The sequence below is a fragment of the Salvelinus namaycush genome, chromosome 5 (genome assembly GCF_016432855.1).
Source record: "Salvelinus namaycush isolate Seneca chromosome 5, SaNama_1.0, whole genome shotgun sequence".
In the NCBI taxonomy this organism is placed as follows: domain Eukaryota; kingdom Metazoa; phylum Chordata; class Actinopteri; order Salmoniformes; family Salmonidae; genus Salvelinus; species Salvelinus namaycush.
In genome coordinates, this window is record NC_052311.1 from 30,361,882 (window position 1) to 30,496,075 (window position 134,194).

Below are 134,194 nucleotides of genomic sequence, written 5' to 3' on the forward strand. Positions count from 1 at the left end.
TTGGTTGCATTGTCAACCAAACACAATTCAATATGACTTTTGTAATACAGTAAATAGCCTAGTTAAACCTATTGTTACGCCTGCTCCCGTTCTTCCTCCCTCTGGCGCTCGAGGGCGCCAGACTCCCCAACATTACGCACTCAAACCACCTTCAGTACGCACACCTGCCTTTCCCCGTCACGTGCATTAGCGCTCATAGGACTCACATGGACTCAATTACTTGTGTAATTTCCTTACTCACCGTACCTGCTTCTCCTGCCCGGCGTCGGCCCTTACACCTATATCTTTGGAATGACTTCGATAGCAACAGTGAATCTATCTAGTTTTTAAGTGGAGAACTCTACACAATCATTCTTATGATAGCACATTGGTGATAGTGAGTGACAAAAAGCATAACTAAACAGGGCAGGGCTTGGTTAAAACCTCTTATATGTAACTACATGTAATCCAAAATGTCATCTATATAATCCCTTGAAAATAATGATTTATCATGAGAGGCCTATAAACAGTAACTAGTAATACTGCATACTCCAAGAAAGGTATAAGTCTCACCTTTCTGGTAAAAAATAGTTATAAAATGCTGAGTAGTGTAGTCACTTTTGAGGTCACAAGATCACACAGTACAAATATGATACAAATGTGAAATATTTCCTGTTCAACAAAACCGTATAAATAAGCCCTGAAATGACATGCGATTTCTCAATATAGTATAATACAATTCATAAAATCACTAACTAAGATTTCACTTTGCTTACAACTGTAAAATACATATTTGTATGTTTTACTCACAAAACACCAGTCTCAACGTCAACAGCGAAGAGGCGACTCCGGGATTCTGGCCTTCTAGGCAGAGTTGCAAAGAAAAAGCCATATCTCAGATTGGCCAATAAAAATAAAAGATTAAGAGGGGCAAAAGAACACAGACACTGGACAGAGGAACTCTGCCTAGAAAGCCAGCATCCCATAGTCACCTCTTCACTGTTGATGTTGAGACTGGTGTTTTGCGGGTACTATTTAATGAAGCTGCCAGTTGAGGACTTGTGAGGCGTCTGTTTCTCAAACTAGACACTCTAATGTACTTGTCCTCCTGCTCAGTTGTGCACCGGGGCCTCCCACTCCTCTTTCTATTCTGGTTAGAGCCAGTTTGCGCTGTTCTGTGAAGGGAGGAGTACACAGCGTTGTACGAGATCTTCAGTTTCTTGGCAATTTCTCGCATGGAATAACCTTAATTTCTCAGAACAAGAATAGACTGACAGGTTTCAGAAGAAAGTTCTTTGTTTCTGTCCATTTTGAGCCTGTAATCGATCCCACAAATACTGATGCTCCAGATACTCAACTAGTCTAAAGAAGGCCAGTTTTATCGCGTCTTTAATCAGGAGAACAGTTTTCAGCTGTGCTAACATAATTGCAAAAGGGTTTTCTAATGATCAATTAGCCTTTTAAAATGATATACTTGGATTAGCTAACACAACGTGCCATTGGAACACAGGAGTGATGGTTGCTGATAATGGTCCTCTGTACGCCTGTGTAGATATTCCATAAAAAATCTGTCGTTACCAGCTACAATAATCAATTACAACATTAACAACGTCTACACTGTATTTCTGATCTTAATGGACAACAAGCTTTTCTTTCAAAAACAAGGACATTTCTAAGTGACCCGAAACTTTTGAACGGTAGTGTATATAATCTGCATACTTGATAAATATTACCCCTCTACATTGTCTATGTTGAAATGTGGGATTACTGTGATTAAACAACAGTTTAAGTTGATGACATTTTTAAAATCCAATGTATTTTCCACGTAGATTCCACATCACGATACGTTGACAAATTACGCTGAAACAATGTTGATTCAGTCAGTTTGTGTGCAGTGGGTAGTGATTCATCTTAAAAACTTCTTATGGCTGCAGTCCCGTTAATGGGATCGATATGACAACAGCCAGTCGAAGTGCAGGGCGCCAAATTCAAAAAGCAGAAATCTCATAATTAAAATTCCTCAGACATTCATGTGTCTTATATCATTTTAAAGGTAATCTTGTTGTTAATCCCAGCAAAGTGTCCGATTTCAAATAGGCTTTTCAGAGAAAGCACTACAAACGATTATGTTAGGTCACCACAAAACCACAATAATCACAGCCATTTTTTCCAGCTAAAGATAGCTTCACAAAAACCAGAATAGAGATAAAATTAATCACTAACCTTCGATTATTTTCATCAGATGACACTCATAGGACTTCATGTTACACAATACATGCATGTTTTGTTTGATTAAATTCATATTTATATCAAAAAATCTGAGTTTACATTGAGGCGACTAGATTCACTAGTGGCAAAAACATCAAGTGACTTTGCATAGCCACATCGTTTCAACAGAAATACTCATAAATATAGATTACACCTCTCCTTAATGCAACCGCTGTGTCAGATTACAAAAAAACTTTACGGAAAAAGAAACCCACGCTATAATCTGAGACGGCGCTCAAAAGTAAAACACCACAGCCGCAAAGATGGCGTCAACATAAACAAGAAAATATATGATAAATATTCCCTTACCTTTGATGATCTACATCAGAAAGCACACCAGGAATCCCAGGTCCACAATAAATGTTTGTTTTGTTCGAAAGAAATCCGTTATTTATGTCCAAATACCTTCTTTTGTTAGCGCGTCTGGTTTACATATCCAAACGCTAATTCTGGTCAGCGTTATATCGGACAAAAACTTCAAAAAGTGATATTACCGGTCGAAGAAACATTTCAAACTAAGTACAGAATCAATCATTAGGATGTTTTTAACATATAGCTTCAATAAAGTTCCAACCGGAGTATTCTTTCTTGTCTTCCTGAGCAATGGAACGCAAGTGAGTACCATGAGGAATAAGCATGATCAGAAAATGGCTGCTTGATGGACACCTGACTGATTCTGCTATCATTCTCTCCCACAACATCATAGAAGTCTCATTATAATTTCTATTGATGGTTGACATCTAGTGGAACCCCTAGGCAGTGCACAATCATTCATATCTCAAGGGGATTTCATTAGGGACTCTGGTGAATACATACAAGCTCAGATTTCTGACTTCCTGTTTTGATTTCAACTCAGGATTTTGCCTGCCAATATGAGTTCTGTTAATCTCACAGACATAATTCCAACAGTTTTAGAAACTTTAGAGTGTTTTCTATCCAATACTAATAATAATATGCAAATATTAGCAACTATGACTGAGGAGCAGGCCGTTTGATATGGGCACCTTTCATCCAAGCTACTCAATACTGCCCCTTCAGCCATAAGAAGCCCCTATGCAGTCTTTCATTTCATTTTGAAATCATCACTAATAAATTAATGTGCGTGTTAGTTTGTTTAATATAACTCCAAAAATATATATTTTTTGTAATTATTTCTCTGAGCCACTGAAATGCTCAGTCTGATCATGTGGCCTTTAAGCAAATGAAATTAGATATTTACGTACACAGCCCTGATTGGCTGATAGGATGGTCTAGAACCCATCAATTTACCCATTGAATAAAAAAAACTTCCACAGTTGTGTAGGCTACTTTGTCTTGTCATCAAAACAAAAGGCATACATAATGCAATTTGCTATATTATTGTTCTACAGTTTTCAAAAGGTTACCAGAAGATGCAGGACCAGAACAGCCTGTTTGGATGGTGGACCATCCGGGCCTATACACTGCTTGCCATCTATTCATTGCAGAATGCCATGATTATCTCCAGGGCAGGCCAAATGGTATAATCTTGGAACAAAGTGTGCTCTAGTCTCACAACAAAATGCAACGAAGCACCTATGCAAAGCCCTCACTCTGTCACTCAGAAACATATTCCAGGGTCTGCCTGCAAACTGAATATCTTTGCCTGTGCGTGTTTAGGCTACCTGCCCCTCCCTCGTCTGAATTATAGACTACTGTACTGACGTTACAAGCCTGATTCATAAGATAGGGAGAGAGATTTTGAATTAGCGAGAGAAGAATGTATTCACTTTTTCAATGCTAGTTAAAGTGGAACTGACAGCGTTTTAGCAAAGTGAAATCGTATTAAAATCTGATCCATGAAGAATGTGACGCCTTCAAAAAATTCTATAGCATTATAGAGTGGTAAAGCGGCTGTCCGTTTGGACTATTAATAGACACTGCAATAAATGAAACCGAATAAAAAAACATCTGTCATCCAGGACTGGAGTCGACACAGACCAGTGCGCCATTGCCAATCAGAACTACAGTAGGCCTATATGCAAATAAGCCGTTTACCAGACGGGCCTGCCATCAATCACTTGGAACTGTGATTAGCAACAGCACGATTTAGATCATTAGAAAGCATTCGCCAAATGCCAGAAAATACACCTGAATGGATTTCTGCAATTATGTACTGTATATACCACTTGCTTTTGGCTGTGCATAACTAGCTACTTCTCCAGTGCATGTCAACAATTTGACCAGACGGGACAGAAGGAGGGGACATGGAAATCAAAGATGAGCTTTCATTGGTCTATTACAATCAGTCCGCCAAATGACGTTATGCGGGGGCCAAAGATTCCAACTCACCTGAACAGGCTGAAGTTCCAGCTCTTACACAAAAAGGGTATTATTACAATTTTCACAATTGCAGAGTGTTATTTTGACCTCATGGTGTGGAAATATCATTTGAAAGAACAGGAAAAACAGTTTTTAACTGCACTGCCCCTTCTTAGGGCTGCAATCCCGGTAACGGGATCGATATGACAACAGCCAGTGAAAATGCAGGGCGCCAAATTCAAAAAACAGAAATCTCATAATTAAAATTCCTCAGACATACATGTGTCTTATACCATTTTAAAGGTAATCTTGTTGTTAATCCCACCAAAGTGTCCGATTTCAAATATGCTTTTCAGCGAAAGCACCACAAACGATTATGTTAGGTCACACCAAACCACAATAAGCACAGCCATTTTTCCAGCCAAAGATAGGAGTCACAAAAAGCACAAATAGAGATAAAATGAATCACTAACCTTTGATGATCTTCATCAGATGACACTCATAGGACTTCATGTTACACAGTACATGTATGTTTTGTTTGATAAAGTTCATATTTATATCCAAAAATCTGAGTTGGCGCGTTACATTCACTAGTTCCAAAAACATCCAGTGATTTTGCATAGCCACATCGTTTCAACAGAAATATTCATCATAACTGTAGATGATAATACAAGTTATACACATGGAATTATAGATATATCTCTCCTTAATGCAACTGCTGTGTCAGATTTCAAAAGAACTTTACGGAAAAAGCAAACCATGCAATAATCTGAGACGGCGCTCAGAACAATAGTCAAATTAGCCGCCATGTTGGACTCAACAGAAACCAGAAATTACATGATAAATGTTTCCTTACCTTTGATGATCTTCATCAGAATGCACTCCCAGGAATCCCAGGTCCACAATAAATGCTTGATTTGTTCGATAATGTCCGTTATTTATGTCCAATTAGCTACTTTTGTTAGCGCGTTTGGTAAACAATTCCAAAGTCACGAAGCGCGTTCCCTAAAAGCTGACGAAATGTCCAAAGTTCAGTAACAGTCAGTAGAAACATGTCAAACGATGTATTGAATAAATCTTTAGAATGTTGTTAACATAAATCTTGAATAACGTTCCAACCGGAGAATTACATTGACTTCAGATGAGTGATGGAACAGAGCTCCCTCTTATGTGAACGCGCATGGTGAAAGCATGGTCAGGTCATGGCAGACTTGACTAATTCCTCTCTCCTTCGGCCCCCCTTCAAAGTAGAGGCATCAGACACAGTTCTACAGACTGGTGACATCTAGTGGAAGCCATAGGAAGTGAAAACTCATTCATATCTCGTTGTAATTTCAATGGGATCTTGGTTGAAAATCGACCAGCCTAATAATTTCCACTTCCTGTTTGGATTTTTTCTCAGGTTTGTGCCTGCCATATGAATTCTGTTATACTCACAGACATAATTCAAACAGTTTTAGAAACTTCAGAGTGTTTTCTATCCAATACTAATAATAATATGCATATATTAGCAACTATGACTGAGGAGCAGGCCGTTTACTCTGGGCACCTCTGTGCACCTTTCATCCAAGCTACTCAATACTAGCCCTGCAGCCACAAGAATTAAAGCAACAAAAAAAAAATCTGTTCCTCATTTTAAACCACTTGGATGTAAAGTCCCCTGTTTAGGTGACCCGTGTGGTTCTGGTACCAGTTCATCAACATTTTCCCTTATAAATCGATCTGTGGACACTGTAGATCGAAATGCTTATATTGAGCGATAGCCCTGATTCTCACGGACACAGGACTATCTCTTTTGTCTGTATGAAGCAGGATGTGAAACATGACACCACTTGAACTTGGGATGTCCCTCCTACCATTTCATTCCCTCTTCCGACTGTCCATCAACTCCATGAACCCTACTTCACAGCCACTAACAACTCATACGGTGCCTAACGGAAAGTATTCAGACCCCTAGACATTTTCCACATTTTGTTACGTTACAGCCTTATTCTAAAATTGATTAACTAAATACAAATCCTCAGAAACCTACACACAATACCCCTTAACGATGCAACAAAAACAGGTTAAATAATTTTTTTGCAAATGTATTCAAAAAAACAAAACAGATACCTTATTCACATAAGAATTCAGACCCTTTGCAATGAGACTCGAAATTGAACTCAGGTGCATCCTGTTTCCATTGATCATCCTTGAGATGTTTCTACAACTTGATTGGAAAGGCACACACCTGTCTATTTAGGGTCCCACAGTTGACAGTGCATGTCAGAGCAAAAAACAAGCCATGAGGTCGAAGGAATTATTCGTAGAGCTCCGAGACAGGATTGGGTCGAGGCACAGATCTGGGGAAGGGTACCAAAACACTTCTGCAGCATTGAAGGTCCCCAAGAACACTGTGGCCTCCATCATTCTTAAATGGAAAAAGTTTGAAACCACTAAGAATCTTCCTAGAGCTGCCCACATGGCCAAACTGAGCAATCTGGGGAGAAGGGCCTTGTTCAGGGAGGTGACCAAGAACCCGATGGTTCCTTACAGAAGGACAACCATCTCTGCAGCACTCCACCAATCAGGCCTTTATGGTAGAGTGGCCGGACACCACTCCTCAGTAAAAGGCACATGACAACCCGCTTGGAGTTTGCCAAAAGGCACCTTAAGAATCTCAGACATTGAGAAACAATATTCTCTGGTCTGATGAAACCAAGATTGAACTCTTTGGCCTGAATGCCAAGCGTCACGTCTGGAAGATACATGGCACCATCCCTACGGTGAAGCGTGGTGGTATTTTTCAGCGCCAGGCACTGGGAGAACGAAGTAAAGTACGGAGAGATCGTTGATGAAAACCTGCTCCAGAGCGCTCAGAACCTCAGATTTGGGCGAAGGTTCACCTTCCAACAGGACAACGACCCTAAGCACACAGCCAAGACAACGCAGGGGTGGCTTTGGGACAAGTCTCTGAATGTCTTTGAGTAGCCCAGCCAGAGCCTGGACTTGAACCAATCAAACATTTCTGGAGAGACCTGAAAATAGCTGTGCAGCGACGCTCCCCATCCAACCTGACAGAGCTTGAGGGGATCTACAGAGAAGAATGGGAAAAACACCCCAAATACAGGGTTGCCAAGCTTGTAGCGTCATACCCAAGAAGACTCGAGGCTGTAATTGCTGCCAAAGGTGCTTCAACAAAGTACTGATTAAAGGGTCTGAATACTTATGTAAATGTGATATTTCTGTTTTTAATTTTTAATAAATTAGTAAAAATGTATAATAACAAGTTTTTACTTTGCCGTTATGGGATATTGTGTGTAGATTGATGAGGGAAAAAAAAGATTTGATCAATTTTAGAATAAGGATGTAACGTAACAAAATGTGGAAAAAGTCAAGGGGTTTGAATACTTTCCGAAGGCACTGTATGCCTGGGATCCTTACATCGTAACGCAGCAGGAGAGAGTGGTTTCATCGCTGTCGTAAATTAAGATATTGATTTATTGCCAGTAATCTAAAATAATTTTAACCAAAAATCACTTTCTTTGTCATAGACAGATAAGATTAATATGAGATGAAAGGCGAGTTCCTAATGAGTTCAGGAAGCCAACGTCTGTGAAACATTCACAGTAAGGACGCTGACATTTAGATCAAGAGAGACCTTTAGAAAATATGCACATTTTCTCTAACACTTAATATACAAATATGTATTTTAAGTTATAAAGAGGGTGAAATCTTGTATTTATTATACTTTATTTGGAAAATATAAAAGTCATTTCAAGCCTTATTCATAAAGTCTTGTTCAATAGGAAATACATCATATAAAATATTTCATATTTTCATAATTTTATCATATTTCAAATCAAAATCAAATCAAATCAAATGTTATTTGTCACATGCTCCGAATACAACAGGTGTAGTAGACCTTACCATGAAATGCTTACTTACAAGCCCTTAACCAACAGTGCAGTTCAAGAAGAGTTAAGAAAATATTTACAAAATAAACTAAAGTAAAAATTTTATAAAAAGCAACACATTAAAATAACAATAACGAGGCTATATACAGGGGGTACCGGTACAGAGTCAATGTGCAGGGGTACAGGTTAGTTGAGGTAATTTGTACATGTAGGTAGGGGTGAAGTGACTATGCATAGACAATAAACAATGAGTAGCAGCAGTGTAAAAACAAAGGGGGGGGGGGGGGGGGGGGGGTTTAATGTAAATAGTCCGGGTGGCCATTTGATTAATTGTTCAGCAGTCTTTTGGCTTTGGGGTAGAAGCTGTTAAGGAGCCTTTTGGACCTAGAATTGACGCTCTGGTACCGCTTGACATGTGGTATCAGAGAGAACAGTCTATGACTTGGGTGACTGGAGTCTTTGACATTTTTTGGGGCCTTCCTCTGACACCGCCTAGAATATAGAGCCTCTTTGGTTGGAGGCCGAGCAATTGCCATACCAGGCGGCGATGCAACTGGTCTGCTCTCGATGGTGCAGCTGTAGAACTTTTTGAGGATCTGGGAACCCATGACAAATCTTTTCGGTCTCCTTAGGGGGAAAAGGCATTGTCGTGCCCTCTTCACGACTGTCTTGGTGTGTTTGGACCATGATAGTTTGTTGGTGATGTGGACAACAAGGAGCTTGAAACTCTCGAACCGCTCCAGTACAGCCCCGATGATGTGAATGGGGGCCTGTTCGGTCTGTGACCTCCTCCCTATAGGCTGTCTCACCTTGTCAGTGATCAGGCCTGCCATTTTTGTGTCGTCAGCAAACTTAATAATGGTGTTGGAGCCATGCTTGGCCAGGCAGTCTTGGAGAACAGGAGGAGACTAAGAACACACCCCTGAGGGGCCCCCGTGTTGAGGATCAGCATGGCAGATGTGTTGTTGTCTACCCTTACCACCTGGGGGCGGCCCGTCAGGAAGTCCAGGATCGAGTTGCAGAGGGAGGTGTTTAGTCCCAGGGTCCTTAGCTTAGTGATGAGCTTTGTGGGCACTATGGTGTTGAACGCTGAGCTGTAGTCAATGAACAGCATTCTCACATAGGTGTTCCTTTTGTCCAGGTGGGAAAGGGCAGTGTGGGGTGCGATTGAGATTGCCTCATCTGTGGATCTGTTGGGGCAGTATGGGAGTTGTAGTGGGTCTAGGGTTTCCGGGATGATGCTGCTTCAGTATTGCTTGCCTCAAACCGAGCGTAAAAGGCCCGTCTGGTAGGCTCGCGTCACTGGGCAGCTCGCGGCTGGGTTTCCCTTTGTAGTCCGTAATAGTTTGCAAGCAATGCCACATCAAACGAGCGTTAGAGCCGGAATAATAGGATTCAATCTTAGTCCTGTATTGATGCTTTGCCTATTTGTACTGTGTACTTGAGTCCTCAAAAGTGACCACACCACAGCAATTTATAATTATTTTTACTAGAAAGGTGAGATTTTAAACTTTCTTGGAGTATGCAGCATTACTAGTTATTGCTTATGGCCCTCTCAAGACAAATAATTACTTTTGGATATTACGTTGATGGGAAAACGTGTTTTTTAAATTAAATTTAACATGTGCTCTTTATGACAGATTATTAAAATTAGGGGAAATAAAACATTTTTTTTTAAATATATTTTTTTAGTTTCACTTCTCAAAAGGCACCTAATTTGTGGAATGACCCAGCAGCTCTCCTGCTCCTCACACATCAGCTCTGTAGTGCTCTGATACTCCTCGTGTCTCAGAGTGAGAGAGATGAGGAGGTGGGGAGAGAGAGGGGAGAGAATAATGGGGTGGGAAGAGAGCAAGAGAGAGTGTTCATGTGTGTGTGTGTGTGTGTGTGTGTGTGCTTGCGCGCGCGCGCGTGTGTGTGTGTGTGTGTGTGTGTGTGTGTGAGAGAGAGAGAGAGAGAGAGAGAAAGACAGAGACAGAGACAGAGAGGGAGCAAGAGAGAGAAGAGAGCGGCGGACAGAGAAATTCATCATCAGCCTTATTATCTTTATTTATTGAGGCATGGATTAAACCTGAAAGGAAATGTTGTGCTGCAAATTGTTTCTTGGGTCAACACGAGATAGGAAAACACTCTCTGATGTCACAGTACAACACTGCCCTCTTCAGGTTACAGAGGGAACTGATAGGCTATGTTATGCAGAACGCAATCTTTCCAAATGGGTTTAAACTGTGGCTGTAGGCTACTGGAGAATTGATGACATGAAACTATCATGTAATTAAAAATGCAGTGAATACAAAGATTTATAGAAATATAATAGGCAGATAAACAAGTTTGGACAAATGTGGCTGAATCAAATTACACAAACATATTTCAGTTTATAGAACTGAGTAAAAAAAAAAGAGGTGAAGATTTGTTATCAAGTTTATCTGTCGCCTAACAAATGTTTTTAATCTAGTTCATTCCGGTGTGATGTTTTAAATTAAAGTAACGAATGGGCTAATGTTTACACGGAACAAACAAACACACCATGTTTCTATATTTCTACAAGGAATTAAATAGTTATGGATTTGATCTTGGTTATGGTTGTCATTTACAGTACACGACAATCCTACTGATTTATTAAACAAATATACCGATTCTGTAATATTATAACGCATTCAGTAATGCATTCACTTTGTGTTCTCAATGTTTACTGAAATAAAGGCATGAACTTATGACCATTGGCTCTCAGTGAAAGTGCTTTGGGACATCATCCATAACCTCAATTAGTTCATGCATTATGTTCTAAAGTCACATTAACCTTTCACTGCAGTGGGCTAAATCAGGGTCACACAGAGTGAATCTGGCTAGTCTTAAACAAATCTAATTTGAAACAAAAGTTTGCACCTCACACAAATGGTTATGGGCTTAAAAAAAAAGAAGACACATGTACCATGTCAGATATAGAGTTGTACTCTATTACATGTAGAGTTCGCATCCCGATATTACACTTTATATACATCACAGGAGACTGATATATAGCAAAACTGTTTGACAGACAAACACTGTATTTTCGTCGTTTAATTAAAAAAAAATCTTTATTATGACATTATGAAAAATATGAATAACATTCCACTCATGAGACCAAAGAGGGTGCTTTCGGTCATTGAATGCAGGAAAGGGCTACATTGTTAATAACATTTGAAAAAACAACTCTGTCAAACATTGGGGAGAAATTGAGTCAGATATCTCTTTACTTATTAATTCATCAATTGAATTAAATGGAATGCTTGCAAACACCATTATTTAAGAAGGACAGTTAATAAAAAATGTTCTCTATTGAAATTATTATAAAATAATATGAGCGCAGAAGTTTAAAAGCATGAATTTCTTCAGAGAATCTGTCAGTCTCTCTCTCCCTTTCCCTCCACCTCTCTCTCATTGTGTGTGTGTGCCTGTGTGCATGTGTGAGTGCAAACAAGTCTTTAAAACCTGATAAAGAAAAGAACAGATCAGATAGCTCTTTCCAAAGAGGAGTTTCCAGCAAGGCAATAGCCCCTGGTGGTAACTGGAATTCAAAGCAGAGCAGGTTAAAAGGCACTGAGGGTACATCATGTGTGATGGATGGCTGTTAGAAATGACTGGCTTTCCTGTTGCTTGGATCAGTAGACGACTTGTTGCTCTGTTGCTCAGACTTGTTGCTCTGTTGCTCAGACTTGTTGCTCTGTTGGAACAAAAGATACACATACATCCCTTTAGAAAGAACACACAATGTACCTAGTTGTTGTTGTGTGTGTGTGTGTGTGTGTGTGTGTGTGTGTGTGTGTGTGTGTGTGTGTGTGTGTGTGTGTGTGTGTGTGTGTGTGTGTGTGTGTGTGTGTGTGTGTGTACCTTGGTCCCGAAGAGCAGGTTGATGACCCCTTTGGAGCGTCTGTCAGCAGTGCGGTCTCCAGGAAGACACACAGACATACTCTTACTGTCCCTTCTGAACCGGGATGACTCCGCCTCCTCACTACCATTGGCCACAGACAGAGACTGACCTGTGGGCAGGGAGAGGGTGTGTGAGGGAGTGTGCGCGTGAGCGTGTGTGTGTGTGTGTGTGTGTGTGTGTGTGTGTGTGTGTGTGTGTGTGTGTGTGTGTGTGTGTGTGTGTGTGTGTGTGTGTTATACCTGTAATAGCAGGCAGAGATCTGGAGTTGGCGTTGGTGAGAAAGACATTTTCTTGAGCGCCAGGTTCAGACAAGTTGGTGTCACTGCGGAACTCCTGCTTCTTGGACAGCTAGAGGGAGACAGAGAGCAGAGAGTCTCACTGACACTGGTATACAGCAGGAGTCCACAGGCATGTCCAAATACTCTTCCTTTTTTCCCCTCTTTGGTTTGAAAGGATTTCAATGAAACAGTGGCTGACCCTGTAAAACATTGCACCTATCTGTTTTTGTATATACACTACCGTTCAAAAGTTTGGGATCACTTAGAAATGTCCTTGTTTTTGAAAGAAAATAAAACATTTTGTCAATTAAAATAACATCAAATTGATCAGAAATACAGTGTAGACATTGTTAATGTTGTAAAAGTATAAAGAAGGCCAGTTTAATTTAAGTGTTTCCCCTTAAACCGCTTGAGTGTTGCTTTAGCAGTATGCTTTGGATCATTGTCCTGCTGGAAGGTGAACCTCCGTCCCAGTCTCAAATCTCTGGAAGACTGAAACAGGTTTCCCTCAAGAATTTCCCTGTACCTAGCACCATCCACCATTCCTTCAATTCTGACCAGTTTCCCAATCCCTGCCGATGAAAGACATCTCCACAGCATGATGCTGCCACCACCATGCTTCACTGTGAAGATGGTGTTCTCGGGGTGATGAGACGTGTTGGGTTTGTGCCAGACATTTTTTTTGATGGCCAAAAAGCTCAATTTTAGTCTCATCTGACTCATCTGTACCTTCTTCCAAATGTTTGGGGAGTCTCCCACATGCCTTTTGGCGAACACCAAACGAGTTTGCTTATTTCTTTCTTTAAGCAATGGATTTTTTCTGGTCACTCTTCCGTAAAGCCCAGCTCTGTAGATTGTACGGCTTAAAGTGGTCCTATGGACAGATACTCCAATTTCAGCTGTGGAGCTTTGCAACTCCTTCAGGGTTATCTTTGGCCTCTTTGTTGCCTCTCTGATTAATGCCCTCCTTGCCTGGTCCGTGAGTTTTGGTGGGCGGCCCTCTCTTGGCAGGTTTGTTGTCGTGCCATATTCTTTCCATTTTTTATAATGGATTTAACGGTGCTCTGTGGATGTTCAAAGTTTCTGATATTTTTTTATAACCCAACCCTGATCTGTACTTCTCCATAACTTTGTCCCTGACCTGTTTGGAGAGGTCCTTGGTCTTCATGGTGCCACTAACTTGGTGGTGCCCCTTGTTTAGTGGTGTTGCAGACTCTGGGGCCTTTCAAGACAGGTGTATATATACTGAGATCATGTGACACTTAGATTGCACACAGGTGGACTTTATTTAACTAATTATGTGAGTGTGGGTGAATGGATGATCTCCGGCATGTGTATTTCCCACCGTAAAGCATGGAGGAGGTGTTATGGTGTGGGGGTGCTTTGCTGGTGACACTGTCTGTGATTTATTTAGAATTCAAGGCACACTTAACCAGCATGGCTAACACAGCATTCTGCAGCCCTACGCCATCCCATCTGGTTTGGGCTTAGTGGGACTGTCATTTGTTTTTCAACAGGGCACAATGCCCCAACACACCTCCAGGCTGTGTTAGGGATATTTTACCAAGAAGGAGAGTGATGGAGTGCTGCATCAGATGACCTGCCCTCCACAATCCCCTGACCTCAACCAAATTGAGATGGTTTGGGATGAGTCGGACCGCAGAGTGAAGGAAAAGCAGCCAACAAGTGCTCAGCATATGTGGGAACTAATTCAAGAGTGTTGGAAAAGCATTCCAGGTTAAGTTGGTTCAGAGAATGCCAAGAGTGTGGAAAGCTGTCATCAAGGCAAAGGGTGGCTACTTTGAAGAATCTCAAATATAAAATACATTTTGATTTGTTTAACACTTTTTTGGTTACTACATGATTCCAAATGTGTTATTTCATAGTGTTGATGTCTTCACTATATTCTACAATGTAGAAAATAGTCAAAATAAAGAAAAACCCTTGAATGAGTAGGTGTTCTAAAACTTTTGACCGGTAGTGTATATCTCCATCTCTCTCTCTCCCTCTCTCTCTTCCTCTCTCCCCCTTTCCCCCTGTTTCTCTCTCTCTCTCTCTCTCTCTCTCTCTCTCTCTCTCTCGCTCTCCCTCTCCCACTGTCTATCTCTCTCTCTCTCCTGCTCTCTCTCACCCATTTGCTGTCCAGAGTGTTGGTCCTGTCTCTATCTCTCTCTTTCCCGCTCTCTCTCACCCATTTGCTGTCCAGAGTGTTGGTCCTGTCTCTATCTCTCTCTTTCCCGCTCTCTCTCACCCATTTGCTGTCCAGAGTGTTGGTCCTGTCTCTCTCCTCTGGGATGAAGATCATGCTGCTCCTTTTCCTTCTCCTCTTGGAGTTCCTGAGTTTAACCTCCCCCTCTGCCCCTCCCTCATCCCCCATGCTCACACTCCCACTGGAGCGCTGCAGGGTGGGGGTCTGGGGGGCCGCCATGTCAGGGAGACCACTGGGGAGGGAGGGAGGCAGGTGGGGGGAGAGGAAGAGAAGGGGGAGAAAGAAGAGGGAGAGAGGGGGGTAAAGTGTGTGTTTGTTTATCCAGCATGGTTGCATGTTTGCATCCATGTGTGTGGGTTTGCATCTGTGTGTGTGTGTGTGTGGGTTTGCATCTGTGTGTGTGTGTGTGTGTGTGTGTGTGTGTGTGTGTGTGTGTGTGTGTGTGTGTGTGTGTGTGTGTGTGTGTGTGTGTGTGTGTGTGTGTGTGTGTGTGTGTGTGTGTGTGAGTGAGTCTGTTTCCCATATTGTGAATGGTTGCTGTTCGTACCCGGATTGTACATTGCTGTTCGTACCCGGATTGTACATTGCTAGACATAATCGCCTTGTCGAGCTGATAGCCAGTGAGGTGAGACAGGTAGTCTCACCAACAGCACACCTCCATTAACCTTCTTGTGTAAGAGGAAGCTGGTTTGATGTTGATGATGATGAGTTTCCCACTGTGCCAAATACGCCAGATGTTGTTGCTGTGGGGGGAAGCCAGGGGGAGGTGCTCATTTTGGTAGCGGGCTCCTCATTTGACGGCTAAATGGAGGGGCCCTTTGCCAAGAAGCTTCTTACATACCAGCCCCTTGTGGCGCTTGGACAGCCTCACGTGTAGGTGCAAGCTGGTGGAGCTGATATTTGGCAGTCTCGGCCACATACACATGCTTGCAGTGCGTGGACTCCAGATTGTGGGCCTGCCAAAGACTAGGGCGAAGCAGTTGGCTGTGTACTGCTCTGTTTCAACTGTCGTGGGCACCCTAGCTGTTTGGAGAAGGAGGTGTTTTCTGTACCCTTGAGTGCCATGCATACAGGGACCTTTGAAATGTTTGGCTCCTTTTTTTCATATAAATTTGATTGGTGGGTTCAAATAAAGTATTTCAAATGTGTGTGTGAGTGTGTATTTGTGTTTTGTGAGCGTGTGTTACCCGTCTGGATAAGGTTTGGTGGGGGTCCCACACTCAGACCCCTGGAGGGAAGAGATGGAGATGACGGACTGACGGAAGGAGCGAAGGACAGAGCGCGGGCGACTTGACTTCCTCCCATCCATATCCGGCTAAGAACGAGGCGTGGCGAAGAGGGAAAAGAGAGGGATGGGTAAAAATGAGACAAAAGATGAAAGGTGAAGTTGGAGGAAAGAGCGAGAGATAAAGAGAGAGTTAGTACAATGCTTTTCACAAACAGGAGTTAAGCTTTGGCATTGCTAGTGTCATTCTTAAAGCTCTTTTCACAAAATAGTTTTTCAGATTGAAATCCTCCTCTGCCCCCCAGATACTAGCTCCTTCCAGCTAGCCTATCAGGCCTCACACAAACACTCTCCTTTCCTCTTTCGACTTCACTCTTTCTCTTACCAGCTCCCTCACTCCGTACTCCTTCTCCACCTTCTTCCTCATATGCTTGAAGCACTCCTCCATGCGCTCGTGGAAAGGTCGTAGGTCGTCTGTCACTCTCTTCCCATGTAGAGAGATTCCCCCACCCAGCAACGGGATCTACGAGAGAGGTAAACGATAAAACAGTGTGTTTGTGTGTTTGTGTGTACGCTTGTACATGTGTCGGTGCACGTGGCTGAGTGTGTGTGTGCGTACAGTACCTGCCATGCGATGAGGTCTTTGAGACTATCCAGCTTTTCTCGGTCCTCTGGGTGTTGCAAGTTGTACTCCTCAGTGAAGAAAGCCTGTAAAGAGGAGAGGGATAGAAATATGCTGTACTTTTATAGATTACACAGTCCTGGGATGGGGTTGAGGCGTGCGGGTAGGTGGGTGGGTGGGTGGGAGGGTGGATGGATGGATGGATGGATGGATGGATGGATGGATGGATGGATGGATGGACGGACGAACTCTGACCTTCTCGTACTTGGCGAAGCCCCCCATGACGGCAGGGTCCACAATGCCGTTGAGCAGCATGGAGAGAGGGTTGATGGGAAGGGCGTCGTCGGCCTGGTATTGGTTGATTAGGGTGAGGATCTTGTCATTGGTGCTCTGCATGGTCTCTATGGCATTCTCCAGAGGACTGATGGTGGTCTGAGAGAGAGAGAGAGAGAAACGAACGGGGTGTTGTAACTAAATGTGTAAACACAAGATTATGCCGAATAAAAATTTGCAAAATAAATAAACAGTTTCAGGACCATCAACAGTTATGCTAGCCATTGCAGAGAAAAGCGCTCACCTCGATCCAGCACTGGCAGTGAGAGATAGATAATGGTGAACAGGCAAAATGGTCTGCCGAAAGAGAGAGAGAGAGACAAAGACACACTTACATGTTTCATGTCTGTGGCCTCAAACCAGCGCAGGATCCCAGGGAGTTTATACACTGTGGTGAACGTGGTGCGCTCAATCCACATGGACTAGAAAAAAGGAAGAGAGGAGGAGACAGACAGAAAGGAAGAGAGATACAGAGGGAGATACAGGAGAGAAAGAGAGTGAGACCATGGGAGAGATAGATACAAAATTAAAAAAGTCCTGGTGTGATCATGTATTGGACCTGCTATATGTTGTATTCATTATTCAGTACAGTCAGGGATCCGGTCAGACACTTACAACAAACTCATTGCTGGGATCCACTGGGCCTTTCCTCACTGGTCTGGAGTAGTGGAAACGCTGCACGTAGTTGGACTTGTAGAAGCTACAACACACACACACACACACACACACACACACACACACACACACACACACACACACACACACACACACACACACACACACACACACACACACACACACACACACACACACACACACACACACACACACACACACACACAGTAAAGACACATAGAGCGGGATAGAAAGAGAAGGTTAAAACAGTCATCTTTGATAGATAGAGGTAAAGGTTGAGGGCAGAGAGGGACTGACTTGATGATCTGGTCAGGGACAGGTTTGCTCTTCAAGCGAGATGGGATCTCCAGGACAGGCTGAACAGTGAAACACTGGATGTCTGAGACAACCAGGTCAGGAAGGCAACATGACTACAACCCAACCATAGAGGAAGTGAAACGTCTTCGTGTTCACGTGTGTGACTATAAAGCCATGGTGGTCCATGCGACTTAGGACAATGTTAGCCCACTGAACTAAAGACTGAGTGTGTGTATGTGTGTGTATGTAGTGGCGACCCATCATTCAGGGCAGAGCCCCACCTATGTTGAAACCCACCAAAAAAATAATACTCATAAAAAAGGCTTACCTGTTTTGCATGTTATTTTGCCATTAATACGTGTCACATTTCAGTTTGCAAACAATGTAAAAAATGTTTTTTCAATCATTGAGTTAATAAAGCCACATACAAACATGGTCTCTTTCTTGCTTTCCTTAGTAAGGCAGCTCCAAAATGCAGATGTTTCAGCCTAGCTCAGTGCTTTCTGTGGTGGTGGGGCAGCCAGCGAGAAAATCCGGAGCGTAGGGGTTGGTAATGTTCTCTAGTTGCGCCATGATTAGCTCACTGTTCTGTCACTCGTGGTGACAGTACGTCACCGCCAAGTCTAAGGATAGGCTTTTACGCTACTGCTACTCTCTGTTTTATCATATATGCATAGTCACTTTAACCATACCTACATGTACATACTACCTCAATCAGCCCGACTAACCGGTGCCTGTATATAGAATCGTTACTGTTATTTTTCTCTGTCTTTTTTACTGTTGTTCTTATTTCTTTACTTATCTATTGTTCACCTAATACCATTTTTTAACTTATAAATTGCACTGTTGCTTAGAGCCTGTAAGTAAGCATTTCACTGTAAGGTCTACACCTGTTGTATTCGGCGCACGTGACAAAAAAACTTTGATTTGATTTGATTAGACCTCGAAAAATTCAATCACTAGCCTGCTATTCAATGGAGTGGCTGTGTGGTTCCAAATCTGGGATTACGGGTCTCTTTTACAAGTTTAAAATGATGAACATTCAACATTGGCCCTGCTGTCAATGAAGCATGATTTGTGCCACGCTCAAAACAACTGTGAACTCGGAACTGCGAAAACTTGACTTCAGTGAGTTCAAGGGAACTGGGAATTCTGGAAAAAAAATGAGCTCCGACTGGGAAATACGTTTTGAACGGCCATCCATCTCAGAACTGTAAGTCGGGAACTCGGGCCTCTTTCTAGAGCTATGACCTGAAGACTAATGACGACATCATGATTTGACCTTGTTTTTTTCCAGAGTTCCCAGTTGTCTTGAAAGCACCATACATCCAGAGAATGCCAGACTTTGATGACAAAATTTGCCCACGAAGGACCGCCGCGCCACCTTCTTGTTCAAGTGAGCACAACACAACAAGGTGAGTCCAAAAATGTATTGTATGGTGCTGTATAAATTATGTAATATGCCAGGGAGATATGTATACTGTAGCTAAGAAAGTAATACTAAGTGTATGTTGTGTAGTAAGCTGTTAGTAGCCCATGTGCCTCACCCTAATAATTAGGTCTATTTATCCCTTTTAATCGCACCTACTGTTCGGACTTGCTGGTGCCTATAACCTGTTTTAGAGAAATGTAATCATCAAATTTTGTAAGAGCTTTCATTGTCTACTTCTATGCCCACTTTATTTATCCTACGGTTCTGACTTGGTGTACAGGTAGAACACTGTAGGAACGGCCCATGTTCTGAATTCTGTGGCTGTACATTTCATTGCTAAACAAATAGTTATATTGACTAACGTTACATCCGTCCTAGCTCGCTCATTTATGTCTTAATCGAAATTACGGAATGCCTCTTATACGCTTGTTGTCCCCTTATGCCATAGTTTGTACATCTCAATTGTCATTAGAAACCACTTTTGTTTAAGCAAGTCAGCCATATCAGCTATGTTTTTTTAAAAGGCAGTCCCCTTTAATTAAGTTTAAACAAGCAGTATCTTTAAATCAGTTATGGTTCCCTTGATCGCTCCAACGTATGCAATCGTTTGATTACGCATATTATGGAAGCGCAAATGTGCTTATCATTGGAATGTTTGATGAACCTGGGAATGGAATTCAAAACACAGCGCTGTGAAAACAATTAAGAAGTATGAGTTTGGCAAACACTGAGAACATATGCACAACGTAGCCAAATCCAATGTCTAATATTAGGCCTAACGCGGAAATGCAATGCATCAACGGAACGCAACTAAAGGATCTAAAGATACTGCGTGTTTAAACGTAATTAAAGGGGACACAACCTAGAATAAGATGAAATGTTTAAAACGCATCTAAAATGCCGAACTTGCACATGTTCAATGCAGAATGGGTCAATATGCTGAAATGGATGACTGTGTTTTAAAGCGTTAAAGGAGGTCTAAAGGGGCATTACGTTTAACAATCAAACCAACAACTGCGTCATTGTAAACTGAGTGAATTAAAAGTGAATGATGGCGGATGAAATCCCAAATAAGACCCCACTGGAGAGGGCAGAGGAGCATTTAAATTCACTCTATGCAGCCCGGAGAGACAAACTTGGGAGTGTTGCTGGAGGAAACGTTGAAACTGTGAATGAGGGTCTTGAAGCATTTGATGCTGTTCTCAATGACTTTAAGAATGCTCATGAATCTGTGCTAGAGCTCGTCACAGAAGAGGAACAGGAAAATTAGAGCATTAACTATTATCAACCAATGAGGACTTATGAACATTTCCTGAAAGAGGTGGAAATATGGGAAAATGCTGAAGTTGAGCCACAAACGCTCATTGAACCACACGACAACATTTCTAATGTGTCAAAAATAACAAGTAAAACAAAGTATTCTAAGGCTGCATCCTCAGTGTCCTCTGCACGCCTAAAAGCTGAGGCTGAGTGAGCAGCTCTACTAGCTCGCCAAGCATCATCACAGGACAAGCATGCATTGGAACTGGAGAAAGCTCAACTGGAACAACAGAAAGCTCAACTGAATGTTAGGATGGAAAAAATGGCACTGGAAATGGACATAGCAGCATATAATGCCAGACTGAAGGTCCTGGAGAGTGTTGAGTCCACTCCTCAATCCCATGCCGTGGCAGCCCACTTACTAAGCCAAGACGATGGAATGAACTCATATTTTGAGAACCAAGAACCCGAGATCTATGAGGAACCTGAACCATCACCTGTTGAGTTTGATGCATTAGGTGCAGTTCTAAAGACCCCATTAAAAAGGGTTTTACAACAACCGACAACAAAGCCATCAAAACCTATTCAGAAAACAGCCATAAACCACACACCCCAGCAGTCAACAGCAAGGTCTAGCAATCAACACAGAATCAACACTGTGGGTATCAGTCATGATACCAGCCATGATAACCTCTCTACTGTCATGCAAAGGCAGAATGAAATTGCTGGCCTCCTTGTACTACAGCACACACAGGCCCCACTCCCTGTTAGGGAGATACCTATATTTGACGGTGATCCTCTAAACTTTAGGCCATTCATGCGTGCATTTGAGCATGGCATAGAAGATAAGACAAGCAGCCACCAGGACCCACTCTATTACCTGGAACAGTACACCTCTGGTTAGCCCAAGGATCTGGTCCGCAGTTGTTTGCATATGGAAGCCAGAAGAGGCTATGCAGAGGCTAAGAGGTTGTTAAAGGAACACTTTGGCAATGAAATCAAAGTCACCACTGCTTACATGGAAAAAGTTTGGAACTGGACAAACATCAAACCGGATGATGGAAAGAGACTGGGTGGCTATGCACTCTATCTTTGAGGTTGCTGTAACGCTATGCAAGACCTACAGAACATGGAAGAGCTTAATCTTCCCTCTAACATAAAGTTGATCATGTCAAAACTTCCTACAAGCTAAGGGAAAAACAGAGGTCTACAGCATGTGATATTTTCGAGAGAAGCCACCTGAGGGCCCAGTTCAGTGACCTGGTAACGTTCATGGAAAAACAGGCCAAAATATTGCAGGATCTGTTGTATGGAGATATTAAAGATCCCCTGTCCAACCAAAAGGTTTTTAAAAACCAAAACAGCAGCAGACTTTAACTTCTCTAGGGTAGGGGGCAGCATTTTCACGTTTGGATGAAAAGCATACCCAAATTCAACTGCCAGCTACTCATCCCCAGAAGATAAGATATGCATATTATTAGTATATTTGGATGGAAAACACTCTGAAGTTTCTAAAACTGTTTGAATCATGTCTGTGAGTTTAACAGAACTTATTTAGCAGGCGAAACCCAGAGGACAAACCATTCAGAATCATTTTTCTTTGAGGTCACTCTCTTTTCAATGAATTTTCATTGGGAAACCAGATTTCTAAGCGACCTGCTTGCAGTTCCTACGGCTTCCACTGGATGTCAACAGTCCTGAGAAATTGGTTGAGGTTATTCCTTTGTGTAATGAAGAAGTACGGCCATCTTGAACGAGAGTCACTCGACGTGTCCTGTTTGATAGAGGCGCGAGACCTACAGTTGGTTTTAATCCTGTATTGAACACAGATCATCCCGTCTTCAATTTTATTGATTATTAACGTTAAAAAATACCTAAAGTTGTATTACAAAAGTAGGTCGACATTTTTTGGCAAAGTTTACAGGTAACCTTTGAGATATTTTGTCGTCACGTTTGAGCAAGTTGGAACCTGTGTTTTTCTGGATCAAACGCGCCAAATAAATGGACATTTTGGATATATATCGATGGAATTAATCGAACAAAATGACCATTTGTGATGTTTATGGGACATATTGGAGTGCCAACAACAGAAGCTCGTCAAAGGTAAGGCATGAATTATATTTTTATCTCTGCCTTTTGTGTCGCGCCTGCAGGGTTGAAATATGCGTATCTCTCTTTGTTTACTCTGTTGCTATCCTCAGATAATAGCATCGTTTGCTTTCGCCGAAAAGCCTATTTGAATTCTGACATGTTGGCTGGATTCACAACCAGTGTAGCTTTAATTTGGTATCTTTCATGTGTGATTTAATGAAAGTTTGATTTTATAGTAATTTTCATAGTAATTCATTTTAATTTGGCGCTCTGCATTTTCTCAGGCTTTTTGCCAAGTGAGACAGTAGCGTCCCGTCTAAACTCAGATTTTTTGATATAAATATGAACTTTACCGAACAAAACATACATGATTTGTGTAACATGAAGTCCTATGAGTGTCATCTGCTGAAGATCATCAAAGGTTAGTGATTAATTTTATCTCTATTTCTGCTTTTTGTTACTGCTCTCTTTGGCTGGAAAAATGGCTGTCTTTTTCTGTGACTTGGCTCATACCTAACATAATCATTTGGTGTGCTTTCGTCGTAAAACCTTTTTGAAATCGGACACTTTGGCTGGATTTACAACAAGTGTATCTTTAAAATGGTGTAAAATACTTATATGTTTGAGGAATTTAATATATGGGATTTCTGTTGTTTTGAATTTGGCGCCCTGCAGTTTCACTGGCTGTTGACGAGGTGGGACGCTACCGTCCCACATACCCTAGAGAAGTTAAACAGCAGTTCAAGTCCAAGAGCAGGGGAAGCAGCTTTGCCACTGCAATAGCTGTAGTGACAGATTGCGACACTGAAAAACCTTTAAACGAACAAACATTCAAAGTGAAGAGACCAGGCACCTACCCTTCTGATGCTCCCAGTATCTCAAGAGCTCTGCAAGCTAAAGTGTGGATGGGAAGAAGTCATCCCCGAAGAACACTCTATTTCATGGAAGAGATGGCTCTCAGAGCTGGACCAGCTGTCCAGATTCCAGATTAATATGTGTATGATGCCTGAGAACTTTGGTCAAGTCAAGACCGCACAGCTGCATCACTTCGGTGACGCAAGTGAACAAGGTTATGGAACGGCAAGTTACCTTAGGTTCACAAACGGTATGGAAAAGGTCCGCACCGCATTCATGCTGGGGAAATCAAGAGTGACTCCACTCAAGCAGATGACGATCCCCAGACTGGAACTTGCTGCAGCAACATTGGCGGTGCGAGTGGACAGGATGTTAAGGTTGGAGCTTCAGATTGAACTTGAGGAGTCAACTTTCTCGACAGACAGCCAGTGTGTGCTGAAATACATCCGCAACGATACGAAGAGATTCCATACCTTTGTGGCTAATAGGGTTGCTGTGATCCGTGACCTATCGAAAGCAAAACAGGGGAGGTATTTGAACTCCAAACACAACCCAGCCAATGATGCCTCAAGAGGGTTACATGTTGAAACTTTCCTGAACTCAAAGAGATGGCTCCAAGGACCAGAATTCCTGGAGAAATCAAATCAAATCAAATCAAATCTTATTTGTCACATACACATGGTTAGCAGATGTTAATGCGAGTGTAGCGAAATGCTTGTGCTTCTAGTTCCGACAATGCAGTAATAACCAACGAGTAATCTAACCTAACAATTCCACAACTACTACCTTATACACACAAGTGTAAAGGGATAAAGAATATGTACATAAAGATATATGAATGAGTGATGGTACAGAACGGCATAGGCAAGATGCAGTAGATGGTATAGAGTACAGTATATACATATGAGATGAGCAATGTAGGGTATATAAACATAAAGTGGCATAGTTCAAAGTGGCTAGTGATACATGTATTACATAAAGATGGCAAGATGCAGTAGATGATATAGAGTACAGTATATACATATACATATGAGATGAGTAATGTAGGGTATGTAAACATTATATTAAGTGACATTGTTTAAAGTGGCTAGTGATACATTTTTACATACATTTCCATCAATTCCCATTATTAAAGTGGCTGGAGTTGAGTCAGTATGTCACGACTTCTGCCGAAGTCGTTGCCTCTCCTTGTTCGGGCGGTGCTCGGCGGTTGACGTCACCGGTCTTCTAGCCATCATCGATCCATTTTTCATTTTTCCATTGGTTTTGTCTTGTCTTCCCACACACCTGTTTTCAATCCCATCCATTACCTCTTGTGTATTTAACCCTCTGTTTCCCCTCATGTCTTTGTCAGAGATTGTTTTATGTCAGTGTTGTTTCTTGCTGTATAGGTGCGCAACGGGTCCTCGTACCCATGTTTATTTTATGTATGTACATTTTCGTGTTTGGAGCATGTTAAGTGGACATATATTAAAAGACTCCATTTACACTCCGTTTGACTCTCCTGCGCCTGACTTCCCTGCCACCTATACACACGACTCTGACACAGTATGTTGGCAGCGGCCACTAAATGTTAGTGGTGGCTGTTTAACAGTCTGATGGCCTTGAGATAGAAGCTGTTTTTCAGTCTCTCGGTCCCTGCTTTGATGCACCTGTACTGACCTCGCCTTCTGGATGATAGCGGGGTGAACAGGCAGTGGCTCGGGTGGTTGGTGTCCTTGATGATCTTTATGGCCTTCCTGTGACATTGGGTGGTGTAGGTGTCCTGGAGGGCAGGTAGTTTGCCCCCGGTGATGCGTTGTGCAGACCTCACTACCCTCTGGAGAGCCTTACGGTTGTGGGCGGAGCAGTTGCCGTACCAGGCGGTGATACAGCCCGACAGGATGCTCTCGATTGTGCATCTGAAGCAGAAACACAATGGCCGAAAGTCCTAGAGGAGCTTGGCTACATCCCTCCGGATGATCCAGAGGTGAAAGACGTCATCGTAAACAGTACAAGTGTGGAAGAAAAGAGTCCGACCAGCAAACTGATTGAGTACTATTCAACATGGAACAGCTTGAAGAAAGCAGTTGCCCGGATGCTGAAACTGAAGAGACTTCTTCTACAGTTAAGCCAGAAAAGGAAAGTTCACACAAAAACCGATCCAGGATCAGATCAGAGTTTAAAAACTCACTGAAGAAACAAATTGACAAGTTCAAACTGACATTTGGAAAAGAAAGTCTGTCTGTGGATGACCTAGATGAAGCAGAAAAGGTCATTCGATTTGAGCAACAACAGCACTTTAACTTCTTACGGCTGAAATGTATCTTGGATAGACATATACTTGAAAATCTACAACGCTCAGATTTCCCACTTCCTGGTTGGATTTTTTCTCAAGTTTTTGCCTGCCATACGAGTTCTGTTATACTCATAGACATCATTCAAACAGTTTTTAGAAACTTCAGAGTGTTTTCTATCCAAATCTACTAATAATATGCATATCTTAGCTTCTGGGCATGAGTAGCAGGCAGTTTACTCTGGGAACGCTTTTCATCCGAACGTGAAAATAGCGCCCCCAGCCATAAGAAGTTAAGAGGTGTGTCTTCTGCAGGCGGATGAAAACTAGAGCTGGAGAACAGAAGATGGTCGACCTTCCACAAGATTGGGTGTCACCTGATTTGCCGCCTTTCACCCATGTGGGCATAGATTACTTCGGCCCGATGGAGGTGAAGCGAGGCCGCGTTTGTCTGAAGCGGTATGGTGTGATCTTTACTTGCCTTGTGAGTCGAGCTGTCCATCTAGAAGTTGCTAGTTATCTGGATACAGATTCCTGCATCAATGCCCTGTGCAAGTTCATCTGTCGAAGGGGCCCAGTAACAAGTATCAGAACAGACAATGGCACCAACTTTGTTGGAACACACAGAGAGCTAGGAGAAGCTCTGAAAGAGCTGGATCACAACAAGATTCAAAATGAATTACTGAAGGAAGGAGTGACATGGTCATTCAACCCTCCCTCTGGAGCCCACCATGGGAGAGGTTGATCGGACTGGTGAAAAAGATCCTCTATTCAGTCCCTAAAGAGCAAGTAATGGATGATGAGGCTTTGCAGACGGCCTTGTGTGAAGTTGAGGCGATCACGAACGACAGACCAATCACAACTGTGACAAATGACCCTAATGATCTAGAACTCCTGACTCTGAACCATCTGCTTCATCTGAAAGCGAACCCAGTCCTGCCACCAAGACTATTCCAGAGAGGAGACCTATACTCACAAAAGAGATGGAAGCAAGTACAATATATCACTGACCTCTTCTGGAAGAGATGGATCAGGGACTATCTTCTACATATGCAGGAGTGGAACAAGTGGAACAAAACTAAGAGAAACGTCTTGTTGTCTTCTGTCGATGACACCGCCCCAAGGAACGCTTGGCTAATGGGGCGTGTGGTGGATGCTTTTCCAGGGGCCAAAGGTCGTGTCATGGTTAAGACCAAGACCATTATCTTACAGAGACGTATCGATAAACTCTGTCTGCTCCTGGAGGCGGTTGATTGAGACACACACACACACACACACACACACACACACACACACACACACACACACACACACACACACACACACACACACACACACACACACAGTGCTCCATCTTTGAAACACCTCTGATTCTTGGATGTCGTACTCTTACATTTTTGGATGTCAAACTCTTATATTTTTGAACGTCAAACTCTTGACATTTTTGGAAGTTGAACACTTGAACACTTCAACTCTGAGACTGAGATCAATGGACTCTTGTCCTATATGGGACTTGTATATTTGTATGAAATATTAATATATTTGGTGAAATATTAGGTACGTACCTTTTATGATTTATCTTTACCTGATTGAGATATATTCCTTTGTTATTAGTTTTTGGCTCCACCTCTTGCCCATTCATTGTACTGTGGTAAGTGTGTTAGTAACAGGATAAAGGCAGGAAGTTGGGCCTTCGGGGGAAGAGGGGTCCTATCTAGAAGCGGGAGCGATACAGTCTTTTGACCATACAGACATACAGGCATATATATGTCAAGTAATCTATGATCTAAGTTGATTGGAGAATCATTTTTTGTTAGATATAAGAAAAATAAATATTTTTGTTGCACCATATCCCTGGATCTCATTGAATGTTTTTGTCGTTTGGGAACTTGGAATGTGGACAGTATGCGTACCTAAACAATCCCGCTTCAGGCTTGGGCAGTGGCTATGGTCAATTGGTAAGGAAGCCACTACAAGGCTGAATTAACTGTTTCGCTGCCAGACAGGGCTCCGCTGATGTAGCCTGATGTAGCCAGGTGTACCCAGGTGTAGCAGTGGTAAGATGTTGAGACTGCTGTTGGGACAGCTTAATGTAGGCCCTAACTGTCACGTGTGCTCCCTCTCCGGCCTCTAGGTCACTCGTTATGGCGCACACCTGTCACCATCGTTTCGCACACCTGCACGTCTTCAGACTCCCCTGGACTACATCACCTCCCTGATTACCTTCCCTATATATGTCACTCCCTTTGGTTCCTTCCCTAGGCGTCATTGTTTCAGTATCTGTGTCGTGTCTGTGCGTTGTGTGAGTTTTCTTGTTTTGGGTTACGTTACGTTTATTTTATTAAAACACTCACTCCCTGAACTTGCTTCCCGACTCTCAGCGCACACGTTACGCTAACAGTTTGTGGGCACCGTTTGTCACCGTTAAAGTGCAATTCATGTATTGTTTAGTGTTGTGTTGTGTAGTGGCTTTGCTGGCATGCATTCCACTTTTTTTTGTTTTTGCCCCACCAAGATCTAGATGCTGAAATCACCTCTGTGTGTATGTGTGTGCGCGTGTGTGTGTACATTGTGTGTGTGTACATAAGGATACACTGCAAAGGGGAGAGTCTGACGTCGTCTCCAGGCATGGTGGTGATATTGAGACGGACAGCGCTGGGGAACTGGCTCATCAACTGGTTCTGGAAGTCTTCTCTACGCTCGTACTCCTTCCCCCGGTGAATAAACACCTTGTTCTGAGGTTATAAACAGTTACACACAACCATAAGGCGGTTATGAACAGTCATAAACACTACATAAGACTGCATTCTTTATTTTTTTTTAGATGTTGATATTGCTTCCTCTTGTGGATTGACAATCTGTTGTTTACTTCATAAGTGCAATAAACCATGATTGACCAACCCAAAATCATGTAGATATAAGCTCTTTCACATTTCATTTGGAGCTAAAACTAGACATTGTGAATACAAGGTTAGGCAGATGCTTAGACATACCCTGAGGAAGGGAGGGTAACCCTGTCCGTAGTAGCCCACAGCAAAGTAGTCTGGCTTGGGCCTCAGGATCGTCATAATGTTCTCATAGAACCTAGCCTGCTGCTTCTGCAGAGAGAGGGGGGGGGGAGTAGAGAGGTAGAGGAGAGGGAGAGAGATGAAAGGTTAGGGAGAGAGAGAGAGAGGATGTTGGGGGAGATAGAGGTAGTAGGGGTGGGAGAGATAGAGATGGGAGAGCGGGTTAGGGGGTAGGGTGGAGAGGGGAAGAGAGAAAGACAGACAGAGAGTGTGTGGGAGAAACAGAGAGTGTGTGGGAGAAACAGACAGACCGGGAGTGTGTGGGAGAAACAGAGAGTGTGTGTGAGAGAAACAGACAGACAAAGAGTGTGTGGGAGAAACAGAGAGTGTGTGGGAGAAACAGACATACAGAGAGTATGTGGGAGAAACAAAGAGTGTGTGGGAGAAACAGAGAGTGTGTGGGAGAAACAGAGAGTGTGTGGGAGAAACAGACAGACCGGGAGTGTGTGGGAGAAACAGAGAGTGTGTGGAAGAAACAGACAGACAGAGAGTGTGTGGGAGAAACAGAGAGTGTCTGGGAGAAACAGACAGACCGGGAGTGTGTGGGAGAAACAGAGAGTGTGTGGAAGAAACAGACAGACAGAGAGTGTGTGGGAGAAACAGAGAGTGTGTGGGAGAAACAGACAGACTGGGAGTGTGTGGGAGAAACAGAGAGTGTGTGTGAGAGAAACAGACAGACAAAGAGTGTGTGGGAGAAACAGAGAGTGTGTGGGAGAAACAGACAGACAGAGGAAGATAGAGACAGGATAAAGCTACAGCAAGACACATTGCACAACCTGCAAAGTCTTGTTTTTCAATGCTGAAATACAGGACAAAAGATAAAAGGACAAAATCCAAGGGCAGAATCTATCATATTTATTGCACAACGACAACTTCCAGAGGAGCAGAGAAGACTTTCTCTCAGGCGACAAAGGGGATGGATGGAGAAATACTACACGTGCTCTTTTTGTTTGAGTGACTGAGACTCTTGGGAGGCGAGAGAGGAGAAAAACGACGAGAGGGTGGAAGCGGAGGAGAGGAGTGTATTGAACAGTCACTCCAAATGTGATGTACTTTCAGGCTGAAGGAGAGGAGAAGTCAAGAGAGAGCGAGAAGAGTAGAGGAAAGTTCTCGGGGGCCCCTGTGAAGGGTGTTAGAAATCAAGAAGAAACGCTAATGAGGGCAGCTTGCAGACAAAACATATCCATATACGGAATAGGACGCAACAGTGTGTTGTGCGTGTCTTACCAGACTCTGGCTGAGCAGCTCGTATTCAAACACTTCCATCTCGTACTGGTCAGCCAGCTCCTTACACAGAGTTATAGCTTCCTCCCACATCTACACAACACAGAGAGACGAACGATTACCAACACACCCATGGAGAGAAGAGAGGTTCTACAAAATAACCAACTCCAACACTTCTACAGAGAGCAGAGAGTACGTAATATATCAAGATCACCGACTCCGCAACAGAGAGCACAGAGACTGTGTCCAACTTCATGACGTCTATCTATCCAGCAAAGACACTACACAGAATCAAGATAGCCGACTCTGCTCCTGACCTTGCCCTTGTCGAAGTACCCGATGATGGTTTCATAGAGATTCTCCTTCTGCTGGCGCTGGGTCTGACAGCTACGCAGCTCAAACTGGGGACTGCACTGGTCCTCTGACCACTGAGAGGGGAAGGGGAGAGGGAGACGTAGGAGGGATTTAGGGAGGGACGGAGGGGGGAGAGACAGTGAAAGAGAGGGGGCAGAGATGAAACAACCAGAGCGGAAGGACATGCTATAAAAAGGATTGTGAAGGCTACAGGACAAGGGTCCCCAATTACATTCAGCCACAGGATGTTTTGTTTCTTGAGTGGATGGTCAGGTGGTCGGAGCATAGTTCTATAAATCATTTGTCAACTGCAAATTGACCGCAAGAAGCTCAAACGGATATACAGTGGTTCTTCCTTCAAAAGTTGCGGCGTACTGCAGCACAGCTTGCAGGGTGGCGCTGAATTCTACGGCACGTTATTTAAGTGTCAGCCATTGTTGCCAGAATGACGCAATTTATCACAATATGCCACCATCTACCACAAACGGTGGCGGCATAAGCTCAAAACGTTTAAAGGAAGAACCACTGTAGCGTTTGACAAAAACCGAATCATTTAAACCTTGATTACACTGAGATACATGAACATATGGCTCTATATTAATGCGTGGGAATACTTGGGAATCGACTTCCTAAATTAAAATCACTTTAAGCTAAGTTAAGTTCCTGGTGATTTCACAGTCCTTTATGTCCTTAACAGTCCTTTTTTTTGTGCTCAGAGGACCAAATAAAATGAGAAGTGAATGTCAATGTGTGTGTACGCACGCGCGTGTGTGTGTGTGTGTGTTCGTGTGTGGTGGGTGGGTGGGTGTGTGCATGTCTGTTTTTGTGTACCTTGAGCAGGCGAGAGTGAAGCAACAGGGTGTATGCAGCCTCTGTGTAGTTTTCCACAGCCATGTGAAGGTCTCTCAGCTTGTAGAGGTATCTGTAACACACACACACACAGACACACACACAGACAGACACACACACAGGTTAATACACATCAAACTGTACTGTATACCATTGTCCACTAGATGTCACTGTTGCCCAGACAACTTAGTGACTGGACCAACATTCTGTGATATATGTAGCCAATCTGTTACGTGATTGTGATGACTTGACCTGTACACATCACCGTCTGACATGAACACTGTGGAACTTAGTGGGCAGAACTTTATTGTGTCCTCAGGGACAAAAAACATGAGTCTGCCCTCGCTATGCAGCTTACCTCAACCCTAGGTCTCCCTTTCACCTCTCTCTCTCTTTCTATTTATCTTCTTTTTTTCTGTGTTCTCTCTGCCCTCTCCTTTCCTCTTATTTCTCTCTGTCTCTCTCGATGTCTCTCTCGGTGTCTCTCTCTGTGTCTCTCTCTGTCACCCTATGTGTCTCTCTAAGTGTCTCTCTCTGTCTCTCTCTGTGTGTCTCTCTCTGTGTGTCTCTCTCGGTGTGTGTCTCTCTCTCTCTCTGTCTCCCTCTGTTACTTCTAACCCTCCCTGTCACCCATTCTCAGCAGATACATTGGTACCTTTTTCAGATTCTGTCAAATGTGACATTTTAAGGGTTTTTAACATTCTAGGTTTCCAACAGAGAAAAGCAGTGTATCTTTCACTAGCTTAACTTTCATTTCCTCCTACATCTGTTTAATACAGTGCATTCAGAAGGAATTCAGACCCCTTGAATTTTTCCACATTTTGTTACATTACAGCCTTATTCAAATATGGATTAAATGGTTTCTTCCCTCACCCATCTACACACAATACCCCATAATGAAAAAGCAAAAGCAGGTTTTTAGAGATTTTTGCTAATTTATACAACCCCCCTCCCCTCACATGTACATAAGTATTCAGGTACTTTACTCAGTACTTTGTTTAAGCACCCGTGGCAGTGTTTTCAGCCTTGAGTCTTCTTGGGTATGACGCTACAAGCTTGGCACACCTGTATTTAGGAAGTTTCTCCCATTCTTCTCTGCAGATCCTCTCAAGCTCTGTCAGGTTGGATGGGGAGCATCGCTGCACAGATATTTTTCGGTCTCTCCAGAGATGTTAGATCGGGTTCAAGTCCGGGGTCTGGCTGGGCCACTCAAGGACATTCAGAGACTTGTCCCAAAGCCACTCCTGCGTTGTTTTGGCTGTGTGCTTAGGGTCATTGTCCTGTTGGAAGGTGAACCTTCGCCCCAGTCTGAGGTATTGAGCGCTCTGGAGCAGGTTTTCATCAAGGATCTCTCTGTACTTTGCTCCGTTCATCTTTCCCTCAATCTTGACTAGTCTCCCAGTCCCTGCCACAGAAAAACATCCACACAGCATGATTCGACCACCAATTTGCTTCACCATAGGGATGGTGACAGATTTCATCCTCTTTGGTCTTGAGGCCAAAGAGTTCAATCTTGGTTTCATCAGAGCAGAGAATCTTGTTTCTCATGGTCTGGGAGTCTTTAGGTGCCTTTTCGCAAACTCCAAGCGGGTTGTCATGTGCCTTTTACTGAGGAGTGTCTTCCATCTGGCCACTCTACCATAAAGGCCTGATTGGTGGTGTGCTGCAGAGATGTTTGTCCTTCTGGAAGGTTCTCCCATCTCCACAGTTGAACTCTGGCGCTCTGTCAGATTGACTATCGGGTTCTTGGTCACCTCCCTGACCAAGGCCCTTCTCCTCAGATTGCTCAGTTTGGCAGGGCGGCCAGCTCTAGGAAGAGTCTTGGTGGTTCCAAACTTCTTCCATTTAAGAATGATGGAGGCCACTGTGTTCTCGGGGACCTTCAATACTGTAGACATTTTTTGGTACCCTTCCCCAGATCTGTGCCTCGACACAATCCGTGTTGGACCTCTACGGACAATTTCTTCGACCTCATGGCTTGGTTTTTGCTCTGACATGCATTGCAAACTGTGGGACAATATATAGACAGGTGTGTGCCTTTCCAAATCATGCCCAATCAACTGAATTTACCACAGGTGGACTCCAATCAAGTTGTAGAAACATCTGAAGAATGATCAATGGAAACATGATGCACCTGACCTCAATTTCAAGTCTCATAGCAAAGGGTCTGAGTACTTATGTAAATAAGGTATCTGTTTTTTTTATACATTTGCAAAAATTTCTAAAAACCTGTTTTGACTTTGTCATTATGGGGTATTGTGTGTAGACTGATGAGGGGAAAAAATGTATTCAATCAATTTTAGAATAAGGCTGTAATGTAAACAAAATGTTTTAAAGGGAAGGGGTCTGAATACTTTCCGAATGCACAGTACATTCCTCCTTTTGGAATATGCCTTCCTCTTTATCATCTCCTCTTACTTTCTGTCTCTCTCTGTCCTTTACTTTCTGTCTCTCTCTGTCCTTCACTTTCTGTCTCTCTCTGTCCTTCACTTTCTCTCAATCTCTCCCATCTCCCCTCACTCTCCCTCCATCCCTCTTTCAGTTCAATACCCCTCACACTCCCTCTTTCCATCTTTCTCTTTCTCCATCTCTCTCTCTCTCTATCCCTATCTCTCTCTCGCTCTCTTTTTCTCTTTCTCTCTCGCTCTCTACCTCCATCCCTCCACCCCTCTCCTCCCCCTCTTTCTCTCTCCCCCCCTCTCTCTCACGCTCCCTCTCTCCATCCCTCCCTTTCTCTCCATCCCTGTCTCTCTCTCCTAAAATGAGTGCACATGTTGCTGTGAGTGGAGGGCCTGATCCTCTGGATTTTGACATTAATTCAGCAGGATTGAGATAATCCCTTGTCAGATTATGCACACACACACACACACACACACACACACACACACACACACACACACACACACACACACACACACACACACACACACACACACACACACACACACACACACACACACACACACACACACACACACACACACACACACACACGGTCACATTCTAGCCCTCACCCAGTGAGTAATCCACTGTTATACACAGTCCAACCAGCTCATGTAGCCTGCCCAGTCCAACACCACGGAGAGTCATACATATACAGAGACACTCTATACCCAAACTCCCTAACGTTTTAAATACATATGAAAGTAGAGTGGTTGTGTAACTAGAGTTATGAAACATATTTACAATTGAAATGACAACATGTTATTGTTGCATAAAGTGTCACCTGATGTACATCCCTTCACGGTTGATGTCCTTGTAGAAATTCTGCAAAACAACGGAGAGGAGTGTGAGACTTTGCTTGTTAGCGTGGATATGTGTGTGGGGATAAACAGAGAGGGTGTGTGTGTGTGTGTGTCTCATCACCAGCACACACACACACACACACGACGCCACATTTCTTCTCTGGTGCTCACTTACTGAGAATAACACTCAAGGCAGAACACACACATCTCCAACGTACATCCCCATCTAAAACACTCTATAATCTCTGCATCCCACTGATGTCAGAAGGGCTATATAAAGTATCAAACTCCGCAGAAAGATCATTCATCATTTAGAGTCAGTAGCATAAGCTAACGATGTATGCAGCTAGCATGCATGTCTGAGTGATCCAGATGCAGCCCGAGGATCTGTGTGTTAGCTAAAGCATGCTAATGTCAGTTAGCCTGAGCTAGCGAAGATTGGCTTTCATATTGCATAGCATGCTAACGTCGTTAGCCTGAGGTAGGGATGATTAGCTCGCATATTGCATAGCATGCTAATGTCAGTTAGCCTGAGGTAAGGATGATTAGCTTGCATATTGCATAGCATGCTAATGTGAGTTAGCATGAGGTAAGGATGATTAGCTTGCGTATAGCATAGCATGCTAATGTTAGTTAGCCTGAGGTAAGGATATTTAGCTCTCAAAACAGCACGTAATGAAAAGGAATGGCTAATGCATAGCCACAGGGGTTCTGAATAGGCCTAACTGTGCTTTACAGCTGTGTTACTGACAGACAGACAGCCCTGTGTGACTGCTATAGTGTCACAGTATAATACAGTAACAGAACAACGCCAGGCTAGTAATGCTTCTGAGACCCATCTTATCTTTTATTGATCTGGGATACTATATCTAGTCTAACAGATGCTGTTACTGGATGTTGTAGAATACGAAGGTTCCAATGTATTAATCTTTTCAGAATGTATTAGAATGTGGTCATAATTAGTTGGATGTTATTTAGTGGCTGGTGATGCCATGGTAACGGCTACACGGCGGGCACTGCTGATTGGCATGGAATGATTGTCAGATGATATATAGATCAACAGGTTGGTTTATTGTTGGGGAGAAGGGTGTAGTTTTGTGCTGAAAGTGAAACTGCAACTCAAGGTTGATTTGCGTGAGGCGGGACAGGCTGGTGGCACATGAAACATGAAGGTGTGTGTACAGCAGTTGACGCAACAACGTGCTAATCGTTGCGAAACCAGATATGCTGATGAAAGATGTAGCATTCTGCCCAATGTGGATATTCCTGTCGTGGGCGGGGCGTACCAGGAGATTGACAGTGCAGCTCATGCGGTTGTTGCGGCTGTCGTCGCTCATCACCGTGCGGTAGTCAAGGAGACGCACCAGGAGTCCCTTCACCAAGTCAACGAAGTGCTCGACCTCTGGCCTTAACAAGGGATGCTCCACAACACACTCCAACAGTCTGACACACACACACACACACACACACACACACACACACACACACACACACACACACACACACACACACACACACACACACACACACACACACACACACACACACACACACACACACACGTAAGCCAGAAAGCATGAGTGCTTGATAGAGTATAAGTTAACAGATATTGCCTGTGATATGGATATTGATATTAATTAAAGACACCCACATGGTTTCCAGTAGCTCCATGTATCTCTCATCTCCTCCTCCTCCCTCCACCTCATGATCCAGCTTCAGAATGATCTCATTTTCAAACTACAGACAGAGGGAGAGAAGCGATAGAGAATGGGTAAGCCTCTCGGAAGCTGTTAAAGTCTGTGTGTGTGTGTGCATGCATGTGTGTGTGGTTATGTGTGTGTGCCACTGTCACACCTTTTGGAAGTGCGTGGAGAGTTTGTGTTCACACTGCATCATGTCGAAGAAGATGGGGATGGTGGCTCGTCTCAGCTCTTCCTCAGGAATCAGAGTCATCTCCAGGATAGGACCCACCATCCCAGGGATAAAACAGATCTTATTCCCACCTACACACACACACACACACACACACACACACACACACACACACACACACACACACACACACAGTCTCAGAGTCTATAACACCCACATGCATACATTCGCACGCAAACACACACACACACACACACACACTTACCCAGTTTGTACCACATGTCCCGTGTGGCAAAACCGATGAGTCTCCTCATGTCTCCATACCTGAAGATAAAAATAAATCAGCTTTGCTTTAGTACATTACTCGTTAACATTGCCAGAGGACAAACAAAAGAGAAATTGTATAAATTGAATTCACTTTGCCAGGATCTTGTTCCTCTTGGTTGGAGAGAAGTGCTGCAGTTGCAATGACTCTTGGGTAATGAATGCCACAGCCAAATGGAAGTAATTATTCCACAACTACAGAGAGAGGAGAGGGATCAAAATAATGAGAATGTGTGAGAGAGAGGAGGGAGGGAGGGAGGGAGGGAGGGAGGGAGGGAGGGAGGGAGGGAGGGAGGGAGAGAGAGAGAGAGAGAGAGAGAGAGAGAGAGAGAGAGAGAATAAGAGAATGAGAGAATGAGTGTGAAGTGTTCACTTTCATCATTTTCACACATGCAAACACAAAAACACACACATACACATACACACACACTGACCTGCACTTCAAAGTCATTGTTGTTGAGGAATTTGAGGTTCATGGTGTCAGCGTAGGTGTTGATGGCTCTGAGGAACACCCTGACAGAGACACAGCGCACAGTTTATGAGATGACAGCATGATATCCATCTCTACCTTTATATCGTATCAATACTGACATTGACATGATGTCAACAATAAATGTTAACTGTATTGATATGTTATCAGTATTCATGCCATCTGATATCTATATCAATTGGACCTGATACGAAATATGAATGTAAATGATATCAATAATACAATATTGACACAGTATCCAAGCTATATGGATATCCATATAGCTGAAGCAGGTACTGCTAATACATGAGTAATTATAAAAATAATAAAAATTGTTACGTAAAGGGACTAAACAATTTTACCATATTTCAATGTATCTAAGTTTAGAAAGTTCAAGTAAACTAGTTGACTATCTTCCCTTGCCTTTCTCTGTCAAGCACAATCTATCTTTTTGATCCTGTAAAAGAACTGATTGCTCCCTCTATCAGACCTCTCTATCGTTTCTCTCTAGGAAACACTCTATCTCTTCATCCTGCCCTTATTAACCCGTGTCCACTCATCCTTATCTTCTCTCTCTCCATCTATCTCTTCCTCTTGTTCGCTCTCTCCCACCTTCTCTTTATCTCTCTCTCTCTCGCCCTCTCTCTGCACTGTGCTATCGGACATATCCTTGGCCTGTGGAAATCTCTCTGCCTCGCTCAAACCCCCACCCCCCCCATCTGTATCTCAGGGCTAGTATCATGGTGTGTTGTCTAAGGCCTTGTCTGGTCTCATAGGATAAACAGTCCCTTACAGCCTAGGGACATGACAAATCCTGTAGAAGCTACAGTCCACAACAACAACACATCTGCTCACTGTGGACCAAATGTAACAGAAAGGAAAATCAGTTGCATTTGAGACTTTTTTGAGGAAATATCTTAAAACGTTGGTCCAGCGACCCCTGTTGTTAGTGAGACAACGTCGGCCTCCAGATCAGATACAACAGGCGACACGAGGCAAGACAAGATAAAAAAACTAGCCAGTTTTAGAATGTTGTGTTGTACAACAGCTGACTAAAGACAAGGCATTTAGATCAAGGAGACTAGACTAGGCATGCGAGTGAGACAGTTTCCACGGTAACGGGGAATCTTTACATTGACGTGATGAAACTTTGAAACATAGCTGCCACTGCTCGTAGCAACGTGTTGCAGCAAACGATTGTCATGAAACACATGCACCAGAAACAGGGTACACTTTGTGTGACTGTGCAGCAAAATAGCTAGCTACAGTAGCTCTCTTCTTGGCTAGCTAACTAGCTGCTTGGCTGAACACAGAACGTTAGCGTAACGGTCTCTGACTGGCTAAATGGGTCCGTCTCGATCACAAGACCTTAGCTAAAGGTTTTACATGCCGAATCTTGGAATCTCCGGTTGACGAACATGAGATGTTCTAAAACTAGACTGTTCAGATCAAACTAACTTTGTTCTAAAACTCCTGATGACCGTTGTGTCTCATCTTATGTATCTGAACTGGGATTTAGGATGTAAATCCCAGTTCTGCCCTCTCCCACCTATGTGAGACTGCTGTTCATTGACTACAGCTCAGCATTCAACAGCATAGTGCCCTCCAAGCTCAGCACTAAGCTCAGGATCCTGGGACTTAACACCTCGCTCTGCAACTAGATCCTGGACTTTCTGACGTGCTGCCCCCAGGTGGTGAGGGTAGGCAACAACACATCCGCCATGCTGACACTCAACACGGGGGGCCCTCAGGGGTGCGTGTTTAGTCCCCTCCTGTACTCCCTGATCAGCCACGACTGCAACACCATCATTAAGTTTACTGATGACACGACGGTGGTAGGCCTGATAACCGTCGACGATGAAACAGCCTACAGGGAGGAGGTCAGTGATACCAACGTTCCCCCCAACGTCAGCAAAACAAAGGAGCTGATCATGGGCTACAGGAAAAGAGGGGGCGAGCTCGCCCCCTACCTCGCCCCCTACCTCGCCCCCTACCACATCGACGGGGCTGTAGTGGAGCTGGTCGTGAGCTTCAAGTTCCTCGGTGTCCACATCACTAAGCAATTCACATGGTCCACACACATCAACACAGTCGTGAAGAAGGCACGATAACGCCTCTTCCCCGTAAGGAGGCTGAAAAGATTGACTGGCTGCATCACCGCTTGGTATGGCAAGTGCTTGGCATCCGACCGCAAGGCTCTACAGAGGGTGGTGTGGACGGCCCTGCCATCCAGGACCTCCAAACCATATGGTATCAGAGAAAGGCACAGAAAATTGTCAAAGACCCCAGCCATTCAAGCCATAGACTGTACCCTCTGCAACCGCATGGCAAGCGGTACCAGAACGCCAAGTCTGGGACCAAAAGGCTTCCAGAACAGCTTTTAGCCCCAAGTCATAAGACTGCTGAACAGTTAGTCAAATGACTATTTGCATTGACCTTTTTTTGCACTGGCTCTCATACACTGACTCTATGTACAATCACTGGACTCTACCGACACACACACACACACACACACACACACACACACACACACACACACACACACACACACACACACACACTGACACTACCAACACACACACACACACACACACACACACACACACACACACACACACACACACACACACACACAGTACGCTCAAACACAAAAAAACACACACACACACACACACAAACACACGCATGCATATTGACACCACAGACACACACATGCACACACATACACACTCATCACATACGCTGTTGCTAATGTGTTTATTATCTATCCTGCTTGCCTAGTCACTTTTACCCATAACTACATGTACATATTACCTCAACTACCTCATACCCCTGCACATTGACGCGGTACCGGTACTCCTTGTATACAGCCTTGTTATTGTTATTTACTGTGTAACTATTTAAAAAAAAATTGTTGCTCATTTTCTTACTTTTTAACTCTGCATTGTTGGGAAAGGGCTCGTAGTAAGTCCGCATTTCACGGTAAAGTCTACTATAACTGTTGTATTTAGCCCGTGTGACAAATACATTTGATTTGACTTGATTACCATTGACCTACCGCTACTTGATTGCATCAACTTGAGCCAGCATGCGAGGGCACTAGTCTGTACCCAGCTACTTGGTCATTTGAGTCAGAGAATGGCACTCCAAGCTTTGTACTGGAACACCAAGTATCTTCCTAACACCGCAGCAATACAAATCAGAGTACACTAGAGTGTGAGAATGTTCTTATTATGTTGTTTTGATGTTCATTATCCATCTGCTTAGTGCTCCTTAGCTGTGTCTCCAGCTACTGCGCTATATTGCTCCTCTACACTACAGCTGTTTGTACAGTCTCTGTTCTGCACCACAATCACAATGTTTCCATCGTCAGAAATAAGTCGGATTTGTGAGACTACATCTGGTGAGACTACGTCTCGTGTGTGTGTGTGTGTGTGTGTGTGTGTGTGTGTGTGTGTGTGTGTGTGTGTGCGTGCGTGCGTGCGTGCGTGCGTGCGTGCGTGCGTGCGTGCGTGCGTGCGTGCGTGCGTGCGTGCGTGCGTGCGTGCGTGCGTGCGTGCGTGCGTGCGTGTGTGTGTGCAGTACCTGTTCTGCACCATGATCATGGCCATCCAGTCCGAGGGATAGACGTGCTTCCCAATCAGTTCCTTGAACAGTAGGAACGTCTCCATCAGGAAGTCCTTCAACAACACAGAGAGTGTGTGAGTGTGGATTTATGCAGGCATGCATGCGTGCTTGTGTGTGTGTGTGTGTGTGTGTGTGTGTGTGTGTGTGTGTGTGTGTGTGTGTGTGTGTGTGTGTGTGTGTGTGTGTGTGTGTGTGTGTGTGTGTGCGTGCGTGCGTGCGTGCGTGCGTGCGTGCGTGCGTGCGTGCGTGCGTGCGTGCGTGCGTGCGTGCGTGCGTGTGTGCGTGCGTGCTTGTGTACATTTGTGTGTGTGTATGTGTGTGTGTGTGCGTGCAACTGTGTGTGTGATGTCTCACCACGAGGTCGGTGGTGCCTGAGAAGGTCTCTAGGTAGCGGGAATAGTGTCTGTCATCCATCTGACTCAGAGTGGCCGTCATACAGGCCACCACCCTGGACTGAGAGAGAGAGAGAGAGAGAGAGAGAGAGAGAGAAGAAAGAAGAGGGAAAGAGAGAGAGAGGAGAAGGATGGAGAAGAAAGAAGAGAGAGAGAGATGAAAGAAGAGGGAAAGAGAGAGAGAGGAGAAAGATGGAGAAGAAAGAAGAGAGAGAGAGAGGAAAGAGAGAGGAGAGAGAAAGTAATGAATTACACATCCACTGTCAGTCAGCATTAATCATGACTTAAACATATTCCCACAAATCTAATGTAGATTGATTATATTATATCTAAATGGTCTTCATGTAAAAGCGCATTTAAAAAAATTATACTTTCATTTTCTCAATTTGAATTACATTTGACAAAAACTCATATACACGACCAAAAGTATGTAGACACCTGCTCGTCGAACATCTCATTCCAAAATCATGGAGATTAATATGGAAGTGGTCCCCCCTTTGCTGTTACAACAGCCTCCCCTCTTCTGGGAAGGCTTTCCACTAGATGTTGGAACATTGCTGGGGGACTTGATTCCATTCAGCCGCAAGAGCATTAGTGAGGTTGGGCACTGATGTTGGGCGATTAGGCCTTGGTCGCAGTCGGCGTTCCAATTCATTCCAAAGGTATTCAATGGGGTTGAGGTCAGGGCTCTGTGCAGGCCAGTCAAGTTCTTCCACACCGATCTTGACAAACCATTTCTGTATGGACCTCGCTTTGTGCATGGGGCATTGTCATGCTGAAACAGTAAAGGGCCTTCCCCAAAGTTGGAAGCACAGAATCGTCTAGAATGTCATTGTATGCTGTAGCGTTAAGATTTCCCTTCACTAGAACTAAGGGGCCTAGCCCGAATCATGAAAAAAAGCCCCAGACCATTATTCCTCCTCCACCAAACTTTACAGTTGGCACTATGCATTTGGACAGGTAACGTTTTCCTGGCATCCGTCAAACCCAAATTTGTCCGTCGTACTGCCAGATGGCGAAGCGTGATTCATCACTCCAGAGAACACGTTTCCACCGCTCCAGAGTCCTATGTCATCCATAGAACATTCTTCAAAGAGTCTTGACGCTCATCCAAGTGCTCCCAGGTGCTTTTTGGCGAGCTTGAGTCGACTTCTTGGAGAAATGGGTCCCGTTAGGTACGGCGGAAACCAAACACTGCATTCCACAGTAAGAACCTCATAGTAGCAGTGTGATGGTTTGGGGATGCTTTGCTGCCTCAGTGACTTGCCATCATTGAAGGAACCATGAATTCTGCTCTGTATCAGAGAATTCTAAAGGCGAATGTCAGGCCATTCGTCCATGAGCTGAAGCTGGAGCGCATCTAGGTCAAAAGAAATGTATGTATCCCCAAAAACAAACGCAAAGTGATATGTGGTATTGGGACTTTTAGCTGGAAGGATCAAACTAATCGAAATGATTAACAGTAACATAATTCTCCTATCTCCAATTTAAGATGGGTCTTCCCACTGGGCAAAAACTGGTTGACTCAACATTGTTTCCACGTAATTTCAACCAAATAATTCAATGTGACGACATTGAATCAACTTGGATGACTTGGATTGAGTGGATTTGCAAAAACGTCATTGGAATTTTGTATTTTTCAAACCAAACGTTTACCTTAAATCCAATGACATGGTGAATCTGTTGGTTGGTTTGAATTTCGAATTCACATTAGTTGACAACTCAACCGGATGTAAATCAAAACTAGACGCTGAACCGACGTTTGTGCGCAGCGGGTTGTTGTGATGAGGCGGCACATAAAGGGTTAAACTCTCCACACCACAATCACATCAGAGAGAGGAGAGGAGCAAGGACAGGAGAATCTTTCGGATCATCCCTCAATCACTCCTTCTTCCACCCCCATCTCGCTCTCTTCAGTCCCACTTTCCTCCTCCTCATATGTCCGTCTCTTTCCGCACCTCTAGGTCCTCCCACCCTCTTTTCTCTCTCTGTCACTGTACCATCCTGCTTTCTAGACACATCTGCTCACCTCTTCTATCCCTCGCTCTCTCTCAATTTAATTCAATTCAAGAGGCTTTACAGGCACGGGGAACATATGTTTACATTGCCAAGGCAAGTCAAATGGATAAACAAAAGTGAAAAAAACTATAAAAAGTGAACAGTAAATATTACACTCACACAAGTTCCAAAAGAATAAAAGACATTTTAAATGTCATATTATGTCTGTATATAGTGTTGTAGTTATGTGCAAGTAGTTAAAGTACAAAAGGGAAAATAAATAAATATGGATTGTATTTACAATGATTGTTCACTGCTTGCCCTTTTCTTGTGGCAACATGTCACAAATCTTGCTGCTGTGATTGCACACTGTGGTATTTCACCCAATAGATAGGGGAGTTAATCAACATTTGATTTGTTTTCTAATTCTTTGTGGGTCTGTGTAATCTGAGGGAAATATGTGTCTCTAATATGGTCATACATTTGGCAGGAGGTTAGGAAGTGCAGCTCAGTTTCCACCTCATTTTGTGGGCAGTGTGCACATAGCCTGACTTCTCTTGAGAGCCAGGTCTGCCTTTGGCGGCCTTTCTCAATAGCAAAGCTTTGCTCACTTCTCTCTCTTTCCATCTCTCTCTCAGTATACAGTGCCGGCGGAAAGTATTCAGACCCCTTGTCTTTTTTCACATTTTATTACGTTACAGCTTTATTCTAAAATTGATTAAATAGCTTTTTTCCCTCATCAATCTACACACAATACCCCAAAAACTTTTTTGGTACCCTTCCCCAGATCTGTGCATTCACACAGTCCTGTCTCTGAGCTCTACGGACAATTCATTTGACCTCATGGATAGGATTTGCTCTGTCATGCACTGTCAACTGTGAGACCTTATATAGACAGGTGTGTGCCTTTCCAAATCATGTCCAAGCAAGTTGTAGAAACATCTCAAGGATGATCAATGGAAACAGGATGCACCTGAGCTCAATTTGGAGTCTAATAGCAAAGGGTCTGAGTACTTATGTAAATAAGGTATTTCTGTTTTTTATTTTTCACACATTTGCAAAAAACTTTTTTCGCTTCTTCATTATGGGATAATGTGTGATGATTGCTGAGGATTCTTATTTATTTAATCAATTTTAGAATAAGGCTGTAACGTAACAAAATGTGGAAAAAGTCAAGGGATCTGAATACTTTATATGCTGTATATATATATATACAGTATATAAAGTATTCAGATATATATATATATATATATATATATATATATATATATATATATATATATATATATATATATATATATACCTGTCTCTATGTATCTGTCTTTATGTCTATCTCTGGTTGGTAGTGATGGAGTGAGATGGGACGGGGCCTGAAAGATGAGAGAGGGGGAGCGAAGGAGTGATAGATGATGGATGATATTTTCAGACAGAGAGATTTGAAAAAATATATATATATATTTAATGGGAATGTGTGTGTGTGTGCACTTGCACGCATGCACAAACACATACACACATATAAAACCGCGAACATACCTCAGGAGGTTGGTGGAACTTTAATTGGGGAGAACGGTCTTGTGGTAATGGCTGGAGCGGAATTGTTGTGGAATGGTATCAAATACGTCAAACACATGGTTTCCATGGTTTCCAGGTGTTTGACGCCATTCCATTTGCTCCGTTCCGGCCATTATTATGAGCCGTTCTCCCCTTAGCAGCCTCCTGCGGAACACACACACACACACACACACACACACACACACACACACACACACACACACACACACACACACACACGCAAACACATTTATATTCCACTGCTGGAAGCACATTGTTCTCTCATATCTCAGCCAGATCACTCAAGATTGACTTTGAAATTGGATGTCTGTCCATGTCCTGAGGACATCGGGAAATGCCTTCAAAAACTAGGGTGAACAGTAAACGCTTTTACCATCAAATAGGCTTGGGTTTTCCTAGGGTGTTGTAGAAGGGGGTGGTGGATGAGCGTAATCCGATGACTCTGGGCCCAAAGGTTGTTTGTTCAATGTCAGTGGTAAACACTCATTTAAAATGTTTATGTTTTAACCCTAACCCAAACCTTAATCCCATGACTACGGATCCGAAGTTCGCACATTCCATCCCAGAGGTAAACACAATTGATTATTTTATTTTTTATACCCTATCTCATACCTTAAACCTTAACGTCTAAATTTGACGTTTGGAGAAATGTGGATAAACGTACGACTCTGAAGCCAGATTGGTAAAACCGTGAGATGTTGTTGTATATCTACCCTGAAAGTGGAAACGCCTGGAGGGCTACCCTTTAGCAATCACCACAGGAGCATTGCATTCTCTCTGACATACACATATATACGCGCACGCACGCACGCACGCACGCACGCACGCACGCACGCACGCACGCACGCACGCACGCACGCACGCACGCACACACACACACACACACACACACACACACACACTGACACTACCAACACACACACACACACACACACACACACACACACACACACACACACACACACAAAGCCTAATCATCGTGACACACCCAAAAAAATGCAGGCACACATTTAGACCAGCCAGGTCACTCCAGATCCCCTGTGAAATTAGACATCCGTCGAGGTAAGCATGACGTAAGGATATGGCCACTAGGGGCAACGGTGAGCGCTAATAATAGTGTTTAACAAGATTTTTTGACTACCTCACCTCTGTAACCCACACATACAATTATCTGTAAGGTCCATCAGTCAGGCAGTGAATTTCAAACACAAATTCAACCACAAAGACCAGGGAGGTTTTCATATGCCTCGCAAAGAAGGGCACCTATTGGTAGATGGATAAAACAAAGAAAGCAGACATTGAATATCCCTTTGAGCATGGAGAAGTTATTGATTACATGCTGGATGGTGTATCAATACACCCAGTCACTACAAAGATACAGACCTCCTTCCTAACTCAGTTGCCGGAGAGGAAGGAAACCTCTCAGGGATTTCACCATGAGGCCAATGGTGACTTTAAAACAGTTACAGAGTTAAGGCTGTGATAGGATAAAACTGAGAATAATAATATTCCAAAATATTGTTTGCAACAAGGCACTAAAGTAATACTGCAAAAAATGTTTCAAAGAAATTAACTTTTTGTCCTGAGGCAAATCCAACACAGAACATCACAGAGTACCACACTTCATACATTCAAGCACGGTTATGCTTGTAATCGTTAAGGACTGGGGAGTTTTTCAGGATAAAAAATAAACGGAATGGAGTTAAGCACAGGCAAAATCCATGCGGAAAACCTGGTTCCACCAGACAATGGGAGATGAATTTACCTTTCAGCAGGACAATAACACTGGATTTGCTTACCAAGAATACAGTGAATGTTCCTAAATGGCCAAGTTACAGCTGTGAGTTAAATCTACATGAAAATCTATGGCAAGACCAGAATATCATTGTCTAGCAATGATCAAAAACCAATCTGACAGAACTTGAAGAACTTTGAAAAGAATAATGGGCAAATGTTGCACAATCCAGGTGTGTAAAGCTCTTAGAGACATACCCAGAAAGACTCCAATGGTGCATCTACAAAGTATTAACTCAGGCATGTGAATACTTATGTAAATTTGATATTTCTGTATTTAATTTTAAATACATTTGTAAAACATTTTAAAACATGTTTTTGCCTTGTCATTTGGAGGTATTGTGTGTAGATGGGTGAGAGAGAAACAAATATTTTGAATTCATGCTGTAACACAACAAAATGTGGAATAAGTCAAGCGGTATGAATAGTGTAGATAAGGCCAGCAAGATAGCTAGCTAAGGGTAGCATGCTAACTAGCTACACTGACAGCTGTCAGTTCCCTATTTGTTGATTTTTCTCCAGTCCACGTGGAAATCACCACGTCGTTCTATCTCACCCCAATTCGTGAATATGTATAAGTGGCTTGAGTCATTCTTCGGAGGTGGAACGTTAACGAGTACTTACGCTCTAGGGCAGGAATTATGTTGAAACAGGGGTGGTATCACCCACTGGTGGGGGCCTTTAACCATTCAGAATTTAATGGCTAGAAATGTGACGTTTGGACGTCTGATTCTGCAGTGAGACTGTGAGAGCGTGTTGATTCAGACACACAGACTCAGACACACAGAAAGACACACACAGACACACACATATAGAAACAGACACACACACATTCAGACACGCTGACACACACACACACACACACACACACACACACACACACACACACACACACACACACACACACACACACACACACACACACACACACACACACACACACACACACTCAGACACACAGAGACACACACACATTCAGACACACAAAAAATGCCTGCATACACACACACACACACACACACACACACACACACACACACACACACACAGAGAGAGACAGACACACACACATTCAGACACACTGACACACACACACACGCACAAATTCAGACAGCGTCTCTGTGGGTAATGTTGGTTACATAAAGCTTTAATTAGGAAGTGATATTTCAGCTCTGTGAGCAACGTGCTGCTTATCCCTCTATCTCTCCCTGGTAGAACATGACACCAGACACCCTGTCAAGATCCAACCTCTTTCATCTCTTTTCCTCGTTTCTTCCATTGCGCCACCCCTCCCCACCCCTCCTCACCCCTCCTCTGTCTGAACTGAAAAAAAGGTGTTGTGCTCTGTGTGTTTACTGTGACACTGCTGCCAACCCGAATGCTTGATGTGTCCGGCACATAAGCGCGCACGCACAAACACACGTGTACACCCACAGACAAAAAAAAAGACACAAATAAATGCCAGCACGCATTCACACACGGAACTGCAAACAACCAAACAAATCCTTTCCCAAGAGTCAACTTCAACTTCAGATAACTCAGCTCAACTTCTAGAGCTCTCTCTCTTTCTCTCTGTCCTTCTCCCTCTCCGACAGTGTTCAAGTGAGAACGGCTGATTACTAATAGGATTATCAACAGGATAAACTACATGCGCACACACACACACACACACACACACACACACACACACACACACACACACACACACACACACACACACACACACACACACACACACACACACAAACGTAACGGAGGCAGTGCGAGAGCACAAACAAACAAGTAGTGAGTTCACTACATATTGACGGTCTATCCTAGATAGAGTAGGTGGGGGAGGGGGGTTGGGGCCAGCAGTTCATTGGCTTACTTCCCTGTAATTGGTAGTCTCTGAGAAATTAACACAGTCCTCAATCTCTTTACCCACCCTCCAAAACACACACACACACACACACACACACACACACACACACACACACACACACACACACACACACACACACACACACACACACACACACACACACACACACACACACACACACACACACACACACACACACACACACACACACACACACACACACACAGCTCTAGTCCTGTCCAGGATCTTATGTAACTGCCAAGAGATTATTGAAAAAGCAGGACACAGATGCTCGGCTGGGGATTTTGCTCCCTCCTCTCTTTCTCATTCTCTTTCTCTCCATTCATCTGTCTGTCTCCATCCCCCCTTACCCCCTTTCTCTTTAATAGAACTAAAATCAAAGACAGATTTCAGCAGGACAGCAGCCAGGTCGCTCAAGATCCATTTAGAAATCCGACATCGGTCAGGAGATGTCTTCAAAACCGGCCATTAGGGTCAACGGTGAGCTCTTTTACCATCAAGTAGGCTTGGGTTTCGCTAGGGCGCTGTGAACAAGGGTGGCGGATGGGCATAAGCCACGACCCCCGGCTCCGAGGGTCGGGTGTATAATCCCAGTGTTAGTCACTTGTTTTATTTAAATAAATAACGCAACCCTATCCCGAACCTTAACCCTTAACTTAACCATTCAGGATGAAAAACTTAACCTTGGAGTTGTATTTGTTTGAATCCTATACCAAACCTTAACTCTTAACTTAACCTTTCGGAATCAGTGCCTAAACTTAACCAGCCGCAAAGCGCCGGTGACCGCAGCAGCCGCAGCAGGAAGAGCATCCCAGGTTGTCCAAAACATCAACACATTGGATGTTTAGAGCAACTTCGAAATGTCACATTTGGAGAAACGCGGATAAACGTCGGAATCTGAAGTCAAATTGGTCAAACCGTGAGTTCTCGTTGAGGACAGAACATTATTCGGCACGATTTTGTCAGGAGAGAATAACGCATCTTAAGAAAAACAGATCCACACAAACTAATACAATTGCACCTAACACCGACAGGCAGACAGACAGGCAGACAGGCAGACAGAGAAACAGACAGGAGACATGAATACAGAGACCGATGTTATTTTAGACTGACAGTCATGCACCGAGACATGCAATCAACCACACCACAGGACAGAAGAGGCCCTTCTTGTCATTAAATTATCTCTGCCACATTCTCTCTCTGCCACATTCTCTCTTTTTTCTCTCCATCACCTGAGCATTTGTTGAATGAAGGAGGAAGGGGGAGAGTTAGAGAGGGATAGCGAGAGAGAGAGAGGGTTTGAGAGGCGGGTAGGATAGGAGCAGTGTAATCAGCTGGTGTGTTTGCATGTCAGAGAGTACTGATTAGACGGATCAATGACTTCACAGCTCAACGTCTCTCCGTCGGGTACAAAGAGATCTATCAAGCCCTTTTTCTAACAACCCCGGCTAACGCCCTGAGATACTTAGCGAGGGAAGGAGGAAGGGAGTGATGGATGGGTGGGGGAGGAGAGGGGAATAAGGTAACGACAGGGAGAGAGTCTGAGATGAGAGAAATGGGAATAGAATTTAGACACATTAGCCTGACCCCTAAAATGACATCCCTCATCTCCACTCCTCCTTACCTCCTCCCTCCCTCTTTCCCTCTGTCTTCGTCTTGCAGTAATGTGCTCCTTTTCTCATCACAACATCCTCCAAATCAAATTACAGAGAGCTTAGAGAGGGAAAACACTCCTCGCCCTCCTTGCCGTGCAGGATGTGTGTGTGTGTGTGTGTTTGTCTACATGTGAGATTCATCTCGCACATAACATACAGGTGTATTGCAATTATTGTGCATTGGGGATGGTGGTGAATACATTTTTAAAAACTTTTTTTTTTATTTAACCTGGATTTTGACAGGGAAGTCATACAGAGACGAGTGTCTCTATTATATGTGAGTCCTGTATTAATACATCAAACACATACAATATACACAATTACAAAACATATTAAGAATAAACAGACACATTTATCAATGTCTCCGATCATTGCTCTGAACTGACCAAGGGGGACCAGAACATATCATTTCAGAGAGCTCTGTAAGTTGTTCCACATAAAGGGCACAAAAAAAACTAAAAGCAGCTTCATCCAACTCTGTGGAGACCGAATGGGTCTCCAGTGTTATTTTTTATTTGACTTTTATTTAACTACGCAAGTCAGTTAAGAACAAATTCTCATTTACAATGACGGCGTATCCCGGCCACAACCTAACCCGGACAACACTGGGCCAATTGTGCGCCACCCTATGGGACTCCCAATCACGGCCGGTTGCGATACAGCCTGGAATCAAACCAGGGTCTGTAGTGACGCCTCTAGCACTGAGATGCATCTCCTTAGACCGCTGCGCCACTCCAAGCTTGAGACCGGGGTTTCGTCATTCGTGAGTCTAAATTGAATGAATGACGATAGATACATAGGAAGTTTCTGCGTGAGTGCTTTACAGATGAACACAAGAAGATGCGACTCTCTCCTTACGTACCAAGACGCCCAACCCACTTCTTGATACAAAACACAATGGTGAGTTCTATAAGTATCAAGATGGAAAACAGCATCTAGTGGTTTAAGTGTAGATGCTGCTGCATGCAGATAGATAATATCACCATAATCTAAAATAGACATAAAAGTGGCCTGGACAATTTATTTTCTATGAACAAAAGTCAGACATGTAAAAGAAACCAACCTTGAACGTCAACTTCTTCACCAGCTCAGTGACATGTTTTTTAAATGACAGTTTGTCATCAAGCCAGAGACCAAAATATGTGTATAATGGAACTCGCTCAATTTGTGTACCGTTCAAACTAGTCATTACAAATTCATTTAAATCTGGGTTATGGGACCTAGAAAAAAGCATGCATTTTGTTTCGTTTGCATTTCGCACCAACTTTAGATCCAACAGTGCAGTGCTTGAAATCAGACTTCAAATATGAAAAAGCTTGGCCAACCGAAGGAGCAATTGAATACTGTATCATCTGCACAGAATGTATTACTTTTTTTTTTACAGCATTACCAATGTTATTTACATATATTGTAACACTTACACAGACACACACGCACGCAGGCGCATACACACACACACACACACACACACACACACACACACACACACACACACACACACACACACACACACACACACACACACACACACACACACACACACACACACACACACACACACACACACACAGTTATCCCCCTGCTCATCTCAGCAGAGATCAATTGAAACTCGACACAAGGTGAGTCGACAACTTTTCTGCGTCGCATACATCACCGGTTATTTTTGGCAGGGGTCAGAACATTCAGATACACACTTTATCAGGGGACATCCGAGGGAACACACACACATATTCATAACACCCCAATTTATCACTGATTATACAAGGGAGTCTCCAAAAAGAGAAAGCCGTGAATAAAGACACACACAGAAACATTCACCATTCAACAATCAGAAAAACAAGTTGACTTCTTCTCTTATGATCTCTCTTTCCTTTCCTCTCCATCCCTCGATCTCTTTCCATGTCACACGAGAGGTCCCTCTCCTCTCTCTAGTGGATAAACTACTGATGTATGCATCTCTTGTATCAAACTCTTTTCACACGCTCCCTTCACAAGTCACCTCTCTCTAACTTGCACTTGTGAACGGGAGAGACTGAGCGAGAGGAAGGGTGAGAAACAGAGAGAGGGAGGGGGGAGAAGGAGCGAGGGGAGTCCTAAATAGCTTCTCAGACACTTGAGACCCAGAAACAGAGAATAGTGAGAGAGGGAGAGCGAGAGAAGGGGGGAAAAGAAAGGGGAGAAAGTGGGACAGTAAGACAAGTACAGACAGAAGGACATCAGCAATAGAGCATGTAACACATCAGACTGAAATACAGAGATATATATATTGATAGATATAGTAAGATATAGAGAGATATAGATAGATATAGTAAGATATAGATAGATATAGATATAGAGAGATACAGTAAGATATGAGAGATATAGACAGATATAGATAGATAAATAAAGATATAGAGATATTTAGATATAGATAGATATGGTAAGATATAAAGAGATATAGACAGATATAGATAACGTAGATATAGTAAGATATAGAGAGATATAGACATATATAGTAAGATATAGATATGGTAAGATATAAAGATATAGAGAGATATAGATAGATATAGTAAGATATAGATAGATAGATATAGTGAGATATAGAGAGATATAGATAGATATAGATAGATATAGTAAGATATATATATAGATAGATAGTGAGATATAGATAGATATAGAAAGATATAGTGAGATAGAGAGAGATATAGATTTAGATAGATATAGTAAGATATAGAAAGATATAGAGAGATATTGCTGGATATAGTAAGATAAAGATAGATATAGTAAGATATACAGTTGAAGTCAGAAGTTTACATAAACTTAGATTGGAGTCATTAAAACTCATTTTTCAACCACTTCACACATTTCTTGTTAACAAACTATAGTTTTGGCAAGTCGTTTAGGACATCTACTTTGTGCATGACACAAGTAATTTTACCAACAATTGTTTACAGACAGTTTATTTCACTTATAATTCACTGTATCACAAATCCAGTGGGTCAAACGTTTACATACACTATGTTGAATGTGCCTTTAAACAGCTTGAACAATTCCAGAAAATGATGGCTTTAGAAGCTTCTGATAGGCTAATTGACATCATTTGAGTCAATTGGAGGTGTATCTGTGGATGTATTTCAAGGCCTACCTTCAAACTCAGTGCCTCTTTGCTTGACATCGTGGGAAAATCAAAAGAAAATTCACAACTCAATTTAGAATTGACCCCGACCCTGACACGCAAATGCACACACTTGCACATACGCACATACACATAGACGGATACATGCACGTACATACAAACACATACACACACACACACACACACACACACACACACACACACACACACACACACACACACACACACACACACACACACACACACACACACACACACACACACACACACACACACACTCCCTCGACCGCTCTATTTATTGATTCCCTGCATTTCTCTGCTCCTTAACACTCTCTTTGGCACTCTAGCTCTCCCATTCTCCATCTACCTACTGTATATCCATCTATATCTATATCTTACTATATCTATCTATATTTATGTATATCTATCTATATCTATCTATATCTTACTATATCTATCTATATCTAACTATATATATCTATATCTATCTATATCTTATTATATATATCTATATGTTATTATATATACATACATATATCTATCTATCTATACCTTACCATATCTCTATCTATATCTTACTATATCTATCTGTATCTTATTATATCTATCTATATCTTACTATATCTATCTATATCTATATATGTCTTACTATATCTATCTATATCTTACTATATCTTACTATTTCTATCTATATCTATATCTTACTATATCTATCTATATCTTACTATATTTATCTATATCTATATCTTATTATCTATCTATATCTATATCTTATTATCTATCTATCTATCTATCTATCTATCTATCTATCTATCTATCTATCTCTATAGATATTTTACTATATCTATCTATATTTTACTATATCTTTCTATATTTTACTATATCTATGTATATCTATGTATATCTTACTATATCTATCTATGTCTATTTATATCTTACTATATCTATCAATATCTATCTACACTACCATTCAAAAGTTTGGGGTCACTAAGAAATGTCCTTGTTTTTGAAAGAAAAGCACATTTTTTGTCCATTAAAATAACATCAAATTGATCAGAAATACAGTGTAGACATTGTTAATGTTGTAAATGACTATTGTAACTGGAAACGGCAATTTTTTTTATGGAATATGTAAATAGGCATGCAGAGGACCATTATCAGCAACCATCACTCCTGTGTTCCAATGGCACGTTGTGTTAGCTAATCCAAGTTTATCATTTTAAAATGCTAATTGATCATTAGAAAACCCTTTTTCAATTATGTTAGCACAGCGGAAAACTGTTGTTCTGATTAAAGACTAGTTGAGTATCTGGAGCATCAGCATTTGTGGGTTCAATTACAGGCTCAAAATGGCCAGAAACAAATAACTTTCCTCTGAAACTCGTCAGTCTATTCTTGTTCTAAGAAAGGAAGGCTATTTCATGTCAGAAATTGCCAAGAAACTGAAGATCTCGTACAACGCTGTGTACTACTCCTTTCACAGAACAGTGCAAATTGGCTCTAACCAGAATAGAAAGAGGAGTGGGAGGCCCCGGTGTACAACTGAGCAAGAGGACAAGTACATTAGAGTGTCTCGTTTGAGAAACAGACGCTTCACACGTCCTCAACTGGGAGCTTCATTAAATAGTACCCGCAAAACACCAGTCTCAACGTCAACAGTGAAGAGGCGACTCCAAGATGCTGGCCTTTTAGGCAGAACTGCAAAGAAAAAGCCATATCTCAGGCTGGCCAATAAAAAGAAAAGATTAAGATGGGCAAAAGAACACAGACACTGGACAGAGGAACTCCCCCTAGAAGGCCAGCATCCCGGAGTTGCCTGTTGACGTTGAGACTGGTGTTTTGCGGGTACTATTTAATGAAGCTGCTAGTTAGAATTTTAATTCATAGGTTGAATTGAGTTAAATTCAGAATTGACTCCAACCCTGGTGTGTGTGTGTGTGTGTGTGTGTGTATCAACACCCCTGGCCAGTGTCCCAGGAGAAGGGACCTCTGTGCTGCCAGACTTTCCTTCCCCTGGTCTGCTCAGGTCCGGTCAGGTCTGGTACAGTAGTCTGCCACAGCAGACACAGCCAGGGAAACAAGGACACACACTGGATTAACACAGGAGAGAGGGACAGAGAGACCGAAAAAGGAGAGAGAAACCGTGAGAGAGAGCGAGAGAGGGGGGGGTGAGCTGGAGGGAAACAGAGAGACAGAGAGAGTGAGAGGGCGAGAGAGAGAGAGAGAAAGAGGGGGGAGGAGAGAGAGGGGGGAGAGGGGGGGGGGGTAGATAGAGAGGGGAGGAGAGAGAGAGAAGCAGAGGATCAGTTAGTGCCGCGGAGCACCGGAGTCAGCAACACAGACAGAGAGAGAGAAAGAGAGTGACAGAGGAGGGGGGGGGAAAGAGCTGGACTAAGACAGACGACTAACTGGAGGCGTGTGAGAGAGAAAGGAGGAGAGAAAATAGGTGTGTGGACGGGAGCAGAGGAAGAGTGTAGAAAGGAGTGGAGGTGAGTGAGAGAGTGAGTGAGGAAGGACAGTAGTTATAGAGGAGTGATCAGTGGACAGAGAACCTTCATTACACAGCGCACACACACACACACACACACACACACACACACACACACACACACACACACACACACACACACACACACACACACACACACACACACACACACACACACACACACACACACACACACACACACACTTGTTTCTGTGAGTCTGCCCTTGAGTTGATGTGTTTGTGTTGTTGTCGTTAGTGCTTGTATGTCAGGGCTTGTGTAAGTGCCTGTTGGTATGTGATTGTCCCATAGTGGTGGGTTTGTTGTTGCCAAGTGCCCAGGTAGAATGCGTTTTTCTATTTGCCCCCACAATCATTAAGATTGACTTTGATCCTGCTAGGGTGTGTGAATGTGTGATGCTCTGTGTGTGTGTGTGTGTGTGTGTGTGTGTGTGTGTGTGTGTGTGTGTGTGTGTGTGTGTACGCGCCCGCGTCCTTTGTGTTTGCACTGTGTTTGCGCTGTCCTTTGTGATTGCGGTGTACTGTGGCAGGTGAGTAATCGTATCCATCTGTCACTGTAGGCTTTGACACAGTCTGTTACGGCATGCTATGTGCGTGCTTGTGTGCGTATTCAGCTGTGTAAAGCCCAATGAACTCTGTGCGGCCGGCGACATGGTGTTTTAAAGCTGTGCGTGTGTGTGTGTGTTATACCTCCACTGGTTTAGCTCTAGTGAATAGCTCAAAGCACAAAGCCGTCCCAGAGTGTATTGCTGCGGATACTCTCTTCTACAATTTATGTTCACACAGATCTAAGCGTGTGTTTCTGTTTATGCGGCATAAGAGTGGGAGTGTTGCGTTCGTTTTGTTTATGATGTGTGTACCCATAGGTTTGAGTGTGTGTGTGAGCGGCGTACATGTGTGTATTAGTCTATAGCCGTTCATGTGCATGTTCACTGTTCCCTTTTGCCCACACTACTTTACCTCCTTCAGGACTCTGGGTTCTAACACAGAGGCCCAGTCACGCACTGATGGGAAGTAAACACATAGAGGTAGACACACAGATACCAGTAGAAATATAGAGGGGAGCAGCCAGGTTGCTCAAGATCCACTGCGAAACTCGACGTCCGTCCAACCTTAACCCTTACCTTAAGCATTCAGACTGAATGCCTCAACTTAACCGTGGAGTTGTTTTTGTTTTAACCCTATCCCAAACCTTAACCCTTAACCCTTGACTTAACCTCTGGCTCCGAGGGCCACGTCTTCAATCCCAACGTTAGGCACACGCTTTTTGGTTTTTTGTTTGAACCCTTCCCCGAACCTTAACCCTTAACTTAACCATTCAGAATTCATGCCTAAACGTAACCTTCAAAATGTTACGTTTGTAGACAATTGTCGGATTCCGCAGTGAGACTGCGAGAGCTGATTGATGAGTGACAAGGTAGAAATAGACAGACAGAGAGATAACACAGAGGGAAGAGAGGAATAGAGATGGACAGAGAGATAGCACAGAAGGAGGAGAGAAGGGCTAGATACAGACAGACAGACAGACAGACAGACAGACAGACAGACAGACAGACAGACAGACAGACAGACAGACAGACAGACAGACAGACAGACAGACAGACAGACAGACAGGAGGAGAGAAGGGATACAGACAGACAGACAGACAGACAGACAGACAGACAGACAGACAGACAGACAGACAGACAGACAGACAGACAGACAGACAGACAGACAGACAGACAGACAGACAGACAGACAGACAGACAGACAGACACAGAGAGAGGAGAGGAGCGAATGGTCTAATGAGATATAAAGTGAGCTAGAGAGACTACGATGGTTAATCTATAGGTTATGACAAAATAAATGTATTTAGACCCGAAGTGTATCTCTGGAGAGGAGAGAGGAAAGAGAGAGTTAGAGAGATAGAATGGGGGAGGGTGACAGATGGGGTGAGAGACAAAAGGAGGTGAGAGAAAGATAGAGGGTGGAGAAAAGCAAAGAATTGGTGAGAGATAAATATATATATAGTGAGAGAGAGAGAGAGAGAGAGAGAGTGTATGTGTATGTGTGTGTGTTCATGTGTGCGTGCGAGTGTGTTTGTGTTCATCTGTGCATGCGTGCGTGCATGTGTGTGTGTGTGTGTGTCTGAGTGCTTGTGTTCATGTGTGCGTGCGTGCATGCATGCATACATGTGTGCTAGTGTTTGTGTGTGTGTTCATGTCTGTGCGTATCTGCATTTGTGCGTACAAGCAAATGCATGCATGTGTGTGTGTGTTATCAGGCCAGCGACAGAGTGAGAGACCCAGACCCCCTGATTATCAGACAGACAGACAGAAAGGAAGGACAGAATGACAGGGAATGAGAAAAGAGAGATACGCCATTGATACAGGGACAAAAGAGAGAGAGGGCATGGAGGGTCAGGTTGATGGAGAGACGAGGGAGGAGGTATAGAATGAGGGTTAGTGATACAGGGACGGAAGAGAGAGAGGGCATGGAGGGTCAGGTTGATGGAGAGATGAGGGAGGAGGTATAGACCGAGGGTTAGTGATACAGGGACGAAAGAGAGAGAGGGCATGGAGGGTCAGGTTGATGGAGAGATGAGGGAGGAGGTATAGACCGAGGGTTAGTGATACAGGGACGAAGGAGAGCGAGGGCATGGAGGGTCAGGTTGATGGAGAGACGAGGGAGGAGGTATAGACCGAGGGTTAGTGATACAGGGATGAAAGAGAGAGAGGGCATGGAGGGTCAGGTTGATGGAGAGACGAGGGAGGAGGTATAGACCGAGGGTTAGTGATACAGGGACGAAAGAGAGAGAGGGCATGGAGGGTCAGGTTGATGGAGAGACGAGGGAGGAGGTATAGACCAAGGGTTAGTGATACAGGGACGAAAGAGAGAGAGGGCATGGAGGGTCAGGTTGATGGAGAGACGAAAGAGGAGGTATAGACTGAGGGTTAATGACACAGGGACAAGAGAGAGAGAGAGAGAGAGACAGTGAGTGATGGGAAAGAGAGAGACAGGGAGTGACGGGGAAGAGAGAGACAGTGAGTGATGGGAAAGAGAGAGACAGGAAGTGAAGGGGAAGAGAGAGACAGGGAGTGACGGGGAAGAGAGAGACAGGGAGTGACGGGGAAGAGAGAGACATGGAGTGACGGGGAAGAGAGAAACAGGGAGTGACGGGGAAGAGAGAGACAGGGAGTGATGGGGAAGAGAGAGACAGGGAGTGATGGGGAAGAGAGAGACAGGGAGTGATGGGGAAGAGGGACACGAGAGAGAGGAGCGAAAAGTGGAGAATATTTAGAGGGAAAAAAGGGGACACAGATAAAGGAGGGAGTAACTGGAGATAATGAGAGGAGGGTGAGGAGGAGGGAGGAAATGAGGGGGTGATAAGAAGAGGAGAACAGAGGAAGAAGAAGTATTGAAAAAGAAGATAAGATCAGTCTGAATAGAGACAAGAGTATTGAATATGTGCTACACTTCACTCCCCCTCCTGTGTGTGTGTGTGTGTGTGTGTGTGTGTGTGTGTGTGTGTGTGTGTGTGTGTGTGTGTGTGTGTGTGTGTGTGTGTGTGTGTGTGTGTGTGTGTGTGTGTGTGTGTTTCTCCTGTTAACCCCAAAGTTAAAGAATCACAAAGACACGAGTGCCCTGAACAAAAATATAAGCGCAACATGTAAAGTGTTGGTCCCATGTTTCGTGAGCTGAAATAAAATATCCCAGAAATGTTCCGTACGCACAAATTTGTTTACATCCCTGTTAGTGAGCGTTTCTCCTTTGCCGAGACAATCCATCCACCTGACAGGTGTGGCATATCAGGAAGGTGATTAAACAACATGAGCATTACACAGGTGCACCTTGTGCTGTGGACAATAAAAGGCCACTCACACAACACAATGCTACAGACGTCTCAAGTTTTGAGGGAGCGTGCAATTGGCGTGTTGACTGCAGGAATGTCCACCGGAGCTGTTGCCAGAGAATTGAACGGTATTATGACCACGTGTATGATGTTGTGTGGGCGAGCAGTTTGCTAATGTCAACACTGTGAATAGATTGCCCAACGGTGGTGCTGGGGTTATGGAATGGGCAGGCATATGCTACAGACAACAAACACAATTGCATTTTATCGATGGCAAGTGAAATGCACAGAGATACCGTGACGAGATCCTGAGGCCCATTGTTGTGCCATACATCAGCCGCCATCACCTCATGTTTCAGAATGATATTGCACGGCCCCATGCTGCAAGGATCTGTACACAATTCCTGGACACTGAAAAGGTCCCATTTCCTCCACGGCCTGCATACTCATCAGACATGTCACCAATTGAGCATGTTTGGGATGTTCTGAATCGACTTGTACAATCTATTTTTTAAACGACCAGGCTGGTGTGAGTGTTTGTGTGTGTGGATTAGGGATTCAGAAGTCAGACAAGGAAAAGAAGTGGGGGGGAGAGGATTACATGTATATTGAACAAAAATATAAACGCAACATGCAACAATTTCAAAGATTTTTAGAGTTACCGTTCATATAAGGAAATCTGTCAATTTAAATAAATTCATTTGCACCTAATCTATAGATTTCACATGACTGGGAATACAGATATGCATCTCTTGGTCACAAATACTTTAAGAGCCACAGCGAAATTTGACGTCAGTCCACGCAGCCAGGACGTTAGGATATTCATTAAAACTGCCCACTAGGGGAAACAGTGAGCACTATAAGAGGTTTATTCTCACCCTATCCCAATCCTTAACCCTTAATTTAACATTTCTGAATTAATCCCTAAACTCAACCGTCAAGTTGTTTCTGTTGTAACCCTTTCCCAAACCTTAACTCAATCAATCAATCAAATGTATTTATAAAGCCCTTTTTTACATCAGCCGATGTCACTAAGTGCTGTACAGAAACCCAGCCTAAAACCCCAAACAGCAAGCAATGCAGATGTAGAAGCACGGTGGCTAGGAAAAACTCCGTAGAAAGGCCGGAACCTAGGAAGAAACCTTAGAGAGGAACCAGGCTCTGATGGGTGGCCAGTAACTATTAACGTAGAATTTCAGAATTAATGCATAAACTTAACCGTTGAGTTGTTTCTGTTTTAACCGCATCCCAAACCTTTACCCTTAACTTAACATTTCTGAATTAATGCCGAAACTTAAAACTGTTTCTGTTGTAATCGTATCCCAAACCTTAACCCTTAGCTTAACATTTCTGAATGAATGGCTAAACTTAACCGTCAAGTTGTTTCTGTTGTAATCGTATCTCTATCCGTACATCAGAGATCTATACACGGCAGTGTCCTGTCCTGTAAATGGGCGAGAGCAAGGTTTGATTACTGTGCAGTAAAGCATCCCTCACACACACGCAGGCAAGTGCACGCAAACACACACCCACCCACACACACACACTCTCCAGCCGTCAATCGAATGGTTAAAACATTCGTCACACCTTGAGATGACAGGGGACTCGAGCTTTCAGCTCATTGTAACCAGAACAAGGACAAAGACACAGTGTCACACACTCACTGTCAAACACACACACACTTTGTCTGATAATCACTCTCCTGACACAGTGTCTCAGTGACTTGACACATATTCAACACTTTTTTTGTTAGATGCCTACAGGGCATTGTGTTCAAAAGGTATTTTTTAAATACCAACCAACTGTTCAGAAGCTCCCAAAGCATCTGAAGCTGAGGCAATGTTTTTACCATTATGGCTATGTACTTCACACTTTCTATTTATCACTCTCGGTGTGTGTGTATGTGTGTGTGTGTGTGTGTGTGTGTGTGTGTGTCTAACAGCGTGGTGACGGATGCTTTAATTTAAGTTTACCCCCCCCCCTCTCTCTTCAGTCTGGCCTCTCTCTCAACTGTTCTCTTCACTTTTCTACAGACACACACACACACACACACACACACACACACACACACACACACACACACACACACACACACACACACACACACACACACACACACACACACACACACACACACACACACACACACACACACACACACACACACACACACAATCTCATATCTCTCACATCTCATCAGTGATTCTTCCCCTCCCTGAAAATGCTGCTTTTATCCTTCTATCTTCTACTATCCTTTATAGACCTCCCTCTCTGCCCCCTCTATCCTCCACTGTGCTTTGTTCCCATTCCTTTCTCCTCGCTCCATCTCCTCTTTTGCTTCAGTACCTTCTTCTCCTGTGTCTCCTTATGCATTCCCTGCACAGGATGACTCAATCTACACCACAGGATGTGTCTCAGTAAAGAGCATACAAGTAAAGTCTGCACAGTGTGTGTGTGTGTGTGTGTGTGTGTGTGTGTGTGTGTGTGTGTGTGTGTGTGTGTGTGTGTGTGTGTGTGTGTGTGTGTGTGTGTGTGTGTGTGTGTGTGTGTGTGTGTGTGTGTGTGTGTCAGAGAGAAAAATATTTATAAATATAACACTAGAGAAGCCACCCTTATCCTCAAAGCTTACTTACTATATATACAGTACCAGTCAAAAGTTTGGGCACAACTACTCATTCAAGGGTTTGTCTTTATTTTTTACTATTTTTCTACATTGTAGAATAATAGTGAAGACATCAAAACTCTGAAATAACACATATGGAATCATGTAGTAACCAAAAAAGTGTTCTTCAAAGTAGCCACCCTTTTCCTTGATGACAGCTTTGCATACTCTTGGCATTCTGTCAACCAGCTTCATGAGGTAATCAACTGGAATGCAATTCAATTAACAGGTGTGGCTTGTTAAAAGTTAATTTGTGGAATTTCTTTCCTTCTTAATGCGTTTGAGCCAATCAGTTGTGTTGTGACAAGGTAGGGGTGGTATACAGAAGATAGCCCTATTTGATAAAAGAACAAGTCCATATTATGGCAAGAACAGCTCAATTAGGCAAAGAGAAATGACAGTCCATCATTACTTTAAGACATGAAGGTCAGTCAATCTGGAAAATTTCAAATTTAAAAAAAAAATGTCTTCAGGTGCGGTCGCAAAAACCATCAAGCGCAATGATGAAACTGTCTCTCATGACTGGGGCGGCAGGGTAGCCTAGTGGTTAGAGCGTTGGACTAATAACCGAAAGGTTGCAAGTTCAAATCCCTGAGCTGACAAGGTACAAATCTGTCGTTCTGCCCCTGAACAGGCAATTAACCCACTGTTCCTAGGCCGTCATTGAAAAATAAGAATTTGTTCTTAACTGACTTGCCTAGTTAAATAAAAAAAGTTAAAATTTGTAAGTCGCTCTGGATAAGAGCGTCTGCTAAATGACTTAAATGTAAATGACTACCGCCACAGGAATGGAAGACCCAGAGTAACCTCTGCTGCAGAGGATAAGTTAATTAGCGTTACCAGCCTCAGAAATTGCAGCCCCCAAAAATGCTTCACAGAGTTCAAATAACAGACACATCTCAAAATCAACTGTTCAGAGGAGACTACATTAATCAGGCCTTCATGGTCGAATTGCTGCACAAAAACCACTAATAAAGGACACCAATAATAAGACACTTGCTTGGGCCTAGAAATATGAGCAATGGACATTAGACTGGTGGAAATCTGTCCTTTGGTCTGATGAGTCCAAATTTTAGATTTTTGGTTTGAACCATCGTGTCTTTGTGAGACGCAGAGTAGGTGAACGGATGATCTCTGCATGTGTGGCAAGGAGGAAGAGGTGTGGGGGTGGTGTGGGGGTGCTTTGCTGGTGACACTGTCTGTGATTTGTTTAGAATTCAAGGCATACTTAACCAGCATGGCTACCACAGCATTCTGTAGCGATATGCCATCCCATCTGTTTTGCACTTAGTGGGGCTATCATTTATTTTCCAACAGCACAATTACCCAAAACACACCTCCAGGCTGTGTTAGGGCTATTTGACCAAGAAGGAGAGTGATGGAGTGCTGCATCAGATGACCTGGCCTCCACAATCACCTGACCTCAATCTAACTGAACAAACTTTATCTGACTCTTTGTAAACTGGAAACCACACACCCTGAGGCTGCATTCATCGTAGCTGGGGATTTTAACAAGGCTAATCTGAAAACAAAAATCCCTAAATTCTATCAGCATATCGGTTGTGCTACCAGGGCTGGTAAAACCTTGGATCATTGTTATACTAACTTCCGCGACGCATATAAGGCCCTCCCCCGCCCTCCTTTCGGAAAAGCTGACCACGACTCCATTTTGTTGCTTCCAGCCTACAAACAGAAACTAAAACAACAAGCTCCCTCGCTCAGGTCTGTTCAACGCTGGTCCAACCAATCTGACCAATCTACAGCTCAGCATTTAACACCATAGTACCCTCCAAACTCGTCATCAAGCTCGAGACCCTGGGTCTCGACCCCGCCCTGTGCAACTGGGTCCTGGACTTCCTGACGGGCCGCCCCCAGGTGGTGAGGGTAGGTAACAACATCTCCACCCCGCTGATCTTCAACACCGGGGCCCCACAAGGGTGCGTTCTGAGCCCTCTCCTGTACTCCCTGTTCACCCATGACTGCGTGGCCATGTACGCCTCCAACTCAATCATCAAGTTTGCGGACGACACTACAGTGGTAGGCTTGATTACCAAACAACGACGAGACGGCCTACAGGGAGGAGGTGAGGGCCCTCAGAGTGTGGTGTCAGGAAAATAACCTCACACTCAACGTCAACAACACAAAGGAGATGATTGTGGACTTCAGGAAACAGCAGAGGGAGCACCCCCCTATCCACATCGACGGGACAGTAGTGGAGAAGGTGGAAAGTTTTAAGTTCCTCGGTGTACACATCACGGACAAACTGAATTGGTCCACCCACACAGACAGCGTTGTGAAGAAGGCGCAGCAGCGCCTCTTCAACCTCAGGAGGCTGAAGAAATTCGGCTTGTCACCAAAAGCACTCACAAACTTCTACAGATTCACAATCGAGAGCATCCTGTCGGGCTGTATCACCGCCTGGTACGGCAACTGCTCCGCCCACAACCGTAAGGCTCTCCAGAGGGTAGTGAGGTCTGCACAACGCATCACCGGGGGCAAACTACCTGCCCTCCAGGACACCTACACCACCCGATGTCACAGGAAGGCCATAAAGATCATCAAGGACAACAACCACCCAAGCCACTGCCTGTTCACCCCGCTATCATCCAGAAGGCGAGGTCAGTACAGGTGCATCAAAGCAGGGACCGAGAGACTGAAAAACAGCTTCTATCTCAAGGCCATCAGACTGTTAAACAGCCACCACTAACATTTAGTGGCCGCTGCCAACATACTGACTCAACTCCAGCCACTTTAATAATGGGAATTGATGGAAATTATGTAAAAATGTACCACTAGCCACTTAAACAATGCCACTTAATACAATGTTTACATACCCTACATTACTCATCTCATATGTATATGTATATACTGTACTCTATATCATCTACTGCATCTTGCCATCTTTATGTAATACATGTATCACTAGCCACTTTAAACTATGCCACTTTATGTTTACATACCCTACATTACTCATCTCATATGTATATACTGTACTCTATACCATCTACTGCATCTTGCCTATGCCGTTCTGTACCATCACTCATTCATATATCTTTATGTACATATTCTTTATCCCTTTACACTTGTGTGTATAAGGTAGTAGTTGTGGAATTGTTAGGTTAGATTACTTGTTGGTTATTACTGCATTGTCGGAACTAGAAGCACAAGCAGTTCGCTACACTCGCATTAACATCTGCTAACCATGTGTATGTGACAAATAAAATTTGATTTGATTTGATTTTAATTGAGATGGTTTGGGATGAGTTGGACTGCAGAGTGAAGGAAAAGCAGCCAACAAGTGCTCAGCATATGTGGGAACTTCTTCAAGACTGTTGGAAAAGCATTCCAAGTGAAGCTGGTTGAGAGAATGCCAAGAGTGAACAAAGCAGTTATCAAGGCAAAAGGTGGCAAATTTGAAGAATCTAAAATAAAAAATACATTTTGATTTGTTTAACACTTTTTTGGTTACTACATGATTCCATATGTGTTATTTCATAGTTTTGATGTCTTCACTATTATTCTACAATGTAGAAAATAGTAAAATATAAAGAAAAACCATTGAATGAGTAGGTGTGTCCAAACTTTTGACTTGCACTGTATATAGTTGAGTAGCACCACAGAGTCGCATCTTCACTGTTGACGTTGAGACTGATGTTCTGCGGGTACTATTTAATGAAGCTGCTAGTTGAGGACTTGTGAGGCGTCTGTTTCTAAAACTAGACACTCTAATGTACTTGTCCTCTTGCTCAGTTGTACACCGGGGCCTCCCACTCCTCTTTCTATTCTGGTTAGAGCCAGATTGCGCTGTTCTGTGAAGGGAGTAGTACACAGCGTTGTACGAGATCTTCAGTTTCTTGGCAATTTCTCGCATGGAATAGCCTTGATTTCTCAGAAGAAGAACAGACTGACGAGTTTCAGAAGAAAGGTCTTTGTTTATGGCCATTTTGAGCCTGTAATTGAACTCACAAATGCTGATGCTCCAGATACTCAACTAGTCTAAAGAAGGCCAGTTTTATTGCTTCTTTAATCAGAACAACAGTTTTCAACTGTGCTAACATAATTGCAAAAGGGTGTTCTAATGATCAATTAGCCTTTTAAAATGATAAACTTGGATTAGCTAACACAACGTGCCATCGGAACACAGGAGTGATGGTTGCTGATAATGGGCCTATTTACGCCTATTTAGATATTCCATAAAAAATCTGCCATTTCCAGCTACAATAGTGATTTACAACATTAACAACGTCTACACTGTATTTCTGATCAATTTCATGTTATTTAAATGGACAAAACATTTTATTTTCTTTCAAAAACACAGACATTTCTAAGTGACCCCAAACTTTTGAACGGTAGTGTATATACTATATATGTGTGTGTAAGCTTTGAGGATAAGGTTGGCTGCTCTATTGATAGTAACCAGGGTTCAAAGGTCAGGCTCAATGGTTTATACACTTGCTGGTGACGCAATTGTAAAGCAAGACATGCCAGGTCAGGACACACATGGCAGGACACATACACACACACACACATCATATTGTACAGTAATAGGGACAAATGTGTGTGTGGAGACTAATTATGTTCTCTGCTGCAGCAGGTGTCTGAATGTCTGTGTGTCTGAGGAAAGACTATTCCAAAGAAATTAACTACAGAGAAATTACTTTAAATAGAGTTAAACAGTCCAAGTCCCGCAGCCAAGTCTCTCATGACTCACACTCAAAATATTCATATTCTCAATATGCCACTCTCTCTCACACAGACTCTCGTAAGATGTCCTTGCCAGACTTCTTTTTTTTTTTTACGAAATAGCTCTGTCAAAATATTTATCTGCCCGAAACAGTATCTTTCAGAAACGAACATGCACATACTGTATGTACTCATGTGCACTCACGCAAACTTTCTCACACACACACACACGCACACGCACACGCCCACGCCCACGCACACATACACACAAAGGTCGACACATGATTGCCCGTCATGCTGAGTCCTGACCCGTCATACTTCCTGTCATGGGAGACTTGTTGCCATGGTAGCAGTTAGTAAACAATGGTGTCCGATGCTAGCACCCCTCGGTCAGAGGCTAATGAGGTCATTAGCGCTGCTTGCTAATATTCTAACGATGTCTCACAAGCCTCCCAGACATGCACAACCTGACACCTCCCACCCGGGCACTTCCATTCTTAGAGAGAAGCTAAAAACATGAATTATATGTAGATATAAGTATATTCCGGACTCTGACATTGCTCGTTCTGATATTTTTGTCATTTTCTTTTTTTATGTGTGTATTGTTTTTTATTGCTATGTATTACTGCACTGTTGGAGCTAGAAACACAAGCATTCCACTGCACCTGTGAAAAAATCAGAAACTGAACATTTTGTGTGTGTTTGCTGGGGGTGTCGCAAATGGCACACTATTACCTACAGTATATAGTGCACTACAACATTTGTGTAGGCCTACTATAAAAGGGCATCATGTTTAACCTTAATTTAACTAGGCAAGTCAGTTAAGAACAAATTCATATTTACAATGACAGCCTACCATGGAACAGTGGGTTAACTGCCTTGTTCAGGGGCAGAACATCAGATTTGAACTTTGCCAGTTTTGGTTACGGGCCCAATGCTCTAACCACTAGGCTACCTGCCGCCCCAAGTCATTCGGGACACAACCTGGGTATTTTCCACCTGGAGTGGAGAAGGTGATTGTGGAGTGATATGAAGGTATTGATCCAGTCTGCAGCCATGCAGCAAGTGAAGTGGTACTGGAGCTGTAACGGTCTCAGCTAAATCCGTCTCTTCTCTTCTTTCCGCAGAGTGAAAAAGAGATGGATGGAAGAAACTGCTACACCTTTCTTCTCTCATCCAATAAAGAACTGAATCACATGTTCATTAATGACCCAGAGGTATGAGGACCAATCGTCAGACTGAGTGCTGACGTCATACCAGTGACAGAGGCAGAATTGGGACCACCATGGATTCTATGGCAAATGAGCAACAGTACTCTCACACACTGTAACTCATATTCTCTCTGTATACCTCTCTCTCTCTCTCTCTCTTTCTCTCTCTCTCTCTCTCTCTCTTTCAAAAACTCTCTTCACACTTGGATAAAACAGAGACCAGTAACTCATCTCTCCACTCAGATATAAGACTGCCTCTCACAACTGTGATGTCACAGAGTGGCTCCTCCTCTTCCAGCTCCTCTGGGGGCTGAGCCAATTGGCTGGGGCTATGGGTAGAAGGGTGGCTGATCCGACAAATCCAGTGCCTGCGCTGGGGGTGCCCCTGGCGGGGGGGCGATGGGGTCCGCTGTGCAGCGTGGGGGTGCAGACCTCCCCTGGCCTTAGGACCCTCCCGTCAATCAAACTCAACCAACCAACCAGCATGCAGCACCCAGAGACAAGGCGGAGTAACAACCATGTCACCACGGTAATGAACATGCCCTCGGAAACAGTTTTTTCTTGTAATTCGTGCAGCAGTGGCGGCAGCGGTGGATTTGCCGTTTCCAAGGAGACGAGTCAGAATGCGATCAACAGTCTGACACAGGACGACATTGGGTCACAGGGGTCAGGGGGCGGGGTCTACTGTCAGATCAAAACCATAAGGACCAATCCCAGGGAGTCTGGTCACAGGTCCAGCGGGAAACGGACGTCTCGATACACCAATGGGAGTGTGGTTGCCCCTGAGGTGGTGGGTGGGGTATGTACTGAGGGTGCCGAGGGGAACGAGCCAATCAGAGAGAGGAGGAGGGTCCAGTCTCTGAGAGGGGAGGAGTCTCGCCCTGTGCTGAGGTCAGGGAGTGTGTCTCAGTCTGTGAGCTCTCACGTCACGCCTCCAAGACCCTGTAGAATGATGACATCATCATCGCCCCGTCTCTGTGGAACCTGCGGGCGTAGACAGTCCCAGGCCCCACCCACTTGCATGGCAACTGCATGCCGCAGGCGAGCGGCCAATAAGACCACAGAGAGCCAGACCCTCCCGAATCCTCCCAGGAAACAGTCCGTACTCCTCAACCAGAACCGGAAAGACTCCCCTGTACTGAACACACACACACACACACCACCAACCCCGCACAAAGCTGTGAAGAACACTCAAACACAAACTCAGACATTGCCCTCTCCACACACAACCCAAAAGACACACACGCTCACAAAAGATTCACCTGTGCCCACATGCTCCAACACTAAGGATACACAACACACACATACAGACCCAGAACCCAGTTTACCCAGGTTACATCAGAAAGAAACACACACACAGACAGCAGACACACACTCACACACCGCAGAGAAACACACATCTAGGCCAAATAAATCCACAAATAATATTCCAGCTACACAGCCTTTTCCAGACAAAAACACAGAGACGTCATCTGACAACCAACACACACCACCAAACTCATCTACACAAGTCACCCCCAAGCCACCACCCCCAGTCCTCCTCATAGGCAAAAAATCCTCGGCCTCTGCACTTCTCCCACCTAAAACCTCCCCCAACCCCTACCACACTGTCCAGGTGAACCCAAAACCAGCACCCCCTGTCCTTCAGACCCAACCCAAACATACACCCCTCACCCCCTCCCTGCTCTCCAAAATACCACCAGCACAACCAATCAAAATAGAAGACTCCAAAACCCCTGGCCAATCAAAAGATGCAAATGCTCTGCATGCTGCCCATGTGGCCCCACAATGCAATGGGGCACCAGGAGGTCTGGCGGGGTTACCAGGAGGGGTACAGGGGTGTGTGTCGGGGGGCCTCCACGGGCGTCTTCACAGCGTGGAAGAGAGTCTGCTCTCCAACCAGGAGAAGATCAAAGTCCTCCTCAACGTTATCCAAGACCTGGAGAAAAGCAAGGCCCTCAGCGAAGGGTGAGAGAGGGGTGTGTATGTGTGAGTGAGAGAAAGAGTGAACGAGTGAAAGAGAGAGGAAGATGAAAGAGAAAGGGAGAGAGTGAGAGACTGAGTGTGCAAGAGACGGAGAAAGGATGTATGTGAGAACGTATGGGAGTGCCTTTGAGAATCAACTCCAATGTAAACTGACATGCTTTCTACTTGGTAACGCACTTTAAGGTCATGGAGTATTGCAGGGGCTGTGATGTACTGTATGCAGTAAGTTATTGCTGCAGTATTACAGAGCACAGCAGAACACCCACAGTGATATGTGTACAGAACACCTTTCTAAACCCTGCTGTATAAAAGTAAATAGCAGTTCTTGCCTTTGTGGTGTATTCCGCTGCTCTGACTTTGTATGCATTCTATCATATGGTCCATATAATTACAGGCAGAGCTCCTTCCTTATGTCATGGCTGCTCCCTCAGGCTTTAAGGTCAACATAAGTTATCTACCTCTTATCTATTCAGTTTCCCTCTCCTCCTCATTTCTGTCTCCTCTCACTTTTCTCTCTCCTCATTCCTATCTCTCTCTCCTCCTCCCTTTCTCTCCCTCCCAGCTCTCTCTCTCCCTCCCTCCTCCCGTTCTCTCCCTCCCTCTTCTCGTTCTCTCCCTCCCTCATCTCGTTCTCTCCCTCCCCCATCTCTTTCTCTTCGTTTCTACATCTCCTTATTTCTCTCACACAAATCAAACACTCTCCGACTCTCTCATTTTGGAAATTGTCCAATTTTCTACTTATTCTTTGTTCCCATTCGACGTTCTCCTCATTCACATTCATTCTTCTACTTGAAGAATGCCATTCCTCTCTTTTCACCTCCACCCACCCCCACTATCTCCCTCTTCATCCCTCTATCTTTAATTACCACCCTCTTTCTTTCCTTCTCTCCTGATACGAATCACTTCTTCCTCCATACAACATAGAGCTGACTTCTCCTCCGCTCCTCTCTCCTCACCCTCTGTCCTGTCACTATATTCCACTCACCCTCTACCTCTTGTTGTCAATCAGTACATCACTCTCTCATCTCTTTCCTGTCACTCTGTTTTGTTTTCTCTCTTCCATCACTATCTTCTCACCTCTCTGTCCCCACTCTCCCTCTCACCCCTGATCCCCTACAACAGACTGCACCCCCTCTCTTATTTTCCCTCTCTCCTCTCTGCTCTTCTACCCACTCCTCTACTTTTTATTTCTCATCTTCTCTCCACTCTACTCCTCCCTCCATCCCTCCCTCTTCTCTCTGTCAGTTCCTCTTGGGTTCACGGCTCACTATAATACCAAACTAATCCCTCCCAGATTATGATTGAAGATACGCAATTCATGTTTCAGGGGCACAGCAAGACTCACAACAACAGGATACACTTTGTTCCTCTGTGGCATCTGTGTGTGTGTGTGTGTGTGTGTGTGTGTGTGTGTGTGTGTGTGTGTGTGTGTGTGTGTGTGTGTGTGTGTGTGTGTGTGTGTGTGTGTGTGTGTGTGTGTGTGTGTGTGTGTGTGTGTGTGTTTGGCACAGTGCTAAATTCAAGTTCTGGTGCTGTTTTTAAGTTTGTATCTTGTGCTCCCTCTGTGTGTGTGTGTGTGTGTGAATGTGTGTCTGTCTGCTTGTTTGGGGTAGTACTAATGACGCTATCCTGTGTTTTCCTCCTCATCCTGATGTTTGCGTGTTCTTCTTGTTGTTGTCGTTGTGTTAGGCGCTGCTCTTACAGAACTGGGCAGGATATCAACAACTGCCCCACCTGTCAGAAGACTGCCTGTATCATATACAGGTAAAACACCTTCCTAATACCACATGAATAAAAATACCATTTCACTTTTCAACTACACTTCTTTTTATATATATCAAAATCCACATACTCCCTACAGGTACACTTTGCTAATATAACAGTATACACAACCCACATTTTACAGTGTACACTCGAACCACTAGCAGATGGCTTCAGTTTCAGTGTCAAGTTTTATTAGTTGTATGTACAGGATTTGCATTGTTGTATACCGTCCAACAAAATGCAGGCTCCTTCTCGACTACGCAACAACAATAATAAATAATACAATATAAGAATACGAACATAAAGTAAATGGCAGTAGAAAAGAATAAAGATTGTAACATAATTATAATACAGGAAGGCACAATTTATACTACAATATTTACACAAGTATTGGGGGTGGGGGGTGGGGGAGGCATTGTATAAACTGAGCAGTATAATAAGAGTCTGGTAGCAGTAGTTGTGATGTGTGTGTGTATGTCCGTGTGTGTGTGTGTGTGTGTGTGTGTGTGTGTGTGTGTGTGTGTGTGTGTGTGTGTGTGTCCGTGTGTGTGTGTATGTCTGTGTGGGTGTGTGTGTCTGTCTGTGTGGGTGTGTCTGTGTGTGTGTGTGTGTGTGTGTGTGTGTGTGTGTGTGTGTGTGTGTGTGTGTGTGTGTGTGTGTGTGTGTGTGTGTGTGTGTGTGTGTGTGTGTGTGTGTGTGTGTGTGTATGTCTGTGTGGGTGTGTATATGAGTGAGTGCATGTGTACTAAGGTATGGAGAATGAGAGCAGGTGGTCAGTCCAGTTCAAGTGTTCAGCAGTCTGATGGTTTGTAGATAGAAACTGTCTCTGAACCTGTTGGTATCAGACCTCATGTTCCGATACCGTCTGTCCAACGGTAAGGGAGAGAACAGCTTGTGGCTGGGGTGCGTGGGATCCTTGATGATGCTGCATGCCTTCCTCAGGCACCTTTTCGACTAGATATCCTGGATGGGTGGGAGCACAGTCTCAATGATGTACTGGGGCGTCTTCACCACCCGCTAGAGGGCCTTGCGGTTGTGGACGGAAAATTTCCCGTACTAGGCCGAGATGCAACCGGTCAGGATGATCATCCTTTCACCTACTCTGCGTCTCACAAAGACCCGGCGGTTGGAACCAAACATCTCACATTTGGACTCATCAGACCAAAGGACAGATTTCCACCAGTCTAATGTCCATTGCTCGTGTTTCTTGGTCTTTTTCTTATTGGTGTCCTTTAGTAGTAGTTTCTTTGGAGCAAATCGACCATGAAGGCCTGTTTCACACAGTCTCCTCTGAATAGTTGATGTTGAGATGTGTCTGTTACTTGAAACATTTATTTGGGATGCAATCCTAGGTGCAGTTAACTCTAATGAACTTATTCTCCGCAGCAAAGGTAACTCTGAGCCTCCCTTTCATCTGGCAGTCCTCATGAGAGCTAGTTTCATCATATTGATGGTCTTTGGGACTGCACTTGAAGAAACTGACTGACCTTCATGTCTTAAAGTAATGATGGACTGTCGTTTCTCTTTGCTTTTTTGAGCTGTTCTTGCCATAATATGGACTTGGTCTTTTTCCAAATAGGGCTATCTTCTGTATACCACCCCTACCTTGTCATAACACAACTGATTGGCTCAAACACATTAAGAAGGAAAGAAATTCCACAAATGTACTTTTAACAAGGCACACCTGTTCATTGAAATGCATTCCAGGTGACTACCCCGTGAAGCTGGTTGAGAGAATGCCAAGAGTGTGCAAAGCTGTCATCAAGGGAAAGGGTGGCTACTTGGAAGAATCTCAAATATGACAAATATTTTTGCGGGTAACTAAATGATTCCACGTGTGATATTTCATAGTTTTTATGTCTTCATTATTATTCTACAATGTAGAAAAATAGTACAAATAAAGAAAAACCCTGGAATAAGTAGTTGTGCCCAAACTTTTGACTGGTACTGTGTATACAAAAGTATGTGGACACCTTAAAATTAGTGGATTCGGCTATTTTTGCCATGGTCGTTGCTGACAGGTGTATAAAATCAAGCACACTGCAACGCAATCTCCATAGACAAACATTGGCAGTAGAATGACCTTACTGAAGAGCTCAATGAATTTCAACGTGGCACCGTCATAGGATGCCACCTTTCCAACAAGTCAGTTCGTCAAATTTCTGCCCTCCTAGAGCTGACCCAGTCAGCCCGAATGTAGTGCCCGAATGTAGTGCTCCAACAAAGTTTGTTGGAGGAGGAATAATGGTCTGGGGCTGTTTTTCATGGTTCGGGCTAGGCCCTTAGTTCCAGTGAAGGGAAATCTGAATGCAACAACATACAATGACATTTTAGACGATTCTGCGCTTCCAAACAGTTTGGGGAAGGCCTTTTTCTGTTTCATTATGACAATGCCCTTGTGCACAAAGCGAGTCCATACAGAAAGGGTTTGTCGGGATCGGTGTAGAAAAACTTGACTGGCCTGCACAGAGCCCTGACCTCAACCCCATCAAACACCTTAGGGATGAATTGGAACGCCGACTGCGAGCCAGGCCTAATCACCCAACATCAGTGTCCAACCTCACTAATGCTCTTGTGGCTGAATGGAAGCAAGTCAACGCAGCAATGTTCCAACATCTAGTGGAAAGCCTTCCCAGAAGAATGGAGGCTGTTATAGAAGCAAAGGGGGGGACCAACTCCATATTCATGCCCATGATTATGGAATGAGATGTTTGACGAGCAGGTGTCCACATACTTTTGGTCATGTAGTGTACCTCCTCCATGTAGGCTGATTCGTCGTTGTTGCCTATCAGGCCTACAACCGTGGTTGTTGGTGTTGTGCAAAGCCACGTAGTCGTGGGGGAACAGAGAGTACAGCAGAAGACTAAGAACACACCCCTGGGGGCCCCTGTGTTGAGTCAGTATGGAGGAGGTGTTGTTGCCATTCCTCACAGCCTGTGGTCTGCCCATCAGAAATTCCAGGATCCAGTTGCAGAGGGTGGTGTCCAGATTCAGCATTCTCACAGATGTTCCTCTTGTCCAGATGTGTTACGGCCCAGTAAATAACGATGGAAATGGCATCTTCTGTAGATCTGTTGGAGCGGTAGGCAAAATGGAGTGGGTCCAGTGTGCCTGCCATGCTGGCCTTGATGTGGGCCATGACCAGCCTCTTGAAGCACTTCATGATGACCGAGGTGAGAGCGACGGGTCAATAGTCATTTAGGCAAGTCACCTTGTTCTTCTTGGGCACTGGGATGATGGTGTTCTCCGTAAAGCGGGTGGGGACTACAGCCCGGGACAGGTTGAAGATGTCCCAGAAGATGCCATCCAGCTGGGCAACACACACACTCTGAGGACACAGCCAGGGATCCCATGTGGGCCGGCGGCTTTGTGAGTATTCACTCTTTTGAGAGTTTTTCCTCAAGTCAGCCTCGGAGAGCGAAAGCACCTGGTCGACCGGAGCAGCGAGAGTCCTCCTGAATGGCTCAGTATTGTCTGCCTCGAAGCGAGCATAGAATGTGTTAAGCTTTTCTGGGAGGGAGGCTTCGGTGGGCACCGCACAGCTGGATTTGCCTTTGTAGTCTGTGATAGTCTGTCGCTCTTGACACATGCAAAGTGAGTTGGTTTGAATTGTCGAACATCAATTCAAGTTTGAGTCTGTGTCTTGTTGCATCCCTAATGGATTTGGGGAGCTCATACCTGCATGCCTTGTACACGTCGCACACCACCGAGTCATCGGGGTTCGTTCTGCTGACATTCAATGCTGCAGTACGGGCTTGTTATTGTGGGTACAACATCATCAACACATGAAGCTTGTAACTGACGATGTACTGTATATTCCTCAATGTTAATGGATGAGTCCTGGGTAGATGAATCGTTGAACCTATTCCTAATAGTATTCTCAAATCAATCCTGCAGCATCGAGTCTGCCTCTGTCCTCTGTGTTGGTGGCTCCCTCTTGAGTTGCTGCTTGTAGGCGGGGAATAGGAACAGAGAGACGTGATCTGATTGGCCGCAATGGGGGGCGGGGTATGGCTGAGTTTGCTGTGTGCCGCCTTGGTGTTTGCTTGTGGCGGTATGTACCCAGCTGTCATAATAACCCACGAGTATTCCCTTGGCACATAGTAGGGTCGGCATTTTAAGATCAGAAACTCCAGTTCTGATGAACAGGATTTCGCAATGCTTTCAACTTCGGTACACAGGGAATTGTTTACAAGGAAACATACCCCTCCCCCAGACACTTACCAGATCCCCCTGAGTCTTTGCAGAAGCCGCCGTTCAATCCATTCGGGATATGGAGAAGCCATCTGGTTGAACGGCAGAGTCAAGTGAATTGTCTGTAAGCCATATCTCAGTAAAAACAAAAGACACAGCATTCCCTGATGTTCCTCTGCGATTGAAGCCTAGCTCTGAGTTCACAAAGTTCCTTTTCCAGCGACTGGACATCAGCTATCAGGATACAAGGAAGAGGAAACCGTGTATCTTCGTCTTTTCAGCCTAGCTCGGAGTCCTTTTCCTTCCTCTTCTTCGTTGCCTTAGGTCAACTCGGCCAGGAGAAATAAGCAAGCCGGTAAAGTTAAGCAGGAACTGGCAAGACGCACCCCCTCCTCAGCGCTGCCAACGGGTAAAAGTCCTTGTGATGTCATCGACAGTAACAACAAGAAATTCTCCTAGTCAGATGCTGCCCTGTACAAACACCCTACAAAGTACCCAGCAGCAACATCAGCATTCTCCACCTCCCTCTCCATTCTCTGTATGGATGTGACCTAAATTAGTCATTAAATGCTAGAATCCTTAGTTGCCACATCCATTTGTGGACTTATGAATTTATAATAAATACCCATTGATTCTTGAAGAATATAAGCTTAGTTTAACTGTTGTACCCAATCAGAACCCAAAATATAAGCTTGTTTTACTCAATATTGGTAAACAACGTAAATATATTAAACACCGTACAGCCTCAAAACATGGCTAAAACTACATTTTCTTATATCATGGATGGTCAGTCCCTACATCCATAGCTCTGTCTATGAATTTGAGAGTGGTTACATTTCTCCAGGCCCATCCCTCAGCTTTTTACACAAACAGAGGTGGGGTCATCCCTTTGTTATTGTTTCAATTAAGGACTCTAACTTTAACCAATCAGGACGTGCAGCTCTTTGCTAACTCGCTATCAGCCCACCAGATCTCCTCCTCGTCCTCGTCTCCTCCTCCTCTCCTCCTCTGTAACCAGGAACAGCATTAGCTACAGCAGGAGTTCACATCTAATCAGGAATAATTAGGACTGGAGGGAAGGGTGGCAGAGATACCGGCTCACACAGGGGCCCCCCAGGGCCACAGAAAGCAGCTCAGGGGCCCCCCCAGGACCTGTTTCGGCAGATAATATCACAGGACCGCTAGAAAGTCCCTGAATAGCTAGTGAACAGCAAGGAAGTTCCCCAGTGAAGTTCAAAGTGAATGTTAAATAGAATACATTACTGTAGTAGCCTGAATCACTACTGCCTGAGTATGAACTATCTAGTAATGATCTACTATTACCACTGGGCACACTCCTCAAAGACTACCACACTGTGTTGGTAGACGTCCCAGGACATTTGGATTTAAATGTAATCTCTCTCTCTCTCTCTCTCTCTCTCTCTCTCGTCCCATTTCTCTTTTTCTAAATAAAGAGGATCAGTAGTATTCTATTATTCCCAATAGCAATATGCTGGTACACACACACACACACACACACACACACACACACACACACACACACACACACACACACACACACACGGAAAGTAACATACAGTTAATCCAAACAGAAGAGAAGGATTATTACAGTCATTCACAGTCATTCGCCGATCATTCTATTGTGGTTATGAAGCACACAACCATACACACACATACACATCCATACAGTCATTTTCTTGGCGGTACAGATATGGTGTTATCACACACTCAGCGGGACACATAGAGGGGATGGGGGGATGAGTGTGTAGAAGAGAGAGAGAAGAGAGACAAGACAGCGTGGGATGGAGGCTTCCCTCCTCATGATTTGAGCTGGAAAACGACATTTTGATGTTTCCTGCCTGCAGATGTTTTGTATTGTCAAATCTAATTAATCTGTGTGACAGAGAAACAGAGAAAGGCAAGTTCTGACAGAAAAAAAAACACGCACGCACGCACGCACGCACGCACGCACGCACGCACGCACGCACGCACGCACGCACGCACGCACGCACGCACGCACGCACGCACGCACGCACGCACGCACGCACGCACGCACGCACGCACGCACGCACGCACGCACGCACGCACGCACGCACGCACGCACGCACGCACACACACACACACACACACACACACACACACACACACACACACACACACACACACACACACACACACACACACACACACACACAGTAGATGCCAGCCGGGGGAATCAATTAAGAGGAGCGGCTTTCCCAACTGAGGCGTAATCCCCAAAACAATAGAGGAGGAACAACAGAGAGATAAAGAGAAGGAAAAACTGAGATACAGAGAGAGAGAGGGGGGAGGGGTGGCGAGAGTACATGGATAAACATGCTCGTTCTTTAAAACACCCTGAAAGCACATGCTGCACGGCAAGGAATGTGTAGGCCAGCCTTAATGCTTATTTCTTTCCATTTGTGTGTGTGTGTGTGTGTGTGTGTGCGTGCGTGCGTGCGTGCGTGCGTGCGTGCGTGTGCATGCGTGGTTTCAGTGGTAGCACTCCTCCTCTCCAGTGCTTTATCATTTATTCATATTCCTTTCCTCTCCCCTGCGTCTGCATCTGTGCTTTTACCTCTCTTTCATGTCTTCCGGTATCTTCATTTCTCCTCTTTTCCAGGGACATTCTAACCTTACCTCAACTCTCCCTCTCCCTCTCCCTCTCCCTCTCCCTCTCCCTCGCACGGCTCTCTTTCCATTTACTCCCCCGTCTTTCCTCTTTCTCTGTATCTTGTTTTCCCCTCCTGTTTTCTCAACTCATCCTTTCATCATTTCAACCACCCTTCCTACCCCGCTACTACTCATACCTCTTCTCTCTCTCTCTCCCTCCTCCTCTCTCTCTCTCTCTCCCTCCTCCTCTTCTCTCTCTCTCACCCTCCTCCTCGCTCTCTCTCTCCCTCCTCCTCGCTCGCTCTCTCTCTCCCTCCTCTCTCTCTCTCCCTCCCGCTGTTTCCCCTTTAGAAGTCCCTGTGCATTATGTATATCGGACGCCTCCTCTTCCCACTCACCGCTGTGTCATTTGAGCGGTTTCATTTGAGGTTTTATTTGTCAGGAGAGAGCAAATACGATGACTGAGTGGGCATAGGAATTTGAATGGGAATCAATTTTTTGGTCTCCCACAAGGATAGTAAAACAAACGTGTGTGTGTGTGTGTGTGTGTGTGTGTGTGTGTGTGTGTGTGTGTGTGTGTGCGCGCGCGCGTATCTTCTATCCTCCTGTCCTTCCTTCATCGTAAGCCTCATTAACTCCAGATGCTTAAACCCTATGCAACTCATCTCATTACACACAACTTTGTTTTGCTATTGTTGTGTGGACCAAACAATTAATTCCCATTCAAAATCCGATTTTCCCTTATCCCTAACCCTTCACCCTAACCTTAACCCTAAACCGCTAACTCGAACCCAAACCCATAACCATAAGTGTAAACCTAACCCCTAAACCTAAAACAGCATCAATTCATTGTCTTCCTCTCGTTATTGTTTGCATCTCATTGAAGCGTCGCAGTTGACCCCTCTGAGCCCTCGGCCTCCATTGATCTCTAAGGCAAGCAACCTCCCAATGTTTACCCACCCTCTCCAGACCGGAATGACTTGCAATATGCAGACAGAGCAGGAAGTTGCAATAGGCACCGCGCAACAAAATGTTTGATACCATCACAAACAGAAACCGTCTTCAACCTAACCCCTAACCCTCATTCCAACCCTTACCCCTAAGCTTAAAATAGCCTTTTTCCTTGTGGGGACCAGCGAAATGTCTGAATTTTCCTTGTTTTACTCTTATTGTGAGGACTTCTGGTCCCCACAAGGATAGCAAAACCAAAAACACACACACAAACTTTCAGTGCACACTCAAACTCCACTGCAGTATGACCCGAAGCATTAGCCACTTTAGAGAGGAGAGAGATATATATATATATATATATATATATATATATATATATATATATATATATATAGAGAGAGAGAGAGAGAGAGAGAGAGAGAGAGAGAGAGAGAGAGAGAGAGAGAGAGAGAGAGAGAGAGAGAGAGAGAGAGAGAGAGAGAGAGAGAGAGAGAGAGAGAGAGATGAGGCAAGGGGAGGGAGTGCTTTGAAAACATCACAGGGGAAATACGTTTTTCACTCAGCCCTCTCTTTTAGTTCCAACACTTTAGGACGACTCTCTACTTCGCTCCTCCTCTGCTCTCTCTTTCTCTCTCCTCCCACTCCTCTCATTACTCCAGCCTGTGATATAGTGGTGCATGAAGCGTAAGAATTCTGTGAACGTGAAATTACTTCAGTGTGTGTGTGTGTCTGATTGGGTGCATAGGCATGCACTTGAATGAGCACGTGTTTTCAGAGGTGTTAAGCATGTGCATTGTTGTGTGTATGTTACTGTGCACACCTAACTGCATTTATATCAAAGGGCATTTGAATAAGTACAAGCAATTTATGTGTGCGTACGTGACTAACTTTCTCCACCTCTCTCCCCCTATTTTCTCCACCTCTCTCCCCCTCTTTCCTCCCTTTTTCTCCACCTCTCTCCCCCTCTTTTCTCCCTTTTTCGTCACCTCTCTCTGCCTCTTTCGACCTCTTTCTCCCCCTCTCTCACCTTCTCTCTCACCCTCCCCACTCTCTCTTCCTCCTCTCCCACCCTCTCTCTCCCCGCACTCTCTCCACCTCTTTCTCACCAGTGTGGAGCATGACTTCAGACAGCAAGAGGGGAGGTTCCAGCCAGTGATGGAAACTCTAGATGGGGTTTACGATGTCCCCCTCCCTGTCCCCAAACCTCCCCCCTCCCGCCCCAGCACCAAGGCCCGCGTCAAGAAGCTACGCAAGAAGTGTTTCTGGTGGCTGTAGATACACATCCGTCGCCGGGGGGGTACAGTCGCCATGGAGAAGTTGCGGGCTGCTGTTACCAAAGGGATTGGACAGGTGTGGGTCGATGGACCATGGCGACTGTTCCTGTGTCTTTGATGTTGCTATAGGAACTGTACACCTATTATGGTATCTGAGCTACAGAGATGCTACACCTGAGAAACAGTTGGAGTGTGGATAACATGGAGAGCAATAAGTTACCATGGGCAACTCTATGAGGTGTGGACCAACTGATAGAGTTCAAGTCTTGGGATCACTGGTTACTGGATTTTGACGAGACACTAAACTGAGTGACTTTGTCCCCGACCAACAGAGTTACTGTGCTACTGTGCTAGGTTGGACACATAAGGGACACGGTTTAAGAGTGTCTAGTGGTGACTCTGTTAGGTCAAAGGTCCCAGTGCTTGAACATAGATGAGCACCTATTCATATTCCACTACCTACAGAGGGACCAGCCCATCTACAATCCCTTCAGAGAGTGACAGGCCACGTAACCAATCAACACACGCTTTCACCAGGATTCTCCCGCAATACGCAAAACAAAAAAGTTACTGAGTCATACTCAGCACAAACAATATACACACACAGCATAGCACTAAACACATCACTTACACACAGAGACAGACACACGCGCACACACGCACACACACACACACACACACACACACACACACACACACACACACACACACACACACACACACACACACACACACACACACACACACACACACACACACACACACACACAATACAATACAATTATATCCACTCTACACTATGAGCTTCATTTTTCCACAGCGCTATTGGCTAAAACACAAGCTCAACCAATAATAATCTCAACCTTTCCTTCCAAGACCACACCCTATTTACTGTTTAACCAATAATCAGCCCCGAACCCTAACCTGCCACATCAGTGCTTTTTAATAGATCGCTCTTCCCATCCCCATGTGTGATCTCCCACAATGCTTTTCTCTTCCTTTTCCTCTCGCTGTGTTGTTTGTAATAGTTATATTGGGATCCAATAAAAGTGTGTATTTTAAACAGAACATAATTTCCTGCTTGAACAGTGATTCCCTATTCCCATGATGACACACTTAAAGCACTACTGACTACCACCACTTAGGATGAAGCTGTGGTACTATGGAGGAATGGTAGAAGCGGATGGGTGAGTCCGCGGTGGGCTATAATGTGGTATTTCAAAGGGTATAATAAAGGTCACTAAACTGAAAGAAAGTCTACAGACTGAAACAATCAGTAGTTTCCCAAATACGTGCTGTGTTTAGACCCACCTATAGCTTGGGGAAATTGCTTGTCTCCCTTCAAGTAAACACTAAGTAAACAACTCCATTGTTTTTAGCCAGAACCCAATTTTAAGCCGTGGCCCAAACTGAATTGGCCACAACCCACCAGCAGGATCCAAACAACAATTTGGGAAACACTGAAAGGACTGAAGAGAATGATTTAGAAAGCAGCCAGTGTAATGCAGTACTTTTACGATCGAAAGCTCTTTCGAGAAACTTCTACATCAGGCCTGGGCAATTCTTTTCCATGGAGGGGCCACATTAGAATATATTATTGCCATTGTGGGCCAGAATCATATTACAGGAGTATACATCATGTGTAGGACTGTGTTGACAGATATAGCTACTGTAAATCACGTCCAGATATGCTGCCTTTTTGACTTTTTAACATGTACAGAAATAAACGACTTCCCATGTTCTCCTTTGGTAAGTATTTTCATCATTTAACATGTAACAAACTACGGGCAGGGAAACGTACACTGTGCATTCAGCACCACGGACAGAACTCTTGTTAACGGGTATGCACAAACACACAAGAAAGAGAAGGAGCTCAACATTACATTTAAACTATTCAATCAGTGTGAGGAGTACTGATGGGCACTGACTAGAGCAGTGAAGTCAGGTATAGTTTCTGACGTTGCTATGCGCAGGATTGCTGAGAGATGAGAGTCAGTAAGAGATGATCTGTGCCTTGACTTGTTATATTTTGTCACTGAAAATGTCTGTTCACATACATAGGTTGACCCAAACAGTGCAAACATCTTCGGAGCATGACTCCTAATCTTTGGAAAGTTTTGTTCATCGAGAGATGCATAGAACCTCGTCACTGACATAGTTTCGAAAAGTTCTCCAATCACTGTATCAGACTGAAGATGGATAAGCTCAAGTTGCAGGTCAGTGGGAGTGTTATCCACATTGAAGGTGAAAGGAGAGGAAACCAACAGCATGTCCTTTTCCAACACTTTGAAATCGTCAAAGCGACGAGAAAACTCACCGTTCGAAGCGCGCAGCAGCGATGTATACTTCTCCCGCTGGTCACCTGATAGGGGACAGACTAGTAGTGTCGGAAGGTGGGTGAGATTGTTGGCTTCTACTTACGGGTCAGGAGAAGTAATTTTCCCTTGAAGGCTTTGACAAGGCTGTACATCTGATGTGCTAAAAGGCCCTTCTCTTGTCGGTTGGAATTCAGTTCATTCATGAGGGCCATGATGTCCACGGTGAAGGCAATATCAGCCAACCATTCTTTATCTTGCAGTTGAGGGAAATCCACATATTTTCCTTTCATTTGCAAAAACTCAGGTCCCACACCCTTCAGGTCCCACACCCTTTTAAAAGCACATTCTCCAAACTCAGCCATCTCACGTTAGTGTGGTAGGGGAGATATGCATGACCCGACTCTGTCTCTTGCAACAGTGAGACAAATTGCCTGTGGTTTAAAGATTTTGCTCTTATGAAGTTTACCACTTTAGTGACTGTATCCACAACATGGCTCATTTTCAGAACACAGAGGACTTTACAGAGCACCTCCTGATGAATGCAAGAAAATAATTTTCCCGATCTGGGTTCAGCTCAACTACTTGATCTTGTATCCTTTTCAAAAGGCCAATGTTTTTTCGGGCACCCATCAGTGGTCACATTGGATAACTTTTCAAAACTCAGTCCCAGCTTTGCCACACACTTACTAACCTCCTCCAATATATCTTTCCCTGTGGTTGTGCTCTTCATTGACTGCACTGAAGCAAGCTCCTCTGTCATTTCAAAGTCTGGGGTTATGCCTCGTAAGAATATCAACAACTGCGCCATGTCACGTGCATCACTGCTCTCATCCAATATCAAATACGTTTTTTTCACAACTTTACTATCGCTAATTCTTTACGTGATCTGAGCATGATTCCGTGGGCTGTATTGAATCAGATTGCGGACCGCATACGGCCCCCGGGCCGGCCTTTACCCAGGCCTGTTCTAGATGATCTACATGTGCACAACTTACAGTAGGAGGTAGGATTGAGACTAGGGAAGCCAGTATGGGAACCCAAGCCAGCTTGTTTGGAGCAAAACCCTGCATTCGTGTAATCTCTCCAGGAGCATGGTGGGCTGGTCACCAGTGGGGCTAATGCTTAGGGGGGTCATTTGGATTACTCACGATCAGGGCATGCTCACGACCCATGGTAATGACCGTACGGTTGATGGTCCTGAGGAGACTGACCACAATGTCCTGAATATGCTGGAATGTCTCACCCTGAGAGAGAGAGAGAGAGAGAGAGAGAGAGAGAGAGAGAGAGAGAGAGAGAGAGAGAGAGAGAGAGAGAAAATAAAAAAGAGAAAAAGAGAGAGAAAGCAAGGTCATGAATCAGTTAGACCAAAAAGATACTTTCCTGTCAGTTTTTTGGACAGAATCATATGCATGCCCTAAACTGCGCTCACTATGACTGTTCATCGGCTCTTTTTGTAGATCTCTGCCAAAGAAAATTCCCCAACCTTCTCCAACGCACTCCGTTTTCTCTCTCTGAGTCTCGCCAAAGTAATTGACTGTCCCCCGTTACAAAATGTCCCCAAAGGAACAATAATAAAGTCAGTGACAGTCCCTGTCACCGCACATTTTTGATTGTTACTTATATGTAGGGGTTCCCAAACTTTTTCACTCAGGCCCCCCCCCCCCCCCCCCCCCCCTTCCAGCATTGAGAAACATCAAGTGCCCCACCTGCACGCGCCATGTCGATTTCTATGGGCACAAGCACCGTTCATGACACAAACTGTTCACACCCCTCTTGATGGCGAAGAGAACATTTTGCAGGTTTAAAGCTTATTTCCTGCAATTCTACAAATTTGTCATAGGGCTCAGAGAAACATTTTGCTGTTTTAAAGCTCATTTTCTTTGCAATTCTATACATGTCTATTGTGTATTCATGTGATATGTGAGTGACTCAAACATTTACGGGCTAAAAACAACCTAGAAGAACGTTAGCTGACATGGGCTAGTTGATCTGGACAATTCTGACAAGTTATAAATATCTCTCGAAGGTCCACAATGACTGACATGACAAGAGGTACTGATGATGCATTACCCAATTTTGAAATTGCACCTTGTGCATTCTACTATTACAACTTTCAAGAGAAAAAAAAAAAAAAAAAAAACATGGGACAAACACTTTACATGTTACTTAAAATCAAATCAAATGTTTTATTGGTCACATACACGTGCTTGGCAGCTGTTATTGTGGGTGTAGCGAAATGCTTGTGTTTCTAGCTCCGACAGTGCAGTAATATCTAACAGTTTCACAACATATACCCAATTCACACGATTCTAAGTAAAGGAATATATAAGAATATATCAATATATGGACGAGCAATGTCAGAGCGGCATAGACTAAGATACAGTAGAATAGTATAGAATACAGTATATACATATGAGTATGTAAAAAAAAATATGTAAACATTATTAAAGTGACTAGTGTTCCATTTATTAAAGTGGCCAGTGATTTTAAGTCTATGTATATAGGCAGCAGCCTCTAATGTGCTAGTGATGGCTATTTAACAGTCTGATGGCCTTGAGATAGAAGCTGTTTTTCAGTCTCTCGGTCCCAGCTTTGATGCACCTGTACTGATCTCGCCTTCTGGATGATAGCGGGGTGAACAGGCAGTGGCTCGGGTGATTGTTGTCCTTGATGATCTTTTTGGCCTTCCTGTGACATCGGGTGCTGTAGGTGTCCTGGAGGGCAGGTAGTTTGCCCAATGTCTGCCCAATGTGATGCATTGGGCAGACTGCACCACCCTCTGGAGAGCCCTGTGGCTGCGAGTGGTGCAGTTGCCGTACCAGGCGGTGATACAGTCCAACAGGATGCTCTCAATTGTGCATCTGTAAAAGTTTGTGAGGTAGTTTTAGGTGCCAAGCCAAATTTCTTCAGTCTCCTGAGGTTGAAGAGGCACTGTTTCGCCTTCTTCACCACGCTGTCTGTGTGGGTGGACAATTTCAGTTTGTCAGTGATGTGTACGCAGAGGAACTTTCCACGCCGAGGAAGCTTTCCACCTTCTCCATTGCGGTACGTTGATGTGGATAGGGGGGTGCTCCCTCTGCTGTTTCCTGAAATCCACGATCATCTCCTTTGTTTTGTTGACGTTGACTGAGAGGGTATTTTCCTGGCACCACACTCCCAGAACCCGTCAGGAAGTCCAGGATCCAGCTGCACAGGGCGGGATTCAGATATGGGTCTTTGAGCTTAATGATGAGATTGGAGGGTACTATGGTGTTGAATGCTGAGCTATAGTCAATGAACAGCATTCTTACATAGGTATTCCTCTTGTCCAGATGGGATAGGGCAGTGTGCAGTGCGATGGCGATTGTATCGTCTGTGGATCTTTTGGGGAGGTAAGCAAATTGAAGTGGGTCTAGGGTGACAAGTAAGGTAGTTGTTTGGTTCAGACACCTTTGCTTTCTTGGGTACAGGAACAATTGTGGCCCTCTTGAAGCAAGTGGGGACAGCAGGCTGGGATAAGGATTGATTGAATATGTCCATAAACACACCAGCCAGCTGGTCTGCGCATGCTCTGAAAACGCGGCTGGGGATGACATCTGGGCAGCCTTGCGAGGGTTAACACGCTTAAATGTCTTACTCACGTCTGCCACGGAGAACGAGAGCCCACAGTCCTTGGTAGCACTGTGTTATCCTCAAAGCGGGCGAAGAAGGTGTTTAACTTGTCCGGAAGCAAGACATCGGTGTCCGCGACATGGCTGATTTTCCTTTTGCAGTCCGTGATTGTCTGTAGACCCTGCCACATATGTCTCGTGTATGAGTCGTTGAATTGCGACTCCACTTTGTCTCTATACTGACGTTTTGCCTGTTTGATTGCCTTGCAGAGGGAATAACTCACTGTTTTGAAGTCTGCCATATCCCCAGTCACCTTGCCATGATTAAATGCGGTGGTTCGCGCTTTCAGTTTTGCACAAATGCTGCCATCTATCCACGGTTTCTAGTTAGTGTAGGTTTTAATAGTCACAGTGGGTACAACATCTATTGTACACTTCCTGATAAACTCAGTCACCGTATCAGTATATTCCTCAATATTACTCTCAAAAGCTACCCGGAACATATCCCAGTCCGTGTGATCAAAACAATCTTGAAGCGTGGATTCCGATTGATCAGTATACTCTACTATAAGCCGCCTCCAACTTCATTGTAGAGAATTTGGCAGAACATCCAACTGGCCGCACAACTTCAGACCACGTGTGTGGGCCCCATGATGGCGGAGGGGTTATGGTATGGGCAGGCATAATCTAAGGACAAACAACACATCTGCATGTTATCAATGGTAATTTGAAGGCACAGATATAGCATGACGAGATCCTGAGGCCCATTGTGAGGCCTATTTTTTTTTTAAAGGTATCTTTGACCAACAGATACATATCTGTATTCCCAGTCATTTGAAATCCATAGAGTTCCTCACATGAACTGTAACTCAGTAAAATCAATGAAATTGTTACATGTCGCATTTATATTTTTGTTCAGTATATACAGTACCAGTCAAAAGTTTGGACACACCTACTCATTCAAGGGTTTTTCTTTATTTTTACTATTTTCTACATTGTAGAATAATAGTCAAGACATCCAAACTATTAAACAACACATATGGAATCATGCAGTAACCAAAAAAGTGTTATACAAAAAATATATTTCATATTTGAGATGCTTAAAAGTAGCCACCCTTTGCCATGATGACAGCTTTGCACACTCTTGGCATTCTCTCAACTAGCTTCATGAGGTAGTCACCTGGAATGCATTTCAATGAACAGGTGTCCCTTGTTAAAAGTAAATTTGTGGAATTTCGGTTTGAGCCAATCAGATGTGTTGTGACAAGGTAGGGGTGGTATACAGAAGATAGCCCTATTTGCTAAAAGACCAAGTCCATATTATGGAAAGAACAGCTCAAATAAGCAAAGAGAAACATCAGTCAAGGTCAGTCAATCTGGAAAATTTAAATTACTTTGAAAGTTTCTTCAGGTGCAGTCGCAAAAACCATCAAGCGCTATGAAACTGGCTCCCATGAGGACCGCCACAGGATAGGAAGACCCAGAGTTACCTCTGCTGCAGAGGATAAATTCATTAGAATAACTGCACCTCAGATTGCAGCCCAAATAAATGCTTCACAGAGTTCAAGTAACAGGCACATCTCAACATCAACTGTTCAGAGGAGACCGTGTGAATCAGGCCTTAAAAACGGTTCTACCCAAACTAGTTCTAGCCATATCAACAGTGTGTATGTGCCAAAAGAGAGAGAAATAATAATTGAATAATTAATGGCAAGGATGTGTGTGTGTGTGTCATCACAGTGTGTGTGGCCTGTCATGTCTATGCATGATTTAAAGGGATTGATTTGGGGCAGGCAGGCATGATTAAATGAAATTTAAATTTCTGACTTTGAGTCACTGGATACAGTCAAGGTAAACAGAGCGGAGGGAGTGTATCATCACACACACGCAGGTTTGATAGAAGCAGCTGTTCCTATAACTGAATAACTAAATCTGATTGCATCGTTTTTGTATCGTATCTCTCCCCCAAACCCACACTCACCTTGACAAGCACACACAGACACCCTCGCCTCAGTAAATCAGAGGCACACAATGCTTCCTCTTCCGCAAACTCTTTCTCACAACCCCTCCTGCAGCATCACACCCAAGCACACGCACGCACACGCACGCACGCACGCACGCACGCACGCACGCACGCACACACGCACACACGCACACACGCACACACGCACACACACACACACACACACACACACACACACACACACACACACACACAGTGTGTTATTCCCCAGGACATTCGCATCGGTCTCTCCCTTCTCTAGTTCAAAGAAATATTTGGCGTGACAACTTAATCAGGTACCCTCTAAATCCCCACGGCAATCACTCAGTCTGCAGCACAGTGAGGAAGCATCTACTGGAGGTGGAGAGGAGAGGAGAGAGATTGAGGAGATGAGAGAGAGAAGAGGGAAAGGAGAGAGATGGCGATGGAAGGAGAGAGACAGGGGGGAAATAGGGATGGACAGAGGGAGGGAGGAGGGAAAGAGAGGGGAGCGATGGTGAGAGAAGAAGGAGGAGAGAGATGAAAAAAATAGAGGGGGGCGAGAGAGGAGACCGAAGAGAGACTGTGTAAATGAAATGGAGCACGCAAAACTATGCAAACCCCATGGCGATACCTTCTCTCTCCTCCATCGTTTGTCTTTTCTCCTTGCAAATTGTCTTTCTCTTTTTCTGTGATGGATCACACGTCAGCCTTCCGTACTCTTTCTCTCTCTTCCATCTATAAGTATTCCATTTTATCCACCCCATAATCCCTCTCATCATCTCTCTATGAATTGTGGTTTAATGTATTATTTCCCCCCCCCCTCTTTCTCACTCACAGATCTAATCCCTCATATTTGCTCTTTTTGTCTGTGAGACACCAGGCAGATTGACTTGTCTGTAATCTGAGTGTTGATACACAAGGGTAGGGAGATATTATATTGGCACGGTTGCGTCTGGGACAGAAAAATAATCACTCCATATGTTGTAAAGCTCTCCTAAGCGCACCAAAGCCAGGACTCGCTAAGACTTAAGGGATTCAACACAGTAGATTAAACTGCTAGAGGCAGAGAGGCTCTAAACCCAGAACACATACGGTACCTCTAGACTACCTCTGTCTGTCTCTGTCGGATGTAAAGTCACAATTCACCCTCAAACTCCCTTTAAGTTCATTTGTTTATCCGTCCCTCCGTCTCCCTCTCGTTCTCTTTCCTTCTCTCCCTCTCCTTCTCCCCCACCCCCTCTCACTCTCTCCATATTTTCTCAGGATTCATTAGTGCCAACAAAGTAAATAAGGGGAAAACAGTCATAACTCCCTTTCAAAGGCTCTGTGGGCTGTCAACAAATTGCCTAAGCAATTAACAAGCCACTGTAGGATGTTGAAGACGTGTGTTTGTTCTTCACTCTGTGAGTGGGTGGGTGCGTTGGGTATCAGCATGCATGGCGTACGTGTCAGCAGGTGAGCTCAGTGATCGATCTACTACTCACTATGTCACTATGTGTGTGATTGGTAAGTGCCCCGGCACGAAGCGTTCTGGATCATCCGTATCAATCAATCACATTTAAGTTATAACGCCCTTTTACATTCACATTCCAGTCATCTGGCAGACACTCTTATCCAGAGCGACTGACAGTCAATGCATTCATCTTAAAATAGCTAGTTGAGACAACCACATATCACAGTAAATACGTTTTCAGCAAAGTCAGTACTTTTAGGAAAAGACAAGTGCAGGTTTTTTTTTTATGGGGGGGTTGATTAGACAGATATCTCACTTTGAAGAGGTGGGTTTAATGGGGTTTTAGAAGACACTCTGCTGTCCTAGTGTCAGGAGGAAGTTCGTTCCACCATTGGGGTGCCAGGACAGACAATAGCTCTGATTGGGTTGAGCGGGAGCTGACCCCCAGTAGATTTGGGATGGTCAAGAGACCAGAGGTCCAGAACGGAGTGCTCGGGTTGGGCTGGAGGGCTTGAGCATAGCCTGGAGGTAGGAAGGGGCAGTTCCACTTGCTGCTCCGTAGGCGAAGCACCGTGGTCTTGTAGTGGATGCGAGCTTCGACTGGTGGACACTGGAGTGTGCGGAGAGGAGTGTGGCGACATGGGAGAACTTGGGAAGGTGAAACACCAGGTGGGCTGCAGCATTCTGCATAAGTTACAGGGGCTTGACGGCACAAGCGGGTGCCCAGCCAAAAGACAGCTGCAGTAGTCCAGACTGGAGAGGACAAGTGCTTCCATTAGAACCCGCACTGCTTCCGGTGTGAGGAAAGGATGTACTCTACGGATGTTGTAGCGCATGAAACTGCAGGAGCGAGTCACCAAGGGATCTTTGCACTCTAGGAGGGGGACACCGTGGAGTTGTCAACCGTAATAGAGAGGTCTTGGAGCGGGCAGGCCTTCCTCGGGAGGAAGAGCAGCTCCGTCTTGTTGAGGTTGAGCTTGAAGTGGTGGGCCGACATCCGAGTGGAGATGTCTGCCAGGCACGCAGAGGTGCGTGTCACCACCATGGGTGTCAGAAAGGGGGGAAGGAGAAAAGTAGTTGAGTGTCATCCGCATAGTAATGATAGGAGAGACTAGAACTGAGCCCTGGAGGACACCAGTAGTGAGAGCAAGTGGTGCCGACGCAGATCCTCTCCATGTCACCTGGTAGGCGCGACCTGCTAGGTAGGATGCAATAAAGGAGTGTGCAAAGCCTGAGACGGCCAGCCCTGACAAGGTGGAGAGGAGGATCCAGTGTTTCACGATGTTGAAGGCAGCGGATAGATCTAGGAGGATGAGAACAGTGGAGAGGGAGTCAGCGTTGGCAGAGCGTAGAGCTGCCGTGACACAGAGGAGAGCGGTTTCAGTTGAGTGAGCCGTCTTGAAGTCTGACTGGTTAGGGTCAAGAACATCACTCTTAGAGAGATATGGAGAAAGTTGGTCATAGAAAGAAGGGATACTGGTCTGTAGTTTTTTCAGAGGGGTCGAGGGTTGGTTTCTTGAGGATGGGAGCGACTCTGGCCAACTTGAAGTCAGAGGTGACACAGCCAGTGATAAGGGATGAGTTGATGTGAGAAGTAAGGAATGGGAGAAGGTCTCCAGAGATGGTCTGGAGGAGGGAGGAAGGGATGGGGTCGAGTGGACAGGTTGTCACGTCGCTGGAATCACTAGTCACAGGATTTCTTCTGGAGAGAAAGAGGTCAAGGCGTAGAATAGTTCTGTGCGAGTGGGACCAATGGACTCAGTATGCTGAGTGAATGAGGAGCGTATGTCTCCAAAGTTGTCCGCAGAAAGGAGGACGATTAAGGAGGGTGGAGAAGGTGGAAAATAGTTTCCCAGGGTTGGAGGAAGAAGCTTGAAATTTAGAGTAATAGAAAGTGGCTTTAGCAGCAGATACAGAGGAAGAGAAGGTAGAGATGAGGGAGTGGAAGGATGATAGGTCCTGCGGAGGTTAAGTTTTCCTCCATTTTTGCTCAGATGCCCGCAACTCTGTTCTGTGAGCATGCAGTAAGTTACTCAGCCACGGAGTGGGAGGGGAGGGCTGTGTCGGAAAGGGGAAAGTAAGAGTCAAAGGATGCGGAAAGGAGGAGCAACAACTTTCAAAATACATAAATGCAGCCGGTATGATGCATTCTGTATCATATGATGCAAAATGCAGCATACCATCTTGAAAACCTGATTGCTGACATGCAAAACATTGTGGGACTTTATCAACAATGGACTAATAAAACAAATACCAAAAGATAGTTTTTAGGTGGAATTTTCCTTTAAGCTCAGACTATATCCAAGCATGGTGCTCTCTGATTGGTCAGTGTATCAGTAAGCTGTGTTCTGATAGGCTGTGTGTGTCTCACCACATTGTCTCTGCTGAGGACCTCCAGGATGTTGTTGAGCAGCTCCACGCTGTTCTTCCGGTCGTCATGAGGCCCCTGACCCATGTCCTTCAGCGCTTCGCTTAGCTCCCGAAGCATCATGGGTAGCAGGATGTCCCGGCACTCTGAGGGACACAACACATGTTCAGGATGGGCAAGTTCCATCCACATGCACAGACAACTCAAGCATGCACACACACGGGTGGTCAAAAAAACGTACACATGCAGTATGCAGGGAGTCTAAAACTGCACAAGCACACACAACACTTAAAGTCAATACTCTCCCCTCTCTACTCCCTCTCTATTTTTCCTTACCTCCCCCTCTCTAGCCGCAGGTAGACTCAGCACATTAAAAGCTCATTTAGGCAGAGTCTCGTTAGAGTCATTATCAACAGAGAGTAGGCAAGGCCTGCTGAGACAGCCTGGGTCAGACCTAGCACTCAATCACTGCACTGAGAAAGAGAGAGAGGACAGGTGGGAGAGGGATAAGGGAGAGGGAGGAGAGGGGAGAGGGGAGACAGGGTTTAGAAAGAGGAAGAGGAGGCAAGAGGGTGGAGGGAGAAGGGAGAAGGGAGGGGGAAAGAAAAAGAGAGCGATGGAGGACACTGACAAAAAAAAGAACACAGCTCAGTGATACAGAGAAAGACGGCATAAACAGAGGAAGATAAATAGAGAAAGAACAACAGAAACTGCTACTGTTTATGTGAACAGCGAGACTACGAGATAAATCTCTTCTACTGTAAACATCTCCAAGCCAAACTGACCACTTTTCCCCTACACAAGTACTTCGCAAACATATTGGGTTACAATATAACCCACCTGTCTGGTGATCCATGACATAGTAGGTAAGTTAGTCTTGTCCAAGCCAGAATGGCCCATAGAGTACGTTTCTGCAACGTGAGGCAGCTTGATGAACAAGCACACCTCCTGGACAGGACAGTAGTCTGTCATAGGGACATGAAATAGACTGAGACAATATTTATTAAACACAGGTGAGAGGCAGAGATGGGATGAGGGGGTGAGAAGGAGCTCAAATATTTTTTGGAAGTGTTGCCAGGTTCTCCAATCACAGTGTTACTGTACCAGCCAAAAACAAAATACCTCAATTACACAGCAAGCAATTTTCAAGGCCAAACCACTTCAACTGTGTGTGTGTGTGTGTGTGTGTGTGTGTGTGTGTGTGTGTGTGTGTGTGTGTGTGTGTGTGTGTGTGTGTGTGTGTGTGTGTGTGTGTGTGTGTGTGTGTGTGAAATGAGACAAAAAGGCCCCACATGTATTTCACCTATGACACATATAAAGGCATTGGATGGTGAACAACAGGCCTTGTGAGATAAATGTAAATGAGATAAATGTAAATGAGATAAATTGAAATGCTAAACTTTGGCTAGAGGAGACAATTTCTAATCTTCACCCACCAAGTACACACCAGGGTTGTGCTCAATTCAGAATTTTGGAATTAAAATTCTAACTGAATTGGATACACCCCACAGGGTGTATAATTTGAGTTTGAGTGACAAAAAGTAGAATTGAAGTTTTTTAACTTTAAATTCCACACAAAACATGAGAGTTTCATTGAATTTGACAGGTCAGAATGCAGTATATCTGTCACACCCTGATCTGTTTCACCTGTCTTTGTGCTTGTCTCCACCCCCCATCAGATATCTCCTATCTTCACCCATTATGACTGGAACAAATCAGCTTTCTGAGCAGCTAACCGATCGCTGCAGCTGTACACAGCCCATCTGTAAATAGCCCATCCAATCTATCTACCTCATCCCCATTTTGTTTTTATTAACTTTTTGGCTCTTTTGCACACCAGTATTTCTACTTGCACATCATCATCTGCACATCTATCACTCCAGTGTTAATTTGCTAAATTGTAATTACTTCGCTACTATTGGCCTATTTATTGCCTTACCTCCTCGCGCCATTTGAACACACTGTATATAGACTTTTTTTCTATTGTGTTAGTGACTGTACGTTTGTTTATTCCATGTGTAACTCTGTTGTGGTTTGTGTCGCACTGCTTTGCTTTATCTTGGCCAGGTCGCAGTTGTAAATGAGAACTTGTTCTCAACTGGTCTACCTGGTTAAATAAAGGTGAAATAAAATAAATATAAAATTATCCCGTTGTATTTATAACTGCGTTTTCTGTTTGTCTGTTGCGTCTTGTCCTGTCAAGTCCTACCAGCGTGTTACCGTGTTTCCTGTGCTCTAGTTTTAGTTGTTCCTGGTCTTCCCAATTTTGACCATTCTGCCTGTCCTGACCCTGATCCTGCCTGCCGTCCAGTACCTGCCTGACTCTGATTTGGATTACGACTCTTTACCTGCCTTGACCTACCGATTGCATGCCCCTTGTACTGTAATAAACTCTGAGACTCGTACTATCCGCCTCCTGTGTCTGCACCCGTTTCAATTTCACTCTCTCCTACCGCCCGGGGTCCAAGAATGTGAAGCCTGACGCACTCTCACAGAATAGCTCTGCTGCTACCCCGTTTGACCCCGAGACCATCCTCCCTACCTCCTGTCTGGCGGCTGCACTCGTCTGGGGTATAGAGAGCCTGGTCCGTAAGGCTAACCGGATGTTTGTCCCGGACTCTTCCTGTTCCCCGGTCCTGGAATAGGCACATTCTTCGAGACTGACCTGCCCCCCAGGCTCCCGTCGGACCCTGGCTTTCATCTGATGATGCTTTTGGTGGCCTTCCATGGTTCCTGATGTCTCCTCATTCATCGCCACCTGCACTGTGTGTGCACAAAATAAGCTCCGGCTGGTCTTCTTCATCCACTCCCTCTTCCTCACCGCCCCTGGTCCCATATATCCCTGGACTTTGTTACTGGTCTTCCTCCGTCAGATGGCAACACCATTATCCTGACATTGGGGGATAGGGTTTCTAAAGCCGCCCATTTTATTCACCTTCCTAAGTTACCCTCAGCCAAGGAGATAGCTCAGCCCATGGTGCAGGACGTCTTCGTGGTCCTCAGTTCTCGTTCTGTAAGGCGTTCTGCGCCCTCATTGGGTTGTCGGCCAGCCTGTCCTCTGGTTTTCACCCCCAATCTAACGGCCAATCACACAACCTGGAGACGGTTCGTCGTTGCCTCGTCTCCGCCAACCACCATGAGCCAGCAACTTGTGTGGGTGGAATATGACCGTAACACCCTTCCCTGCTCGGCCACTGGTCTCTCGCCCTTCGAGTGTTCCGTGGGATATCAGCCCCTTCTCTTCCTTGAGCAAGAAGTCAGCATACCCTATGCCCAGATGTTCGTCTGCCGCTGTCGCCGTACCTGGAAGAGAGCCCGGGCTGCTCTTCTGAAGACCACATCCAGTAAGAGGAATGGCTTCAAACACATGGAATCGAGCTGTCCTCCCCAATTAAGGTGCCACCGACCTCCTGTAGTGTAATTGTATAGACTATACCTAATATAGAATATAATAGGAATTTGAATTTCACTGAATTGAATTCTATTTCCTTTCATTCAAATTCGATTTGCAATTCTGTATCCTGTTTACTACTTCAATTCAGCAATTCAATTCAAATTCAAGAATTGAATTGGAATTTGAGGCCTTATCAATTCAATTCTAAATTGAGCATCACCCTGTTAGACACACAGCCTGAAGTACTAATCTTTATTCCGTTCTAAAACTGGTGTTTACTCTGTTAGTCTCAGTTTTTGTGTATTCGTGTGTGTGTGTGTGTGTGTGTGTGGGTAGTAATTGTGTATGGCACACATGCGTGTGTGTGTTTAATTAAGTAGAAATGGACAGCTATCTCTAGCTGTCGGGCAGTGGTGGTAACAGCCATGATAAATCAGCAGCCAGCTGAAAAGCTCCTTTCCATTTTTCATTTCACGCCACCGAGTCACAGCCAACACAATAAACTATCTAGCATGGTAATAAGGTGCCATTTCAATTACTTACACTCTCTCTCTCTCTCTCTCTCTCTCTCTCTCTCTCTCTCTCTCTCTCTCTCTCTCTCTCTCTCTCTCTCTCTCTCTCTCTCTCTCTCTCTCTCTCTCTCTCTCTCTCTCTCTCTCTCTCTCTCTCTCTCTCTCTCTCTCTCTCTCTCTCTCTCTCTCTCTCTCTCGACCTCTCTCTCTCGACCTCTCTCTCTCGACCTCTCTCTCTCTCGACCTCTCTCTCTCTCTCTCTCTCTCTGGTTAGTTGTCATCCCTGGCTCAAAGTCAGATTGAGAAGGGGAGAATGAGATGGTAATAGGGGAGACCAACCCTGGAACAAACCGTTAAATGTACAGGGTGGAGAGGACTGGTGGTAGGCCAACTCACTCTGACTGTGTCCTTCTGTCTGTCTGTATTGTTGGACTGATAAGTGGATAGACAGAGAGTTCTGGATTAAGTGACTGATTTATTTGTCATTATGCCGTGTCTGTCCTCTTCCTCAAACCCCACCCCCAGACTGTACGATTGTAGCCATTTTATTGCATGATTTTGCCATCCCAAACAAATTCGTAGGTGGTAAACGATCGTGGGACGTTTTGTCTCGTTCAGTGTGACAGGGTCTACATCTGCTGATTAAGTAACACTACGTGGCGGGCCGTAGGTTCCGACAAAGTTCTGTCAGTGTCAGAGTAGTATTAACTTTATCGTGTAGTGTGGCTGGTGTTAAGAGCCGATCCCAGTGACTGACCAATAGTCGGGAATAATATCTTTAAAACGTTCACATGCCGTGCAAGGAGCAAGATTTTTTTGGGAAGCATATTCTGATTCTGAGTTGGGCCATATACAGTTTGTTTGTAAAAACTGTGCACACTTCCAGTGTTTCTGAACTCACTTCCCTCGTGCATAAGCATAGAGAGAGCTGGCGCTGCTTGTGCTGGCACATGTCCCAGAATGACAAAACTCTATTCATACTTCTCCACCCCCCCCCCAACACACACACATACTCCCAAATTCATCACACAACTGTTTCCATAGTAACCAATCATTGCATTTGGGATGGGTTCAGAGCTGTGATCAAAGATGATTTGGGCAGATCAGGTAGAACCCCACAGTATATGCTGTTAGTTCTAGCTGTTTTCATTTTGGGGTGCTCATATGCATTACTCATGTATAGAATCAAAATACACATATTGTAGGTGTGGTCTCATACAGACATGGGCATACACACACACACACATATCAGGCATGACTACCATACTCATTATAATAATGTGGTATATATTATTGTGGTTTCTTTCATAAGAGAAAGCCCTGCAGGGACAGATGTATAATTGCTCTGTTTATGATAAATATCTCTGATTAATATCTCTGACTGACTTCTAATCTGCCTTTTTCACAGATGAATCTGTAGCTGGGGACATCAAGGAGACTGAACCAGTACACCTGCGTTTACTATGCTGAATATATGGAATGCTGAGTTCACTCTGCTATGACTACCTGCCAATAGCAGTACAGAATACTATATAGCACGCATGTACACTGAGTGTTCAAAACATTAAGAACACCTGCTCTTTCCATAGACATAGACATAGACTGACCAGGTGAAAGCTTTGACCCTTATTGATGTCACTTGTTAAATCCACTTCAATCAGTGTAGATGAAGGGGAGGAGACAGGTTAAGGAAGGCCTTGAGACAACTGAGACATGGATTGTGTATGTGTGCCATTCAGAGGGTGAACGGGCAAGAGAAAAGATTGAAGTGCCTTTGAACAGGGTTTGTTCGAAGGCAGTGTTGTAGTACTCGAGACCAGTCTCGGTCTCGAGTCCGGTCTCTGGACCACATGAGTGTCTCGGTCTTGTCTCAGTGTCAGATACATGTTTACTCGGTCTTGACTAGCGGGGGTAAAAACCAAAATTATTAGCTCCCATTCAGTCAGAGTATAAAACCGCTTTTCCAGGCCAAATATCCCCACTCCTTTCATGACACAGTAACATCTGACCGCCTATCGAAACCTGGGCTTCCTACTTTACTCCTAACATTACTGTCCTTTACTTTAGTTGAAAAATATCCTCAAACTTTGTCAGAACTTCCTTAATTCACTGGTAGGGAATAGTTGGGGCACAAGTTGAAGCACTCACTATTAGTAAGCTATAACAGCCTCTGCTCTTCTGGGAAGGCTTTGCTGCAGGGACTTGCTTCCATTCAGCCACAAGAGCATTAGTGAAGTTGGGCACTGATGTTGGGCGATTAGGCCTGGCTCGCAGTCGGCGTTCCAATTCATCACAAAAAGGTGTTGGATGGGGTTGAGGTCAGGGATCTGTGCAGACCAGTCAAGTTTTTCTACACCGATCCCGACAAACCCTTTCTGTATGGACTCGCTTTGTGCACGAGGGCATTGTCATAATAAAACAGAAAAAGGCCTTCCCCAAACTGTTTGGAAGCGCAGAATCGTCTACAATATCATTGTATGCTGTAGCGTTAAGATTTATATTCACTGGAACTAAGGGGCTTAGCCCAAACCATAAAAAAACGCCCCAGACCATTATTCATCCTCCACCAAACTTTACAGTTGGCACAATGCATTGGGGCAGGTAGCGTTCTCCTGGCATTCGCCAAACCCAGATTCATCTATCAGACTTCGAGATGGTGAAGCATGATTCATCACTCCAGAGAAAGCATTTCCACTGCTGCAGAGTCCAATGGCGGCAAGCTTTACACCACTCGAGCCGACGCTTGGCATTACGCATGGTGATATTAGGCCTGTGTGTGGCTGCTCGGCCATGGAAACCGATTTAATGAAGCTTCCGACGAACAGTTCTTGTGCTGACGTTGCTTCCAGAGGTTGCAACCAAAGAGTGTTGCAACCAAAGACAGAAGATTTTTACAAGCTACGTGCTTCAGCACTCGGCGGTCCCATTCTGTGAGCTTGTGTGGCCTACCACTTCGTGGCTGAGCCGTTGTTGCTCCTTGACGTTTCCACTTCACAATAACAAAACTTACAGTTGACCGGGGCAGCTCTAGCAGGGCAGAAATTTGACTAACTGACCTGTTGGAAAGGTGGCATCCTATGACGGTGCCACGTCACTGAGCTCTCCAGTAAGGCCAATGTTTGTCTATGGAGATTGCATGGCTGTGTGCTCAATTTTATACACCTGTCAGCAACGGGTGTGGATGAAATAGCCGAATCTACGTATTTGAAGGGGTGACCACATACTTTTGTATATATAGTGTATTTTGTCTGTTTATCTATTAAAGACCCGTTTGGGTTAATGATCATATGTAGAGTGGCTCTCTATTTGCCCTCAGCGTGCATCTTATCACCATCCGGAATGTCTTAAGCAGCCTTTCTTAAAGTATGAGTCAAGGACAGAATTCAGTTTGGGTTTCAAATCACTGTTGAGTTACAATATATGCCATTTATTCAAAGTGACAGTCATGCGTACATACAGTTGAAGTCGGAAGTTTACATACATTTAGGTTGTATCCACTCCACAAATTTCTTGTAAACAAACTATCGTTTTGGCAAGTCGGTTAGGACATCTACTTTGTGCATGACACAAGTAATTTTTCCACCAATTGTTTACAGACAGATTATTTCACTTATAATTCACTGTATCACAATTCCAGGGGGTCATAAGTTTACATACACTAAGTTGACTGTGCCTTTAAACAGCTTAGAAAATTCCAGAAAATGATGTCATGGCTTTAGAATCTTCTGATAGGCTAATTGACATAATTTGAGTCAATTGGAGGTGTACCTGTGGATGTATTTCAAGGCCTACCTTCAAACACAGTGCCTCTTTGCTTGACATCATGGGAAAATCAAAAGAAATCAGCCAAGACCTCAAAAAAAAATGGAGACCTCCACAAGTCTGGTTCATCCAAATATCTGAAGGTACCACGTTCATTTGTACAAACAATAGTACGGAAGTATAAACACCATGGGACCATGCAGCCATCATACCGCTCAGGAAGGAGACGAGTTCTGTCTCCTAGAGATGAACGTACTTTGGTGCGAAAAGTGCAAATCAATCCCAGAACAACAGCAAAGCACCTTGTGAAGATGATGGAGGAAACAGGCACAAAAGTATCTATATCCACAGTTAAACGAGTTCTATATCGACATAACCTGAAAGGCCGCTCAGTATGGAAGAAGCCACTGCTCCAAAACCGCCATAAAAAAGCCAGACTACGGTTTGCAACTGCACGTGGGGACAAAGATCGTACTTTTTGGAAAAATGCCCTCTGGTCTGAGGAAACAAAAATAGAAATGTTTGGCAATCATGACCAACGTTATGTTTGGAGGAAAAAGGGGGAAGCTTGCAAGCCGAAGAACACCATCCCAACCATGAAGCACAGGGGTGGCAGCATCATGTTGTGGGGGTGGTTGCTGCAGGAGGGACTGGTGCACTTCACAAAATAGATGGCATCATGAGGGAGGAAAATGATGTGGATATATTGAAGCAACATCTCAAGACATTAAAGCTTGGTCACAAATGGGTCTTCCAAATGGACAGTGACCTCAAGCATACTTCCAAAGTTGTGGAAAATGGCTTAAGGACAACAAAGTCAAGGTATTGGACTGGCCATCACAAAGCCCTGACCTCATCCTATAGAACATTTGTGGGCAGAACTGAAAAAGCGTGTGCGAGCATGGAGCCCTACAAACCTGACTCAGTTACACCAGTTCTGTCAGGAGGAATTGGCCAAAATTCACCCAACTTATTGTGGGAAACTTGTGGAAGGCTACCCGAAACGTTTGACCCAAGTCAAACAATTTAAAGGCAATGCTACCAAATACTAATTGAGTGCATGTAAACTTCTGACCCACTGGGAATGTGATGAAAGAAATAAAAGCTGAAATAAATCATTCTCTCTACTATTATTCTGACATTACACATTCTTAAAATAAAGTGGTGATCCTAACTGACCTAAGACAGGGAATTTTTACTAGGATTAAATGTTAGGAATTGTGAAAAACTGAGTTTAAATGTATTTAGCTAAGGTGTTATACGTACAAGTGGTCCTGGGAGTCAAACCCACTACCCTGGCATTACAAGCACCATGCTCTACCAACTGAGCTACAAAGATCACACAGTTCCTGTAGAATAGTAGAATACACAAGGTGCAATTTGGAAATGTGGTTTTGCATCAACAGTTTTTCTCTTAGACCCTATATACAAAAGTAGGTGTCCACATACTTTTGGTCATGTAGTGTATTATGTTAGTCACTGACAGCCACTCAATTAACCATGTCAGCGAACACCTTTTAGATTGTTAAGTTATTCTAGCCAGCTATCTAAACTTGTAGTTATCACGGATGAATACCGACTGGGCAAGCAGGTCACGTGTCCAGGGGCCCTGACCTCCAGGGGCCCCACATTGATTTAGTTAGTCACTCTCACTTAGATATATTAACATGGCATAAGTCATTGCAAAGTGTGTGGAATTGCAGGAAATTAACTTCAAAAGTATATTTTTTGCTCTGCTTTTAAGAGGGGTGCCACTGAAATATTTTGTCCGCAAGGTGGTGGGGCCCCCACAACCAATATTCACTTAGGACCACCAAAAGAGGTCATGTTTTCATGAGCTTGGGTCCCAGGAAAACACTAAATTTCTAATTTCCCAGGCTGAAAAGGAAATAGCTGTTCTATCATTCAGCCTACAGTAGCAGCCAGTGTGTGGTGTTCAATGTAGGCCTACATTCCATGAGACTTTTGAAAAGAACACGCATGACTTGACATTAATCTCTATTCACTCAGACAAGGAGGTGACTGAAAATGTTGTGTTGTTCGATGCAAGAAGCCACTTTACAAAATAAAATGCATTATTATTCCCATACCATTATTACAGAGAATCAGACAAATGATGCTACCCTCTGCCTATTGGCTACTTAGCTTATTCTAGCCTGCCTCAAAATACAACACTACCCCCTTAAGACAAAAAAAGCTCTTTACCTGACTTGCTTTTCAAAGATGTCTAGAAATGTACAAGTTTTGTGCTTTTGTAGGAAGCAATCACTCCCTTATTGCTGACTACAAATGATCTATAACTGGGATAATAACTCACTAACTGTAACGCTTGTCGTGGTTGGAAGAAGAGGAGGACCAATGCGCAGCGTGGTAAGTGTCCATATTGTTTTAATACGAATAATGAACACTGAACAAAAACAATAAAACGACAAACGAACACTCCTGTACGGTGAAACAAAACACAGAACAGAAAATAATCACCCACAAAAACACAATGAAAAACAGGCTACCTAAATATGGCTCCCAATCAGAGACAACGACTGACACCTGCCTCTGATTGAGAACCATACTAGGCCCAACACATAGAAATCTACCAACAGAACAAAACATAGAAAAACAACATAAAATGCCCACCCCAACTCACGCCCTGACCAAACTAAAATAAAGACATAACAAAGGAACTAAGGTCAGAACGTGACACTAACTAGTAAAGGATATGAACAAAATGTGCACCTGTGGCTACATGCAGCTCTCGCTGTGATCTCAAAACAAGCGCATCTACTCAAGACCGCTCATGCTGTAAATACAGTCCAGTTCAATGTAAATGGCCCAGATCCATTATGGCAATGGTCTATTTGCATATAGGCCTACTGCAGGTCTGATTGGTTATGCCGCACCGGTCTGTGTAGAGTACTGGGTGAGTCTTATGTGTCAACGCAATAGAATCCTACTCCGATCCGTTCCGCCTACAACAAATGTTCTGATGTTTCTTCTGCAGTGGCAGTCCTGTGGAAGCTGTTTGGCAATCTCGGGGCTACTGCGCACACGTGTGCAGCTTAGAGGGAACATTGGCCAGCATCCCTGTGGAATGCTTTCGACACCTTGTAGAGTCCATGCCCCGACAAATTGAGACTGCAACTCGAAATTAGGAAGGTGTTCTTAATGTTTTGTACACTGCCACGACTATACAGTGTATAGTCATGGCAGGTCAACATGCATGTGTTCCATAACCCCAGTCAGTCAAGGCATAAAGTATTGTAACACTTTGGGTGCCAGAAATGTGCTTGTTTACAATGCCATAATCTGTATGTAAACTACTGTTCTCCTTCCTCTCAATCCACTTCATATTCTACAAGTAGAAGAATTCTGTTCTCGATCTCAGTTAACAACGCTCATCTTTATAGATCATTTCATAAAGACAGGAATGATCATTCACTGAAAAATAAAAAGCAATAAAATGTATCGTCTCTGCCACCTTAATCTATTCAATCATTGCTGTCTCGTAGATTTGTTGCTTAAAAATAGTATGTCTGCGGGATGCAACTCTAGACAAGTCATCAACTAAACTATATCCTCTTCCTAACATGTCTACAGTAATAAACATCAGATGGGTCTATAGGCACTGTGGAGATATAAACATCCAACTGAAAGAGAATACTCTGTTACTCGCATGTCCACAACTCATATTCAAGACTTTACTTTTTTTATTGCAAACCTTTCGTTACTTTACTGTGTTTCTTAATGTAAGTAAATACCTTCCTAGAATAATTATGGGCCGTAGCCCATTGTCGTTCACGTTAAAGCTCAAACCTACTTTGTCAATCGCAAAGACACTGTCACGCCCTGACCTTAGTATTCTTTGTTTTCTTTATTATTGTTGGTTAGGTCAGGGTGTGACAAGGGTGATATATGTTTTTTGTCCTGTCTAGGGTTTTTGTATGTTTATGGGGTTGTCACTAGTCTAGGTGTTTTGTATGTCTATGGTTGCCTAGATTGGTTCTCAATTAGAGGCAGCTGTTTATCATTGTCTCTGATTGGGAACCATATTTAGGCAGCCATATTCCTTGAGTATTTCGTGGGTGATTGTCTATGGTTAGTTGCCTGTGTCAGCACTATTATTATATAGCTTCACATTCGTTTTGTTGTTTTTGTACTTTCTTCATTAAAGAAGATGTATTCAAATCACGCTGCGCTTTGGTCTCATCGCTATAACGAACGTGACAGACATGGCAATTCAACACAATTTTAGTTGGCGATAAGGAGTTTACCTCACTCATATCTCAAAACACAGATAGACGTGTTTTGGGAAATAAATGTACATAATGAAATATACCCAACTGTTGTCTGGGAAGCTCTGAAAGCATATATAAGAGGTTATATCATGTCTTACTCTTCACATAAGAAAAAGAAGACCCATAAAGAACTAGAAATACTAGAACAGAAAATCGGCGACTTAGAAAGACACAGTTTAGATAGAAATGCTAACACCTTTCAACAGTTGGACACTGTGAAGCTTGAATATGACACAATAAACACCTGATCTGCAGAGATTGCTGACCTAAAATCCAAGTAACAAGGGAAAGCAAGGGAAAGTGCAGGGAAAATGCTTGAAAGAGGAACATACCATCCACAGCATTCAAACCCCAGATGGTAACATAACAATGGGTCCTTCTGAAATCAACACAGTCTTTAAAACATTTTATCACAAAGTGGATCAATCTGAAAACAAAAGTTCAAAGGAGAGTCTGGAGAATTTCCTTAATAAGGCCATTTGACCAATTAGAAGTGAACCAGCGAATACGAATAAGAAACATTTCCCCAGGTGAATTGTTGGAGGCCATCGGTAATCTATAAAATAGGAAATCTCCTGGTAATGATGGATTCCCAGGGGAATTTTAAAGACACTTTTGTCCCAAATGACTAAAGCCTATGACGCTCACAGCAGCTCGAGAGAAAAATGAACTACCCAGTCACTATGTTTGGCTACAATCACCCTACTTAAAAAGAAAGATAAGGACCCATTGGAATGTGGACCTTCCGCCCAGTATCACTCTTGAATGTGGATTACAAAATCACTGCCAAAGTATTGGCTTTTCGCATAGTACAGTAACAGTAATGCAACATTTTATTCACTCAGATCAAGTGTTTTAATGTATTTCCTGGATTGAGCTATTGTACAAATCCCACAAAGCATCTGTACGAACAAATGGACAGATCTCTGAGTAATTTAAGCTAGGGATGCCCTTTTTCTAATGATTTATTTTCTTTAGCCACAGAGCCCCTTGCATAAATAATTAGAACTCATGGCTTAATCTGGGGCACGCACACAAAATGTATGGTCACATTTGTGTTTATGTATTGTTTATTTGTATTGGGCAAGAATGCTTTTACTGAAATGTCAGTCCTCCAAAGTTTCGCCATTGCAATGTATTTATAATACTGTTGGCCAATAGGGGACAGTTAGACGTGTTTGCTTCATACTGAGACTATATGTGATCCTGCACCTGTGTGTCCTCATTCAGTGGCTTGCAAAAGTACTCACCCCCCTTAGCATTTTTCCCGATTTTGTTGCCTTACAACCTGGAATTAAAATTTATTTTGGGGGGGGGTTGTATCATTTGATTTACACAACATGCCTACCACTTTGAAGATGCAAAATAGTTTTATTGTGAAACAAACAAGAAATAAAAAATAAAAAACAGAAAACATGAGCGTGCATAACTATTCAACCCCCCAAAGTCAATACTTTGTAGAGCCACCTTTTGCAGCAATTACAGATGCAAGTCTCTTGGGGTATGTCTCTATAAGCTTGGCACATCTAGCCACTGGTATTTTTGCTCATACTTCAAGGCAAAACTGATCCAGCTCCTTCAAGTTGGATGGGTTCCGCTGGTGTACAGCAATCTTTAAGTCATACCACAGATTCTCAATTGGATTGAGGTCTCGGCTTTGACTAGGCCATTCCAAGACATGTAAGTGTTTCCCCTTAAACCACTCGAGTGTTGCTTTAGCAATATGCTTAGCGTCATCGTACTGCTGGAAGGTGAACCTCCGTCCCAGTCTCAAATCTCTGGAAGACTGAAACATTTTTCCCTCAAGAATTTGCCTGTATTTAGCACCATCCACCATCCACCATTCCTTCAATTCTGACCAATTTCACAGTCCCTGCCGATGAAAAACTTCCCCACAGCATGATGCTGCCACCAGCATGCTTCACTGTGGGGATGGTGTTCTCAGGGTGATGAAATATGTTGGGTTTGCGCCAGACATAGTGTTTTCATGATGGCCAAAAAGCTAAATTTTAGTCTCATCTGACCAGAGTACCTTGTTCCATATGTTTGGAGAGTTTTCCACGGGCCATTTGGCGAACACCAAACGTGTTTGCTTGTTTTTTCTTTAAGCAATGGCTTTTTTCTGGCCACTCTTCCATAAAGCCCAGCTTTGTGGAGTTAACGGCTTAAAGTGGTCCTATGGACAGAAACTCCAATCTCCACTGTGGAGCTTTGCAGCTCCTTCAGGGTTATCTTTGGTCTCTGTGTTGCCTCTGATTAATGGCCTCCTTGCCTGGTCTGTGAGGTTTGGAGGACGGCCCTCTATTGGCAGGTTTGTGGTGCCATATTCTTTCAATTTGTTAATAATAGATGCTCTGTGGGATGTTCAAAGTTTCTGATATTTTTTTATAACCCAACCCTGATCTGTACTTCTCCACAACTTTATCCCTGACCTGTTTGGAGAGCTCCTTGGTCTTCATGGGGCCGCTTGCTTAATGGTGTTGCAGACTCTGGGGCCTTTCAGAACAGGTGTATATATACTGAGATCATGTGACAGATCATGTGACAGGTGGACTTTATTTAACTAATTATGTGACTTCTGAAGGTAATTGGTTGCACCAGATCTTATTTAGGGGCTTCATAGCAAAGGGGGTGAATACATAAACACGCACAACTTTTCCGTTTTATTTGTTATTTTTTGAAAGAAGTACTTTTTTTTATTTTCACTTCACCAATTTGGACTATTTAGTGTATGTCCACTACATGAAATCCAAGTAAAAATCCATTTAAATTACAGGTTGTAAAGCAACAAAATAGGAAAAACGCCAAGGGGGATGAATACTTTGCAAGAAACTGTAATTGAGAGAACCTTAGAAAGAGAAGCCACGTTCTCCTGTTTCATCATTTATTCTGTGTTACAGGTCAGTGAAGTGCAAAAATACAATGAATACCACAATATAGTTTTGTAACTTTGTAACTGTTGAAGTGATTGTAATGGTTTGAAACAACACGGTAATTGTAAAACTTCATACTAGACAGAAAATGCATGTTGAGTGCAAAATGAAATGATGGCGGTGCATTCCTTTGATATTTTAAAAAACTAATTGAAAAAGAGACTCCTGACAATATCCTAAGGGTTTAGAGAATTTAATGTTGTAACTATGATGTTTAAGAACTTTGTAATTGTTGTACTGTAAATGTCAGAAAAGCTGCTAGCTATTGGCTAGCTCCGGTTAGCTGTTTACTAGCTCCGGTCAGTTGGTTGCTAGCTTCGGTTAGCTCTATGCTAGCTTGTTCAGTCATTTTCCAATAATTAGCATTAATGTAATTTGCAATTGTCTTGTCTTTCTATTAACTCTTCTTACACTGTGTGAATTTATTTTGAGCATGGGTATAAAGTAACTTCTAATGAGTTATACCAGCCTTTAAAGGCTTTCGTGTTTTAGAGTGTCTTATGGGGCTATAGTGGGCAACAGTGAACTACATAATTATAACCTAAACAGGAGAATTCAAGTTAAGAGTAAATGTGTTCGGGGTATAAATGTAAAGAATTTTAGGATGTGAATTGGATTGGAATTTAATATTTGTTATGTGTAAATTGATGTATTTTTGATATGTTTATGAAATAATATGTCAGGGATTTATGAGACAAATTATTAAATACCCTTAAAAAAATATAATGAAAAGACAGAAAAAGACGATTTGCACTGTTGAATAAAATAATTGAGAGAACCTTTGAAAGAGAAGCCACGTTCTCCTGTTCCATCATTTATCCTGTGTTACAGGAACTATTATCTGCTGCACCAGTCCCAAAACTGGCACCTGTAACATATCCAGATGGCATTTTACTTTATTTATCTGTAATACAAAATTCAAAAGGCACTCGCACATCTGAGCAATCTTATTTGCAGGTGCATGGCAACAATTGAATAAGATGAAGGAAAAAGGAAACCGCACACTGCTCTTGATAGTATCACCGATCTTTAATAAGCTTTACGTATCGGCCTCACGGCCTTCGTCAGAGCTTTTGTGATTAAATGTTTTTTAGCACCCTTATGTAGACCTAGCCCCACCCACATCCGTTCCACACATCAAAGGGTGTTGGAGGCAAAGGAAAAACAAATAAGTGCTACCAAATATAACAATATGCATTCCATAAATATTACAAAAGTGTATTAAACACGTCTGTAAAACCACAATGAGGACATAGCAAGTTTTCATTAATCATTGGGTACATCGTACGAAAAACATCAGAGTAATCTTCAATAGGCACATAATTCATGTTCAAATTCACAACATAACATACATAGGCATTTCATCATTAAGTCCTTGCCATGTCCTCATTGTGGTTTTACAGACGTGTTTAATGTCTTATTTATACACTTTTGTAATATTTATGGAATGCATATTGTTATATTTGGTAGCACTTATTTGTTTTTCTTTTGCCTCCAACCCCCTTCGGTGTGTGGAACGGATGTGGGTGGGGCTAGGTCTACATAAGGGTGCACATTTTTTAAACAATCAAAAAAACTCTGACGAAGGCCCTGAGGCCGATACGTAAAGCTTATTAAATATCAGTGATCAGTGATCAAGAGCAGTGTGCGGTTTCCTTTTTCCTTCACTTTATTTATCTGTACCAGAACATTCTCTGTCCTTTATTTTACTACTGTATAAGGATTCAAAGTGAATTGGGAGAAAAGGGAAAATGGGCATTATTTCAGTTAATAAATAAGATTAAATCTGATGTTCAAAGATGGAGATCTCTCCCTATTTCTATATTAGGTAGGGTCAACATCATCAAAATGAATATGTTACTATGGTTGATTTATTTAATTCCAGGCCATGCCAGTTTCAATTCTATCTAACTTTTTTATTTAATAAATGGCCTGCTCTCAAACTTCATTTGGAATTTAAAGACCTCAGGAGTCAAATTGACTGTTTTACACTTACCCTGTAAAGCTGAAGGTCTTGGACTACCTCAAATGAAGCTGTATTACTGGGCTGCTCAACTGCGTTCACTTAAACAATGGACAGCAGACTATCCTTGTGCTTGGAGGAGAATCCAAGCCATGAATGTAATACCTTATGATCTAAAATACTACTTCGGGTCCAAGGCGTTGAAGAAAAAAAGCTGACAATCCAATAATTCTCAATTCCATTCGTATTTGGGAAAATGTACATACATTCATGAGGTGGAAATAACCAATATCGCTAAGCACCCCTATTTGGAATAACCCCACCTTACCTCAAGTGTTCAATGGCAACACCTTTAAGTCCTGGTACCAAAGTGTCATAATACATTTTGAACACATGTACTATGATGGACCTCTGCTGTCATTCAATCAATTACAAGAAAGATTTGGAATATCCAAGGCCGATTTCTTTAAGTTCTTACAAATCTCTTCCACAGAATCTGGATGAACCGAAGGTATCTAGCATAGAAAAAAATACCGAAAGAAGCTGCCACGCCAAAGACGTTAATTGCCAAATTATATCAAGGGTTGATTGAAACTCTACCTGATGGTTCAGAACTTGTAAGGAAAGAAATTGAAACAGATCTAAAAGGAAGAAATTGAAGAGAACCACTGGTCACGGATATGTGAAAATGTCATATCTGCTCCTACAACATAAGACATAAACTGTTGCAATTTAAGATCGTTCATAGGACTTACTACACTCCTGCCAAAATGAATGTAATGCAACCGGAAAAGTCACATCTCTGCGGGAGTTACAAAAAGCACAATGGAACCCTATTGCATATGCTGTGGTCCTGTGATAAACTGATACCATTTTGAATTAATGTATGTGCTATCATTTCATTGGGTGTATCAATTTATATCATCCATCTCCACAATTTTGTCTGTTGGGAAATTTAAATATTGGGGCTACATTTCTTTTTGTATATACAGTATATACACTGCTCAAAAAAATAAGGGGAACACTTAAACAAAACAATGTAACTCCAAGTCAATCACACTTCTGGGAAATCAAACTGTCCACTTAGGAAGCAACACTGATTGACAATAAATTTCACATGCTGTTGTGCAAATGGAATAGACAAAAGGTGGAAATTATAGGCAATTAGCAAGACACCCCCAATAAAGGAGTGGTTCTGCAGGTGGTGACCACAGACCACTTCTCAGTTCCTATGCTTCCTGGCTGATGTTTTGGTCACTTTTGAATGCTGGCGGTGCTTTCACTCTAATGGTAGCATGAGACGGAGTCTACAACCCAAACAAGTGGCTCAGGTAGTGCAGCTCATCCAGGATGGCACATCAATGCGAGCTGTGGCAAGAAGGTTTGCTGTGTCTGTCAGCGTAGTGTCCAGAGCATGGAGGCGCTACCAGGAGACAGGCCAGTACATCAGGAGACGTGGAGGAGGCCGTAGGAGGGCAACAACCCAGCAGCAGGACCGCTACCTCCGCCTTTGTGCAAGGAGGAGCAGGACGAGCACTGCCAGAGCCCTGCAAAATGACCTCCAGCAGGCCACAAATGTGCATGTGTCTGCTCAAACGGTCAGAAACAGACTCCATGAGGGTGGTATGAGGGCCCGACGTCCACAGGTGGGGGTTGTGCTTACAGCCCAACACTGTGCAGGACGTTTGGCATTTGCCAGAGAACACCAAGATTGGCAAATTCGCCACTGGCGCCCTGTGCTCTTCACAGATGAAAGCAGGTTCACACGCACATGTGACAGACGTGACAGAGTCTGGAGATGACATGGAGAACGTTCTGCTGCCTGCAACATCCTCCAGCATGACCGGTTTGGCGGTGGGTCAGTCATGGTGTGGGGTGGCATTTCTTTGGGGGGCCGCACAGCCCTCCATGTGCTCGCCAGAGGTAGCCTGACTGCCATTAGGTACCGAGATGAGATCCTCAGACCCCTTGTGAGACCATATTCTGGTGCGGTTGGCCCTGGGTTCTTTCTAATGCAAGACAATGCTGGACCTCATGTGGCTGGAGTGTGTCAGCAGTTCCTGCAAGAGGAAGGCATTGATGCTATGGACTGGCCCGCCCGTTCCCCAGACCTGAATCCAGTTGAGCACATCTGGGACAACATGTCTCGCTCCATCCACCAACGCCACGTTGCACCACAGACTGTCCAGGAGTTGGCGGATGCTTTAATCCAGGTCTGGGAGGAGATCCCTCAGGAGACCATCCGCCACCTCATCAGGAGCATGCCCAGGCGTTGTAGGGAGGTCATACAGGCACGTGGAGGCCACACACACTACTGAGCCTCATTTTGACTTGTTTTAAGGACATTACATCAAAGTTGGATCAGCCTGTAGTGTGGTTTTCCACTTAAATTTTGAGTGTGACTCCAAATCCAGACCTCCATGGGTTGATAAATTTGATTTCCATTGATAATTTTGGTGTGATTTTGTAGTCAGCACATTCAACTATGTAAAGAAAAAAGTATTTAATAAGAATGTTTCATTCATTCAGATCTAGGATGTGTTATTTTAGTGTTCCCTTTATTTTTTTGAGCAGTGTATATTATTTCACCTTTATTTAACTAGGCAAGTCAGTTAAGAACAAATTCTTATTTGCAATGGCGGCCTACCTAAAGGCAAAAGGCCTCCTGCGGGGACGGGGGCAGGGATTAACAACAACAAAAATATATACATTTATATATAGGACAAAACACACATCATAACAAGAGAGACAACACAAGACTACTTAAAGAGAGACCTAAGACAACATAGCATGGCAGCAACACATGACAACACAGCATGGTAGCAACACAACATGGTAGCAGCACAAAACATGGTACAAACATTACTGGACACAGACAGCAGCACCAAGGGCAAGAAAGTAGAGACAACAATACTTCGCGCAAAGCAGCCACAACTGTCAGTAAGAGTGTCTATAATTGAGTCTTTGAATGAAGAGATTGAGATAAAACTGTCCAGTTTGAGTGTTTGTTGCAGCTCGTTCCAGTTGCTAGCTGCAGCGAACTGAAAATATGAGCGACCCAGGGACGTGTGTGCTTTGGGGACCTTTAACAGAATGTGACTGGCAGAACGGGTGTTATATGTGGAGGATTAGGGCTACAGTAGATATCTCAGATAGGGGTGAGTGAGGCCTAAGAGGGTTTTATAAATAAGCATCAACCAGTGGGTCTTGCGATGGATATACAGAGATGACCAGTTTACAGAGATGACCAGAGGAGTATAGATTGTAGTGATGTGTCCTATAAGGAGCATTGGAAAGTTTTGTAATGTAGTAATTGCTGCAAAACAATGTATAGCCAACAATTGGAATGCCTCATATTTACCCTCGATAACACACTGGAGGACTGAACTATCTAGCTACATACCGTTGGATTTTGTATACCGTAATATTGAAAGTCTTAAATAGCCGCCTGTCCCTTTTAATAGCCGGGCAACGGCACACATTTCAGCAAATAAACGGCTGTTTAAAATAAACACCCAGTCTAAATTAATTGTTTACAAGGTTACCGTGACTTATTTATGAGGTTTAATGTTTAATTTGTTACACTAAATAATTCAGTAAAGACTCAAAAAAATTGATGGCAATCATCCGTTCTTATCGCCTATAAGAAACTGCTAGCTGTTGACTGCTGACAGCTGAGATCTGCTAGCTAACTGGCAAGCTGTCACGCCCTGACCTTAGAGATCCTTTTTATGTCTCTATTTTGGTTTGGTTGGGGTGGGTATTCTATGTTCTATGTTGTGTATTTCTTTGTGTTTGGCCGGGTAGGGTTCTCAATCAGAGACAACGATAGACAGCTGCCTCTGATTGAGAACCCCCAACCAAACCATACTTAGGTAGCCCTTTTTTCCACCTGTCTTTGTGGGAAGTTGACTTTGTTTGATGGCACATAGCCTTAAGCTTCACGGTTTGTTTTGGTATTGTTTTGTTGGCAACATCTACTATTAAAAGTATGTACGCTCACAACGCTGCACCTTGGTCTACTTCTTTTAACGGCCGTGACACAAGCACAAAAAACAGTCAACAACTTCGGGAGTACAGACCCCAAGAAATCGTCCGATCACCCTCTAGTGGCAAAAGTAAGAATTGCCAGAAATGCACAGTCAAAGAGGACTCCTGATATCTCCAAGACTGATGCGTATAATTTTTGTTATTTTACCTGTTGTTGTCTAGTACTGTCTTTTTACTAGATAGGGCCATCTACTTTAAGTGCTGCCTGTCTTCCCAGTAGCCTACTTGGTATGTGAATTGCTGACTGCTATTACCTTGAAGATGATCGTTGACACATCAACCAGGGCAATTTGTGAATGTTGTTGTTTTCGTAATCAGTAGCTGTATTGGAGGGGGAGTGGTTTCTCCTCTTCTAGGCAATCAGCAATTAGTACCGGGAGGTGTGCTCTTCACCTTTGCAAGGCAATTAGCAATTAGTATTAGTACTTCAGTCTCGCCAGTTTTCTCAGTGGCAGCTGTAAGCGGTGGTCTCGTCGCAAAAATAAGGCGGTCGTCGAAACAAAGACGGTTCTGCCGAGTTATTCAAGGAAGTAAAAAGAGGACCGCTACACACCACTCTCTCACTTTAGTATCTTAACTAGTTATTGTCAGATGATCTCATTTTTGTTATTTTGTAGCTTTGACAACTATGTGTGTGTTTTCCATACCTATTCTCTCCTCTCCCGATAGGCTATATAGATGCTCCCCACCTCCTGGCTGCAACCCTTCTAATTTAGTTTATCCTGCATGCACAACCCATGTGGAATTCCTGGTCTCTGGCAGCGTTTTGAACTGCCGATCTGCGTACAAGAACGCTGAGTTCATCTCAGCTTATGCTGCCCTTCAGTCCCTTTTTTGCCCCAGCGAACACTGCTAGTCCAGCTGCCCACTCTTCATCTGACTACGTTTTCTCTCAAAGTCTGAGAGCATCTGGTTATCACTGTGGTGGCACAGGGCTACTCACTTCTCCCAAGTGGAGATGTATCTTTTCTCCCTCTCTCACCTGTCCATCTGCTCATTTGAATTCCATGCTGTCACTGTCACTTGTCCACTCAAGCTTATCATTGTTGTCATATATCGCCCACCAGGTGTCCTTGGAGAGTTACTCAATGAGCTTGACGCCTTGGTAAGCTGGCTCACCACTCTTCGTACTTGGTGACTTCAACCTCCCTCCTGTCTCGGCTCTCCCCTCCTGCTCCGTGGCTGAGTGACTTATTGCGAGCTTACAGAACAGGGCTGCTGGCAGCTGAGCAAAAATGTAGGAAAACTAAACTTCTGGAGGATCTATCTATCTCTCTTCTCCTCCTATGTATCCACTGCTAAAGCCACTTTCTATCAATCTAAATTTCAAGCTTCTAACCCTAGGAAACTATTTTCCACATTCTCCTTCCTTAATCTTCCACCCCCTCACCCTCCCTCTCTCTCTCCCTCTCTGCGGATGACTTAGTCAACCACTTTGAAAAGAAGGTTGACGACATCCGCTCCTCATTCACTCAGCCTATTGAGTCCACTGGTACCACTCACACAGACCCTACGCCTTGACCTCTTTTTCCACAGATGAAATCCTGCAAATAGTGAGGTCCGGCCACCCGACAACCTGCCAATTTGACTCCAACCCCACTGGAGACCTTCTCCCATTCCTCACCTCCCTCATCAACTCATCCCTGACCACTGGCTGCGTCCCCTCTGACTTCATAATGGCCAGAGTCACTTTCCTCCTCAAGAAACCAACACTCAACTCCTCTGATGTGAAAAATTACAGACCAGAATTATTTCTTTCTTTCCTTTCCAAAACACTTGAGCGTGCTGTCTCTGACCAACTCTCTCGCTATCTCTCTCAGAACTATCTTCTTGACCCTAACCAGTCAGGCTTCAAGACGAGTCACTCAACCGAGACTGCTCTTCTCTGTGTCACGGAGGCTCTCCACACTGCCAAAGCTGACTCTCTCTCTGTTCTTATCCTCCTAGATCTATCTGCTGCCTACGATACTGTGAATCATCAGCTCCTCCTCTCCACCCTCTCAGGGCTGGGTGTCTCAGGCTCTGCACACTTTTGGATTGAATCCTACCTGGCAGGCCGCTCCTACCAGGTGAGGTGGAGAGGATCTGTGTCTGCATCACATACTCTCACTACTAGTGTCCCCCAGGGCTTGGTGCTAGTCCCTCTCCTCTTCTCTCTATACACCAAGTCATTTGGCTTCGTCATATCCTCACATGGTCTCTCCTATCATTGCTATGTGGATGAAACTCAACTACTTTTCTCCTTCCCCCCTTCTGACACCCAGGTGGTGATGGGCATCTCTGCGTACCTGGCAAACATCTCAGCTCGGATGTCAGCCCATCACCTCAAGCTCAACCTCAACAAGATGGAGCTGCTCTTCCTTCCGGGGAAGGCCTGCCCACTCCAAGATATCTTCATCGCTGTTGACAACTCCACGGTGTCCCCCTCCCAGAGTGCAAAGAACCTTGGTGTGACCCTGGACAACACCCTGTCGTTCTCTGCAAACATCAAAGCAGTAACTCGCTCCTGGAGTTAAAGTACGATGCTATCTCACACAGGAAGTGGCACAGGTCCTAATCCAGGCGCTTGTAATCTCCCGTCCAGACTATGGCAACTCGTTGTTGGCTGGGCTCCCCCATTGTGCCATCAAACCCCTGCAAACCCCAGAACGCTGCAGCCCGCCTGGTGTTCAACCTTCCCAAGTTCTCCCATGTAACCCCACTCCTCTCCACACACTCCACTGGCTTCCAGTCGAAGCTCGCACCCACTACAAGACCACGGTACTTGCCTACGGAGCAGCAAGAGGAACTGCCCCTCCCTACCTTTAGGCTATGCTCAAACCCTACTCCCCAAACCGAGCATTCCGTTTTGCCACCTCTGGTCTCTTTTCTGTCCTGGCACCCCAATGGGTTTGACCTTGCTGATGGCTACTTTACTGAGGAAAAATGTACTTACTATGACTGTGTTATGTGGTTGTACCACCTAGCTATCTCAAGATGAATGCACTAACTGTAAATTGCTCTGGATTAGTGCGTCTGCTAAATTACAAACAACAAAAATGCTACAGAGGCATACTAAGACAAAATAAACGTGATACAGTGTGTAAATGGTAACACATTAGTGCAGGAAATTAAGAAATTGATTAAAAAGTGAATGCTAGAATTATACAATTATCTATTATAAAATTACAAAAATAGGAAGTGTTTGATGAATTTTGTAAACCATATGTTGATCACCTTGGGGAATTTGTTCTTTAGTGGGCGATTTTAATTTTTTTTGTGTGTTGTTTAGTGGGGTGCTGTGAAAAAAATACATATATGATGCGTAGTTGATTATAGGTATTGGCGCAGGGTCAGAGGGCTGGCAATGGATGGATAGAGAATAGAGAGAGAGATAGAGGAGTTAGAAGATTGAACCCTCTGGCCTACTTTAGGGAATGAGTAGGAAAACAAATAAAAAACAGACTAGTTATTTCATTTGTCTTTTTCCCTAATCTGTCAGTTTTTCTCTACCATCTCATCCAGTATTGATGTGCTCAATCTGTCACTGTGATTGTCTGACGTCAGAATAATTTGGCTAAATTGTGCCGTAATGCTTCTCGTGAATGTAATTTAATTATGGGGCAACCAGAACCAGATTAACCCTTATGAAACACGTGTGTGTGTGTATATGTGTGTGTGCGTGTGTGTGTATATGTGTGTGTGTACAGTATCTGCCTGCAGGCTCCTTAATCCATGGAATTTACGTCAAATAAATCTAGAGGGGCAAAAATCCAATCTGTTCAAATGTTACCTGCGGTCCAACTGTGTGTCATCAACCCTAGGACAGAGACAACCAGCCCAAGAAACACACACATATTGCAAAATCACATACACATAAATATATCCCCCGGACACACACTCATACAGAACCACACGCACACTATTCCATCTCTCCCCTGTCACTCAGTGTCTCCCCAGTGAATGGTGGGAGGCAGGCAGGTAGATTAAATATGTATTGGGAGGCAGTGATAGCAGACCAGAAGCCATTAGCTGGCATAAATGTATAATTTTCCCTCCTGCATATTTCACTGGCCTAAATGCTCCCACCACAAACAGGCCCACATTTACAATGCCAAATACATCTTAATTAAAATGAGAGTCAGCCCTCATTTAGGGCTGACTCTCTGGATTGAGATGGAATGAATTCATAAATAAACAGTTAAACAAGGCAGTCAAACAGGGAACCTTGGTATTGTGTTCTTATGCAGGGTGACAGGCATAGAGAGAGTCAAAGGTCAGCTGATGGTATGACGAATGACCAGGGCTTGGTAATATATACATGGACTTTGTGTATCTATCCAGCTAACAAACGCAGAGGTCAATCTCTCTCTCTATCTCTCTCCTGTCACGCTATCTGCCCCACTATCCCTGTCATCCTCTCTCTCTCTCAACAATTTTCTTTAATCTCTCCCCCTACTCTCTACATTGCCCTTACCCTCACTCCCTCCCTCCCTCCCTATCTCCCTCCCTCCCCCCGCCCTCTCCCTCTCTCCCCCCCCTCTCTCCCTCCACCCTTTCCTCTCTCCCCTCCATTCCCTCTCTCCTCTCTCCCTATATTAATGCAGTGTGTGGTGGTTGGTGACTTTGGGTACAGTGACAGTTGGCCATCGGCCGCAGGGTGCCCGGGGCCCCGGGGGAATTAATCAACGCCACAATAATCAATATGGGAGGAGTGTCCAGGCCGAGCCGTGTCGCGCCATGTCAAGCTCCCCGCTACTCTACCCGCTCCTCTCACCCCGTCACCCACTATACCAGGCAGCTACGGGCCACGGCTGACTGATGACTCACCCACGGCAACGTCGAGCAAAAACAACATCGATAATCATCAACGGCAAACCGGCTACGGAACACACACACACACACACACCACAAAACAAACACACAAACACACACACACACACCCCAGTTACAACATCATCCGTCACCCGGAGACAAAGATGGGCCAGGGAGTGAGAAGCAGGGAGGAGAGAGGATGGGGGTGTTAGGTGTTACAGGGATGAAGGGGAGGGGGGTAGATGTCTAACTGCCAACAAGCCTCTTCTGGTGCTGCTGGGCTCTCTCTCTCCATCTGCTTTCTCTCTCTCTCTCTTTCTGATCTGTCTCTCTCTCTTTCTCTCTAACATATTCATTCAGATATCAGTTTAAAAACAAACAGCAGAGCGGGGAGCCATGACAACAATAGCAATCTGTCAGTTGTGTCTGGCGTTGTGGCGACAGCGCGGACCACTTATCAGGAGCCAATTAGAGAACAGTAGCACCCAGAGTCTTCCATCAATCTGACTGGGTGGGGGGCACTTAGGGAGTCGATTGGCCACTTATCACACCACTACAGGCCAGTAAGGCCTTCATAATAGATTCTGAGTGGAGGGAATGAGAGGGAGTGAAGTGGGGTTGTAGTGTGTTTAAATGGTTATGTAGGATAGTCTCATAATAGTCAAGGTTGTATGACCTTGCATCTGATATTGGGCAGACCCTTCTCTATCTACCCAAATAGGCCGAGTTTTAACCTCTTTCTAGATGAGGTGTGCAATTGGTTGGCTGCTCCTATGGTAGTCAACATAGAGGTCAGTCATTGGTCAGTTGTCTAGCATGGTTTGTCTTACCCTGTTTTTCGAAGAGTTTGCTGCTGACGATCTCGGTCATGGAGGACACCTTCTGTTTCTGCAGCTTGTCAGGAGGGATACAGGTGTAAAATTCATACAGCAGCTGACTGGAGAGAGGAAAGGAGGCACGGAGAGAGGACGAGGGAGAGGGAGGGGGTGTGGAGAGAGGAAAGGAGGCACGGAGAGAGGAAGAGGGAGAGGGAGGGGGTGTGGAGAGAGGAAAGGAGGCACGGAGAGAGGAAGAGGGAGGGGGTGTGGAGAGAGGAAAGGAGGCACGGAGAGAGGACGAGGGAGAGGGTGTGGAGAAAGGAAAGGAGGCACGGAGAGAGGAAGAGGGAGAGGGTGTGGAGAGAGGAAAGGAGGCATGGAGAGAGGACGAGGGAGAGGGTGTGGAGAAAGGAAAGGAGGCACGGAGAGAGGAAGAGGGAGAGGGTGTGGAGAGAGGAAAGGAGGCATGGAGAGAGGGAGAGGGAGAGGGAGGGGGTGTGGAGAGAGGAAAGGAGGCACGGAGAGAGGAAGAGGGAGAGGGAGGGGGTGTGGAGAGAGGAAAGGAGAAACGGAGAGAGGACGAGGGAGAGGGAGGGGGTGTGGAGAGAGGAAAGGAGGCACGGAGAGAGGAAGAGGGAGAGGGAGGGGGTGTGGAGAGAGGAAAGGAGGCACGGAGAGAGGACGAGGGAGAGGGAGGGGGTGTGGAGAGAGGAAAGGAGGCACGGAGAGAGGACGAGGGAGAGGGAGGGGGTGTGGAGAGAGGAAAGGAGGCATGGAGAGAGGAAGAGGGAGAGGGAGGGGGTGTGGAGAGAGGAAAGGAGGCACGGAGAGACGACGAGGGAGAGGAAGGGGGTGTGGAGAGAGGGAGAGGGAGGGGGTGTGGAGAGGAAAGGAGGCATGGAGAGAGGGAGAGGGAGAGGGAGGGGGTGTGGAGAGAGGAAAGGAGGCATGGAGAGAGGAAGAGGGAGAGGGAGAGGGAGGGGGTGTGGAGAGAGGAAAGGAGGCACGGAGAGAGGGAGAGGGAGGGGGTGTGGAGAGGGTAAAGGGAGAGGGAGGGGGTGTGGAGAGAGGGTAAAGGGAGAGGGAGGGGGTGTGGAGAGAGGGTAAAGGGAGAGGGTGTGGAGAGAGGGTAAAGGGAGAGGGAAAGGGAGAAAGAGAGACAGTGAAAGAAAAATGAAAGGAAAGGGTGAGAGAGGACGGGGAAGTGGAGGATTAGATAAATTGTTCAGCAAGGCTAGACGAGCAATATTGCAAAGTCTCTAGCTACAGTTTTAATTAAACACTCTCATTTCAATTGTAAACACGTAGCATATGGGTTAATTCCATGTAGAGTGATAGTCTTTGCTCGTTTTTCCGCCGCGTTTGTTTAAATCTTTTATCGAATCAGATATTTGAAGCAGTTGAATTACACATGTAATTCAGAACTAGACATTAACTGCCATTCTGACTTGAGCAGGCTCGGGAGAGAAGCGATACAGATACACAGCAGAGAAACTACAGATGTGTCCTAAATGGTATCTATCCCCACTGGCGTTCCCGGCTAACTCCCGCAGAGGGTTACAGTCAAATCCTTTTGTCAGTAATCCTCCAAGATGTCATTCATAAACCTTTTTCATTTCCATATGTTCTAGGAAACTAAGTGTTTTTTTCTTCTTCTTGGGCATCAGGAATGTAACTGAAAAAGTGCCTCAGGTCTTGAAAAAAATAACAAATTTGATTGAAATAAGGGGATATCGGTGAACACATGTTGTGGTCAAGGCTACGATGGCGCCAGTGCAATGAGTGGAGTTTACTCGGGTTACAGAAGCACCTATCAGTCTGAGTGCCCAATCTTTTATCGAATCAGATATTTGAAGCAGTTGAATTTACACATGTAATTCAGAACCAGACATTACCTGCCATTCTGACCTGAGCAGGCTCGGGAGAGAAGAGAGTTTATGAGCTATGAGTTTTAGTTTAGTGGTGTAAAGTACTTAAGTAAACATACTTGAATGTACTACTTAAGTCATTTTTTGGGGTATCTATACTTTACTTTATTATTGATATTGTTGACTACTTTTACTTCACTACATTCCTAAAGAAAATAATGTACTTTTTACTCCATACATTTTCCCTGACACCCAAAAGTACTCATTACATTTTGAATGCTTAGCAGGACAGGAAAATGGTCCAATTCACGCACTTATCAAGAGAAAATCCCTGGTCATCCCTACTGCCTCTGATCTGGCACTCACTAAACACAAATTATTCATTTGTTGTCACGTTCGTTCTCCTCCTCGTCTGAGGAGGTGCATGGATCGGACCAATACGCAGAGTGATATGAATACATCTTCTTTTATTAGAGACGAAGACGAAACGAACAATATACAAAAAACCACGAACGTGAAGCTACAAACGAAAGTGCACACACAGCTACTAACGTTAGACATAGACAATTACCCACAATCACCTAAAGCCTATGGCTGCCTTAAATATGGCTCCCAATCAGAGACAACAATAAACAGCTGTCTCTGATTGAGAACCAAACCAGGCAACCATAGACTTTCCTAAACCTCTCTACTTAACACAACCCCATACACTATACAAAACCCCCTAAACAATACACACACCCTAAACTAGACAAAACACACAAACATCCCATGTCCACACCCTGACCTAACTAAACTAATAAAGAAAATCAATATAACAGAGGCCAGGGTGTGACATTTGTAAATGATGTCTGAATGTTGGAGTGTGCCCCTAGCTATCCATACATTTTAAAAATAAGAAAATGGTGCCATCTGGTTTGCTTAATATTTAACCTTTATTTAAATAGGCAAGTCAGTTAAGAACAAATTCTTATGTTCAATGACGGCCTAGGAACAGTGGAACTGCCTTCTTCAGGGGCAGAACAACAGATTTTTACCTTGTCAGCTCGGGGATTCAAACTTGCAACCTTTCGGTTGCTAGCCCAACGCTCTAACCACTAGTCTACCCTGTCGCCCCGATATATAAGGAATGTGAAACGATTTATACTTTTACTTTAGATACTTAAGTATATTTTAGAGACTACACTTACTTTTGATACTTAAACATATTTAAAACCAAATACATTTAGACTTACACTCAAGTAGTATTTTACTGGGTGGCTTTCACTTGTGCTTGAGTCATTCTCTATTAAGGTATCTTTACTTTTGGGTACTTTTTCCACCACTGACTGAGTGTACAAAACATTAAGAACCCCCCCCCCCCCCCCCTAGCTAGGCCTTGTGAAAACAGATGAGCCAAACTAGCGAACTAGCGACGGACACTAATGACGAGACAAGGTGCTGTCACCCTCAGCCCGGAATCCAATCAAATAAGAATTAAATGAGCCAGCTACAAAGCCTCGGCAGCTTCTTAGGGAGATTGAGCATGGGGGCATCCATTCTGCAGATAGGTGTATTAATGTGGTTGACACAGTACTTTCATTAGCTCGATGAACAACAAATCAAATGATAATGCCAACCACTTTTCTTTTTTTCCAGACAGTAGAGAGAGCTGATCCGTGGTGCATCCGCGTGCTAATTAGGCTCTCTAATTTCAATCGTATTACAAATTGAAAAATCATGCTATTGTATTATATAAGGCTGTCTGTCCTACAGAGGCCCGCGTCCCAACCCTCCTAGGCGCGGACCTCCTGGGCGTTAGTGTTCATTTATTAAACCAAAGTTATGGCTCTCCCGTAAGGACCCAGAGCACTGCAATAAAGCGTTGAAATATCAACATGGGCAACCTCATAACAGTTGAAAATATCACCATTCAAATCTTTAGGGCATTTCTTCCTACAGTCACTGTTAAGATTATTTCTTCACCCGTGTTATTGTTTGGGGGTCGTTGAGTCTACAGTACATCACCTTGACTGTTGGTGCGTATGTGTTTGGTCTGCTCTAGCCACTATCATTCTGGTGCAGGTGGCCAGGTGGCCAGGTGTTTTAGGTAACACCTCCATGACATCGTGTTGACACACAACCACTCCAGAGATACAACGGACCAGACAGGTTTGGACTGTCTGAACAGAGTTCCACACACCCAGAAAAAACACTCACCCACACACACACACACACACACACACACACACACTCACCTCAGAGTCTCAGACACAGGTCACGGGAAGGTCGGGCCTGAAATAAAGACGTTGTGGTTTGCTGGAACCAAACGTCTGTCTGCCATAAGGAGACTCTAGACCCATTTGATTATAAAGCTAAAAGGTCTGGGGATGTGGTAGAATCACATCTATGTTCATTATGGGTACTGTAAAGGCAAGGCTGTCTGTCTTTGAGGGGTTCATGAAAGGTTAATGGAAGATGTGACGAGTCACTGTGAGTTAAAGAGAGCTGGGGAATAAGGTTGTGACCTTGGTAGAGGGCTGGGAGACAGAGACAGTGTTTTAGACTGTTTTGTTTTGTTGGGTTTTTGTGGAGACAACGTTATGAGACAGTTATCAGCCAGAGGGACAGGGGGTCAGAGGGGAAGTTAGGGGACGTTAGGTACAGGTGACTGAGGTGAGAGACACGTCACTTCACGTTGCACCCTGGGAAGCCTCTGAGCGATGTTGACAGCGGTTCTATTCCTGTGGAGGCGGTGGAGGATAGCACTCACCTCAGGAGTTTGGCGTCAAACACTGTCTCCACATCCTGCAAGACTGTGGGTAGGTACTTCAGAGCAGCCACCTGGAGAGAGAGACAGAGAGAGACAGACAAAGAGAGAGAGGCAGAGAGAGCGAGACATGCACATGGATGGGAAAGAATCATAAAACCTGAAATCAGGACAAATGAGGTCATATCAATAAATGAGCAAGATTTTTTTTTAAAGATGCAGAGACAGATAAATGTACTGTAGAGCATTAGGAGAGGAGAGATGAGGAGGAGAGAGGTAGAGAAGTTGGAGTGTTTACCTGCAGTAAGACTGTTGTGTTGTGGTCACTCCTCATTAGTTTGTTGATGGACTCAAAGAGTCTCCGAAGAGACTCCTCAAACTCTTTCTGCTCCTTCCCTTCATACAGCCTGGAGAGAGGGAGGCAGAGGGGTATGAAAAGGGGAGGAAAGAGGAAGAGAGGGGGCACAGTTAATGTCTCCAACAGGTGAAGGTGTTGTCTCCAACAATGTCTCCAACAAGTGAAGGTGTACCCAAACGTGCTTTAGCCTTACTACGTAAGCCTGCTTTGTTAGTCCCTAAAATGTACCCAGATTTATACAGACACGAGTGCTCCTTTTTCTTTCTTTTCTGGGGTAACAAATACTTTTAAAGGACTTAAGTAGTTCTAGTTGCCTGTTGTTGGGGGAAACGGCGGGAGTAAGGAGGCTAGGTCACATGGAGGCTACGTCAAACTAGACAGAGGAGACTTTACAGTACACAACCTCTACCAGATACTGATGGTAGAATACCATCTCTGAATACAAAGCTATGCCAAGTGTTTCATTTTGTATCTTGTTTCACCTTGTATCCCCAACAAAACATCACAATCCCTAAAGTTGTCTACTCCTCCCTTTCTATTCTTTGTTAAACTGCTGTATCTATCCCTACCGTTGTAACTAATGTCTTCTCATTACTCTCCTTTCGTCTCGCTCCTCCTCCCCTGCTCTCCATCCCTCTTCCTTCCTACATCTTCTCCTGTCTCACTGTAATTCTGTGCTAAATGTTAATTACAGCACGGGTCGTGGGTGCTGGAGGGGGATTACAGCAGCGATCATCAACTATATTCAGCCACGGGACAATTTTTTTCTTGAGCGGAAGGTCAGGGGGCCGGAACATAATTACAACTAATTTGTACACTGCAAATTGACCGCATGAAGCCCAAACAGATCAAATATTTTGACTAAAACATAACCATTTCAAACCTTGCTTACATTTCTGTATGATATACAGTACCTTCAGAAAGTATTCACACCTCTTGAGATTTTAGAGATTTTATTGTGTTACAGCCTGAATTGAAAATTAAATAGGGATTTTTTGTCACTGGCCTACACACAGTACCTCATACTTTCAAAGTGTAATTATGTTTTTAGAAATGTTTACAAATTATTTTTATTTAACCTTTATTTAACTAGCCAAGTCAGTTAACAACAAATTCTTATTTACAAGCCGGCCTACCCAGGACGACGCTGGGCCAATTGTGCGCTGTCTTATGGGACTCCCAATCACGGCCGGTTGTGATACAGCCTGGAATCGAAGTAGATTCCTGTAGTGATGCCTCTAGTACTGAGATGCAGTGCCTAAGACCGCTGCGCCACTCAAGAGCCCAAAATAATTACATATGAAAAGCTGAAATGCCGTGAGTCAATAAGTATTCAACCCCTTTGTTATGACAAGCCTAAATAAGTTCAGGAGCAAACATTTGCTTAGCAAGTCACATGATAAGTTGCATGGACTCACTCTGTGGGCAATAATAGAGTTGATGTCTGCACCCTCAGCGGAAATCTAATTAGCATGATAGAAAAATCCCCATCAAAATCTGTCTGTTTAAACTCAAACAATCTGTTTTGCATGAACTGCGTCTCAATCCAACACATCTGCCAATGGCGGCCTTCCGCATCTGCGGTGGAAGGTGGACCGAGCTACAGCGGTGTTTGCCAGACCCTGAGACATCCCGAAAACGTCTGAATCGTCCAAACAGCTTGGGCTACACACCAATATGGAAAGGTGAGACTCTGACGAACACATACAGTTAAAGTTTAGACACACCTACTCATTCTAGGGTTTTTCTTTATTTTTACTATTTTCTACACTGTAGAAAAAAAGCAAAGGCATCAAAACGATGAAATAACACATATGTAATCATGTAGTAACGACAGTCCGTCATTACTTTAAGACAATCCAGATCATTTCAAGAATTTTGAAAGTTTCTTCAAGTGCAGTCGTAAAAACCATCAAGCGCTATGATGAAACTGGCTCTAATGAGGACCGCCACAGGAAAGGAAGATCCAGAGTTACCTAGGATAAATTCATTAGAGTTACCAGCCTCAGAAATCGGTAATTAACTGCACCCCAGATTGCAGCCCAAATAAATGCTTCACAGAGCTCAAGTAACAGACACATCTCAACATCAACTGTTCAGATGAGACTGTGTGAATCAGGCGTTCATGGTCGAATTGCTGCAAAGAAGCCACTACTAAAGGACACCAATAATAAGAAGAGACTTGCTTGGGCCAAGAAACCTGAGCAATGTGCATTAGACCGGTGGAGTCCAAATTTTAGATTTTTGGTTCCAACCGCGTGACTTTGTGAGAAGCAGAGTAGGTGAACGGATGATCTCTGCATGGGTGATTCCCACCGTGAAGCATGGAGGAGGTGTGATGGTGTGGGGGTGCTTTGCTGGTGACACTGTCTGTGATTTATTTAGAATTCAAGGCGTTACTTAACCAGCATGGCTAACACAGCATTCTGCAGCAATAAGCCTCATCTGGTTAGCGCTTCGTGGGATTATCATTTGTTTTTCAGCAGGACAATGACCCAAAACACACCTACAGGCTGTGTAAGGGCTATTTGACCAAAAAGGAGAGTGATGGAGTGCTGCATCAGATGGCCTGGCCTCCACAATCACTGAAACTCAACCCAATTGAGATGGTTTGGGATGAGTTGGACCGCAGAGTAAAGGAAAAGCAGCCAACAAGTGCTCAGCATATGTGGGAACTCCTTCAAGACTGTTGGAAAAGCATTCCAGGTGACTACCTCATGAAGCTGGTTGAGAGAATGCCAAGAGTGTGCAAAGCTGTCATCAAGGCAAAGGGTGGCTTCGTTGAAGAATCTAAAATATAAAATACATTTTGATTTGTTTAACACTTTTTTGGTTACTACATGATTCCATATGTGTTATTTCATAGTGTTTGTCTTCACTATTATTCTGCAATGTAGCAAATAGTAAAAATAAAGAAAAACCCTTGAATGAGTAGGTGTGTCCAAACCTTTGACTGGTACTGTACATGTCGGTTGTTTTGCTCTAGGATGCCCACAAGCCTCAAAGGACTCAGCTAAAGGTAGCCCAGTACCAGTTTAGAAAATGTATGGATGTATACACTGAATGCACAAAACATTAGGAACAACTTCTTAATATTGAGTTGCACCCCTTTTTCCCCTCAAACAACCTCAATTTGTCAGGGCGGGGACTCTGACACAACAAGGTGTCAAAAGCATTCCACAGGGATGCTGGTCAATGTTGACTCCAAAAGTATAGATAATTTCGCATTCCTCATATTAAGCAAACCAGACGGCACAATTTTCTTATGTTATTATTTTACGGATAGCCAGGGACACATTTCAACACTCAGACATAATTTACAAAGGAAGCATTTATGTTTAATGAGTCTGCCAGATCAGAGGCAGTAGGGATGACCAGGGATGTTCTCTTGATAAGTGTGTAAATTGGAAAATGTTTCTGTTCTGCTAAGCACTCAAAATGTAGCGAGTACTTTTGAGTGTCAGGGAAAATGTATGGAGTAAAAAGTATAGAATTTTCTTTAGGAAAGTAGTGGAGTAAAAGTAAAGTACAGATAGCCCCCAAAAAACGACTTAATACTTCAAAGTATTTTTACTTAAGTACTTTACACCACTGGTTGTGGAGCATTCTTGATACACACAGGAAACTGTTGAGCATGAAAAACCCACTTACAAATGTTGTCTTGCCCATTCACCATCTAAATGGCACACATACACAATCCATGTCTTCTTCTTCGTGTTCTTTGGGTTTGGGTTGGCGGATCGCATCCAACTTAAAGGTGCATACACCGCCACCTATTGTACTAAAGTGTGAGGCCAGACCCGGCCTACCTACATTAAATGATCTTCATTATTCCTGTTCCTTAAAGAAAAGAATAACACCACCAACTAACTCTACACCTACATACCACTATTTCATGAAAATATAAATCACCACCCAATTAACTCTTAAAAATCAGTAAAATGCAGTAAAATCTCATACACCCAGGTACATTTATGCTGGCGCCACCTACACTCATTAAAAATCCACTACCCCATTCCACTACTTTGACCCTATTTAAAAAAAAAAAATATTTAACCTTTATTTAACTAGGAAAGTCAGTTAAGAACAAACTCTTATTTACAATGAGGGCCTACACTGGCCAAACCCAGATGACGTTGGGCCAATTGTGCGCCGCCCTATGGGACTCCCAATCACGGCCGGTTGTGATACAGCCTGGATTCAAACCAGGGTGTCTGTAGTGATGCCTCTAGCGCTGAGATGCAGTGCCTTAGACCGCTGTGCCACTCGGGAGACCTATCTGCTCCTGCCCATGCCAACAGCCTGGGAGGACGGGACACCACCCCCTCAACACACCCTGTAACTCATCAAATCATTTTGACTCATCAAGTCAAATCTCGTATACCCAACTATTTCTCTGCAGCTGCCACCACAACATCTATTTTCTGTGATATACTTTCCATTTCTATGGTACAGTTGATAAGCATAGCTATGAACGTTAAGAAGACAACCTTACTGAAGCATAACTCACTCGTTACCATATCCCTCTGTACTGGCAAAAAATCTATTACTTACTGGGATCACAATCCATGTCTCAATTGTCTCAAGGCTTAAAATGACTTATTTTACCTGTCTCCTCCCCTTCATTTACACTGACTGAAGTGAATTTAACAGGTGACATCAATAATGGACCATAGCTTTCACCTGGATTCACCTGGTCAGTCTATGTCACAGAAAGAGCAGGTGTTCCTAAAGTTTCTTTACACTCAGTCTGTATGGAGGTATACTGAACAAAAATGTAAAAGCAACATGAAAAGTGTTGGTCCCATTTATCATTAGCTGAAGTAAAAGATCGCAGAAATGTTCCATATGCACAAGAAGCTTGTTCTCTCAAATGTTGTGCACAAATTTGTTCACATCCATCCCTGTTAGTGAGCATTTCTCCTATGCCAAGACAATCCATCCACCTGACAGGTGTGGCATATCAAGAAGCTGATTAAACAGCATGATCATTACACAGGTTCACCTTGTGCTGAGGAAAATAAAAAGGCAAGATGTGCAGTTTTGTCACACAACACAATGCCACAGATGTCTCAAGTTTTGAGAGAGCGTGCAATCGGCATGCTGACTGCAGGAATGTCCACCAGAGCTGTTGCCAGAGAATTGAATGTTAATTTCTCTACCATAAGCCGCCACCAACGTTGTATTAGTCCAACCGGCCTCACTACCGCAGACCACGTATAACCACGCCAGCCCAGGACATCCACATCCGGTATCTTTACCTGCGGGATAGTCTGAGACCAGCCACTCAGACAGCTGATGAAACTGTGGGTTTGCACAATCAGAGTGTCTGCACAAACTGTCAGAAACCGTCTCAGGGAAGCTCATCTGCGTGTTTGTTGTCATAACCAAGGTCTTAACCTGACCACAAATGCTCACTTTTGATGGCTACTGGCACGCTGGAGAAGTGTGCTCTTCACGGATGAATCCTATTTTCAACTGTATCGAGCAGATGGCAGACAGCGTGTATGGTAGCGGTGGGGTTATGGTATGGGCAGGCATAAGCTACGGACAACGAACACAATTGCATTTTATCGAAGGCAATTTATATGCACAGAGATACCGCGATGAGATCGCGAGGCCCATTGTCGTGCCATTCATCAGACGCCATCAACTCATGTTTCAGCACAATAATGCACGGCCCAATGTCACAAGGATATGTACACAATTCCTGAAAGCTGAAAAGTTGCCTACATACTCAACAGACATGTTACCCATTGAGCAAATTTGGGATACTCTGGATCGACGTGTACGACAGCGTGTTCCAGTTCCTGCCAATATCCAGTAACTTTGCACAGCCATTGAAGAGTAGGACAACATTCCAAAGGCAACAATCAACAGCCTAATCGACTCTATGCAAAGGAGATGTGTCGCGCTGCATGAGGCAAATGGTGGTCGCACAAGATACTGACTGGTTTTCTGATCCACGCTCCTACCTTTTTTTATGGTATCCATGACCAACAGATGCATATCTGTATTCCATATATTAGGCCCTAATTAATGTATTTCAATGGACTAACTTCGTTATACAGTGAATTCAGGAAGTATTCAGACCCCTTTGTCTTTTTCCACATTACAGCCTTATTCTAAAATGGATTTAAAAAATAATAATCTTCATCAATCTATACATAATAGCCCATAATGACAAAGCAAAAACAGGGTTTTAGACATTTTAGTAAATGCATTAAAAATAAAAAACTGAAATATCACATTTACATAAGTATTCAGACCCTTTACTCAGTACTTTGTTGAAGCACCTTTGGTAGCGATTACAGCCTCAAGTCTTCTTGGGTATGACGCTACAAGCTTGGCACACCTGTATTTGGGGAGTTTCTCCCGTTCTTCTCTGCAGATCCTCTCAAGCTTTATCAGGTTGGATGGGGAGCGTCGCTCCACAGCTATTTTCAGGTCTCTCCGGACATGTTCGATCGGGTTCAAGTCCGGGCTCTGGTTGGACCACTCAAGGACATTCAGTGACTTGTCCCGAAGCCACTCCTGCATTGTCTTGGCTGTGTGCTTAGGGTCGTTGGCCTGTTGGAAGGTGAACTTTTGCCCCAGTCTGAGGTCCTGAGAGCTCTGGAGCAGGTTTTCATCAAGGATCGCTTTGTACTTTTTCTGTTCATATTTCCCTCGATCCTGACTAGTCTCCGAGTCCCTGCCGCTGAAGAACAATCCTACAGAATAATGCTTCCACCACCATGCTTCACCGTAGGGATGGTGCCAGGTTTCCTCCAGTGGTGACACTTGGCATTCAGGCCAAAGAGTTCAATCTTGGTGTCATCAGACCAGAGAATCTTGTTTCTCATGGTCTGAGAGTCCTTTAGGTGCCTTTTGGCAAACTCGAAGCGGGCTGTCATGTGCCTTTTACTGAGGAGTGGCTTCTGTCTGGCCACTTTAACATAAAGGCCTGATTGGTAGAGTGCTGCAGAGATGGTTATCCTTCTGTCAAAGTGAACAACGGGTTCTTGGTCAGGCCCTTCTCCCCCAATTGTTCAGTTTGGCCGGACACTCAGCTCTAGGAAGAGTCTTGGTGCTACCAAATGAGAATGATGGAGGCCACTGTGTTCTTGGGGACCTCCAATGCCGCAGACATTTTTTGGTACCCTTCCCCAGATCAGTGCCTCGACACAATCCTGTCTCGGAACTCTACAGACAATTCCTTCGACCTCATGGCTTGGTTTTTTACTCTGACATGCAGTGTCAACTGTGGGACCTTATATAGACAGGTGTGTGCCTTTCCAAATAATGCCCAATCAATTGAATTTACCACAGGTGCACTCCAATCAAGTTGTAGAAACATGTCAAGGATGATCAATGGAAACAGGATGCACATGAGCTCAATTTCGAGTCTCATAGCAAAGGGTCTGAATATAAATAAAGGTATTTCTGTTTTTATTTTTAATAAATTGGCAAAAATTTATAAAAACATGTTTTCACTTTGTCATTATGAGGCATTGTGTTTAAAATTCAGACTGTAACACCAAAACATTTGGAATAAGTCAAGGGGTATGAAGACTTTCTGAAGGCACTGTATCTCTCTATTATGCACAGGAATACTTTAGAACAGATTTCCAAAATTAAAATCACTTTGAGACAATTCTCTTCTGTTTTTTTTTTTTTTTACTTGTGTGGTCAAATTAAATAACCCGAGGGCCGAATATGGCCCGCGGGCCACCAGATGGTGAACCCTGGATTAGACTGTGACACACAGGGTTATTACCACAGGACTCTGAGAGCACCGGGCGGCGTTGTGATTACTAAAGCATTGTCTTCCATAATCCCCCTGTGTGGCTGAGTGCACACACACACAGACACACACACACACACACACACACACACACACACACACACACACACACACACACACACACACACACACACACACACACACACACACACACACACACACACACACACACACACACACGCAAACGCAAACACACAAACAATGGACATACAGTGCCTTGCAAAAGTATTCATCCCCTTTGCCGTTTTCCCAATTTTGTTGCATTGCAACCTGTAATTTAATTAAAACTTCTTAGGGCTATGCCCCTTTTTTCTCCATTTCCCGCCTGAATGATGTGCCCAAAGTAAACTGCCTGTTGCTCAGGCCCTGAAGCCAGGATATGCATATAATTGGTAACAGTGGAAAGAAAACACTTTGAAGTTTGTAGAAATGTTAAAATAATGTAGGAGAATATAACACAATAGATATGGTAGGAGAAAATTCAAAGAAAAACCAACCTATTTTTTTTGGGAGAGAGAGACTATCCTCTTAGAATGGCAAGTAAAAGGTCATATTGACAATTAGCTCCATGGATGCAATTCCTATAGCTTCCACAGGGTGTCAGCAGTCTATGTTCAATGTTTCAGGCTTGTAACTTCAAAAAATGAAGAAGAAATATCAGTTTTAGTACAGGGACAGTCTTGGAAATTCGTGTTTGCGCGCGCCATGAAGACAAGGCGCACCTGCTAAAATCGGTTTCCTATTGAACATACTTCTTTCAGTAAGAAATATTATAGTTTGATTACATTTCAGGGTATCCGAGGAGTAAATAGAAACATTATTTTATCTAACAAATCGACACTACATGTTATAGCTGGGACCCTTTGGATGACAAACCAGAGTAAGATTTTCAAAAAGTAAGTCAATATTTAATCGCTATTTGTGAATGTATGAAACCTGGGCTGGTGGAAAAATATTTTGACGTGGGGCGCCGTCCTCAAACAATCGCATGGTATGTTTTCGCTGTAATAGCTACTGTAAACCGGACAGGGCAGTTAGATTAACAAGAATTTAAGCTTTCAACCGATATAAGACACTTATATGTACCTAAATGTTTAATATCCATCATTTTTATGATTATTTATTTGAATTGTGCGCCCTCCAGTTTCACCGGAAGTTGTCGCTAGTGGGACGACTATCCCAAACAGATTTTAAATAGATTTTTATTTGGATTTCATGTAATGGACATACACAAAATAGTCCAAATTGGTGAAGTGAAATGAAAAAAATTTTATATTAAAATTTAAAATTTAAATACGAAAAGTGGTGCGTGCATACATATTCACCCCCTTTGCTATAAGCCCCTAAATAAGATCTGGTTCAACTAATTACCTTCAGAATTCACATAATTAGTTAGATTGCACACAGGTGGACTTTATTTAAGTGTCACATGATCTGTCACAGGATCTCAGTATATATATGCCTGTTCTGAAAGGCCCCAGAGTCTGCAACACCACTAAGCAAGAGGCACCACCAAGCAAGCGGCCCCATGAAGACCAAGGAGCTCTCCAAACAGGTCAGGGACAAAGTTGTGGAGAAGTACAGATCAGGGTTGGGTTATAAAAAAATATCAGAAACTTTGAACATCCCACGGGGCACCATTAAATCCATTATTAAAAAATGGAAAGAATATGGCACCACAACAAACCTGCCAAGAGACAGCTGCCCACCGAAACTCACAGACAAGGAGGGCATTAATCAGAGAGGCAACAAAGAGACCAAAGATAACCCTGAAAGAGCTGCAAAACTCCACAGCGGAGATTGGAGTATCTGCTTTACGGAAGAGTGGCCAGAAAAAAATAAGCAAACATGTTTGGTGTTCGCCAAAGGGCATGTGGGAGACTCCCCAAACATATGGAAGAAGGTTCTCTGGCCAGATGAGACTAAAATGTAGCTTTTTGGCCATCAAGGAAAACGCTATGTCTGGCGCAAACCCAACACCTCTCATCAGACTGGGACAGAGGTTCACCTTCCAGCAGGACAATGACCCTAAGCATACTGCTAAAGCAACACTTGAGTGGTTTAAGGGGAAACATTTAAATGTCTTGGAATTGTCACGCCCTGACCGTAGAGAGCTTTTTATGTCTCTATTTTGGTTTGGTCAGGGAGTGATGTGGGTGGGCATTCTATGTTCCTTTTTCTATGATTTGTATTTCTGTGTGTTTGGCCGGGTGTGGTTCTCA

The 134,194-nt window shown here is 43.9% G+C and overlaps 1 protein-coding gene and 1 pseudogene across 1 annotated transcript; one reads left to right on the forward strand and one right to left on the reverse strand.

Moving 5' to 3' along the window:
* Positions 1–11,507: 11,507 nt before the first annotated feature.
* On the reverse strand, positions 11,508–84,535 carry dock2 (dedicator of cytokinesis 2). Its single transcript, XM_038993939.1, has 26 exons — positions 84,447–84,535; positions 41,233–41,331; positions 40,837–40,931; positions 37,217–37,295; positions 36,877–36,977; positions 36,724–36,782; positions 36,441–36,589; positions 36,238–36,323; positions 35,873–36,029; positions 34,568–34,608; positions 31,324–31,414; positions 30,456–30,566; positions 30,142–30,231; positions 28,840–28,944; positions 28,440–28,581; positions 17,934–18,015; positions 17,616–17,700; positions 17,336–17,422; positions 16,923–17,099; positions 16,670–16,753; positions 16,431–16,568; positions 16,008–16,135; positions 14,863–15,052; positions 12,573–12,681; positions 12,294–12,442; positions 11,508–12,126 (listed from the first exon to the last, which is right to left on the reverse strand). The coding sequence occupies exons 1-26, from the start codon at positions 84,468–84,470 to the stop codon at positions 12,034–12,036; spliced, it is 2,751 nt and encodes a 916-aa protein (XP_038849867.1). The 5' UTR covers positions 84,471–84,535; the 3' UTR covers positions 11,508–12,033.
* An 11,132-nt stretch (positions 84,536–95,667) lies between these two features.
* Positions 95,668–116,494, forward strand: LOC120047071 (annotated as a pseudogene).
* The last annotated feature ends 17,700 nt before the right edge of the window (positions 116,495–134,194 follow it).

What these genes read in the sequence shown, in the direction of transcription:
- dock2 (XM_038993939.1), bottom strand. Translation starts at nt 84,470, where the DNA reads ATGGGTCGTGAGCATGCCCTGATC. An exon ending in GTCCCTGACCAGATCATCAA is followed by an intron (nt 17,701 to 17,933) that starts GTCAGTCCCTCT and finishes TGTGTGTTGTAG; the next exon opens with CTTCTACAAGTCCAACTACG. An exon ending in ACACTCTGGACAGCAAATGG is followed by an intron (nt 12,682 to 14,862) that starts GTGAGAGAGAGC and finishes GTCTCCCTCTAG; the next exon opens with CTGTCCAAGAAGCAGGAGTT.